The sequence below is a fragment of the Pongo abelii genome, chromosome 1 (genome assembly GCF_028885655.2).
Source record: "Pongo abelii isolate AG06213 chromosome 1, NHGRI_mPonAbe1-v2.0_pri, whole genome shotgun sequence".
NCBI lineage: Eukaryota > Metazoa > Chordata > Mammalia > Primates > Hominidae > Pongo > Pongo abelii.
Window position 1 is genome coordinate 207,538,038 of NC_071985.2, and position 123,308 is coordinate 207,661,345.

At 49.2% G+C, this 123,308-nt stretch overlaps 4 protein-coding genes and 1 non-coding gene across 9 annotated transcripts in view; 2 read left to right on the forward strand and 3 right to left on the reverse strand.

Annotated features, from left to right (window-relative positions):
• Window positions 1-10,447, reverse strand: part of PDIK1L (PDLIM1 interacting kinase 1 like) — a 14,504-nt gene extending 4,057 nt beyond the window's left edge. The window contains exons 1-2 of one of the 3 annotated variants that reach the window (XM_054539800.2): window positions 10,084-10,447; window positions 6,901-7,224 (exon numbers count right to left, since the gene is read on the reverse strand). In XM_054539800.2, coding sequence (XP_054395775.1) covers window positions 6,901-7,224; window positions 10,084-10,323 — 564 coding nt within the window. In that variant the 5' untranslated portion in view covers window positions 10,324-10,447. Of the gene's footprint in view, window positions 1-6,900; window positions 7,225-9,568; window positions 9,711-10,063 lie in introns of those variants that run through there. The other 2 variants (XM_054539791.2, XM_024239800.3) reach the window with 2 other exon arrangements.
• Window positions 10,448-53,610: 43,163 nt separating this feature from the next.
• On the forward strand, window positions 53,611-69,982 carry TRIM63 (tripartite motif containing 63). Its single transcript, XM_002811247.4, has 9 exons — window positions 53,611-53,906; window positions 54,814-54,986; window positions 59,925-60,093; window positions 60,898-60,993; window positions 62,626-62,859; window positions 63,600-63,622; window positions 63,922-64,046; window positions 67,294-67,365; window positions 69,400-69,982. Exons 1-9 carry the CDS (start codon window positions 53,748-53,750, stop codon window positions 69,408-69,410), a joined length of 1,062 nt encoding a protein of 353 aa, XP_002811293.3. The 5' UTR covers window positions 53,611-53,747; the 3' UTR covers window positions 69,411-69,982.
• Window positions 69,983-75,737: 5,755 nt separating this feature from the next.
• SLC30A2 (solute carrier family 30 member 2) lies at window positions 75,738-85,236 on the forward strand. The gene is made up of 8 exons (XM_024256365.3): window positions 75,738-76,009; window positions 76,676-76,896; window positions 77,446-77,592; window positions 78,339-78,492; window positions 79,191-79,350; window positions 80,082-80,187; window positions 81,971-82,105; window positions 82,580-85,236. Exons 1-8 carry the CDS (start codon window positions 75,960-75,962, stop codon window positions 82,723-82,725), a joined length of 1,119 nt encoding a protein of 372 aa, XP_024112133.1. The 5' UTR covers window positions 75,738-75,959; the 3' UTR covers window positions 82,726-85,236.
• A 224-nt stretch (window positions 85,237-85,460) lies between these two features.
• Window positions 85,461-100,157, reverse strand: EXTL1 (exostosin like glycosyltransferase 1). 3 transcript variants are annotated; one of them, XM_024248307.3, is made up of 11 exons: window positions 98,464-100,157; window positions 92,606-92,699; window positions 92,194-92,301; window positions 91,311-91,430; window positions 90,647-90,779; window positions 90,346-90,452; window positions 89,421-89,510; window positions 88,591-88,677; window positions 88,050-88,210; window positions 86,900-87,068; window positions 85,461-86,743 (listed from the first exon to the last, which is right to left on the reverse strand). In XM_024248307.3, the coding sequence occupies exons 1-11, from the start codon at window positions 99,240-99,242 to the stop codon at window positions 86,561-86,563; spliced, it is 2,031 nt and encodes a 676-aa protein (XP_024104075.1). In that variant the 5' UTR covers window positions 99,243-100,157; the 3' UTR covers window positions 85,461-86,560.
• Window positions 100,158-116,365: 16,208 nt separating this feature from the next.
• Window positions 116,366-116,448, reverse strand: LOC112131362 (small Cajal body-specific RNA 18). Its single transcript, XR_002913449.1, has one exon. It is a non-coding gene; the product is annotated as a small Cajal body-specific RNA 18 (non-coding RNA).
• Between the last annotated feature and the right edge of the window lie 6,860 nt (window positions 116,449-123,308).

Genomic DNA, 123,308 nt, shown 5'->3' on the forward strand with positions numbered 1-123,308 from the left:
TTCAGCAGATAGACCTAGGAAATTGCCAGCTGGGGTATAAACCTCAATTAGGAAACTCTGTTCAATGAAACCGCCTGAAATATACTTCTTACTCATTGCACAGACACTATCAACATAACCTGTGAAATCAAGAGAAAAATGATCAAGGAACAACCAGTTGTTGCAGAAATAGCTGTTCCTGTAGTCACTAATAAAATAAAGACTGACATCGTTACTTCATAAACTTCTATAGGCAGAATGCAAATATGTTGGCTCTTTCACTGGATGACTTTTAAAAACCAATTTATAAAAATAAAATATGCATTTTTTTAAATTTTAAATATTATTTTGTTTTCAAATATGCATTTTGATATTAAAAAATCAACTCTGAATTTGTATATTTCTTCTTTCACACAAGCTGAAAACCTAGACTAAATCACAGTTTTATTTGTTATTGTTATCTAGTTATAACTCTCCTTTACTTGAAATTCAATAGAATTACTTCACTGGACATGAACTATCACTCTAAAATACAGTATATAGTCTTTTTTTTTTTTTTTTTTTTTGAGACGAAGTCTCGCTCTGTCACCAGGCTGGAGTGCAATGGCGCAATCTTGGCTCACTGCAACCTCCACCTCCCGGGTTCAAGAGATTCTCCTGCCTCGGCCTCCCGAGTAGCTGAGACTACAGGTGCGTGCCACCACGCCCAGCTAACTTTTGTATTTTTAGTAGAAATGGGGTTTCACCATGTTGGCCAGGATGGTCTCAATCTCTTGACCTCGTGATCCGCCCACCTCGGCCTCCCAAAGTGCTGGGACTATAGGCGTGAGCCATGGCACCCGGCCCCGTATATTGTCTTTTAAAAGCATTTGTTGTATGGTGTCCTTTTCAGACCCATGAGTTGAACAGAAAAGGCCAAAGAGTTGCTGAAGAGTGAATGAATTGCTAATTTCACATTTAAATCTACTGGTACTTTCTCTACCATCTGGGAAAGCACAAGCAAAGAACATCTCTTCATACCATCTCTCCACATGGCAGACAATAGTAATTGCAGTGATCTGCAGATATCTCTTTTGCATGAGTTTTCCTTGTTGCACATGTTTGCCAGTGAGACAGAAAATGAAAGAAAGGTACAGATCACATAATTATTTACCAGGTGCACTGATACTAAACATGCTTTTCTTCTTCTGTCTTTACTCTCAAAAGCAAACTTCCTAAATAGCTTTGAGCAATGCAGAGTCCCAGCGTTCAAAGAATGTTTTAGAGTAAGGCCAGATAGTAAATATTTCGGGCTTGACAGCCACATAAGGTCTCTGTACCATATACTTCTTCCTTTCTTTTTTTCCCCCAGAAGTCTTAAAAAAAATCTAAAAACTATTTTTAGCATCGAAACCATACGAAAACAGGCCACGGGGCCTCTGGCTGAGAGCTATGGAAATGCAGCGCCCAATCTGCTTATTTTAACATGTAGAGGATGTTAGCCATTGATTTCTCTTGACTAAGGCCCTTCAATGGCTTCCCTGTTCTCTTAGGATATAGTCTAAGCTCTTTAACATGGGTTATGAGACCTTGTGTGCTCTGACTCCTGCTGTCCCCTCTAGCCTCATCTAAAACAACTCTCACTATCTCACTATCTTCTTTCAATTTTTTTCTTTTTTTTTTTTTTTTGAGACAGAGTCTCGCTCTGTTGCCAGGCTGGAGTGCAGTGGCGCGATCTGGGCTCACCGCAACCTCTGCTTCCCAGGTTCAAGAGACTCTCCTGCCTCAGCCTCCCAAGTAGCTGGGACTACAGGCCTGTGCCACTATGCCCAGCTAATTTTTGAATTTTTTGTAGAGACGGGGTTTCACCATTGTGGCCAGGATGGTCTTGATGTTTTGACCTTGTGATCCACCCCTCGGCCTCCCAAAGTGGTGGTATTACAGATGTGAGCCACTGCGCCCAGCCTCTTCTTTCAATTTTTAAACACTTCATGTGCTTTGCTTCAAGACCTTTGTATGTACAGTTTTTTTCTGCCTAGGAAATTTTTCTCACTTATCTAGCTAACTCCTCTTCATACTACAAGTTTTAGACAATTATATATATATATTTTGTGTGTGTGTGTGTGTGTGTGTGTGTGGCAAGGTCTTGCTCTACTACCCAGGTTGGAGTGCAGTGGCACAATCATGGCTCACTGCAGCCTCAATCTCCCTGGCTCAAATGATCCTCCTGCTTCAGCCTCCCAAGTAGCTGAGACTACAGGCATGCACCATCACGCCCGGCTAATTTTTAAACTTTTTGTATCGATAGGGTTTCACCATGTTGTCCAGGCTAATCTTGAACTTCTGCACTCAAGTGATTCACCTGCCTCAGCCTCCCAAAGTGCTGGGATTACAGGCGTAAGTCACTGCGTCCAGCCAACGATTCGTAACTTTTGAAACACAGGATTCTGTAGGTTTCCCTGTTGTATGCATCCTGTACTTCTCATTCATGATATTTATCACAAGTACATGGACTGGCCATTAGGTTCCTATGCATGAGATTGTAACCTCTGTTAATTGTTTTACATTTTCTTCTAGGTGAGGCTTTTGGCTATCAGGAACTGATTCAATGATTCCAACTGAGAACAAGGAAGAAGACATCAGGAAAAACATGGAGAAAAATTTAAATCTGTATGGAGAATATACCATGCATAGGGACTCTGTAGTCATACTACAGATTTGTTTGTCTTTACTAAATGTAAATATTGGTTGTCTTTACTAGATGTAAATTTAGAGAAGGCACTTGCTAAATGTGTTGATGAATGCCTGGACAACTAAACAAATCCATAGAAAAGACAATTTTAATAGAGGTACCAATTACTGAGTACTTACATGTACCAAGTATTGTTTCTGCAACATCTCTAATTTTGACAACTCCTATACAAAGTAGATATTATTACCCCTTATCTTAAATATGAAGAAATAGAGGCTAGGAAGACTTGGGTTATTTATCCAAGGTCATTCAGCTAGCAAAACATACCATAAGTGAAACACAAGTCTATCAGGCTTTAAAAGATGAAAGAGATTTACTAAACAAAAAGGTGCTTTAGATATAAAAATCACTGAATCAAGTCTGGTAGGCCTTTACATCTTAAAACTTTATGAGCTAATGCCTAGCTACTATAACAATTGCTGGATCTGGACTCAGCACTAAATAATACATTTGTTTGTTTATTTGTTTATTTTTGAGACAGGGTCCCACTCTGTGATAAGGGCTAGAGGGCAGTGGTGCGATCATGGCTCACTGCAGTCTTGAACTCCTGGACTCTAGCAATCCTCCTGCCTCGGCTTCCTGAGTAGCTAGGACTAAAGGTGCGTGCCACCATGCTCAGCTAATAAATCTTTTGTTTAAATATCTTTGCTTTTCTAGTTCAAAATAGATCATGCCTCTTAGTCTCTAAAACTCAATGTAAAGTTCAGCAAGGTTCCATCCACATTTTTTTTTTTTTTTTGAGACAGGGTCTGGCTGTCGCCGAGGCTGGAGTGCAGTGGCCCAATCTCGGCTCACTGTAACTTCCGCCTCCAAGGCTCAAGTGATCCTCTCACCTCAGCCTTCCAAGCAGATGGGACCACTGGCGTGTGCCACCACACCCGGCTAACTTTTTGTATTTTTCGTAGAGATGGGGTTTTTCCATGTTGCCCAGGCTGGTCTTAAACTCCTGGCCTCAAGTGATCTGCCTGCCTCAGCCTCCTGAAGTGCTGGGATTACAGGTGTGAGCCACCATGTTTGGCTTTCTATCCACTTTTTGTTTTTGTTTTTGTTTTGGAGATGGAGTCTCGTTCTGTCACCCAGGCTGGAGTACAGTGGCATGATCTTGGCTCACTGCAATCTCCGCCTCCCGGGTTCAAGCAATTCTCCTGCCTCAGTCTCCTGGGTAGCTGGGACTACAGGCACACGCTGCCATGCCTGGCTAATTTTTTGTATTTTAGTTTCACCGTGTTGCTGAGGCTGGTTTCAGACTCCTGAGCTCAGCCAATCTGCCCGCCTCAGCTAGGATTATAGGTGTGAGCCACCATGCCTGGCCTCTATCCACTTTTCAGAGAGAACACAGTAAGAATGTTTCCATATTTTCTATCAATTCAACTTACATAATAAGCACTTTAAGAAAAGCAAACAATAAAATGCACAGAGGCTAAATAGTTATTTTTACTGTCATAAAACGGAAAACTTCAGGGCATTGGCTGGGTGAGGTGGCTCACGCCTGTAATCCCAGCACTTTGGGAGGTTGAAGCAGATGGATCACTTGAGGTCTGGAGTTTGAGACCAGCCTAGCCAACATGGTGAAACTCCATCTGTACTAAACATACAAAAATTAGCCAGGCATGGTGACGGGCGCCTGTAGTCCCAACTACTCAGGAGGTTGAGCCAGGAGAATCACTTGAACCTGGGAGGCGGAGGTTGCAGTGAGCCGAGATCGCACCACTGCACTCCAGCCTGAGCGACAGAGCAAGACTCTGTCTCAAAAAAAAAAAAAAAAGGCCGGGCGCGGTGGCTCACGCCTGTAATCCCAACACTTTGGGAGGCCAAGGTGGGTGGATCACCTGAGGTCAGAAGTTCAAGACCAGCCTGGTCCACATGGTGAAATCCCATCTCTACTAAAGACACAAAAATTAGCCGGGCGTGGTGGCAGTTGCCTGTAATCCCAGCTACTCGGGAGGCTGAGGCAGGAGAACTGCTTGAACCCAGGAGGTGGAGGTGGCAGTAAGCCAAGATCGTGCCATTGCGCTCCAGCCTGGGCAACAAGAGCAAAAACTTTTTCTCAAAAAAAAAAAAAAAAAAAACTTCAGGGCACAGAGTGCTAAACTGCAATATAAATTAATATAAATTAAGTTCTCAAGACTAATACTGCTCATCATACAAGGAAACTTGCAAGTTTCTTAATACATGCATTCGTGTATTTGTTTTTTTTGTTGTTCCTAGTCCAAAACTTTTCTTGTTTTAAAAACAGAGGTTTTGTTTTGTTTTGGTTTGGTTTTTGAGACGGAATCTCGCTCTGTCACCCAGGCTGCAGTGCAGTTGCATGATGTCAGTTCACTGCAACCTCTGCCTCCTGGGTTCAAGTGATCCTCCCACTTCAGCCTCCCAGGTAGCTGAGACTATAAGGCGCATGCCACCATGCCTGGCTAATTTTTGCACTTTTTTTTGTACAGATGGGGTTTTGCTATGTTACCCAGGCTGGTCTTGAACTCCTGGGTTGAAGTGATCCTCCTGCTTCACCCTCCTAAATTGTTGGGATTAGAAGCGTAAGCCACCACGCCTGACCAAAAGCAGACTTTTGTTTTTCTTTTTTTTTGAGGTGGAGTCTTGCTCTGTCCCCCAGGCTGGAGGGCAGTGGTGCGATCTTGGTCCACTGCAACCTTTGCCTCCTGGATTCAAGAGATTCTCCTGCCTCAGCCTTCTGAGTAGTTAGGACTACAGTTGCAGGTTATCATGCCAGGCTAATTTTTGTAGTTTTTTAGTAGAGACAGGGTTTCACCATGTTGGCCAGGCTGGTCTCAAACTCCTGACCTCAGGTGATCCGCCTGCCTCGGCCTCCCAAAGTGCTGGGATTATAGGCGTGATGAGCCACCATGCCCAGCCCAAAAGCAGACTTTTAAATGGTAAAAGTCTGATGGTAAATTCTGAATTTAGACACACTCAAAGAAAGTTGTTTTCTTTTCCAAGAATGACTAGCTTTTTTTTTTTTTTTTTTTTTGAGACAGAGTCTTGCTCAGTTGCCCAGGCTGGAGTGCAGTGGCATGATCTCGGCTCACGGCAAGCTCCGTCTCCCCAGTTCACGTCATTCTCCTGCCTCAGCCTCCCGAGTAGCTGGGACTACAGGCGTCCGCCACTACGCCCAACTAATTTTTTTGTATTTTTAGTAGAGACGGGGTTTCACCGTGTCAGCCAGGATGGTCTTGATCTCCTGACCTCGTGATCCGCCCGTCTCGGCCTCCCAAAGTGCTGGGATTATAGGCGTGAGCCACTGTGCCCGGCCCAAGAATGACTAGCTTTAAGAAATTCTGCCCTAGCCTTTAATAAGCTATGTCTTAATATATTTTCTATTCTTTGAATATAGAGCTACTAGAGATTTTAATTTCTGGCAGAAGCCAACAAAAGAAAAACAGAAAAGCTTTTCCACTTTCCCAGGTTTACAAAAGAGTAATCTGGGAGTTAAGAAAGCATAAGCTTTAGCTGTCATTCTTAGCTCCAGCTCCCAATTGTACCATTTACTATGTATGTGACTTTGGATAAATTCATTATCTATACTATAAGCCTCAGTTTCTTCATTTGTAATGAAGATAATAATAGTCCTTTCCTTATAGGATTGTTTTGAGCAACTGCTTTTAAAGCACTCAGCACAGAGCATGGAACTGTGTGCAAATTCAAATGTTAGCTGTTAGCACTGTTAATAACATTCAGGTGTTAAATCATGTACTTCATGAAAATTAACTGGAATTGCATGGTGAAGAAACCAAATATCCCTCTAAAACAGCAGAGGCTTACATTCAAACCAGTGATTTATAAAAGAGATGCCCAATTACCTAGGGGTGTTGCTATTGGTTGTGGAATTTTTCCTTTTCTTCTGTCCTCAAGTCCAAAATTATTGATTTCAAAGAAATGAGGTTTAGACTGTAGTCTCAAGCACCTCTCTAGCTCCTATCTTGCCCCATTCCTATGCAGACTGGCAAGTACCATTGCATAACAGGTGGCTTATGTTATTTTTAGGTATGTGCATCACAGGTTTAAATAAAACCTTGTTTTAAAGCAAACATCTACTCAATTCTTGGCAGACACTTATCTACTTGTAACTACAAAACACCTGCATTTAAAGGGAAACGTTTGTCTGACCCTTTCATTCCTCTTCTTGCTGGCCAATGCCATGTTCAAATCATTTCTATTTCCCAATCAACAACACATACCTGTAAATAAAGGGAAGAATTAGAGCCGTGGGACATCTTTTGCACCATCCCATCCTTTTGTAGGATGCATTCCTCCAAGTGAATCACATTTGGATGTTGGCTCTTGATACTGCTTAGTGCCCAGAACTCACGAAGGGCTAGTTCAACATTTTCAGGTGCGTGACATCGAATTTTCTTCACTGCCACCCGTGCAGAGGTCTTTCTGATGACTGCTTCATACACAACACCGTAACTACCTCGGCCTACCTCCCGTATTAGATCGTACTTTGGCTGGCTACTCACCATCTTCAAGGTCGAGGTTTCTGGAAAAATCAACAAAGTGCTCTGTTGAAATTATGTATACCTACTGGCTTGTATTTCTTCTTATGTATGATTTACTTGTCATCTGTCTGACTGTCTGCAGTGCTTGAAGGATATTTGCTATACCTAGGGGAAATCTAATTTTAAGAATAGTAACAATAAAGCTAACAGGTAGTATTTACCATGTATCAGGAACTGTTTTAAGCTCTTTAGAATATTAAATTCAGTTAATCTTCATAATAATCTTATGAGGTAGATACTATTATGGTCTTTTTATAGATGAAACTATATAATGGAGAGGTTAAATGAAACGCCTAAGGTCAATAGCTAGTAACTGGTGGACCTGGGATTTGAAACCCGGCCATCTGCCTCAGACGACCACGATTTGAAGCACTACAGTATGCTGTCTCTTATATGAACTGCTTGAAAATGTCACTGTTAAAAATACACCCCCAAAATTCAGCATTCTTATTTACTGATCAGGAAAAAACAAGCAAGCAAGCAAAATCCCAGCTTCTCCTTCAGGCTGACACACACATAATGGTCATAAAACAGCAAAAACAAAACCCCCCCACAATTAGAAATACAAACACCTGGCTTATGCTTAAGGCCTGAAAGTGCACCAAATCATTTATAGAACTGAAAATGTTTGTTTTCATTATGTAAAAGTAAGTGGCCAAACTCTATCTATTCATATTTTAATTTTGTCTTTTATGTCATCTCCTTATTTCTTACAAAATAAATGAAAATAAAGTTTGTGGAAAAGAAACGTTTCTTTTTTTTTTTTTTTTTTTTGAGACGGAGTCTCGCTCTCTCGCTCTGTCTCCCAGGCTGTAGTGCAATGACTCGATCTCGGCTCACTGCAAGCTCCGCCTCCCGGGTTCACGCCATTCTCCTGCCTCAGCCTCCCAAGTAGCTGGGACTACAGGCGCCTGCCACCACACCCGGCTAATTTTTTTGTATTTTTTAGTAGAGACGGGGTTTCACCGTGTTAGCCAGGATGGTCTCGATCACCTGACCTCGTGATCCGCCTGCCTCAGCCTCCCAAAGTGCTGGGATTACAGGCGTGAGCCACTGCGCCCGGCCAGAAACGTTTACTTAAAAATAAAGTAAGCTACTTAGAATACAGTTACCTTTTTGTAGTAATTTAACAATAGCTATTTTAAAATTTTTGTTTCCTTTCTACTAATCATAAGAGAGCTGGAGTAAACAATATCTATTTAGTTCTAGGTCATTTTTGCCAACAAAGATCCTGCATATCAAGGGGCTCTCTGACAGAGTTCTTGGGAATTCAACTTACTGAACGGTTTAAAGGCGAGAGCAAAGGCCCTGCACAGAAATGCTCATGTGTTGAATGGAGAAAGTCTAAAGTGTGCTTCCTCAGTGCCCAAAGAATTTCTAGATTATAACGAACTTCACGAACGAATTCTCATTTGTAGATTGTGACCACGGGCAAGAAAAGTAACCTGAGATTGTACAATATTTATTCTGTACAGCTGGAGAAGCAAAAGGCTACTGAACCTAGAGCCTGAGAAGTTGGGATCCACTACTTTAAGTCCATAGGATAGATTTAATAAAAAGAAATGACTTCTGAGATTGCGTTCAGTCCCACTTCCTCTAACTGGACATCCACCCTTCAAATCGCTACTGAATTTCCTAGTGTCTAATTTCCTGCCACAGAATCCTCTGCGCCGGCTGCACAGCAGACGAGCTTTCCTGCTCTACGGGGATCACCAATCACATCCACTCAAGGTGGTTCGTGTCTCTGAAGCAGTGTCATGTCCTCTCCAGCCTGGTACAGTCCCCATGGGGAAGAGCACCTTCCTGAATAGGGAGGAGAGGGGTGTTTATGAAACCCGTGGGATCCCGGATCCAATAAGGCATCCGGTGCGAACCTAAGTGACTTTCGACCGAAAGTGGCGGGCCCTCGCTCCCGCTGCTCTAACCAGGAGCTGGGACGCGGGCCGGTCAGGCCAGACACCTGCCGGCGCCCGGGAAGGGCCAGTCCCGGCCAGAGGTGTTGCCCGACGCGGCGGCTCAGGCCGCGCTCATTGGCCAAGTGTCAGGCCCTCCCCCTCCTCCGCCGTGCTCAGATGAAGCCCGGAGGGGAGCCTCCCGAGCCCCTTCGCTCAGAGGAGCCAGCCCTGCAGTTGCCTCAGCTCCTCGGGGCTGGGGGCTGAGGGCCAGGGGGAGGTGGCCCCGGTATGAGAGGAGGCCGCGACTGGGGCCGGTGGCCTGAGAAGCGCAGGGCCTTCCCCGGGATGACTCCGCTGACAGGTCTGTGACAGGCCTCCCAGGGAGGGAGGCACATGCAGGGCCGTCGGCTCTGCAGCAGGACCTCTCCGCCACGCCGAAGGGCCAGATTTACCTCAGGGTAGACGCCGCCGCTTCTCCCTCTCATGGGCTCTGCAGGCCGCCATTATCGGGCAGCTCGCGCCTCCACTGCCGCCGCCTCCAGTCAGCAGCCGGCGCGCGCCCCCGTGGTGCGCGCGGACACACCCCCTTACGCCGACGGCCCCGCCCCCCTCCGGCTTTCCGTAGCGCGAGTCGGGACGTTCCGCGCCACCGACGAGGCGCGCGGCCGGCGCTCCGCTCGCCTCCTCCCTCTCCCGAGGATTTGCAGAGCCCGGAGTCGTCGGAGGTGTGCGCGCTCCGGAGCGCACCACTGGTGCTGCTCCCCGCAGGGGTGGCCGGGCTCGGGGACCGCGAAGCCACGCCACGCCGGGGCTCGGCCACCCTCCAGCCGCAGCGGGCGCTCAGGGCCCGCGGCCCCGGGGACGGTCTGCTGCGGCAGGTCCGGGCCTGGGGCTGCGCGCGCCCGGCCGCGGCCTCCCCTCCCCCTACCCGCCCCCTTCCAACCTACCGAACTGCGGGCTGGGGTGCGGGGCTCGCCGGGGTGGAACGCCCGGTGCATCTTCCGCGCGGGTCTCGGGTGCCTGCGGGGCGCGGTGCTTTTTGGCGGGCCCGCGGGGAGGTGCGGCCCGACCAAGGAGGCCTGGCGTCCGCCCCGCCGGGAGGGAGACTGCAGCTTTTGTCCGAGTCACTGAGCCATGTTTGCGGGCGGTGCAGTTGCCGAGACGGCGGCGGCGGCGGCGGCGGCGGCGCGGGGCTGGGTGCGATCATCTGGGAGGACGCCGTCCCCTGCCCCGCCGGCGCGGTGGTATCTCCCTTAAAGAAGCCGGCGCTTCATTGTTCCCCGGCCGCGGCCGCAGGGAGCCAGTGCCACCTCCTCGGCGTGGGGAGTGAGGGCACGGTGGCGCCTGCACCTCGCTGCGGTGCCCGCGGCACCCCCCCGAGGCTCCTGGTGGAGGGTTGGCCTGCAGTCGGCGCGCGGGAGAGGACTTGGTCCGAGCCAGGATCCACCGCGCTCCGGCCGCTTTCGGGGCTGGACAGTCAATGGGGGCCCCGCCGCTGCCGCAGTCGCTCGGCTGCCACACGCTGTTACTCAGATCCCGCACGCTGTCGGCCCCACAGCCAGCCCGGGGTCACTTAGGCCCGCATCCCTCAGTCATCCAGTTGTTAGATCAGTAAGCATCCGCCAGAAAAGTCCATTCCTTCTTCCTCGATTTATTCTGCACCCATTACTTCTCAGCAGGGTGATGATTCCTCCTCCCAGCGCTCGCTCTGTAAGGCACGATGTACAAAGAATCCCTGTCGCTGTGCTCAAAGATCAACCCATTTTATTTTCTGTTCTTTATGCCCCTTCTCCCGAGAGTCTGACACTGGGTTAGGTCTTTACATAAATGATCTTGCTTAATCCTAACCAAACCCCACAAAGGTAGGTTTTATTATCCTGTTTTTACAGGTGAGGAAACACCTCTGCCTCTTTTCACTGAAGTGTCTGTTTTGGGGTGTGTCTACCTTGAATACCCACTCCTGGTGTAACACACCCTCCCCTTAAAAAAAGAAAAAAAAAAACGGTTCTGTAATCTGTTCAGATTTTTGTCCTGAGTGCCATCCAAGTGTCAAGTCTTCAGCTGTTTGCTGGAAACACTGGTGTCAGCCAAGACTTATTTCCTGCCCTCAAAAGTAGAGGGAATATATAGAAGGCTCTGCGTAGACAGCTAACTACCTGTGTGGGTTATTGATCCGAATCAGGGAAGGGACCTCTCTCTCAATCAAAGTAGCGTTTTCATTTTGTCTCAGTCATTAAACATCATAGGAACCCTTGCTCTTAAGTCGGCTGCAGATAGATTTGAAATCCACTCTCACCCCCAGTTTAGGCTCACTTTTAAGTCTGTGAGGTGGGTTTAGATCTTGTGGGACCTGAAACTTAAATAATTTGGGGTGTCCTCCTGAGGAAAAATGTTATAAAATGGCCCTGTGAACACATATCTGGAAAGGGTCCCTATAAGTAAAGGACTCTGAAGCCTAAGATTCTTTAGTTTCAGGGTAAATCTGCCCCCTGCTTATTATGTTATGTCATTTTTTTTTTGGCCTGTAGGCCTCCTGGAGGACTGAGAATTCCTAGGGGCAGGAACCTTGTCTGTGATTCATCTCTGCAGCCTCCTCAGTCTGATATGGTATCAAAATACACCTAAGGCTAGCATTCTCATACATGGCTGTTGGGAAGGCAAAGTGATATAACTGTTAACAAGGAAATTTGGCAATATATAACAATATTATTTGATCCAGTAACCCTAGATCAAATACTGGATTTTGAGGAATCTATCCTAGTAATATACTGGCAAACACACACACAAAGAACAACAAACCTGTATGTACAGGGCTATTCATTATGACATTAATGAATAGCAAACGATTGGAAACTGCTCACATGTCTAATGATAAAGAACTGGTTGAATAAATCATAGTACATACACAGGATGAAGTACTATGCAGCCATGAAAAGGTATGTGGAAGAGGCCTGGCATGGTGGCTCATGCCTGTAATCCTAGCACTTTGGGAGGCCAAGGTGGGCGGATCACTTGAGGTCAGGAGTTTGAGACCAGCCTGGCCAACATGGTGAAACCCTGTCTCTACTAAAAATACAAAAATGAGGCGGGCGTGGTGGCACTTGCCTGTAGTCCCAGTTACTTGGGAGGCTGAGGCAGGAGAATCTCTTGAACCTGGGAGGCGGAGGTTGCAGTGAGCCAAGGTCATGCCACTGCACTCCAACTTGGGCAACAGAGCAAGACTCTGTCTCTTTAAAAAAAAAAAAAACAGAGCAAGACTCTGTCTCAAAAAAAAAAAAAAAAAGACGGAAGATTTCTTATATATACTAATATCAAGTGATCTCTGTTTATTATTAAGTGAAATAAGCAAAGTGCATACAGTGTTTATAGTATGCTATTACATGTGAGTAATGGAGAGATAAATATACATTAAGTACTTATATTTAAAAGGTAAACAATGGAAGAATAAATCCCAAACTTCTAAAAAAATAGTTGCCTATGTGGGTTGGAGGGGATAGAGATGGGAATGAGACTTCTATGAATATACCTTTTGTATAGTACAATTTTGGAATCTTGTAAACATTTCACGTATTTATAAGACAAAGTTCAATAAAATAAAGCACTCCATAAAAATTAAAAACAAATGGAAACAAATGAACCATCTGTAATGTCAGATTGGTGGTGTAACACAGAGAAAATAATTTCAAATGGCTTCTTAAGTATTTTGATTTTTTTTTTTTTTTTTAAAGAGATGAGTTCAGGCCGGGTGCAGTGGCTCACACCTGTAATCCCAGTGCTTTGGGAGACTGAGGCAGGTGGATCACGAGGTCAGGAGATCAAGACGATCCTGGCTAACACGGTGAAACCCTGTCTCTACTAAAAATACAAAAAAATTAGCTGGGCGTGGTGGTGGGCGCCTGTAGTCCCAGCTACTGGAGAGGCTGAGGCAGGAGAATGGCGTGAACCCGGGAGTCAGAGCTTACAGTGATCCGAGATCGAGCCATTGCACTCCAGCCTGGGCGACAGAGCGAGACTCTCCATCTCAAAAAAATAAAAAATAAAGAGATCTCATTCTATCGCCCAGGCTTGAGTGCAGTGGTGATCATAGTTCACTAACTTCCAACTCCTGGGCTCAAGAGATCCTCCCACCTCAGCCTCCTAAGGAGCTGGGACTATAGGCGTAGCTAATTTTTAAAAAGTTTTTGTTGGCTGGGCGCGGTGGCTTACACCTGTAATCCCAGCACTTTGGGAGGCCGAGGTGGGCGGATCACAAGGTCAGGAGCTGGAGACCATCCTGGCTAACACGGTGAAACCCGGTCTCTACTAAAAATACAAAAAATTAGCCGGGCGTGGTGGCGGGCCCCTGTAGTCCCAGCTACTCAGGAGGCTGAGGCGGAAGAATGGAGTGAACCCGGCAGGCAGAGCCTGCAGTGAGTCGAGATCATGCCACTGCACTCCAGCCTGGGCGACAGAGCGAGACCCTGTCTCAAAAAAAAAAAAAATTTTTTTTGTAGAGACAGGGTCTCGCTCTGTCGCCCAGGCTGCTCGTAAACTCCTGGCCTCAAGTGATCCTCGTTTGTCTCTCAAGGTGTTGGGATTACAGTCATGTAATCCTTGTTTGTACCTGTCTAATGGGATACAGTCTAAGGACAAATAAAACTGCATAGAAATACAATTGTATTCATTAGTCTTATTGCTAGTAGTAATATTGATGTTGCTATTTTGAAACTATGATATAAGAAAAAATAAGTAATTATGTAAATAGCATTAGGAACCAAGATTTTTCAGTGTATGAGAACATGTTATAAGTGGAAAAGAAGCTTAGGATAAACTTAGATCTGAATTAGATAGCAGTATGTATTTTTTCTCTTCAAAAATGTATTTTCAGCCTGTCATGGTGGCTCACGCCTGTAATCCCAGCACTTCGGGAGGCCGAGGCTGGTGGATCACCTGAAGTCATGAGTTCCAGACCAGCCTGGCCAACGTGGCGAAACCCCATCTCTACCAAAAATAGAAAAATTAGCTGGGCACGGTGGCAGGCACCTGTAGTCCCAGCTACTCAGGAGGCTGAGGCAGGAGAATCACTTGAACCCAGGAGGTGGAAGTTGCAGTGAACTGAGATTGCACCACTGCACTCCAGCCTGGGTGACAGAGCAAGACTCCATCTCAAAAAAAAAAAAAAAAAAAAAAAAGTATTTTTTAGCTCTGTCTGCTGAAAAGGCCTAGAAGCAATGACCAACTCAGTGGTAAGGAACACCCCTAGTGCACAGATTTAGTCTCTAAATACCATTTTCCAGTTTAAAAAAACATTAAAAATAATTTAAAAGTCATTGACCAACCTTAAAATCACTAAAATGTTTTAAGGTTAGTGTCTATTCCTGAAACAACAGTCCTGGAATTGAGTCTTGTTGGACTTGATTGGCTAAGGGAGAGGATAGGGGATAGGGTCCTTGGGCCCTTCCTCGACAAGCTCTCTGTGTCCTAAAGGATGGGGCTTACTGACGGGCTTAAATCCAGAGCCTGTGGGGGCCGCTAACAAATGTCTTGACATATACTTTCCTTGAAGAGTCAACCAGTGCCTGGCACGTGGTGGCGCTTTGTTCATTAAGTCAACAGTGCTCTCCATGAAATATTATTGCCTTAAAAAAAAAAAAAAAAAAAAAGGCTGGGCGTGGTGGCTCACACCTGTAATCCCAACACTTTGGGAGGCCGAGGCAGTCAGATCACCCGAGGTCAGGAGTTCGAGATCAGCCTGGCCAACATTGTGAAACCCCATCTCTACTAAAAAAAAAAAAAAAAATACAAAAATTAGCCAGGTGTAGTCCCAGCTACTAGGGAGTCTGAGGCAGGAGGATTGCTTGAACCTGGGAGGTAGAGGTTGCAGTGAGCCGAGATCTCACCACTGCACTCCAGCCTGGGTGACAGAGCGAGACGCTGTCTCAAAAAATAGAACAAAAAAAAAAAAGAAAAAGAGCCTAAGCCTTATCAAGCCAAAATCTAATTACCAGTTTACCAGAAATATGAGGGATAGACAAAGATCATAATCAGTAAAACTCCAAATGTGGAGCATGCTACAGGACAGGACAAGTGTCCTGGATTCTCCAGTAGATTCATGATACAGAAGTAAAAGTGGACAGTGGAATGTGAAAGTGACTTACCAAATGCAGTAAACTCATTTGGATCACGATTCAATTGAGTCAATTGTCAAAAGATGTCTTCAGAAATTTAAATATAGGTTAGGCACGGTGACTCACACCTGAAATCCCAACACTTTGGGAGGCTGAGGCAGGCAGATCACTTGAGGCCAGGAGTTTGAGACCAGGCTGGCCAATACAGTGAACGACCCAGTCTCTATCAAAAAATGCAAAAATTAGCCAGGCGTGGTGGCACACGCCTGTAGTCCCAGCTACTTGGGAGGCTGAGGCAGGAGAATCACTTGAACCCAGGAGGCAGAGGTTGCAGTGAGCGGAGATTATGCCACTGCACTCCAGCCTGGGCTAGAGACAGAGTGAGACCCTCAAAAAAAAAAAAAAAAAAGAAAAAATAAATTTAAATATGAACTTAGATCGAATTAAGGAATTATCGTTCTTTTTTGTTAAGTGACACAGTGCTTGTGAAAATAAGTCTTTTTCTTTCTTTTTTTTTTTTGAGATGGAGCTTCGCTTTTGTTGCCCAGGCTGGAGTGCAATAGCGCCATCTCGGTTCACCGCAACCTCTGCCTCCCGGATTCAAGCGATTCTCCTGCCTCAGTCTCCCGAGTAGCAGGGATTATAGGCATGCGCCATCATGCTTGGCTAATTTTGTATTTTCTGTAGAGATGGGGTTTCTCCATGTTGGTCAGGCTGGTCTCAAACTCCCGACCTCAGGTGATCCGCCCATCTCAGCCTCCCAAAGTGCTGGGATTACAGGTGTGAGCCACAGCACCCGGCCGAAAATAAGTCTTTTTCAATTCAGCACACGTGTATTATGGATGAAACGAAATGAGATCTGGAATATACTTTAAAATACTCCACTATCACCACAGCAAACAGAGAGGGGAAGACTGGCAAAATGTTGATAGTTGTTGAAACTTAGTGCTGGGTACATGAGGCTTATTATACCATTCTACCTTCGTGTGTGTTTGACTCTTTCCATAATAAAAAGTTAGACAATCACGCTCAAAAAAGGAAATGAGTATTTTGGACAAATGGGAACTTGGATGTAGCAAGCCTGCCCCCTGGTGGTAGGTTCCATTAGTGAAGCTGATGCTCCAGTCTCACTAAAGCAGGTCTGAATTCCCAGACCTGTCAAGATCCAAGTCCTTTATCCCGCAAGAACCCTACGAAGTGGAGAATATGAGCATAGCCTTTTACATCTGGAGAAACTGAGACTCAAAGGGACTCAGTAACTTAGGTTCCTAATAAGTCACTGGTGGAGCCAAGACTCCTGGAGTCTTTGGACTCCAGGTCCCCAGCCCAATAAATCAACATGAATCTGAGCCTTACTTTTCCTATCTGAACAGAGGTCACATAGGAAGAGGCAAATGGGCTGTCCCTAATTAGAATGGGTCCACAGGAAGCAGATTATCATGGAGCGATTTTACCTATAAACTATAGATAAATACAAATCGGTAATATAAATAAATAATAGGTAATATTCATACTACCTTCTGTGCGAGGCACTGTGCAAAGTGCTGTTTATAGAGTAATTTCATCTAATCTGCACAGTGACCCTGTAAAGTATGTGCTATTATTGTCCTCCCTTTTACAACTGAGGAAACAGAGGTTCTAAGAGGTGAAAGAACTTGTCCAAAGTCACACTGGCACTTCAATTGGGGTCTAACTGCATGTGTGTATGTGTGTGTGTGTGTGTGTGTGTGTATGTGTTTGAGATGGAGTCTCGCTCTGCCCCCAGGCTGGAGTGCAGTGGCACAATCTTGGCTTACTGCAACCTCCGCCTTCTGGGTTCAAGCGATTCTCCCACCTCAGCCCCCTGAGTAGCTGGAATTACAGGCGCCCGAGTAGCTGGAATACAGGCTCATGCCACCATGCCTGGCTCATTTTTGTATTTTTAGTAGAGATGGGGTTTCACCATGTTGGCCAGGCTACTCTTGAACCCCTGGCTTTAAGTGATCTGCCCACCTTGGCCTCCCAAAGTGCTGGGATTTCAGGCATGAGCCACCATGCCCGGTTGTGTGTGTGTGTGTGTTTTAAAAGACTTTATTTTTAGAGAAGTTTTAGGTTCACAGTGAAGTTGAGTGGAAATTACAGAGTTCCCATATACACCCTGTCCCCAAGGCACATCTTGGAGTCTTTCTTCCCACCAGATTGCTGACCCTGAATTTCTCCTCTGGAGAAATTATAAGAGACATCATTGATGCATTGTTAGAGACCTAGTACCCACTGAGCCAACCACAAGTTGTTATCAAAATGCCACAATGAGGTCATTAAGGGCAACTGGCTAGGCCTGTCAGTGAATGTTTCTGGAGCAGCTCCTAACTGCTGTAGCAGGGAGAATCCCCGTCAGTGTCCCCTCCCTTCTCCTTCCCAAGCTTGGGGAGCCCCAGCCCCATTTCTTTTCTTTTCTTTTTTTTTTTTTTTGAGATGGAGTCTCGCTCTGTTGCCTAGGCTTGAGTGCAATGGCACAATCTTGGCTCACTGCAACCTCTGCCTCCTGGGTTCAAGTGATTCTCCTGCCTCAGCCTCCTGCGTAGCTGGGATTATAGGCACGCACCACCACGCCTGGCTAATTTTTGTATTTTTGATAGAGACGGGGTTTTGCCATATTGGCCAGGCTGGTCTCGAACTCCTGACCTCAGGTGATCCACCCGCCTCGGCCTCCCAAAGTGCTGGGATTATAGGCATGAGCCACTGTGCCCAGCCACCCCAGCCCCATTTCTGCAGGGGGAGGCTGAGGGAGAAACTCCTTTAGGGAGGGTACTAGCTTTGGCACTAACACGCTGTGTCATCTTGAGCAAGAAAGACTCCCCCTTGCTGTGGGCCTCAGTCTCCCCATCTGCAAAATGAGGGGGTCTGACCAGCTCATCTCTAAGGATCCTTATAGCTCCAACACTCTGATTCTTGAATCCTACACCTCCACTATGCTTGTAATAAGAAGACCAAAATGTTTATTTCTGATCCAGCCTCCGAGACAAGTGATCTGGGGGCCCACAAAGGTCTTGCACCAGGTATTTAGCTGTTTTTGTCTTTGGATAGGTCCTAGTTGTCTTCTTGGTGAGGACTGAGAACAGCTGGAGCAGCTGATGGTTAAGACCTAGGTTCACATCTCCTGCCCCTGGGTCCAAGAGCTGCTGGGGATGCCACCATCTGAAAACCATGCTGGATGGGGAGGTTGAGAGTGTCCCAAACTGAGGATTGACCCGACTCCTCAGCAGGTCCTGAAGTGTTAAAGCTTGGGCTTCCTCTGATTCTCTGGCCTCTTCTGGATGCTTCATGTTGCAAGAGCAGAAACTCAACTCAAAGTGACTGAAATAAATGATTGGTATATGTACTTAAGAGAAATGGAGATGGGAGGGCTAGCTTCGGGAAGGAAGTTTGATTCAGCAGCTCACATGTCACCAAAGACTCTAGTTTCCTCTGTTCTACCTCCCATGATGCTGCCTTCATCTTAAGGCTGGCTTCCCTTGTGGGCCTCGGGGTCACCAGTGGGAATTCAGCCTTATGAGATCATATCCTGCAGGAATGAGAAAGTCAGCTTCTCTATTCCTCAAACAACATTCCTGAAATTAAGTCTTGTTGGACCTGATTGGCTAGGGGCTAGGGAGTAGGGGGTAAGAGATAGGGTTGTGGGCCCCTCCTTGACAAAGCTCTGTGTCCTGAAGGATGGGGCTTACTGGCAGGCTTAAATTCAGAGGCTGGTGGGTGGCTAACAAATGTCTTGACATATACCCCCCTCCTCAGAAGTCAGCTAGTGCCTGGCACATGGTGGCACTTTGTTCGTTAAGTCAACAGCTATTTGGTGAATATCTACCATGTGCAAGAAATTGTGCTTGATGCTGAGAAAAAGCAGTGAACAGAAAGATAAGGTCCCTGCCCTCATGGACTTTCTCTGGGAAAGGAGACAGACATATAAATATGCAGACAGTACAATTCAACCAGTGCCAGCTGAGGTTACATAGCCCAGGGGAGGAAATCCAAACTGTGCTTCTGTGGAGGGGAATGGCGGGCAGGAAAGCTTTAGAGAGGAGGTAGCATTTACACTGGGCCTTAAATTTAGCCATTCCACAATGTATTCATATTTCAAAGCATCATGTTGTACACATGTGTAAATATATACAATTTTTGTCAATTTAAAAAATAAATTGAGATTTGAGGGTCAGAGTGAGACACTCCTTTAAGCTGACATTCTTCAAATATTTGCTCTGTGGTTATTTAGAGCAGGGGCTGGGAAGGAGGCACAGATAACCACACTTAGCCTCTCGATGGTCCTCACCTCTTGGACCCTGGACAAACCTGTAGACTCCACAAGGCCCGCTAATTCGTATAGCTGCAAATATTACTTAGGCTGGCCCCTGACCTCCCAGCCCCAAGCCTTATCCACATTTGTCTTCCAACAGTATACAGAACTCTCCTGGAGAGGAGTGCTAGTGAATGGAATATTCTGCAATGCGTATGGGAGCCAAAGTGCCAGGCACCATGCTAGGCACTGGGGATGTGGCCATGAAGGAAACATACGGCATACACAATGCGTCTTCGTCTGTTCATGCTGCTATAACAAAATACCTTAGACTGAGTAATTTATAAACAACAGAAATTTACTTCTCCCAGTCCTAGAAGCTGGGAAGACCAAGATCAAGGTGCCAGTAGATTCCATCTCTGGTGAGAGCTGCTCTCTCTGCTTCCAAGATGGTGGCTTGGTGCTGCATCCTCACAAGGCAGAAGTGGAAGGGCAAAAAGGGATGAATAGCTCCCTTGCACCCCTTTTATCTTTTTTTTTTTTTTTTTGAGACAGATTCGTGCTCTGTTGCCAAGCTGGAGTGCAGTGGCGCAATCTCAGCTCACTGCAACCTCCGCCTCCCGGGTTCAAGTGATTCTCCTGCCTCTGCCTCCTGAGTTGCTGGGACTGCATGCACGTGCCACCACACTTGGCTAATTTTTTTTTTTTTTTTTTTTGGTAGAGGCGGAGTTTCACCATGTTGGCCAGGATGGTCTCGATCTATTGACCTCGTGATCTGCCTGCTTTGGCCTCACAAAGTGCTGGGATTACAGGCATGAGCCACCGTGCCCGGCCCCTTGCACCCTTTTTATAAGGTCACTAATCCTACCCATGATGGCTCCACCCTCATGACTTAATCACATACTAAAGGTCCTACCTCTTATCATACTAGCAATTCAGTTTTAACATGAATTTTAGGGGCACACATGGAGACCATAGCGCAGTGCCTGTTCTCATGAAACTTGCCTTCTTATTTACACCCACAATGATCATGGAAAGAGACACGTAAATACAGTTCTGGAAAGTGCTATGCAGGAGAAGCTCTAGTGGGCATGAGACTTATTAGGAGGCAGGGAGGAGGTAGTATGGGCCACGGAAGGCCTCTGAGCATATGACAGAGGCCTTTTTTTTTCTTTTTTTTTTTGGAGACAGTCCCACTCCGTTGCTCAGGCTGGAGTGCAATGGTGCGATCTCAGCTCACTGTAACCTCTGCCTCCCGGGTCAAGTGATTCTCCTGCCTCAGCCTCACAGACAGCTTGGGACTACAGGCACACACCACCACTCCTGGCTAATTTTTTGTATTTTTAATACAGACGGGGTTTCGCCATGTTTGCCAGGCTGGTCTTGAACTCCTGGCCTCAAGTGATCTGCCCACCTCAGCCTCCCAAAGTGCTGGGATTACAGGCATGAGGCAACGCACCCACCCACATGTGACACTTATGCTAAGAAATGACCGAGGGGCAGAAATGAGCTAAGTGAGCAGCGGAGGGAGGAGCATGCTTGACATTCAGGACGGCCTGTACCAGCTGCTCTATGCAGGCCTCAGCTGGAAGTTTAAATCAAGAGCTGGGGGGAGACGATGGGGAGAGGAAGATACTAGGAAGCTCCATTGTGGCTATAAATACAAGCTTTTGCTTCCAAAGCCCAACTTTATCAGTAATAAGGCCCATATTTTTATCTCTCCATTGCCTTGATTGCCATTTGGATTTCTTAATAGGTCCAGATCCCAACTGGAGGGGGAACAAGTTGTAAGGTTTAGCCTTAAAACCCCTACACAAGCAGGGGTGAGATCCTGCAGGGTCTTGTAGATCATGTTTGGATTTGGGGATAAAAGCAACAGGTCAGCAAGGGTCTTTTTTTTTTTTTAATTGTGGTAAAATAGAGATAACAAAATTTGCTGATTTAATCATTTTAACTGTATAGTTCAACGGCATTAAGTACATTTATATTGTTGTGCAACCATCACCACCATCCAGAACTTTTATTATTATTATTATTATTTGAGATGAAGTCTTGTTCTGTCTCCCAGGCTGGAGGGCAATGGCGTGATCTCGGCTCACTGCAACCCCCACCTGCTGGTTCAAGCAATCTTCCCACCTCAGCCTCCCAAGTAGCTGGGACTATAGGCATGTGCCACCATGTCTGGCTAATTTTTGTATTTTTAGTAGAGACAAGGTCTCACCATGTTGGCCAGGCTGGTCTCGAACTCCTGACCTCAAGTGATCCACCTGCCTCAGCCTCCCAGAATGCTGGGATTACAGGTGTGAACCATCCAGCCCGGACGTTCGGGGTTTTTTATCATCCCAAACTGCAACTCTGTATCCATTAAACAATAACTCTCCATTCCTTCTCTTCCCAGCCCCTGGTAACCGGATAACCACTATTTTACTTTTTTTTTTAAAGACAGAGTTTTGCTCTTTTCTCCCAGACTGGAGTGCAATGGCGCAATCTCAGCTCACTGCAACCCCACCTCCCAGGTTCAAGCGACTCTCCTGCCTCAGCCTCCCAAGTAGCTAGGATTATATGTGCCTGCCACCACACCTGGCTAATTTTTTGTATTTTTAGTAGAGATGGGGTTTCACCATGTTGGCCAGGCTTGTCTCGAACTCCTGACCTCAGGTTGATCTGCCTGCCTCGGCCTCCCAAAGTGCTGGGATTACAGACATGAGCCACCGCGCCCAGCCTCTACTTTCTGTCTCAATAATTTGACTATTCTAGGTACCTCATATGAATGGAATAATTCAGTATTTTATTTTTTTGTGTCTGGCTTATTTCACTTAGTGTAAGGTCTCCAAGGTTCACCCATGTTGTAGCATGTGTCAGAATTTCATTCCTCTTTAAGGCTGAAGAATATTCCATTTTGTGTATATACTATGTTTTGTTCATCTGTCAACCTGTCAGTCACCAAAGAGTTTTAAGTAGAGATTTTATTTATTTATTTATTTATTTTTTGAGGTAGGGTCTTGCTCTTTGCCCAGGCTATAGCACAGTGACACGATTGCAGTTCACTGCAGCCTTGACTTCCTGGGCTCAAGCGATCCTCCTATCTCAGCTTCTCAAGTAGCTGAGACCACAGGTGCATGCAACCATACCCAGCTAATTATTTGTTTATTTACTTATGTGGAGACATAGTCTTGCTATGTTGCCCAAGCTGATCTTGAACTCCTGGCCTCAAGTGATCCTCCTGCCTTGGCCTCCCAAATTGTTGGGATTATAGTTGTGAGCCAACACATTCAACTAAGTAGAGACTTTAAACACACTCATATGTCCAGTTTAAAAGATCACTCTAGGCTGGGTGAGGCGGCTCACACCTGTAATTCCAGCACTTTAGGAGGCCAAGGCAGACAGATCATTTGAGGTCAGGAGTTTGAGACCAGCTGGCCAACATGGTGAAACTCCATCTCTACTAAAAGTACAAAAATTAGTTAGGTGTGGTGGCACATGCCTGTAATTCCAGCTACTCAGGAGGCTGAGGCATGAGAATTGCTTGGACCCGAGAGGTGGAGATTGCAGTGAGCCGAGATTGTGCCACTGCACTCCAGCCTGGGCAATAGAATGAAACTCAGTCTGAAAAAACAAAAACAAAAACAGATCACTCTAGCTGGCAGATGGAGACTGGATCAAGAGTGGGCAAGAGGGCAAGGAGAGATGAATTGCAAAGGTTTAGGCAAGAGATGATAGTGGTCTGGACCAGGCTGTGAATGAGGCGATGGGAAGAAATAGATTTAAGGGCGGGTGGGAAATTGCACAGGATCTGGTGTTTGGAAGTTTGGGGTGGGAAGGAGGAATAGCCAAGCAACTGCTGAACTTAAGGAAAACTTACTGCTCCTTATAGGCTCAGAGCTGAGGGGGTCTTTTGAGCTGAAGATAAGGGTGCCCTCTCTACACATTCCAGGGCTTCCTTCTCTGCTTTCTGACTCAGACTGAGACACCAAGAAGTTTTCTGTTGATCATTTGGCTTCCCCTGTGGCTTTCTAACAAGGGGAGGACACACCAGTCTTTTGATAGACACACATTCTTTCATACTTGACCGATAAATTTATCTTTATAAACTCACAGATTGTTATCTGCTTTATGATTGAGTCAGACTCTGTTGCTTCATTATTGTTAGCCCAAGAGTGGATCCCCTCTTAATGTAAACAAAAAGTTAGAGTTTTGACGTTGTAAAGTTGAGACCCAAACTCCCTATTATGGCAACTTCACCAAGGGAGTCTTGTGGATTTTTCTCAAGGCGTTCAGACTTCTCGTGGAGACACCATTCCAGACCACTGTATTATATGTGAGCATTCAAGCTCAAACAGGGGTAGGGAGGTAGACAATTGAGTTGAGTTGGACACTGTAGGGATGCTCTGCACCCACAGCTTGCCCCTCCGGTTACATTCACTGCAGGTGCCACACACTCTTTCAGGAAAGCAATCTGTCAGTATTTACCAAGATGCTTTCAATAGTCAGTCCTGCTTCTGAGAGTCTGTAGCCTAAGGAAATGATTTAAAAGTGACATTCAATGTAGCATTATTATTATTATTTTTGAGATGGAGTCCCGCTTTGCTGCCCAAGCTGGAGCACAGTGGCGTGATCTCAACTCACTGCAACCTCCGCCTCCCAGATTCAAGCGATTCTCCTGCCTTAGCCTCCTGAATAGCTAGAATTACAGGCGTGTGCCACCATGCCTGGCTTTTTTTTTTTTTTTTTTTTTGTATTTTTAGTAGAGATGGGGTTTCACCATATTAGCCAGGCTGGTCTCGAACTCCCGATCTCAGGTGATTCATCTGCCTCGGCCTCCCAAAGTGCTGGGATTACAGACGTGAGCCATCGCGCCTGGCCCAAGGTAGCGTTATTGATAACAGCGAGAAACTAAAAGTAAAACATGTGTCCAACAACATATCCATAGGATAGAATATTCTGCAGCCATTAGAAAGTGGACATTCTCAAAAGAGTGGATCTTGTTCTTAAACAGGTGAAACTAATCTATGTTGATAGAAGCCAGAAAGTTACATGAGGGGAAGAAAGGTAGTTATTGACTGGGAAGGTGAGGGAATCTTCTGGAGCGCTGGAAATTTTCTGTATCTTGAGATGGGTGGTGGTTACATGGGTGACTACTGAACTTCACATTTTATATGTGTACACTCTACTGTATGAAATTAGACCTCAATTTAAAAGAATGAGTTCTAAGACCATGTAGCAATCAATGCCCAGTGGGAAATGTCACCAAGCCCTTGAGAGAAGGGCTTTGTCTGTTCTGTTCCTGGAGAAGAAGGGCTTTGTTCTGTTGGCTGCTGTATACTCAGAGCTTAGAACAATGCTTGGTGCAAAGTAGGCCCTCAACAAAAGCCTACTGAATTATTACAGAAAATGCTTAGGATAAAATGTTAAATGAAAAAAAAGTCCCAAAGTTACACAACTCTTTTTATTTATTTATTTTTCTTTGGATGCAGAGTCTCACTCTGTCACCCAGGCTGGAGTGCAGCGGCGCGATCTCAGCTCATTGCAGCCTCTGCCTCCCGGGTTCAAGCGATTCTCCTGCCTCAGCCTCCCAAGTAGCTGGGATTACAGGCGTGTACCACCACACCCAGCTAACTTTTGTAGTGGAGAGGGGGTTTTGTCACGTTAGCCAGGCTGGTCTCAAACTCCTGGTTTCAAGTAATCCGCCCACCTCAGCCTCCCAAAGTGCTGGGATTACAGGCGTGAGCCACCATGCCCAGCCAGTTTTACAACTTTTAAGCGTATGATGGTTACGATGTTATAAAAATGATGAACAGGAAAAAATCTAAAGGAAATAGAGTGAAATGGGGTTGGTGGTTGTGCTGAGTGGTGTGGTTAGAAGAGACAGTTTTTTATTTTATTTTGTTTTATTTTATTTTATTTATTTGTTGAGACGGAGTCTCGCTCTGTCGTCCAGGCTGGAGTGCAGTGGCGCAATCTTGGCTCAGTGCAACCACCGCCTCCCGGGTTCAAGCGATTCTCCTGCCTCAGCCTCCTGAGTAGCTGGGATTACAGGCATGTGCCAACGCTCCCAGCTAATTTTTTTGTATTTTTAGTAGAGATGGGGTTTCACCGTGTTAGCCAGGATGGTCTCAATCTCCTGACTTCGTGATCCGCCTGCCTCGGCCTCCCAAAGTGCTGAGATTACCGGCATGAACCACCACGTCTGGCCAGGGGACTGTTTTTGAAAATTTCTTTGATAGATGCCTTCTCTCCATACTATCCATGATTCTGTATATAACTTCATTTGGAAACAGCAGCTAACACTGAGAGAGTGCTTATTCTGTGCCAGGCTTCACACTTACAGAAATATCTACTTTACATTCATCAACTCATTGCATTTTTGCAAAAATCTTATGAAGTAGTTATCCCTATCTTACAGACAGAGAAACTGAGGCACAGAGCAGTTAAGGAAGCTGCCCAAGGTTAGGCAGCATTAAGTGGCGGCCCTGGGAGGATGGCCCAGCAGGAATCTGGCTCCAGGGGCTGCAGGCTTAACCATTATGCCTCACTGCCACTCAGATGCCAAGGTCAAAAGCCTAAATTTGAGGCCTCTGTGACTGAGAGCCTCGGACAAATGGGCTGCTCTGCTCTCCTCCCCCTGTGAGTTTCCCTATTTCCTGGGAGACTCCAAATGTCAAGCACCTGAAAGGAGGCAAGGGAGGAGCGATGAATGGAGAACCAGGGACCAGAGGAGAAGAGGTGGGCGGAGGTGGAAAGGCCCTGCCTGCTCCAAGCACAACCTCACCTTCCCTGGGCAGGAACAGATGTTCCTGTTACCTGATTCCTCACTCTAGAAGCCTGGGGAGGGCCCTTCTCCCAGGCTGGCCCTGCCCCTGCCCCCTGGGGCCATCACGAGGCCTGGGCTAACAGCCCTGATCCTGCTGTTCATCCACCGGAAAGGCGGCTTCCTGGAAGCTCGTCGCCTCCCTCTCTGCCCCATCCTAGTCCACTCTGTTCCTGGAAGTTGAAGAAACCAGGCACAGAACTTCCCTTGCGCACCAGCCAGCCAGAGCAGCGTGCCTCCCTCTGGCTCTCACCACCCACTAGAGGGGAGAAGACGAGGGTTTTGTGCTGCTGGAGGATAGGATTTGGAGTTTCTCTCTGCAGCTCACTTGCTGTGCGGCCTGGGGCAAGTTACTTGACCTCTCACAAGCCTCAGTTGTTTCATATATGAAATGCAGATACTAAAAGTACCTGAAGGGGTGGCTGTAGGATTGAATGCAACAATGTGGGTGACGCATTTGGCACGGTAGCCTGGCACCTTACCGCACTCACAACAGGGTAGTTATGGTTACTATTATTATCCTGCCACCCTCATTCTCTTCAGGGGCACTGAGGGGTTGGAGAGATGGCTGAGAAGGCACGTAGATGCCTTGGCTCCAGTAGGAAACGCCTTTCTTATCAGCGTAGACGTCAGAGTGTGTCAGAGTCGAGTTATTAATACCCAGCCAGCCCACCAGCTTTGCATTTAGCATTCCGAGGTGGAGAGGTGGGGAGGGGAAGGCTGGGAAACAGGTGGCCAGGGCAGGAGAAGGAGCCGCTGGCCTCCCTCGCCATGGGAGCAGTCCTTCCCAGCCCCAGCAGGCAGTACTTGGCGCCTTCTCTGCCAGACACCCTCCACCTGCACTCTAAGGTCTGGGAAGGTGTGAAATTCCTGCATGAAGTCAAATGCCAGGCTCCTCAGTCCCCTATGGGCACAGCACTGTCCTTCCAGGGATCCAAAGCCCAAAAGAGCAGCGCTCCCAGAAGGAACAGATCCAGGCATGGAACAGAGGACCCTCAAAGCTGGAAGGGGGCTTAAAGGAATCCCATCTGCCTTAGGGGTGTAGACACAACGTCTGGACTCAGGCAGACCTGAGTGATGGGGAAAATCTACATCCTTCAGCCTCAGTTTCCTCAGCAGTTAACTGGGAATAATACTAAGTTTGAACCCTTTGTTTGAAATGTTTGTTCCTTGGTGCAGTAAAGAAATAGCACTTGCACATAAATTTAATTTATTTAGTAAGGCCATTTTTACTTCACACTCTCCAGCAGTTCTGCTACGAGAGTACACCGAACAAAGGAGACAGGGTCATTTATAACCTGATGCGTCCACCCTACTGCTGTGTACGGTTTCCATTGGCTGGAACGGGACCTCACATTCTGTATTTGTCCCGATTGGCTAGCGACTTACAACTTTTTAAAAGAGGCAAAGGTAGAGGGGAACAAAGGAAGGAGGAAATAACTTGTGGAATGCTGAGAAAGGTAAAAACACTTTTAAATAAGGAAGAGGAACAGGCTATGACCTAATGCTTGCTTGGACCAGTATAAGCATGCCAGGGCAAATATTTAGGCTAAATTGTGGAAGCTAAGAACATAAAGTATATTGATTTCTTTATTACAGCTAGCAGATATTTAAGAATGTTAGCACAGATCTTTGAATAAATTTTGCTTCTAAGAGAAGTTACTATTTATTCCTAATTAGATGGGGAGGAAAGTCTTTGAAGAGGAACCTCTACTTTACTTTTTACAGATTCCATGTATGAAAGGAAAATAAAATCTTGGGACCCCCAACTCACTGTGCCAAAAGGGAAAGTTAAATTTGGAAACGGAGTCACACATAAACAATTGCCTTTCCTTCTCTTCTTAAATAGGTATCTCCCCAGGTGGCCTCCCTCACCCTGACAATGTAAACGACCATCTTATCTTGACGGGTATGGGACAAGAGGAGACTAGAAATAGTCCCACTGCCCACCCCAGAGGAATGCGTATTTGACTTCTCCCTCTGCTGTGTGTTTATCTTATGTAAAGTGTAGATTTACTGAGCACGTTGAGCATGAGAGGAATACATAATTTTTTGTTTGTTTGTTTGTTTTTGAGATAGAGTCTTACTCTGTTGCCCAGGCTGGAGTGCGGTGGTGTGATCTCGGCTTACTACAACCTGCACCTCCCGGGTTCAAGTGATTCTCCTGCCTCAGCCTCCCCAGTAGCTGGGATTACAGGCATGCGCCACTATGCCCCGCTAATTTTTGTATTTTTAGTAGAGACAGGGTTTCACCATGTTGGCCAGGCTGGTCCCGAACCCCTGATCTCATGTGATCCGCCCATCTCACTCTCCCAAAGTGCTAGGATTACAGGCATGAGCCACTGCACTCGCACCCAGCCAGAATACAGACTGTTCCTCTACACCCTCCTTTTCACATGCAACATGTGGATTCAATGAGGGCTCAGCAAAGCCTCAAAACAATGTAACCACACTTGTCTCATTTTTTCTACCCTCCCTTTTTTTTTCTTTCCTGCTTCCTCTCCAGCTCAACGTTGGGAAAATAAACCTCTAAACTGATGGAGACCTGTCTTAGACACTCTTCTTGGTTTACACATGCAATAGGAACATTTTCATTTGGCTGTTGAAAGGACAAATGAAATAATTCCTAAAAGCACAGGGATTAGTGTACAGCAAGTGTCTGGGAAGTAGTGGGTGTTGGTAGCCCAACTCCTCATTTTTACACACAACTTCCCATTTTGTTCTTCCGCAGGGAAGCCGTGGCAGATCTTAAGGAACAAAGATCTTCCGGGAATTTTTCATTCCTCCACCTGAGCTAACAAATTATACCAGGCAATGCTTCTTTGTTTTCTTAAAACAAAGAAAAAAATATTTTAAAAATTGATTTTAAAAAAGTAATACCCTTTATTTTTTACAGCAGTTTTTAGGTTCACAGCAAAATCGAGAGGAAGGTACAGAGATACCCCATAGAGCCCTGGCCCCTACACATGCACAGCCTCCCCCACTATCAACATCCCCCACCAGAGCAGTACCTTGGTTTTTTTGTTTTTGTGTTTTCTGAGACAGTCTCACTCTGTCGCCCAGGCTGGAGTGCAGTGGCCCAATCTCAGCTCATTGCCACCTCCGCCTCCCAGGTTCAAGCGATTCTCCTGTCTCAGCCTCCCAAATAGCTGGGATTACAGACACCACCACCACGCCCAGGTAAATTTTGTATTTTCAGTAAAGACAAGGTTTTGCCACGGTGGCCAGGGTGGTCTTGAACTTCTGACCTTAGGTGATGAGAGCGGTACCTTTGTTACAATTGATAAACCTATGTGGACACAGCACTATCACCCCAACCCAGAGTTTACATTAATGTTCACTCGGTGTTGTACATTCTAGGAGTTTGGACAAATATATAGTGACATGTATTTACCACTTCAGTACCATACAGACTAATTTCACTCCCGTAAAAATCCTCTGTGCTCTGCCAATTCATCCCTTCCTCCCTGCTTACCACTGACCACTAATTTTGTTTTTTTTTCTTTTTTTGAGATAAGAGTCTCACTCACTCTGTCGCCCAGGCTGGAGTGCAGTGGCATGGTCTTGGCTCACTGCAACCTCTGCCTCCTGGGTTCAAACAACTGTCCTGCTTCAGCCTCCTGAGTAGCTGGGATTACGGGCGTGCGCCACCATGCCTGGCTAATTTTTGTATTTTTTAGTAGAGATGGGGTTTCACATGTTGGCCAGGCTGGTCTTAAACTCCTGAGCTCAAGTGATCCATCTGCCTCGGCCTCCCAAAGTGCTGGGATTACAGGCGTGAGCTACCGTGCCTGGCCAATCACTAATTTTTTAATTGTCTCCATAGTTTTACCTTTTCCAGAATGTCATATAGTTGGAATCGTATAGTATGTCAGCCTTTTCAGATGGTCTTCTTTCACTTAATTATATGCATTTCAGGTTCCTCTATGTCTTTCCATCACTTGTTACCTCGTTTCTTTTTAGTGCAGAATACTATTCCACTGTCTGGATGTACCACAGTTTATTTATCCATTCATCTGCTGAAGAACACCTTGGTTGCTTCCAAGTTTTGGCAATTATGAATAAAGCTGCTATAAACATTCATGTGTAAGTTTTTGTGTGAACATAAGTTTTCAACTCTTTTGAGTAAATACCAAGCAGTGTGATCGCTGGCTAGTATGGTAAGAGTATGTTTAGTTTTGTAAGAAACTGTCAAACTGTCTTCCAAGTGGCTGTACCATTTTGCATTCCCACCAGCGATGAATGAGAGTTCCTGTTGTTCCACAGCCTTGTCAGCATTTGGTGGTGTCAGTGTTCTGGATTTTGGCTAATCTAGTAGGTATTTCATTCTAGTAGTGGCATTTTGTTGTTGTGTTAATTTGCAATTCCCTAATGACACATGATGTTGAGCATATTTTCATGTGTTTATTTGCCATTTGTTTATCTTCTTTGGTGAAGTGTCTGTTCAGATCTTTTGTCCATGTTTTGTTTTTGTCTTGTTTTGTTTTGTTTTTTTGATACGGAGTCTTTTTCTGTTGCCCAGGCTGGAGTGCAATGGTGCAATCTCGGCTCACTGCAAACTCCGCCCCCCAGATTCAAATGATTCTCCTGTCTCAGCCTCCTGAGTAGCTGGATTACGGGTGCCCACCACCACACCCAGCTAATTTTTGTATTTTTAGTAGAAACGGAGTTTCACCATGTTGGCCAGGCTGGTCTCGAACTCCTGACCTTGTGATCAGTCCACCTCAGCCTCAAGTGCTGAGATTACAGGCGCGAGCCAGCAAGCCCAGCCCTTGTCCATGTTTTAATTGAGTCATTTGTTTTCTTTTTCTTTTTTTTTTTTTTGAGACGGAGTCTCGTTCTGTCGCCCAGGCTAGAGTGCAGTGGAGCTATCTCGGCTAATTGCAAGCTCCACCTCCCAGGTTCATGCCATTCTCCTGCCTCAGCCTCCTGAGTAGCTGGGACTACAGGCGCCCGCCACCACGTGCAGCTAATTTTTTGTATTTTTAGTAGAGACGGGGTTTCACCGTGTTAGCCAGGATGGTCTCAATCTCCTGACCTCGTGATCCGCCCGCCTCAGCCTCCTAAAGTGCTGGGATTACAGGCTTGAGCCACCGTGCCCAGCCCATTTGTTTTCTTATTGTTGAGTTTTAAGGGTTCTTTGTATGTGTTGAATAATAGTCCTTTATCAGATGTGTCTTTTGCAAATATTTTCTCCCAGTCTGTTGACTTGGCTTGTCATTATCCTGACTGATTTTTATTAATGGCTCGGTGTTTCTTTTCCTCTGTTACCAAAAAGTAAGTGTTCTGACAAGGCGTAGTGGCTCACACCTGTAATCCCAGCACTTTGGGAGGCCAAGGCGGGTGGATCACTTGAGGTCAGGAGTTAGAGACCAGCAACATGGTGAGACGCCTGTCTCTACTAAAAATATAAAAATTAGCCGTGTGTGGTGGTGTGTGCCTGTCATTGCAGCTACTCGGGAGGCTGAGGCACGTGAATCCCTTGAACCTGGGAGGTGGAGGTTGCAGTGAGCCAAGATTGCATCACTGCACTCCAGCCTGGGCAACAGAGTGAGACTCCATCTCAAAAAAAAAAAAAAAAGTTAAAAATGAAAAAATAGGTGTTCTTAAAAGTATGTATCATATGAACAGCAGAAAGGCTTGACTTTGCCAGTGCTCTTGCCTGTGGAGAACCCCACATTTGGCAGGTATAGCAGGTGATGTGACATCCTGCATGTTCAGGATTATGGCCCAGAGAGGGAGTGCGACTCACTTGAGATTGCACAGCATATTCACTAAGATAATACATTCTTCTTACATGCATAGCCTTCGTAGTAATCAGAGAATTCTTATTTGGTTTGTATGAGACTTCTGGAATGTTTCTTCTTTCTTCTGTACTTTAAAAAAGTTGCAAAAAGAAAAATGTAACAACAGCAGATTTTTTTGGAAAAGGAGAAGAAAACCAAAACACCCATAATCACAGCACCTCAATAACTGACTGTTTTGTTTTTCTCAGGATGTTACCTATCTGGCAAAGGTTGGGACCAGGTGAGCCCACGTATTGTAATAGTTGTCATCTTAGTGTATCTTATGCTTTTTTATTTTACTTTTTTTTTTTTTTTTGAGATGGAGTTTTGCTCTTGTTGCCCAGGCTGGAGTGCAATGGCGCATCTCGGCTCACTGCAACCTCTACCTCCCACATTCAAGCGATTCTCCTGCCTCAGCCTCCCGAGTAGCTGGGATTACAGGCATCCGCCACCACACCCGGCTAATTTTGTATTTTTAGTAGAGATGGGGTTTCTCCATGTTGTTCAGGCTGGTCTCAAACTCCCAACCTCAGGTGATCTGCCCTCCTCGGCCTCCCAAAGTGCTGGGGTTACTGGCGTGAGACACCACACCCGGCCTTGTTTTACTTTTTTCCAGGTCTCAGTACAATATATTAGAATGGCTGCATAACCCTTGGGGCTCTCTCTGGAGTGTCCTTCCCCAAGGTTGTCACTCAGTCAGCTCTTCCACATCATCCAAGTCTCAGATCGACTGTCGTCCCCTCAGGGGGCCTTCCTTGAACATCATATCTAAAGCATCCAAGGCAGTCTCCCTGAATGAAAGTCTCTCTCCATCCTATTACTCTACTTTATGTATTTATATTTACATATACACACACATATATATTATATACACATACATATTTTTTATATATATATGGGTTTTTTTTTTTTTTTTGGTAGAGATGGGGCCTTGCTGTGTTGCCCAGGCTGGTCTTGAATTTGTGGACTCAAGCGATACCCCCATCTTAGCCTCTCAAAGTGCTGGGATTATAGGTATGAGCCACCACACCCAGCCAACTAACTTTCTTTCTTTCTTTCTTTCTCTTTCTTTCTTTCTTTCTTTCTTTCCTTCTTTCTTTTTTAGAATACTTTATTATTGTTATTTTTTGTAGAGACAGGGTCTGGCTATGTTGCACAGGCTGGAGTGCTGCGGAACCATCATAGCTCACTTCAGCCTCGAACTCCTGAACTCCTCCTCCCTCAGCCTCTCGAGTAGCTGGGACTACAAGCGTGTGCAACCATGCCCAGCTAAGTTTTAAATTTTCTGTAGAGACAGGATGTCTCTATGTTGTCCAGGCTGGTCTCTAACTCCTGGGCCCAAGTGATCCTCCCACCTCGGCCTCCTACAGTGCTGAGATTGCAGGTATGAGCCATTGCTCCCAGTCGATTCTGGTTTCTTTTCTTTTTATTTTGGAGACAGAGTTTAACTCTGTCACCCAGGTTGGAGTGCAGTGGTGTGATCTCAGCTCACTGCAACCTCCGCCCTCCGGGGTCAAGGGATTCTCCTGAATCAGCTTCCTAAATAGCTGGGACTACAGGCACGCGCCACCATGCCCAGCTAATTTTTTGTATTTTTAGTAGAGACAGGGTTTTGCCATGTTGCCCAGGCTGGTCACGAACTCCTGAGCTCAGGCAATCTGCCCACCTTGGCCTCCCAAAGTGCTAGGATTACAGGCATGAGCCACCGTGCCCGGCCTGGTTTATTTTCTTGATAGCATTTATTACATCAGAAATTATCTTTGTTTTTAAAAATCTGTCTTCTCCTGCCAAAATACAAGCTCCCTGGGGAGAAAAGGGAACTTTTCTCTCTTGCTTTCTCTGTATCTCCAGTACCTAAAACTGTGCCTGGCATGTAGTAGGTGCTCAACAGATATTTATTTTATCAACTTGAGAATTCAGCAGACCAGCCGGGCTCAAAGTGGCTCACGCCTGTAATCCCAGCACTTTGGGAGGCCGAGGTGGGCGGATCACCTGAGGTCAGGAGTTCGAGACCAGCCTGGCCAACATGGTGAAACCCCATCTCTACTAAAGATACAAAAATTAGCCAGGTGTGTGGTGGGCACCTGTAATCCCAGCTACTTGGGAGGCTGAGGCAGGAGAATTGCTTGAACCCGGGAGGCGGAGGCTGCAGTGAGCCAAGATCGAGCCATTGCATTCCAGCCTGGGTGACAGAGTGAGACTCCATCTCAAAAAAGAAAAAAAAAAGAGAATTCAGCAGACCACAGTTTACCTAGCTGGTCATTGAATATCCTTTTTAAAAATAGCTTATTAGCTGATGCTGCAATAGATGTCTTGGGGAGTCATTATATCAAGGAGTTTTGGAAGGAGGTTTTGGCAAAAGATGTGGGTTCTTCTCTCACCTCTGTCATTTACTAACTTTGTGATGTTGGGAAATATATTTAACTTCTCTGAATCTCAGTTTCCTTATTTGAAATGAGGGTAATATTAGTGCCTACCTCATAGGGTTATTGTGAGGTAAATAAAAGGAAAACAAAATTAAATAAAAATAATGCATGTAAAGAGAGTGCTTAGCACAATGCCCATGAAACAGGAGCAACCCATCCCAGCATGTTCTCTGTGCCGGGCACTGCTCTAAGTATTTGCCACGTGTTGTCTCATGTAATCGTCAAAATCATCTTTTTTTGTTGATTACACAACAATGCTTATTTTGTGAAAATTTATTCAGCTACACACTTAGTCATGTACAATTTGGTATTTGGATTACAGTCAGTAAAAGGTTTACTTAACAACAATAACAACAACAACAAAAGCTCTATGAGGAAGGAAACTTTATCATTCCCATTTTATAGATGAGGAAACTGATTCTCAAAGAAGTTAAATCATTGGCTCAAGATAAGTACAGCCAGGTGCAGTGGCTCATGCCTGTACTCCCGACTACCCAGAAGGCTAAGGTGGGAGGATTGCTTGAATCCAGGAGGCAGAGGTTTGCATGAGTTGAGATGGTGCCATTTCACTCCAGCCTGGGTGACAGAGCAAGGAAAAAAAAAAAAAAAAGATCAGGGCCAGGCATGGTGGCTCACGCCTGTAATCCCAGCACTTTGGGAGGCCGAGGCAGGTGGATCACCTGAGGTCAGAGGTTCAAGACCAGCCTGGCCAACGTGGTGAAACCCTGTCTCTACTAAAAATACAAAATTAGCCGGGTGTGGTGGCGCACTGCCTATAAATAATCCCAGCTACCAGAAAGGCTGAGGCAGGAGAATCATTTGAACCTGGGAGGCGGAGGTTGCAGTGAGCTGAGATTGCGCCATTGCACTCCAGCCTGGGCAACAGAGTAAGACTCCGTTTCAAACAAACAAACAAACAAACAAACTAAAAGATCATACAGTAAGTGGTGGGGCTGTGGGTCCAGAGCCTGTGTGCTTAACCACAGCTGTGAACCACAGCTGCTCACTGCCAGACCCATTTAAGCACTCATTACACAGTAGCTTTTTATTATTATTAAGATTTAACATTTTTGTTGTTTTAAAAGCTTTTTTCTATTTTAAATAATACTTCAGGGTATATCTTTGGCCATTTCTGGCCTTTCTCTGGTTTTGAATGATTTCCTTGGGATACAATCCCAAGGATAGAATTAACTGGGGAAAATAGGGTCCAGAGAGTTGATGTGACTTACTCAAGGTAAGTAGTGGTTCTTGGAGCAGGGCCACCATGTATAGTTGTATAGATTATTCATTTCACTTGATCTGGGGGTGAGTGGGCTTCCCAGGGGAGCTCGGCCTTGGGCAGGGCTTGAATGGGCAGAGGAGAGGGGGTATTCCAAGTAGGGGACCACAGAAGGGGAGAACGAGGAGGGTGCAATGGAGAAATAGTGGGAAATCAATTCCAACGGAGCAGACAGTCGGAGACAGGATTTTAGGAGACAGGTGGGACTGGATCATTCATTCATTCCATAAACATGCTAAGCTGCATTGTATGCCAGGCACTATTCCAGGAGCTATAGATAGCAGTGAACAAGCTCATCCAATCCCTGCACTCATGGAGCAGATACTGTCTTGGGCGGAGGGTGGGGACAAACAACTGACAAAGAAATTGGGTAAAATATAGATCGTGATAAATATTGAGAAAGAACCAAGCACCAAGCAGGTGCTCAGTCCAGGAGTAATGGGAAGGGGCCTATTTAAATCGAGTGGTTAAAGAAGGCTTCTTTGAAGAGGTGACATCTCAGCTGAGGAGGAAATGACTATTCTAGGCAGATCACACAGCAGGTGCAAAGGCCAGGAGGTAGGATGCTGCAGAGATGGCACTCAAAGCCATGCAGAAGAGGGTCCTGAGGGGTTGTAAGTTTAGAAGTCATTTCAGACAGCCTTGAGCAAAGGATTCTTTCCCCACAACCCCATCCCAGCTTTTTTCTTTCTCTCTCTCTCTTTCTTTTGGAGACTGGGTCTCACTCTGTTGCCCAGGCTGAAGTGCAGCAGTGTGATCTCAGATCACTGCAGTCCCCGCCTCCTGGGCTCAACCAATGCTCTCACCTCAGCCCCTGCAAAGTAGCTGGGACCATAGGTGTGCACCACCATGCCTGGCTAATTTTTGCATTTTTTGTAGAGATGAGGTTTTGCCATGTTGCCCAGGTTGGTCTCAAACTCCTGAACTCAAATGATCCTCCCGCCTCAGCCTCCCAATGTGCTGAGATTACAGATGTAAGCCACTGCGCCCAGCCTCCAGTCTGATCTTTCTTCTGAGTTCGGCTGTACTTTTCCATCTGCCTGCTGGTTGACCCATAGAACAGTCACCTCAAAGTCATGTGTTCTTCCCAAACAGCTCTCCACCTCCCATCTCCTTCTAAATCTCTACACTCTCCCTTGACTGTTGCTGAGCACCTTCAATCTTCCTTCCTCATTCTCTCACTTCCGCCTCTTCCTTGGCCACCTTCCTAGACCAGGGAGGCAGCCAAGTACCATAGTGTGATAGGACCACACGCAAGCACTTTGAAAGTACTCAGACCTGGGCTCAAATCCCAGCTCTGCCATTCAGTTCATTTCACAGGGTCTGGGTTTATGGTCTGTGTAGGGAAGTTGTACCTTGCTGGTGGCTGGAGAGTAAGTGAGATAATGTTGGAGGTGATAGCAGCTGGCACACAGTAGGTATTTGATGAGTGACAGTGCCTTGCCCTTTCCCTACCAATCTTGGGGAACTGTCTTGTTTTCCTCGTAGCTTGGCTCTTTCTATTTGGGAAGCAGAGAGGTGGTTGAAGTTTTTGGGTAATCATTGACTCCCAAAATATCTCTCTGGGGGAACCAAGATCTCCAATATCCCTTTTCAAAGTATTTTAAACAGTTAGCTTAATTTGCAATCATAATACTATCATTAACTGAGTGTTTATTTCCTGTCAGTTACTGTGCTAAGTGCCTTATATATTTTCTCTTCTTTCATCCTCATGACAACTCTATGAAGAAAGTTCCATTATTGTCTCCATTTTATAGTTCAGGAAACTGAGGCTCAGAAAAATGAATTGACTGGCTTAAAGTAACATAGCTAGTTAAGGGATGAAACTGGGACTTGAACCTACATTTATCTGGCACCAAAAACCTGAGTGCCTGATCACTAGACCATCCTGCCTCACAGCCTATCTGGCCAAGGTAGGGAAAGTCAACATGTTTCATTTCCTGCATGGCTAGAAGCTCAGAGAAGTGTGAGGTTTGTTCAGAGTCCCATAATGGACTGGACACTAAGCCAGGGTATGGTGGGTCTGGCCCCAGGTCCCAAACCTGCCCCAGCAGAGAAAACTGGGAGGTCTGAGACTTCAGGGCAGCTTGGACCTTCCTCCTAGAGCTGGACTGCCTCCCCAGAGCAACCGAGCCATAAACACAAGCAGCTCTTTCAACACGACACTGAGCCTGAGTCACTGAGTATTTATAGATGGGCCTCTTCTCCTTGCCTCAGCTTTGCCAGGATTTATCAGGTTCACTTGGGGTTTGGAAGGTGACAACCTGTTTATCATCCAAGGTGCCCAAGCAGGATATTGGGACATTCTCCGAGAACGAGATCTGGAGTCCCGCCTGTGTTTAGACCTGGCCTGACCCCCCACACCCAGACTGAGGCAGTTCTCCCTATCCAAGTTGTGCCCTCTTCTACCAAATACTCCCCATGCTTACCCCATCACAACCTTATATACCTAGGGAATTCATGGTCTCAGGTTAAAATGGGACAGAAATGCTGCTTCTTTCAGGAAGACATCCTGGATTGATCTAGGAAGGTTAAAAACTTTCCCTAACCCCACTGCTCTGAGGGAGTAAACTCTCTCATTGGTCAGATAATTAAGTTAGTCATAATAACATTTGCTAAGACTGGGAGGACAAGGTGGGAGGATTGCTTGAGGGCAAGAGTTCGAGACCAGCCTGGCTACATAGAGAGACCCTGTCTCTACAAAAAATAAAAAGAATTACCCGGGTGTGGTGGCACATGCCTGTAGTCCCAGCTACTCAGAGGCTGAGGCAGGAGGATCACTTGAGCCCGGGAGGTTGAGGCTGCAGTGAGCTGTGACTGCATCACTGCCCTTCAGCCTGGACAACAGAGACAGAGAGAGAGAGAGAGAGAGAGAGAGAGAGAGAGAGAGAGAGAGAGACCCTGTCTCAAGAAAAAGTAAAACAAACATTTTCTAAGGACATTCTATGTGCCAGATACCATGCTAAGGCTTTTAACATTAGCTTTTTTTTTTTTTTTAAAGATGGGGTCTTGCTCTGTTGCCCAGGCTGGAGTGCAGTGGTGCAATGACAGCTCACTGCAGCCTCGAACTCCTGGGCTCAAGCAATCCTCCTGCTTCAGCCCCCTGAGCAGCTGGAATTACAGGTGTGTGCTACAGCACTCAGATTAACATTATCTTTTTGAATCCTCACAATTTTATAAGTTAAATATTAATTTAACATCATCTTTATAGATGAGGAAACTGAGGCTCACAGAGGTAAAGTAACTTGCCCAAGCCACACGGCTTTCCTCCTAGGAAGTAGCAGGACTGTGCTCAAAATCTACGTTTTCCTTGGTTCAGTGGTCCAAGATGTAGGTGACCTTGGACAAGTTACTGCACCTCTGAACTCAGTTTATCTGTAAAACAGAGACACTAATACCGACAGTTGTACAGACTGAATAAACCCAGTACACAGTAGGCTCCCAACTGCTGACTGCTGTCCCACACCTGCTAAATTTGTTTGTTCTAAGTTGCTTAGGACAATCAGCCAGGCCACATCTGGCTCAACTCTGGGGACTTGAACCTGGGACCCAGGCTGTTCCAGCCACCCCTGCTCCTCTGCCCCTACTCTTTCCATCTCCTTAATAGCCATCACGTCCTGAGTGACTCAGAACACAGGGGCGGGGTGGGTGAAGGGGGCTGGGGAAAGTAGAGTGGTGAGTGAGTAGGGGGATTGGGGGTGGTTGTGTACAGAGGCACAGTAGATAGACCTGGCTCTCGCTCCTGGGATCTATTTTGGATGGGGCCAGCCTCCAGGCTGCTGGAAGCTGGAGCTGGAGGTCAGTGCTGAGTTAACGGAGCGGCCCTTGGGGCCAGATTTAGTGGTTGAGTTCTGACCCCAGAGGGTGGCTTAGCTGCGGGCACTGGGCCAAAGCCACTTCTGTGATTCCTGCCGTGGGGTTCTGGGTCTTTGTACAGGGCACCCTGCTTCTTTCTGCTGTCTTTACCACGCCCTCCCCAGCCCAGTACAGAGCCTCTAACTTGAGATTCAAACAGATTTGGGATCAAGGCCTGGCTGTTCCACCTACTAACAATATGACCTTAGTGTCCTGAGGGTTGTGATGATCAATTGGGGTGTCCAGATAGGGCTGTCTTCCCCCCCCCACTTGCCCCAACACCCCTGGGGCCCATGAGGCCAGGGCTAATTCTCCTGTCTTCATTCTACCTCTCAGGGTCCATTCCCCCAGGCCTTGACCTGGCTGTTCCAGGGCCCCCAGGGCTCGCCTTGCATGGTGCTTCCAGAAACTCTGATCCTAAGTGGTCCCTGGCCTACCCAGGGCTGTGCCAGGGCCCAGCTCTGACAGAGGTGAGGGCCCAGTTCTGCTCAGCTGTAGCTCGAGTTTCCTGCTGGGCCTCGTTAAATGGGCTTATTAAGGAGCCTTTAGAGGGCCTCATTAAGGAGCCTTGGCTCCTAGTTTTTAACAGTTTGGAGATTTCTTTCTATCCATTTTCTATGCCTGTACCACATATTTGATACATACGTGTATTTACATACCCATGTATAATATTTTTTAAAAGGATAGGATCAGATTACATTTAATAGGCATGTGTTTTTCTGTTTGTGCCTAACGATGTATTGCTGACATCTTTTGATATTGGTATTCAATATGGAAAGCTCAATGTCCACTGTTTTAAAATTGGAGGAATATTTATGTATATATATAAGCATTTATTTTTCTGCATGGACATTTGGAATGCTTATTGGGGTATGCTTTTTGTTGTTGTTGTTGTTGTTTAGTAAACTTTTTCTTCAGGTATAATATACATTCAGAAAAGTACACATTGCAATCCCAGCACTTTGGGAGGCTGAGGTGGGTGGATCACTTGAGGTCAGGAGTTTGAGACCAGCCTGGCCAACATGGTGAAACCCCCTCTCTACCAAGCAATACAAAAATTAGCCTGTAGGTCCAGCTACTCGGGAGGCTGAGGCGGGAGAATTGGTTGAACCTGGGAGGTGGAGGTTGCAGTGAGCCGAGATCATGTCACTGCATTCCAGCCTGGGTGACAAGAGTGAAACTCTGTCTCAAAAAAAACAAAATAAGTACACAATTCCTAAGTGTGCAATTCAAGGCATTTTCACAGAGTGAGTATACCTGCATCACCCACACCCAGGTCAAGAAACAGGCCATCACCAGCACTCACAGGGGCCCCATGCTTCCTTCTGGCCTCCTCAAAGATAACCACCATCCTGAATGCTGACAGCTCAGATTCGTTTTGCCTTTTTCAAAGTTTATATAAACAGAATTATACAGGAAGTCCTCTTTTGCTTGACATTCTATTTATGAGCTTCCCTCATGTTGTTACGTGTGGCAAGATTTGTTTACTCTAATTCTGTATAATATTCCACTAGGTGACCATACGGCAATTTATTTATTTGTCCCATTGATGGACATTTGGGCTGCTTCCAAGGTTTTGCTACTGCAAACAAAATTGCAAAAACGTCCTGGTGTGTAAATAGCTCTCTATAGCTGCATATCTGTATCTATCTATCTAATTATATCTTTCTGTTATCTTTCTAGTCTTTTGATAAGATAGAGTCCTCAGAATATAATTGCTGAGTCACATGTATGTATTGTTAACATTTTTCTTTGTCAGATTGCACTCTCCTGCTCCCCCAGGGCCAAGAGCAGTGCCAGTGCCCATGTCCCTACCCCTCACCGAGCTTGGATATTATTAATCTTTAATACTTTTGTCTATTGGATCAAAGAAAAATCCGATTTTATTGTGGTTTTAATGTGATATTTTTAAATTAGTGAGGATAAGCACTTTTTTTCATTTTTGTTTTTGGGGACATTGACATTTATTCTTCTGTGAATTGCCTTTTTATATCTTTTGCTTATTCTTAAAATTTTAACGTATTATGGATTTTGACATTTGGTCTTTTCATGTTTCTAGTGTTTTTCCCTCACCAGCTTTGTTTGTGAAGCAACTGCTGGTTTAAATATAGTTTGTTTTCCTCCTGCTCACTGTTTATGATCTGGATAGTCCCTGAGGGTGTGTGTGGCAAACCCCAGGTTCAAGCTGTGGGGGTGGGGAGCGGCAGGCCAGGTGGGGTGGGCAGCTGAGCCCCCAAGACTGTCTCCCAGGGGTATAAACAAAGTAACATCTGGGTCAGCACTGAACCCTTGGACTTGGAGTTTCCCCCAGAGGCTTCCCCCAGTCCTGTTTCCAAGTCTTCCCAGTGGCACGTCGGGCCTCACTGTCAGTGAAGAGAGCCTCTCACCCAGCCAACGGGCCAGGCGGGAATCAGGGGGCGCCAGGGCCTGTGTTAGTCCCGGAGAAAGAGGGAAAGGTTAAGAACAAGGGCTAAACAGTCAGCGCTCTGAAGTCAAATCCTGAACCCTCTGAGTGCAAAGCCTCATGAGTCTGCTAAAATCCCACAGCTTGGGTGGCTTAAACAACAGAAATTTACTTCTCACAGTTCTGGAGGCTGGCAAGTCCAAGATCAAGGTGATTTTATTCTGAGTTCTCTTCTCTTGCCTTGTAGGTAGCTACCCTCTTGCTATGTGTTCACATGGTCTTACCTTGGTGTGTATGCATAGAGAATGGGAGAGAGAGGCAACGGCCCAACAGGTTCACCTTGCCTGCTGCCTAGACAGAGCCGATTTATCAAGACAGGGGAATTGCAATGGAGAAAGAATAATTCACGCAAAGTCGGCTGTGTGGGAGACTGGAGTTTTATTATTACTCATATCAGTCTCCACAAGCATTCGGGGATCGGAGTCTTTAAAGATAATTTGGGGAGTAGGGGCTCCGGAAGTGGGGAGTGCTGATTGGTCAGGTTGGAGATGGAATCATAGCGGGGGTCAAAGTCAAGTTTTCTTGCTGTCTTCAGTTCCTGGATAAAATCGCAGAACTGGTTGAGTCAGATTACTGGCCTGGGTGGTGTCAGCTGATCCATCAAGTGCGAGATCTGCAAAATATTTTAAGCACTGATCTTAGGTTTTACAATAGTGATGTCCCCAGGAGCAATCTGGGGGAGGTTCAGACTCTTGGAGTCAGAGGCTGCATGACCCCTAAACCATAATTTCTAATCTTGTAGCTAATTTGTTAGTCCTACAAAAGCAGACTGGTCCCAACAGAAGAAGGGGGTCTTTTCAGGAAAGGGCTATTATCAATTTTGTTTCAGAGTCAAACTGAATTCCTCCTTAGGTTAGTTTGGCTTAAGCCCAGGAATGAACAAGGACTGCTTAAAGGTTAGAAGCAAGATGGAGTCGGTTAGATCTGAAATCTTTCATTGTCATAGTTTCCTCAGTTATAATTTTTGCAAAGGTGGTTTCAGAGAGACATAGAGACAGCCACAGAAACAGAGAGAGAAGAGAGGAGAGCAAGCTTTCTTGTGTCTCTCTTCTTTTTTTTAAAGATGGGTCTCTCTCCGTGGCCCAGGCTGGAGAGCAGTGGTGTGATCATAGCTCACTGCAGCAGCCTTCAGCTCCTGGGCTCAAGAAATTCTCCCGCCTCAGCCTCCCAAGTAGCTGGAACTACAGGTGTGTGGAATTACACCCAGCTAATTTTTTTTTTTTTTTTTTTTTTTTTTTTGGTAGAGACAAGGTCTGTTCTATTGCCCAGGTTGGTCTCGAACTCCTGGGCTCAAGTGATCCTTCTGCCTTGACCTTCCAAAGTGCTGGAATTACAGGCATGAGCCACCATGCCCATCTGCCCATCTGCTCAGCTGCCCAGCCTTGTGTCTCTTCTTATAAGGGCACTAATCCCATTGGACCTACTTTCATGAACTCATCTAACCCTAATTACCTCCCAAAGGCCCCATCTTCAAATACCTTCACATTTGGGGTTAGGGCTTCCATATGTGAATTTTGGGGGAACACAAGCATTCAGTCCATCACAACACCCCAGTCCATTTCCTAGAAGTGTAACCTTAAGTAAGTCACCTAATCTCTGTGTGACTCAGTTTTCTCATCTGTAAAATGGGGATGGTAGTGGTATCGATGTCATGAATTAACACTGAATTAATACCTATAAAACACTTAGAACAGACTGTGATCGCCTCTACGATAGAGCTCAATAATTCTTGCCTCCTGGTAATCAGGTCCTGTGCAGTTGCCTCCCGTACTGTATCAGGGTTGGTCTGTGTGTCCAATAGAATACAGTGGAAATGATAGTGTGTGACTTCTGGGGCTAGGTCATAAAAGATAGTACCACTTTTGTCTTGCTCTTTTGGATCACTGGCCCTGGGGGAAGCCAGTGCCATGTTATAAGGATGCTCAAGCAGCCCTGTGGAGAGGTATGTGTACTGAGGAACTGAGGCCTCCCACCAATTTGCCAACCATGAGTGTGCCATCTTGGTAGTGGATCCTCCAGCTCCAGTCAAGCATTCTGCTAAACTCAACTGCAGCCCCAGCCTATATATATATATATTTTTTTTTTTTGAGACAGAGTCTCACTGTGTTGCCCAGGCTGGAGTGGCACTATCACAGCTTGCTGCAGTCTTGACCTCCTGGGCTCAAGCAATCCTCCTACCTTAGCCTCTTGAGTAGCTAGGACTACAGGGACGCATCACCATGTCCAGCTAATTTTTTTTTTTTTTTTTTTTTTGTAGAGACAAGGTCTCCTTGTGTTGCCCACACAGGTCCCAAACTCTTGGATCAAGCTATCCTCCTGCCTCCCAAACTGTTGGGATTACAGGCGTGATCCACCGCACCCAGCCCCAGCCAACATCTTGACTACAACCTCCTTAGAGATCAGATCCAGAACCACCCAGCTTAGCTGCTCTTGAATTCCTGACCCATAGAAACTGTGTGAGATAATAAATGTTTATTATTGTCTTAAGCTGCTACATTTTGGGATAATTTGTTATGCAACAACAGATGGTAAACAAGCCATGGGGTTACCCATACTAACTGTTCAGTAAATGCTAACCCGTGTTATTCCCAACTGTGATAATGTTAACAACGTTTGTTAAGTGTCTGCCATGTGTCAAACGTGTGCTATGTGCCTGTGCAAATGGACTCCCACTTCTGTGCCATCAGTTTTCAGCAAGGCATAGGATGCTGGGGGAGGATAGTCACTAGGAACCCTTGACTCTCAGGGCTAGAAATGCCCACAGACATCATTACTCTACCCATTTGTCGTTTCATAGATGAGGAAACTCACACACACTGGTCACGTAACCTGCCCAAGATAAAAGAGCTGATATGTGAAGAAGTCAAAACTTGAACTCAGATCCGTTCGTCCTGGGGCAGCCTCTTTGTTGCTCTGCACTCTTAGGGTCTTATAGTAAGGATTTATTGCATTTCACAGTTTATATGTTGCAGTTTATAAAGCACTTTCAATACTTCATTTCAGGAGCATCAATGCAGAGCTCCCTCCTGACCCTACTTGCCTCCATTCGCCCTGGGGCAGTCCCTTTCTCTAAAGACCACCCACTCCCCAGAGCCCTTGTAGCTGTCCACAAGCATTATCTGGCCCTGGGGAGAGTGGGAGGAGGCCTGTGTGGCTCCCAGCCCAGGCCATGAGTGAGGAGGTCCTGGGACATTCTGCTCCCCTTCTGTGGCATGCAGGCCAGGCCCAGTGGACTTTGCCCTGGCACTGAGGGCACTGCTTCATGTCCCAGACCCCATAGACCTGCCTCTGCCAACTGCTCCAGCTTTAGCCACTAGATCAAATGACCCATTGGTTTGATCCTGTGATTTGGGATGATTCTTCAATGAGGATGACATCAAAGCATGTGATGGGATCTTAAACCATAAGAAAAAAACAGTCCCTGTGCCACGCCTGTTCCACTTCCTGAGGGTGTTCCAAGCAGAGGCTTGAGGGGAAATCCAGAGCAAGGCAGGGCAGACCTCACGTTCCTAGGGAGGAAATGAGGGAGAACAGGTACACACATGTGAAAAAGATCTGCTCCATGATGTACCAGGGAAGCACTTCCACAAGCCTGAACTATGTGGACATGAAAGGGGAGACGGACAGTTGTTTCCTCTCCAGCATCACCACCCCTTGGGCCTGTGTCATCACCGGAGCACTCCTCTGAGAACTTGGCCACTAGGGATGTGGAAGGACCATCCAGGATCATCTCCTGTAGATGCCCCATTTGGCAGATGAAGAAACTGAGGGTGGGTGTGGTTTGCTGGGCATCACATTTCAGGTCTCCAACAGAGATGGAGATGGAGCCCAGGTGTCTGGGCCCTAGGCCAGGGTTTTCTCCTCTGAACCAAGAGGCGTCAAAAAAAATCTCAGATCTCTGAAAAGTCCCCTTTCTACAGACAATTAAAAAAAAAAAACATAGGCTGGTAACGATGGCTCATGCCTGTAATCCCAGCACTTTGGGAGGCTGAGGCAGGCAGATCACCTGAGGTCAGGAGTTAGAGACCAGCCTGGCCAACATGGTGAAAACCCATCTCTACTAAAAATACAACAAATTAGCCAGGCATGGTGGTGGGCACCTGTAATCTCATCTACTCGGGAGGCTGAGGCATGAGAATCGCTTGAACCCAGGAGGTGGAGGGTGCAGTGAGCTGAGATAGCGCCACTGCACTCCAGCCTGAGTGACAGAGAGCAAGACTGTCTAAAAAAAGAAAAAGAAAAAGCATAGACTTTAAGGGTTAAGCAGGCCTGTTGCAGCTTTGCCTACAAGAGCTGTGGGTCCTGGGGCAACTCCATACCCTAATCTGTGCCTCATCTGTAAAATGAGGACAATAAGTATGACATGTATACTTGAAAATTGCTAAGAGAGTAGATTTTAAGTGTTCCCACCACAAAACAATAAGTATGTGAGGTCATGCATATGTTAAATAGCTTGATTTAGCCATTCCACAATATATACATGTATCAAAACATCATGTTGTACACCATAAACATATGCAATTTTTACTTGTCGATTAAAAAAAATTTAAGGATAACCTATTTATGGTTGTTGTGAGGACTGAATAAAATAGTGCCTCAAAACTCTTTGTAGATGCCCAGCCACTTGCAAGCATTGAATCAATAAAAAAAAGCATTATAATTGCTATTACCCTCTACCTGCCCTTTTTCCTTGCCAGGCCTAGACCATTCTCCCTGATGCCTTGCCTGTCTTCTACCCAGCTGGGACCCTCTTGGGCACTACATCTTCCTACACTCGTGACACAGACTTTGGGAACAATTCTAAATGATAGGTCTGTCGCTTTGCTGGGTGACTTTCTACAAGTCACTTCAGCTTCAGTGCCTGATATGCAAAAATGAGAATCATAATACCCAGAATAATTCTCTGATAAATCAATGGCACAAAAGAACGAGAGGGATGACTGTTGTTACAGTTTAAAAGAGATCCATGAGACAAAAACAACAGAGGTCTCAGCCTGAGTAACAGAGTGAGACCCCATCTCAGAAAAAAAAAAAAAAACTTTAATTATTGTTTGTTAACATAATGGCATGGTGATTATGTACCAAAAATCCTTATCTATGAGAAATGCATATTGGAGTATTTATGGGTGAAATGACTTGATGCCTAACATTTTCTTTAAAATATTTTAGAAAAGGCCGGGCATGGAGGCTGAGGCAGAGAATTGCTTGAACCCGGGACGTGGAGGTTGCAGTGAGCCAAGATCGCACCACTGCACTTCAGCCAGCCTGGACAACAGAGTGAGACTCCTTCTAAGAAAAGAAAAGAAAAGTAAAGAAAAAATGAAAAGAAAAGAAAAGAGGCTGGGTGCAGTGGTTCACGCCTGTAATCCCAGCACTTTGGGAGGCTGAAGTGGGAGGATCACCTGAGGTCAAGAGTTTGAGACCAGCCTGGCCAACATAGTGAAACCTCGTCTCTACTAAAAGTAAAAACAAAATTAGCTAGGCGTGATGGCAAGTGCTGTAATCCCAGCTACTCGGGAGGCTGAGGCGGGAGAATCACTTGAACCTGGGAGGTCAGGTTGCAGTGAGCCAAGATCACACCACTGCACTCCAGGCTAGACAATAGAGTGAGACTTTGTTTCAAAAAAAAAAAAATTAGAAAAAAGAAGCGTGGGCCAGGCACGGTAGCTCACGTTTGTAATCCCAGTAGCTTGGGAGGCCGAGGTGGGCTGATCACTTGAGGTCGGGAGGTCGAGACCAGCTGGCCAACATGGTGAAACCCCGTCTCTACTAAAAATACAAAAATTAGCTGGGTATTGTGGCATGCGCCTATAATCCCAGCTACTCGGGAGACTGAGGCAGGAGAATTGCTTGAACCCGGGAGGCAGAAGTTGCAGCAAGCCGAGATCGCACCATTGCACTTCCAGCTTGGGCAACAAGAGCGAAACTCCATCTCAAAAAAAAAAAGAAAGAAAAGATAAAAGAAGTGTATGGGAATATTGGGGCAATGATGAACGAGTTAAGCTGGGTTTGATTACATGAGCTCATTATACTGTTCTCTCTAGTTTTGTGTGTTTGAAACTTTCGTTCATAAGGAATAAAAATAAATGAAGTGACTTGCAGAGAGGGAGGCAGTAAAAGTAGTGGTTAAGAGCTCTGGGTCCAGACACCCACTGGTGTTCCGTAATTGTCTCTTCATCTGCCAGTACTATAGTCTTACGGTATGTTCTCATAACTGTAATGATGCTGGTTTATAACTTCCTGATTCTGATGCTGGCTCTGCTACCCACTGCTGGGGGACTTTGGCTGTGTGACTGATCCTCACTGAGCCTCTGAAGCTCACCTGCAAAACAGGGAAAATTATGATCCCTGCTGTACCAAGTTATTTGGAGGACTGAACGGGAGGATGGATGGAAAGGACTTAGCACAACGCCTGAACATAATAAGAGCTCAGTAAATCTTCCAGTGAGGGGAGCACAGGTTGAAGAATCAGGCTGCTGTGGATATGAACCCCAGCTCGGCTCTGCCACTTGTGGCTGTGTGACTCTGGCCAAGCCAATTAACTCTCTGAGCCTCATTTCCTCCTGGGAAAAAACCCGAAGATCATAAAACCTCCCCTGCAGGACTGTGGTGAGGATTAAATGACATGTTTTGATGTCCAGCACAGCCCACGTGGGAATTTCCCTTCCTCACCCCTTGACTTTCAGCAGCACTGGCCTTGCCAGCGCCCCGGCTGGAGTCGATCCCACTGTCCATTTGTTTGGCATCTGCACCTGGACTGCCAAGTGCGGCTGGAGAAAGTCAACAGGGCCATGTGAATGGTTCCTCGCAAATGACACATCAGTACTGGGAAACATCAGCAAGGCTCTTCTTCCCCTAGACAATCCTTCCATTTCTCTCCAGGGCACTTCCTGTTGTGTTCCACACTGGCCAGTCCAAATCTTTTTCACCACTGATTCCTTAGCCTCAGAAGTTGACCTCAATGCTCTCTTGATCAAGGTCATCAAATATGAACACTTTCTCTCCATCTCCCAACACCTCCATCCATTCCTCTCCTTCCATCCTTCCAACTCAAAGGTTGGAGCATCCCTCTCCTTCCCAAGGCTTTAGAATTTACTCCATCATCCCCAAAACCCCATCTCCAGTACTTTTTTTCCATAAGCTGCACCATCTCAGCTGGGATCACGCCTGTAATCCCAGCACTTTGGGAGGCCGAGGGGGGCAGATCACGAGGTTAGGAGATTGAGACCATCCTGGCCAACATAGTGAAACCCCGTCTCTACTAAAAATACAAAAATTAGCTGGGCGTGGTGGTGGGCACCTGTAATCCCGGCTACTCGGGAAGCTGAGGCAGGAGAATGGCTTGAACCCGGGAGGCAGAGGTTGCAGTGAGCCAAGATCATGCCACTGCACTCTAGCCTGGTGACAGAGTGAGACTCTGTCTCAAAACAAAACAAAACAAAACTTGCTCAAGTATCTGAACCTTCTCCAAGTCTGACAGTAATGCAGCTGCTCCTTTATATTTAACCCACTCATTCACTTGTCCACTCATTTAAGAAACTTTTTTTTTTTTTTTTTTTGAGACAGGTTCTCACTCTGTCACCCAGGCTGGAGTGCAGTGGTTTGATCACAGCTTGCTGCAGCCTCAACCTCCCAGGCTCAAGCAATCCTCCCACCTCAGTCTACTGAGTAGTTGGGACTACAGGTGGGCAACACTACACCTAGCTAATTTTTTATTTTTTGTAGAGATAGGATCTCACTATGTTGCCCAGGCTGGGCTCACACTAACTCCTGGACTCAAGTGGTCCTTCCACCTCGGCCTCCCAAAGTGCTGGGATTCTAGGTGTGAGCTACCGTGCCCAGCCAAGAAACATTTGTTGAGTGCCTACTATGTGCCAGGCATTGGGGGTACAGAGATGAATAGAGACCATCTTTGCCCTCAATGTCTTCAAAGTCCAGAGGGAGAGTCGGACTCACAAGCAGATGGTAATATGGCAAGTGAAATGCAAAGATGGGCCATGCCTGACATAGAGATTAAGTAGGCATGTGATAAGAAGAAGAGGGAGCCCTAAGATGACTCTCAGCTTCCTGGGGAGAGAGCTTAGGGGAGCTCAGCTTAGGGGAGCTCAGTTTAGGGGAGAGCTCAGCTTAGGGGAGAGAGAAGTCGGAACTGGAATTAGAGAGTTGAGAATCATCAGCATATGGGAGTTGGAATCTTGCATGTTTATGAGGTGCTTACTGCTTCAAGTAACAGAGTAATTACACTGTAATGGCATTTGTTATCTCATGTCTTAAGTAGTCAAGAGACGGGCAGCTCTAGGGTTGGATAAATTGGCAACAAAATGATGGTATCTCTAACCCAGGTGCCTCCTATGGTTCCTCTATGCCATCCTCAGGGTGTTGACATCATCCTCAGCCTTGTCCCCTTGTGGTTGCAAGATAGCTGCTCTACCCTCTCACAGCCCCATTCAAAGGTAAGGACGAAGCTTTCTTCTTGCACATTCATTTTTATCGTGGAGGAAATCCTTTATCTTTAGCCAACAGACATATCCTTGGGTCTCATTGGCCTTAACTGCATCATTAGGCAAAAGAGAATGGGGTTGTGTGGTAGGCTTAAACTGTATGTGACTCATCTCCTGTGGCAGTGGAGAGGGCCATCTTCCTGGAGCACAATGCTGCCAATTCCTTAACTAAACTGAGGTCCCATGAGCAAAGAAGAAGAGGTGGCCTTTTTTCAGTCAGTGTTGACTTGACCCAAACACAGTTCAATAGAGTCTACGTGAGGAGCTTGGGTTCCTAAGTCAAGCATATTTGGGTTCATGTCCTAGAGCCACCTCGTGCTATCTGTGGGACCTCATACAAGTCATTTTACCTGTGTGCCTGAGTTTCCTCACTTGTGGAATGGGGATATTATGGGTCTTTCGTTATTGGCTGTTGAGATGGTAAAATGAAATAATGCATACAAAGCATTTAGCACAATGCATAGCACATAGTAAGTGCTCAGCAAAACCTAAGTGCTCAGCAAAATTTTGGGGGGACAACTCTCTCCTCGAAATCCTCCAGCCCTTTGTTTTTAAGGCCTCCTCCTTTTTCTGTAACTTGTTCCTCTTCTTCTCCTCCCATTTCCTCTCTTCCAAGGTTTGCTTCTCTGCTCTATGTCTTGTCTCATTGCTCCCATCATTCCTCTTTCTTGAAATCCTTCATACTCCTCCTGAGTATTCCACGGCCTCTTAGGCTCATCTTGGGCCCTGATACTACTGCTCCATATCTCTGCCCCATCGCCTTGGACCAGATGACCCCACAGTCCTTTCATTAGATGCTACCTTAAAAACAGCTACTGGAGGCCAGGTACGGTGGCTCACACCTGTAATCCCAGCACTTTGGGAGGTCGAGGCAGGCGGATTGCCTGAGGTCAGGAGTTCAAGACCAGCCTGGCTAACATGGTGAAAACTCGCCTCTATTAAAAATACAAAAATTAGTCAGGTGTGGTGACACATGCCTGTAGTCCCAGCTACTCAGGAGGCTGAGGCAGGAGACTCACTTCAACCTGGGAGGCGGAGGTTGCAGTGAGCCGAGATGGCGCCACTGCACTCCAGCCTCTGGGCGACACAGTGAAACTCCGTCTCGGAAAAAAAAAAAAAAAAACAACCAGCCACTGGAACTGCTCTAATGACTTCTACTTGCCAACGTGGAAGATGTCCTAAAATACATGGAGAAAAGTTAAAATGTGTGCAGCGAGCTGAGGGAAGCCTTCTAAGTGTCCAGGCAGGGCTTTGTGGCACCGCATGAGGGGTTTCCCTTTCTTTCTTTCTTTTTTCTTTTCTTTTTTTTTGGAGACAGAGTCTCACTCTATCACCGGGCTGGAGTGCAGTGGCGCAATATCGACTCACTGCAACCTCCGCTTTGTGGGTTCAAACGATTCTCCTGCCTCCAAACGATTCTCCTGCCTCAGCCTCCTGAGTAGCTGGGATTATAGGCACGTGCCATCATACCCAGCTAATTTTTGTATTTTTAGTAGAGACGGGGTTTCACCATGTTGGCCGGGATGGTCTCCATCTCCTGACCTCGTGATCTGCCCACCTCGACCTCCCAAAGTGCTGGGTTTACAGGCGTGAGCCACTGCGCCCAGCGGGTTTTTCCTTTCTATCTCCCTTCCTGGGCTGTGAGTTTCTTGGGGCAGGGAAACAGATCACTCATCCATCTGTCATGTTGTGATATATACTAGTTACCTGATGTATACTAGTACTCAGAAAAATATCTGATGAATGAATAAAATTTCTGGCTTTGCCACTTACTTTCTTTCTTTTTTGTTTTGTTTTGTTTGGAGATGGAGTTTCACTCTTGTCACCCAGGCTGGAGTGCAGTGGCGGGATCTCAGCTCACTGCAACCTCCGCCTCCCGGGTTCAAGTGATTCTCCTGCTTCAGCCTCCTGAGTAGCTGGGATTACAGGCGCGCACCACCACACCCAGCTAAGTTTTGTATTTTTAGTAGAGACAGGGTTTTACCATGTTGGCCAGGCTAGTCTCGAACTCCTGACCTTAAGTGATCCACCTGCCTCAGCCTCCCAAAGTGCTGGGATTATAGGTGTGAGACACCACGCCCGGCTGCCACTTACTTTCTAACTGACTTTGAATATAATCCTTTTCTTCTTTAGTCCCATTTCAAAATCTATAAGATGAGGGGACTGGACTGCGTTTCAAAGGAAGCTTTTCAGCACTAAGTGAAATAAGTGGCCGAGGGATGGAGGATGGACTGGCCGGGGTGGGGGTCTCCATCATCTCCAGCAAAATGCTGTGCTGAAGTCTGAGGCAGAGGGATGGGCTCAGAGAGAGGGGCTGCCCGACCCCTTCCATCTAGGAGCTGCCCAGGACTCCAGAGGAAGGGATGGAATTGATTTAGGACAGTGAGGGTTTGAGTGGGGCTGGGAGGGGGTTGAGGTCAGGAGACTGAAGGAGGAGACTTACTTCAACCTGGGAGGCAGAGGTTGCAGTGAGCAGAGATCGCACCACTGCACAATCCTTTCTATCTCCCTTCCTGGGCTGTGAGTTTCTCGGGGCAGGGAAAGAGATCACTCATCCATCTGTCACGTTGTGATGTATACTAGTTGTCTGATGTATACTAGTACTCAGAAAAATATCCGATGAATGAATAAAATTCATTCATCAGACATTTTCATCATAGCATTGGCTATTAACCCCTTCAATCCCAGTGGCTCACTTGCTGGGTCCCATCCCTGACCCATTAGCCTGGTGCCGGGGGGAGACCAATTTCTGGAGGAAGCTCTGGGTACCCAGTCTTGCCCTAAGCCTGCCTCTGAACAGGCTGTTCTTGTTTATGACCCCCATCCCAGCAGAACAGTGATTGCTCATCCCTGCATGTGATTTGAGAGGGCCAGTCTTTCAGGCCTGGAGGAAACTCAAGCCCCACCAGCCGCTTGGCATCGGAATGCTCAGCTGGTCCCCTCCTGGGACTCATGTGACCAAGATCTAGCTATAAATATCAGAGGGGCCTCAGACCAAGACAGAATTCGGGCACCAGGAGAAGGAAGCCAACAGGATCCGACCTGGTGTTTCGTGACAAAGGCAAGACCCCCCAGGTCTACTTAGAGCGAAGTTAGTAGAGGAGGCAGCTAGGCGCGGCTCTCATTCCTGCCCACAGAATGGATTATAAGTCGAGCCTGATCCAGGATGGGAATCCCATGGAGAACTTGGAGAAGCAGCTGATCTGCCCCATCTGCCTGGAGATGTTTACCAAGCCAGTGGTCATCTTGCCGTGCCAGCACAACCTGTGCCGGAAGTGTGCCAATGACATCTTCCAGGTAAGTGCTGAGTGCAGCTTCATCCAGGGGCCCCAGGTGGCTACTTGGCTTCCCTGTGATGAAACCCTTCTTCTCCCTTAGCCTTCCAACCTGGACAGGCTCTTTCCCCTTGGAAGTGAACCCCTGCAGAGGCCTCTGGACAGGGCTGAGAGGGGGCTGGGAGGCGGCTCTGGCTGCTGCGGTTCTTCTCCATGACACATGTTTCCCCTCCCCACCCTGCCCACAGCTCTCCCACCCCTGCCCTGAGCACTGCTGTTGACTCTCCAATCAAGAGTCAAATGCCTCAAGTGATAAGCGGGGGAGGCAGGGACAGGAGAGAGAAACCAGACCCCTGGGGCTGGAGCCAGGTCCTGGTGGCAAGAGGCCCAGAGCTTTGGGAGGAGGGTGTCAGGGAGGCAGTGGGCAGTAGAGGCATCTTCCCTTTCGAGGCTGTTCCCTACAATATGGGGACAGAAGGGGCTATAACTCCCAGAGAAAGGAAGGGGGTAGGTGTCCTGGCTGGGAGGCAGGATGCGAGGTTCCCGAGGGACACTTTACAAAATGTTCTTTCACGATATTATCTTTAAAGTAGCAGCCTTAGGAGCTTGCTTACAATTATGAAATTGTAATACCTATTTCATAAGTGAGCAAACTGAGGCCTAGACAGATAAGGTTGCTTGCCCAAAATCACTCAGAGAATAAACATGACTTGAACCCAGGTCTCCTGCCTCCCCATCCTGACGACTGCTTAGCTGCTTCTCAGGTGCTCTGTGTGTGACGACTGGTTCTCATCGCAGTCTGCGGAGCTCCAGGTCATTAGGTTTGACGGGGGTGGTTGGGATAGGCAGAGGAAAGGATAAGAGGAGATTAGAAAGGAGAAGGGCTGAGGAGGGAGCCCAGGCCTCACCTTGACCTTTGCCACCTGCAGGCTGCAAATCCCTACTGGACCAGCCGGGGCAGCTCAGTGTCCATGTCTGGAGGCCGTTTCCGCTGCCCCACCTGCCGCCACGAGGTGATCATGGATCGTCACGGAGTGTACGGCCTGCAGAGGAACCTGCTGGTGGAGAACATCATCGACATCTACAAACAGGAGTGCTCCAGGTCGGTTCTCGTGCCTGCTGGGGGCCCACCCTCCTTCCCAGCCATGCTGTGCCCTGCTCCCCCAAGCTCCTTCGCCCTCCTTCATCTGCTCAGGATCCAGGCCTCTAGCCGGACTAGCTACACGAGCCATTCAGAGACAGGACTGGGGACCCATACACCCCAACCCAGCTCTCAGGATTGCTCAGCAGATGGGAAGGGGCCCAGACATTAGGCTGCCCTTCCAGGCGATACCAAGAGAGAGACTGGGGGAAAGATGAGATGTGAGAGGGAGAGAAAGGCCCTGGGGCCAGCTAAGTGGCTCTGGTCAGCAGAGAAAACGCCTAGTGAGAAACAGCCAGGTTGTCTATAAGGATAGCAGCAGCTACTCTCCCGTGTGCCACGAGGAACAGCATCAGGCACTGGGAATGCTTCATCTAAGTACCTCCCAATAACTCTATGAATCAGACATGACTTTATTATCCTCATTTCACAGATGAGGAAACTGAGGCCCAAGAGGAGAAGTCAATTAGCTAAGGTTTCCCAGTTGGGAAGTGAAAGAGCTGGGAGTTGACCCAGTCAATCTAGCTCTGAGTCTTCCTGCTAATAAAATAGCAGCTCATTCATAGGCAGAATGTGTGAGTGGTGGAGGTTGTGAAGGGTTGGCCTTAAACTGGGGAGAGAGGGCCAGGCATGGTGGCTCATGCCCATAATCCCAACACTCTGGGAGGCCAAGTTGGGATCATTGTTTGAGGCCAGGAGTTCAAGACCAGTCAGGGCAACATAGTGAGACCCTGTTTCTACAAAGTTTAAAAACTAGCTGGGCGTGGTGGGGCAAGCCTGTAGTCCCAGCTCTTCAGGAGAATTGTTGAGCCAGGGAGGTCAAGGCTGCAGAGTCATGATTGTGCTACTGCACTCCAGCCTGGGTGACAGTGAGACTATGCCTCAAACAAACAGACAAAAAAACTGGGAGGCCGGGTGCGGTGGCTCACGCCTGTAATCCCAGCACTTTGGGAGGCCAAGATGGGTGGATCATTCGAGGTCAGGAGTTGGAGACCAGCCTGGCCAACATGGCGAAACCCCATCTCTACTAAAAATACAAAAATTAGCCGGGCGTGGTGGCGCATGCCTGTCATCCCAGCTACTTAGGAGGCTGAGGCAGGAGAATTGCTTGAACCAGGGAGGCAGAGGTTGCAGTGAGCAGAGATCGTGCCACTGCACTCCAGCCTGGGTGACAGAGTGAGACTCCATCTAAAAACACACACACACACACACACACACACACAACACAACACAACACAAAAATTTGGGAGAGACACAGCTACAGGAAAGATCTTTACAAATCAGGACATCCTGGTAAGACTCCAGGAGTGCTGACCTCACAACCTTTAAAGTCCAAAACCTTCACCAAGCATCTGCCTGCAGGCAGTGCCCAGCCCAAGGGAAGGTGACAGACCAGATCTCAGGTGAAAAAACCCCGGCCCGGGTAACTGTGCTTGCTAGTCAGCCTTTGTGACTAATGTACGGTACCATGTTGGGTAAGCCTTTAGAGCTTCATTTCCTCTGTCTGCAAACAGAAACAGTAAGATCTGTTATTGTGGCTGTCAAATAAGATATTAATGGAAAATGGTTAATGTATCAACTATTTATTGGGTACCTACCGTGTGCAGCCACTGTACTAAGTACTTTCAGGCATTTTCCCTATCTGCTTCTCATAGTAACCCGGGAAGGCATTCCTGTCTCCATTTTACCATGAGGACATGGAAGCTCAGAGAAGATGAGAGATTTGTCCAAGGCCACACAGCTAGCAAGTGGTAGAGCTAAGAGAGAGAGGGTGTGAGAATATTTTTTATTTTATTTTTTTTTTTTGAGGCAGAGTCTTGCTCTGTTGCCCAGGCTAGAGGGCAGTGGTACGATCTTGGCTCACTGCAACCTCTGCCTCCTGGGTTCAAATGATTCCCCTGCCTCAGCTTCCCGAGTAGCAGGGACTACAGATGCGTGCCAACGTGCCCAGCTAATTATCATATTTTTAGTAGAGACAGGGTTTCACCATGTTGGCCAGGCTGGTCTCAAACTCCTGACCTCAGGTGATCTGCCCGCCTCGGCCTCCCAAAGTGCTGGGATTATAGACGTGCACTACCACACCCAGCTAATTTTTGTATTTTTTGTAGAGACAGGGTTTCACTACGTTGGCTGGGCTGGTCTTGAACTTCTGACCTCAGGTAATCCGCCTGCCTTGGCCTCCCAAAGTGCTGGCATTACAGGCGTGGGCCACCGCGCCTGGCCGGCCGGTGAATATTCTTAATTGCTGCGCTAGATTGCCTCTCATGTTGCTAGAGTGCAACACTACAAAATGCAAACATATTGTTGATCATAAGGAGTAATAAAGTCAATTCCACACCAATGTTAGCCTACCCAGTGCCGACCTATGAAGAGCATGTTGTATGTGAACCTTTGAGGCCTTTCCGCATAGTTGAATGACAATGACAGCTGCCCTCTATTGAGGGTCTGCTCTGTGCTGGGCACTCCACATTCATTATAGACAATTTCTACCATGATTGCAGTAGTTCTGGGAGGAATCCCACAGGCAAGAGAGGTGAAATCACTTGTCCAAAATCACAAAAATGAATGTAAAAGAACAATCTGGATATGAACCCCGATGCCAAAGTCTGAGCTTGGGAGGGTGGCCATCTGGGAGGGCTGTGGGCGCATGAACCAGACCCTCAGGCTCTTGCCTCACCTCTGCACTCCCTGCCATCCCTTTATCAGGGGATGGAGGCAGGTGGCAATGGCAGACCCCTGCCAGCATAGGGACCCTGGGGTAAAAGATGCAAAAAGGCAAGCCTGGAAAGGGGTTTATTTAAGAACTTGAGAGGACAATAGAGCCCAGGGTGTGATCAGTCATGTAAGGCTGTTTGGAGGTGAGGCATTGACACTGATGGGAACAGTCACCATTTGACATTTGCAAGATGTCTGTTCTGTTCGGGGCTGGAAATCAAAGGTAGCGTTGGCTTTCAATGAGTGTATAGTCTAGCTGGAGACAGAAGACTTAAAAAATCGAATCTACACCAGGCATGGTGGTATGCACCAGTTGCAGCTACTGGGGAGGCTGAGGCAGGAGGATTGCTCAGCCCAGGAGTTCGAGGCTGCAGTGTGTCTGTGAATCGCTGCTGCACTCCAGCCTGGACAATATGGTGAGACCCTGTTTCAAAAAAAAAAAAAAAAAAAAAAAAAAAAGGCTGGGTGCAGTGGATCACGCCTGTAATCCCAGCAATTTGGAAGGCTGAGGTAGATGGATCACATGAGGCCAGGAGTTTGAGACCAGCCTGCCCAACATGGTGAAACACCATCTCTACTAAAAAATACAAAAATTAGCTGGGCATGGTGGTGCACGTCTGTAATCTCAGCCACTCAGGAGGCTGAGGCGTGAGAATTGCTTGAACCAGGGAGGCGGAGGTTGCAGTGAGCTAAGATCACACCACTGCACTCCAGCCTAGGCAAAAAATCAAAACAAAACAAAACACCACCAAAAATTCCCCCCCCAAACCCCAATGAATCTAGGTTAGGAAATGACTGATGTCCCAAGAGAAGCACAAATAACAGGTCGGAGGTCTCAAGGAAGAAAGGTAGTTCTAAGCATATGTGTTAGGGGAGAAAGCAGAGGAAGAGACTTGGGCCTTTGGAAGAATCTCTGGACTAGAAGTCAGGCTTGTGCTGGGCTGTTGGACAGCCCTGGGCTACCCACTCACCAGTCACCATGACATGGGGCATACACGCTGCTCCTTCTCTGAGCCTCAGGGGCAACCTCATGGCTCAGAGAGGGTCAGAGGTTTATCCAAGGCCATACAGCTAGAAAGTGATGAAGCTAAGAGAAAGAGAGAGGGTGTGACTGACGCTGTGGTGAATATTCTTTTTTAAAAAAATTGTTTTCTTATGGAGAATCTTAAGAAATTCAAGATGGTGAATATTATTGACTCCTATGCTAGTTATTTATTTATTCTTTCTTTCTTTCTTTCTTTTTTTTTTTTGAGACAGAGTTTTGCTCTTGTTGCCCAGGCTGGAGTGCAATGGTGCGATCTCGGCTCACCACAACCTCTGCCTCCTGGGTTCAAGTGATTCTCCTGCCTCAGCCTCCCGCGTAGCTGGGATTACAGGTGCACGCCACCATGCCTGGTTAATTTTTTTGTGTTTTTAGTAGAGACGGGGTTTCATCATATTGGTCAGGCTGGTCTCGAACTCCTGACCTCAGGTGACCCTCCCACCTCGGCCTCCCAAAGTGCTGGGATTACAGTCATGAGCCACTGCGCCCAGCCTTATTGATTTATTCTTTCTACCTTTGTTTAATTACCACCTCCTCTATGCCAGGCACTGTACAGTGTAGGCACAGGGGTGAAGAAAACAGGCAAGTTTCCCTACCCTGATGGAGGTTACAGTCTGGTAGATTAAATATAGAATTAAATGAGGCCATCAGTATAAATTTCTTAGCTCAGAGCCCAGCCTGCAGTAACCAAAGCTAAGGTGACTATAATTAGAGCAACTGAACTCTAGCCTCCTCTGCCCTTACTTGCTGTACGACCTTGGACGCGTCAGTTCACTTTTCTGGAGCCCAGTTTCCTCTTCTCTAAAACATCTCCAGGTCTGACTCTGGAATTCTGTAGTCCTTTCTGTGTCCTTGGCACTGGCAGAGCCTCAGGCTAACTCCATCTTAGGATGTGGGGACACATTTGGTGTCATTGTCTTCCCAAGTCCTTGGTCCCAGAAGATGAAAAGATTTTAGGACAGCCAAACACTGAGAGCCCAGGGCATAAATCTGGAGATTCAGACACACTGCAGCCTCGAATTCCTGGGCTGAGCAATCCTCCTGCCTCAGCCTCCCCAGTAGCTGCGACTGGTGCATTGGAGCTGGGGAGGGGGATGCAGGGACACAGGACCCCCATGACTTGTGACTGTTCTCCACTGCAGTCGGCCGCTGCAGAAGGGCAGTCACCCCATGTGCAAGGAGCACGAAGATGAGAAAATCAACATCTACTGTCTCACGTGTGAGGTGCCCACCTGCTCCATGTGCAAGGTGTTTGGGATCCACAAGGCCTGCGAGGTGGCCCCATTGCAGAGTGTCTTCCAGGGACAAAAGGTACTGGCTCCAGCCACTTTTACCCCCAGCCTGGGCCTGCTGGGCACGGCCTGATGATTTAGGAGGCAGATTTGATCCCTGTAGATCTGCTGATCTGGCCTTTCAGGAATAGTCCCTCTGGAGGGACTTCCCAGGCCACAGGGACAGCAGCCCTGGCCTTCCTGGGGGAGGCAGCTGAGCTCATGGTTATACTTAGAGCCACTCGAGAGCACCTGGGTGTGGCCACAGGGGAGCGGTCAGACGCCCCAACCAGGCCACTGGGGTCCTCTCAGGCCACGGCTTCTCCATCCCCCAGACACCTCTTCCTGTGCCTCTCACCTCTTCTCCTAGACTTCACATTCCCCCGAAGCAGGAGGCAGCTTACAGCCCCCTCCCTGGGCCCCTGGGCCTGTGGGGGCCCACCACCCTGTCTGTGCAGTAAGCCGTAGCCACCCCCTTTCCATACTCTCTCTTCCCCACTCCCCACTCTTCTCTAGGTCTCTCTCTTCTAGACGTCTCCAACTCTATTTCTTTTTTTGTCCCTTCTTTCTTAGAAACAAGCCCTTCCTCTGCCAGTTCCTTGCTGTGTGTTTTGGGCAGCTCAATTGCCTGCTCTTGGCCTCAGCTGTAAAATAAGGGATGCAGTATCTTTCTAATATCCTCTACTCTGGAGCTGAGCTATACCTGAAAGAGGGGCCAGATCCCTACTGGAGGCTCTTTCTAGCAGAGAGGGGAGGGAGGGAGCCATGTTGCTGCCATGCCCCAGTGGGTAGGCCCTGAGGCTATTTGTGTCTCTCCTCTCCTGACCCCCACACCCCCATCTAGACTGAACTGAATAACTGTATCTCCATGCTGGTGGCGGGGAATGACCGCGTGCAGACCATCATCACTCAGCTGGAGGACTCCTGTCGAGTGACCAAGGTGAGGGGACAGAATAGTCCTGCCTGGGGATTTGGAGCTTTCCAGGGCAGCCTGGTCTCTGGGGAAGGCTCACCCGTAGGTTGTGGCTAAAGGTTGGGGCCTGGAGCCTGGGACGGTCAAGCAGGGATGGTAGGGGAGGGACTAATCCATTCATCCACTCTCTCAACAAATGCTTCTTAAGCACAGCTGTGTGTCCGGCCCCACCCAAGATGTGGGGGATGGAGGAGTGAACCAGACAGACGTGGTCCCTGAGCTCAGGGAGTGTCCCATCAATAATTCTCAGTATTTATTCAGCACAAATTGTTTTCAGAGCACAGTTCTTCAGTGTGCCATAGACCAACACTTCCCAAACTTTAAAGTGCATGAAAATTACGCTGGGTGTTGAAATTCAGGTTCTGATTCAGTTGGTTTGGAATGAGGCATAAGAGCTGCATTTCTAGCCAGTTCCCAGGATTTGCCCAAGCTGCTGGGTCCACAGACCACACGTTGAGTAGTGAGACTGTTGAGGGCAGAAGGGAACTTTTCTATCCCTGAAAAAAGCTTCCATGATTTTCCATGTTCACTTGGGGTAGGGATCTGGAGATGAGATGAGGGGAAGGGGTCATCATAATTGCTAGTGGATGAAGAGTTGGGCGAAGGATAGGAAGGAGGGGAACATTGTGATCACCCATGAGAGGCTCCCGGTCTGATGAGATGCTATTGTCACACCCATTTTACAGGAAAGAACATAGAGAGAAGGGAGCTTCAGTTGAGAAGGATGCTAGGAAAGGAGCTGTTTTTCCACCTCTCCTAGGACCAAATGATGCAGAGCTTCCCGAATCCAGTCTTGGTCCTGAAAGGGAGGGAAGATTGTGACCTGGGACATATGGGAGGCCCAGGAAACGTTAATTTGCTGAAGGTCACACAGCTAAAAGGGAAACACAGCTAAAAGGCAACAGAGAGCCGGGCGCAGTGGCTCATGCCTGTAATCCTAGCACTTTGGGAGGCCAAGGTGGTCGGATCATGAGGTCAGGAGATCGAGACCATCCTGGCCAACATGGTGAAACCCCATCTGTACTAAAAACACAAAAAAATAGCCAGGCGTGGTAGCGTGTCTATAATCCCAGCTACTCGGGAGGCTGAGGCAGGAGAATCGCTTGAGCCTGGGAGGTGGAGGTGGCAGTGAGCCAAGATTGCACCACTGCACTCCAGCCTGGGCAACAGAGCGAGACTCCATCTCAAAAAAAAAAAAAAAAAGGCAACAGAGAAAGACAGGGCAGATCCCACACTGGGTGACTGTCGCATTGGTCTGAGAGGTGATGCTCCAGTGACCAGCTGAGGTTGGGAGACAGGGGGAGGGTGCAGGAACAAGGAAGAACATGTTGTGTCATGTGACCCTAGAGCCTCTATTTTGGAAGAAGGGGCTAGCTGTTTTTCAAGGCATCAGCCTCCAAATATCACTGGCGTACTAAGTAGCTTTGAGGCCAGATGAGTGTTTTCTTGTTAAGTCTTTGTTTCATCTTCTGTAGTGTGGGGATGTGTGTAGTGAGATCTCTTCTAGCTTTAGATTCCTTGCTACTGTCCCAGGAAGGGAGTGTAGTGGACAGGGAATAAGGGCCCTACAGAATGTGACCGCAAGACTTCCGTCCTCAGGAGAACAGCCACCAGGTAAAGGAAGAGCTGAGCCAGAAGTTTGACACACTGTATGCCATCCTGGATGAGAAGAAAAGTGAGTTGCTGCAGCGGATCACGCAGGAGCAGGAGGAAAAGCTTAGCTTCATCGAGGCCCTCATCCAGCAGTACCAGGAGCAGCTGGACAAGTCCACAAAGCTGATGGAGACTGCCATCCAGTCCCTGGACGAGCCTGGGGGAGCCACCTTCCTCTTGGTGAGCAGGACTAGAAGGGTCTGGGTGGGATCAGTTCAACTCTACAGCTCTAAGGTTCAAGTTATGCTTCTCCACTGACCACCCATGGGCCCTTGGAAAAAGCCATTTAAACCTCTGTGAGCCTCAGTTTCCTCATCCGTCAAATGGGCGTGTAACACCCCCCACCTTCCTCTTACTGATTTTATGATGATCAAATAAGAGGATGTTTATGAAATGACTTTGTAAGCTGCAAAATACAGTGTCCCATTTACAGACTATTAATTGAGCCCCTACTGTAGGCCAGGCACTGAGGTGGAAGACAAGGAGATAAACCAGACACAGCCCTGCCCTCAAAGAGCTTGTTGGGGAGGACAGAAAAGGCTCAGTTATAAGACTTCATAGTTCAGTTCAATAAAAATGTTCTAGGCTTCTACTGTGGGCCAGGCTTTGTGCTAGACATTAAGTATGAAAAGGTGGTTAGGACTGGGGAGTTCAGGGTTTAGGAGTTTTGGGATTGATACCCCTAGAATCCAAGCTTCCTGTCAAGACAATGGGTCCTAGGGTGATGACCAAGACCTGTATAGACCACAGACAGAGGGCAAAATTCCCGATTCTGCTCAGTTTGGGGTGGGGAGCAGGTCACAACTGGGTTAGGAAATGGCACCAAATATCCACCTACAACACCTATTTCACTGGTTTTGCTGATTTCCTGGAGTTACCTCTTCTGCAGTCCTAATACTTTGTTCTCTCTCCCCCTGCAGACTGCCAAGCAACTCATCAAAAGGTCAGTGTCTCCCCAGAGGCTATGATCCAAGCCCCTAGTTCCCACCTGGGCCTTTGTCCAGGAAGCCTCATCCTGGGCATTAGGCCTGCTGGGAGGGTCTCACTCCAGGCTGGTTTCCCTGATCCTTTGCATCCCTGACTTTTTGGACCACTCCTTGTGCTTGAGGTTGGAGAGGAAATACTCCATCCCTCCAGGGGAGCCTCTGGGTAAAAGCCCTGGGTGTGGGCAAGGCATGTGCCCTCTCCTCCCTGCACTGAGCCCCAGAGACCTCATCCTGCCTCTCTCTGTCTCCCCTGCAGCATTGTGGAAGCTTCCAAGGGCTGCCAGCTGGGGAAGACAGAGCAGGGCTTTGAGAACATGGACTGCTTTACCTTGGATTTAGAGCACATAGCAGACGCCCTGAGAGCCATTGACTTTGGGACAGGTAAAGGAGGTGGTGATGCCACTTGTCTATTTGCCTGTCTGACCCCTGGAAACCAGCGTCCCTCCCACTGAGCCCCATGGGGAGGCAGATACACTAATAAAGATCCCCAAATATCAATCAAACTCATATAGCCAACTTCTGGCCGGCTGTGGTGGCTCATGCCTGTAATCCCAGCACTTTGGGAGGCCAAGATGGGCGGATCACTTGAGGTCAGGAGTTTGAGACCAGCCTGACCAATGTGGTGAAACCTCATCTCTACTAAAAATACAAAAATTAGCCAGACGTGGTGACACGTGCCTGTAATTCCAGCTACTTGGGAAGCTGAGGCAGGAGAATCACTTGAATCCAGGAGGTAGAGGTTGCAGTGAGCCGAGATCATGCCACTGCACTCCAGCCTGGGCAAAAGAGCCAGCCAAACTCTGTCTCAAAAAAAAAAAAAACAAAAAAAAACACCAAAATTCATATAGTCAACTTCTAGATGAGCCCAGAGCCTAGCACAGTGCCTGGTGCAGAATTCCTGCTTCATAAATTACATATGGATCCATGGCAGGGAGGCCTCTTGGGGCAGTAGAAATAATATGTCCTCTGGAATCAGACAGTTCTGAGTTTAAATCCTGGTTCTGCCATTTGTTTATCTGTGTGACCTTTGGCAAGCCCCCTTCTGCCTGAGTTTTGTTTTCTAGTTTAAAAAGTCAGGTTAGAAGTGAGCCCTCTAATAATGAACAACTCATGGTGCTGTTGCAAAAAATCAGATATCGATGCAGAAAGGTCCGGTAGAGCCCTAAAGATGTACTGGTTAATGCCTAAAGGTAGTCTTAGCTTCAGTTTCTTAATGCTATCACCTATGATACCCAGGCACCTTAATTGATCAACATCATGTCCTCATTTCTGTTTATAATTACTCTTCCATAGAGTGCCTATAATAATTGTAACAATGCAACCGTAACAATAATAAGGGTGAAAATAACAAAGGAAATGAAGAAACTGAATGGAAGCAAGTATGTTAATTTGCTAAAGGTCACACAGCTAAAAGGGAAACACAGCTAAAAGGCAACAGAGAAAGAGAGGGCAGATCCCACATTGCTGACTGTTGCATTGGTCTGAGAGGTGGTGCTCCAATGACCAGCTGAGGTTGGGGGACAGGGGGATGATGAAAGAACAAGGAAGAACTGTAAATGGGCTGGCGTGAGAAAGAGAAGAGCTTCTTGGCACCTCCTGTGTCGCTCTCCTGAAAACCTTCAGTATCTGGTGCTAAGTCTGTTTTCAGAGCCCCAGATATACCCCATTCATAGGTAAGGACAAAATACATCCCAAAGCAGAGATACCAATGGCTTTGGGGACATCCACTGTGGTAGTGAGCTGCTCCACTGTCGGCTTCCCTAAGCTAAGATATTCAAGAGTGGGTCGACTGGGCACAGTGGCTCACTCCTGTAATCTCAGCACTTTGGGGACCCAAGGTGGGCGGATCACCTGAGGTCAGGAGTTCCAGACCAGCCTGACCAACACGGAGAAACCCCGTCTCTACTAAAAATACAAAATTAGCTGGGCGTGGTGGCACATGCCTGTAATCCCAGCTAACTTGGGAGGCTGAAGCAGGAGAATTGCTTGAATCCGGAAGGAGGAGGTTGCGGTGAGCTGCGATCACACCATTGCACTCCAGCCTGGGCAACAGGAGCGAAACTCCGTCTCAGAAAAATAAAAAAAAGAAATAGATTTTCAAGAGTGGGTGATACGGTGTGAACATAACATTGTGAAGTCCTGCACTGGCCTTCATAATCTCCCTGAGCCTCAGTTTCTCCACAAGTAAAATGAGGAGAGTACCAACGGTCACCAGTTACTGAACACTCTGTATGTCCTAGGCACTAAGCTCTTAACATAAGTTTTATCATTTAACACAACTTCATGGGATAGGTTCTGTTACCATCTCTATTTTGTAGTTGAGGGAACTTAAAGCTCAGAGAGGGTAAGCCACTTGTTCAAGGCCGCACAGCTAGCAAGTAGCCGTGCAAATTCTACTGAGGGCCATTTGGCTTGCAAAACTCTTGTGAGGATTTTATAAGATGATGCAGATTCAACTCTTAGCACACTACTTGGCACATAGTAAGTACTCAGCAACTGCTATTAAGAGTAGTCATTGTGATAATGATTAAACAACAGAACTCCCTGGGTTATACTCTGATCCCAGTTACTTGGCTGGAATTTTGGTTGTCATTTTGGAGATACTATTTTTTTTTTCTTTTTTTGAGACGGAGTTTTTTGCTCTTGTCACCCAGGCTGGAGTGCAATGGTGTGATCTCAGCTCACTGCAATCTTTGTCTCCCGGGTTCAAGAGATTCTCCTGCCTCAGCCTCCCAAGTAGCTGGGATTACAGGTGCACGCCACCACACCTGGCTAATTTTTTGTATTTTTAGTAGAGACAGGGTTTTACCATGTTGGCCAGGCTGGTCTTGAACTCCTGACCTCAGGTGATCTGATTGCCTCAGCCTCCCAAAGTGCTGGGATTACAGGCATGAGCGACCAAGCCTGGCCTGAAGATACTCTTGACAAACGTCCTGACTCTGTGGTGGCCCCTTCAGGGCCCCAAAAGATTAAGGAGGTGGCTTGGGAGAGGAGTAGGGGAGGGAGATGTTCCCTGTTAAAGCCTGACGGTGACATCTCAGGATGAAAAAATGGGGACATGAGTTGCAGCTCAGTCACTGTCCCTCTGGTGCTCGGCTTCAGGGAGCAGAGGTGGCTCCAGAAGTGCTTCCCCATCATGTCCACCCCTCCCCTCCACAGGCTAAGGAATGAGGAAAACGGGACAGGGGCTGCTGAACAAGCAGATCTCATAGGCTAAGTAGCTTCTTTCAAGACAAGGACTCTGATCCCTGAGGATCGAGGAGGTTTTTCCTCCCCAGGCGATGTTTATCTGCCTACCCGAGAGATGTGCAGAAGCACAGAATGTGCTTCCTCAGAGTCCCCTCTCTGGTCACAGGCAGAGCAGGTGATAGAAGCTGCTGTTGCTGGAGCAAGGAAGTGTCTTGAGCCCGGCTCCCTGGGACGGAGTGTGGGGGATTGCAGAAGCAGGGCCTCTGTGCAGCGTGGGTCTGGCAAGCCCATCCCCTCCCAGACCACTGCCGTCTCTGTGTGGCTGTTTGACCCAACTGGGCACAGGAAGGGGTTTAGACCGTGCTCTTTCCTGCCTGGTTCCTCTTCAAGTAGCTCCTCAAGGAACCGGCCCCATCCTAACAAATGTTTTTTGTCACAGATGAGGAAGAGGAAGAATTCATTGAAGAAGAAGATCAGGAAGAGGAAGACTCCACAGAAGGGAAGGAAGAAGGTAAGAAATTCATCTACCTCCATTCCTTCATTCCTTCACTCATTCCACAACAACCTGAGGTACCTACTATATGCAAAGCACCGTGTTAGACATTGGCAATGATGCTGAGACTTGTCCCCACCACGTGCTTTAACCCTATTGAGGGTAAAGTCCTGTTCTCTTTACCCTTAGAGAAGAAAAAAACCCCAAACTATTCATAATAAAATGCTCCCATTTCACATCTAAATGATCTTCTTAAATGGAAAGCAATATGGCACAGCAGAGGGAAAAGACAGGGGCTCATGAGCTAGTCTGGGCCCATTGAGGTGTTTTGTTTGGCCAGCACTGTGTTTAAATTAAAAAACAAAACAAAACAAAAAAAAAACTACTTGCTGGACAGGCACGGTGGCTCGAGCCTGTAATCCCAGCACTTTGGGAGGCCAAGGCCAGCCTGGCCAACATGGTAAAATCCTGTCTCTACTAAACATACAAAAAATTAGCTGAATTTGGTGGCAGGCGCCTGTAGTCCTAGCTACTTAGGAGGCTGAGGCAGGAGAATCGCTTGAACCTGGGAGGCGGAGGTTGCAGTGAGCCGAGATCGTGCCACTGCACTCCAGCCTGGATGACAAGAGTGAGACTCCATCTCAAAAAAAAAAAATAAATATAAATAAATAAATAAATAAATAATTACTTGCTGGCTGGGTGCGGTGGTACATGCCTATAATCCCAGCACTTTAGGAGGCTGAGGCGGGAGGATTGCTTGAGACCTGGAGTTTGGGACCAGCCTGGTCAACACAGCAAGTCCTCATCTTTACAAAAATAATTTAAAAATTAGCCAGGCGTGGTGGTACATATCTGTAGTCCTAGCTACTCGGAAGGCTGAGCCTGGAGGATTGCTTGAGCCAAGGAGGTAGAGGCTGCAGTGAGCTATGATTGCACCACTGCACTCCTGCCTTGGCAACAGAGAAGGACACTACACTGTCTCTTAAAAAGAAAAAATTAATTGCTAACATTTTTTAAATTAGGGTTTTTTTTTAAGGGTTAAGAAAAAGGAGATTTGAACTAAGAATCTGCATTTTCACCTTGTGAAAGTTTAGAAAAAGCAAACTTGAACTTCCTTGTAGTCCCAGAGTGCTGGCTCTGGGCAGTGGCTCTTCCCTTTAAAGGGGACATGCTGGCATGGTAGCTCAGGCCTGTAATCCTAGCACTTTGGGAGGCCAAGGCAGGCGGATCACCTGAGGTCAGGAGTTCGACACCATCCTGGCCAACATGGTGAAACCCCGTCTCTACTAAAAATACAAAAATTAGCCAGGCGTGGTGATGGGCACCTGTAATCCCAGCTACTTGGGAGGCTGAGGCAGGAGAATCGCTAGAATCCCACGGGGGGAGGAGCTTGCAGTGAGCCGAGATCACGCCACTTCACTCCAGCCTGGGCAAAAGAGTGAAACTCCGTCTCAAAAAAAAACAAAGAAAAGAAAGAAAAATGGGACATGCCCTTGCCAGTTTGCCTAGCCCCACCACCATCAATCCCGCTTGCTTCACTCATTCATGTTATCTGCTGGCTCCTTGTAGGCATCTGAGTTTGCCAGCCTGGCAGAGTTTGATTAGGAGCCTGGGTTCTGAATCACAGCAGCTCACAATTTCTCTGAGTCTTGGGCTACTCATCTGTGTATGGGGGCATAACTGTACTGATGTCAAAAGTTTGTAGTGGGGAGTGAATAAGATAATCATTTAGCACGGTGTCTGGTGCATAGGAAGGACATTTGCTAATTAGCACATGCTTGCAAATGTTATTTTTCAAACCACAGGTACTGAAACTCAATTCCAATCCAGTTGAAAACTATAGGGTAGTCTTTTGGAGTTTTGTACTGATGTAAAATCCATAATGTTTGGGCAGCTAAATTCTATTTTGGTTTTAAAAGGAAGAGACCGGGAGGAATTGGAGTTTGATGTTTTATTCAAACTCCTGTTTGAATAAACAGTAGCTTGGTAAGCCTTGGATCCTCCTGAGTCCCTGTCTCACCACTTGCCTCTGTATCTTTTTCTTCATTTCAGGACACCAGTAAGGAGCTGGATGAATGAGAGGCCCCCAGATGCAGAGAGACTGGAGAGGGTGGGGAGGGGCCCAGCGGCCTTGGTGACAGGCCCAGGGTGGGAGGCGTCGGGGCTCCTGGAGGGGCAATGGGAAGGTAATGTCTTCTCTCTGCTCAGAGAGCAGGGACTAGGGTAGGACCCTCACCGCTGCGTCCAGCAGACACTGAACCAGAATTGGAAATGTGCTTGAAACAATCACACAGGACACTTTTCTACATTGGTGCAAAATGGAATATTTTGTACATTTTTAAAATGTGATTTTTGTATATACTTGTATATGTATGCCAATTTGGTGCTTTTTGTAAAGGAACTTTTGTATAATAATGCCTGGTCGTTGGGTGACCCGCGATTGTCAGAAAGAGAGGAAGGAAGCCATGTTGATACAGCTGCCCACTTCCTTTCCTGAGCAGGAGGATGGGGTAGCACTCACAGGGACGATGTGCTGTATTTCAGTGCCTATCCCAGACATATGGGGTGGTAACTGAGTTTGTGTTATATGTTGTTTTAATAAATGCACAATGCTCTCTTCCTGTTCTTCAAAGGAGCCGGGGTTTCATTCAGCCTTTTTTTCCTGGAGATGAGGGTTGAGTGTGAATGAACAGGACCCCTGGTAGGAGGCAATGGCAGGGCTAGGCTTAGGTCCCAGGAAAGGAGTTCTCGACACCACTGTTTCCCAATGTGGACTCCATGGAAAGCCAGCCCTGAGCTGGTCCTTCAAGAACAGGTTCAACGTGTTGTTGCTCTGGTTCTCCAGAAAACAGAGCCTGAGGCAAAATTTAAATGCTTTAGTTGCAGGTTATAGGGACTTCCCCATGCTCACTGAAGGTTCACTGAAAATCATCAAGAAGAGGCAGATTAAGGCTGGGCAGGTGCAGTAGCTCATGCCTGTAATCCCAGCACTTTGGGAGGACGAGGAGGGAGGATCACCTGAGGTCAGGAGTTCCAGACCAGCCTGACCAACATGGCGAAGCCCCGTCTCTACTAAAAATACAAAATTAGTTGGGCATGGTGGCACATGCCTGCAATCCTAGCTACCTGGGAGGCTGAGGCATGAGAATCGCTTGAACCCAGGAGGCGGAGGTTGTAGTGAGCCAAGATCGCACCACTGCACTCCAGCCTGGGCAACAAGAGTGAAACGCCATCTCAAAAAAAAAAAAAAAAAAAAGAGGCAGATTAATAGGAGAAAAGGCACACAAGTGCACAAATTTATTTGACCATGGTTTTATGCGATACAAGAGCCTTCAGAATGAAGACCCAAAGATATAGGAGAAACTGTCCATTTTTAGGCTTCAGTTCAACAAAGTGTGGACGGCTGTGTAGAAATACGATTGACAAAAGAGCCTGATCTAATGCCGACAGACTGAGTGGGGAACCCAGCGAGGCCTGTCTGTCGAGATTCTTTCCGGCCTCTCTGCGCAGCATTCCTTCCTTCCTCACATGGATGGGGATGGGGGTCTTCTGACCTACAATCAGACAAAGGGCAAATAATTTCCTATGGCCAGTTTTACACAGAAAGAAAGGGGAAAATTAGAGTAATATTTTTAGGTTTTACGGCAGGCTTTTGAGGAAGAGGGATTATAGTTTTTATGGCTAGCCTTGGGGGAGAATAAGGGACCAGAGACAGGAGGGCAGGAGAAGGTCAGAAATGTTTGCTTCCGAGGGAGGCCTTCATTTCGGGGTATTGTTTTCTGAGACCCTATGAGGTACACTCCCAAGGCCAACAGAGGGAAGGAAAATGGAGGCGAGGCAGGCAAGGAGGGAAGCAAGCACAAGGTGTTGCGTGGCTGAGCTGGCCACAGCTTCACCAAAGACTGGGCTGGCTGCTTAGTCATGTGAGATGTTTCCAGCAGGCCATAAAGAACAGAATATGATTCAAAGTCCTTCATCTGAGAGAAGAAAAAAAAAGAAATGTGTCTGCTGGCTCCTTCCTGTCTCCCACCTCCCATACTGTTCATTCCGCCTTGACTTCAGGTGGTGCAGCTGCAGGGGGAGCAAGGTCACCTGCCACATTGGGTGGTACTTCAGTTGAGTCTGGAAATGGTGGGAGGTGCCAGGGCCTCCATGGTCCACTTGGGTTGGACAAGGGTGGGGCAGCTGCTGCCTCCACCTCGGTGAACACAATGGGGGCCAGGCTGGTGCCCAGACTCATGCCAGGAAAGGCCAAGTCAGCCACCAGCAGTAGGGGATGAATTCATGACTGTGGCCCAGTAGCACCCAGGATCTCCATGAGCAAGAAGCCAAGGGCCTGGAGAGAGGCAAGGCTGAGCGAATCCGAGGCAGCGCATTCACCCGGGCTGATACACCAGGGACATATAACTTTGAGGAGAATTGCAGAGCCTGTTCCCCCTTTTAGACATTCAGATCACAGTAGCAAATTAAGGGTTCTGAGTCGTCCCACCGTAAAGAAAGCGAATTAACTTTAGACGAGGACCATCAAGTTCACGGTGCTTGGAATGCTGCCTGACCCTAAGTCTCTCATTTTGTGTGTGTGGACTGAATTTCCCAACCTGTTCATATGACATCCCCCGGAACTAGAGTTATGTGGAACTTGCTTTAGGACAGCACTCAAAAACCCTCGTAACCTCTGCCCATTTTCACTTCTGGGAGTTTTTCTAAGGCTAACTCGGTTCCTAACTTTGAATTTCAAAGAATCAGATTTTGCTCTCATTTCCAGTCCTTTCTCAAGTTCTGAAGCATTTTGTTTTAGTTTTTAAAACACGGCGTAATACATACACACACCCTTAAAAGTGCACAAAACATCGTAGAGTTTAATAACCTATTGTAAAATGAAACCCTATGTTACTACCACTCAGGTAAAAAAAAAAAAAAGAACATCGCCAGCCCTCAGAAGCCCTCCATGTGCCCCTCTACCACGTCACACATCGCCAGCCCTCAGAAGCCCTCCATGTGCCCCTCTACCACGTCACACATCGCCAGCCCTCAGAAGCCCTCCATGTGCCCCTCTACCACGTCACACATCGCCAGCCCTCAGAAGCCCTCCATGTGCCCCTCTACCACGTCACACATCGCCAGCCCTCAGAAGCCCTCCATGTGCCCCTCTACCACGTCACACATCGCCAGCCCTCAGAAGCCCTCCATGTGCCCCTCTACCACGTCACACATCGCCAGCCCTCAGAAGCCCTCCATGTGCCCCTCTACCACGTCACACATCGCCAGCCCTCAGAAGCCCTCCATGTGCCCCTCTACCACGTCACACATCGCCAGCCCTCAGAAGCCCTCCATGTGCCCCTCTACCACGTCACACATCGCCAGCCCTCAGAAGCCCTCCATGTGCCCCTCTACCACGTCACACATCGCCAGCCCTCAGAAGCCCTCCATGTGCCCCTCTACCACGTCACACATCGCCAGCCCTCAGAAGCCCTCCATGTGCCCCTCTACCACGTCACACATCGCCAGCCCTCAGAAGCCCTCCATGTGCCCCTCTACCACGTCACACATCGCCAGCCCTCAGAAGCCCTCCATGTGCCCCTCTACCACATCACAGCTCCTCTTTCTGATTGGGGTAGCAGAAAGATGAGCAGTCATTTTTTTGTTTTTTTGACAATCACATACTTGTTTTTCTTTATGGTTTGGTCTCCTAAAGTATCCTCCCATAGAAAACTGAAGGGATTTGAGTCCAGAAGGAGAAATTTGAGGCCAGAAAGAGAGAGGCTTTCATCACCTTGAAATCACAAGAATAAGTATTATAATGTGTGTACATTCTATTACTTCTCCAGGCTACTGATCATGTAAGCAACAAGCATTTCAGCCCCATAGCTTGTCACTTATGGAAGAGAAGAGAGAGAAGTTGAGACTTTGGGTAATCAGTTAAAGATTAAATTCCAGGAAGATACCTGTTAATTGCAACTAAAGGGATCTTTCCTTTGCCATAGGAAGGGCTCTTCCTGTACTTGCAAACTAGAACCCTTAAGATGGTATGAAGGGTTCTTGATCAACATGCTTCCTTTAAAATCATGCTTCAAGAGAGGAAAGCTGGCTTCAAGGGGGTTCTTGCAATGAATCTTGAATACAGTTCCATGGGCTGCTACATCAGAATTGCCAGGAAAGGTTTATTTTTCCCCAAGTCTTTAATTCTGAAACTTTTTTTTTTTTTTTGACAGAGTTTCAGTTTTGGTTGCCCAGACTGGAGTGCAATGGCATGATCTTGGCTCACGGCAACCTCTACCTCCTGGGTTCAAGCAGTTCTCCTGCCTCAGACTTCTGAGTAGCTGGGATTACAGGCATCTGCCACCATGCCAGGCTAATTTTCTTATTTTTAGTAGAGATGAGGTTTTGCCATGTTGACCAGGCTGGTCTCCAACTCTTGACCTCAGGTGATCCGCCCACCTCAGTCTCCCAGAGTGCTGGGATTATAGGCATGAGCCGCTGCACCCAGCCAACATTTTTTAAATACTGAAAAGTAGAGGGAATAGTTATAGTGTACCCCATTTACCCATCACTCAGTTTCAACAGCTGGTGACATATTTGTTTCTTCTATACCAGTACTGTACTCTCCCCACTGGGATTATTTTAAGGCAAAACCCAGATGACATTTTATCCCTGAATACTTTAGATAAAGGTTTTCTTTGAAAAAAAATCATAACCTCAGAACCAGCCTGGCCAACATGGTGAAACCCTGTCTGTACTAAAAATACAAAAATTAGCTGGGCATGATGGTGGGCGCCTGTAATCCCAGCTACTCAGGAAGCTGAGGCAGGAGAATCACTTGAACCCGGGAAGCAGAGATTGCAGTGAGCTGAGACTGCAGTCGAGCCTGGGCAACAGAAACGAAACTCTGTCTCAAGAAAAAAAAAGAAAAAAAACCCACTATACATAAAAATGAACAATAATGCCAAAATAGCACCAGAGAATTTTATAAATACAGATTCCCAGGCCCTGCCCCAGACCTGCTGAATCCTGGAAATATTCAGGCTCCACACCTAGAGATTCTGGTTCGGTTGGTCTGATGCAGGGACCTGTAACCTGCATTGTAACACCTTCTCCAGGTAATGCTGAGCCTGCTAGTGCTCAGAGTAGACCTGAAGAAAATCAGGGTGTCTGAGGTTTTCCAGAAGAAAACCAGAGTCCAGAGAAGGCAGAGAGGCACTCAGTGAGGACCCAAGCAGAGCGGGCTCACCTCACATCCTCACTCCTGGCACCCCACCTCCTACAAGACGAGAGACTGAAAGAGCCCCTTCCTGTCCCCAGTGGTGTGGGCAAGAGGCCTGCGCCTCTGACTCTTGTCTCTGTGAAAGGCCATATCCACCAAGCCTATGGTCCTAGCGACCAAGGGTGCTAGGGAGACGAATTGACCAGACAGGGAGGTCTCCAGCAGCTTCTTTCTACACAGAGGGCACCTGTCAGAGGCCAGCGTGGGGGCCACAGGCTCCCCAATCCCCAAGAACCGCCAGGGAAGGAGGCTGCTTCAAGTGGGTGGGGCACCAAGCTGGCCAGGAAGGACAGGGCTTCTCCCAGCGGTACCAACACGGTGGCACCTCCGGCCTGCATCTCCCAGGCTTGCTTGTCGGGCTTCCTGGGGCTCCCAGGAGCCGCTGCGGGGGAGGGGAGAAGGGGTGGCAGCAGTGGCAGTGGTCGTCTCTGCCCCATGGTGACTGCCGATGACATTGTTCTCTGTGCGGGTGGAGACAAAGCCGGCTACTCCAGATTCTCCTGCGCGCAGGAGAGGAGGAGCTGGCGCTGCTTCAGTGGCGAGGATGGGTCGATCAGTCTCAGCCGGTCCTAGGGAGAGACACTGCCCCAGCCTGAGGGCGGCGCAGCCCACCCCACCCCGGGACCCTCCTAGCAGGAGGGCAGGAACGCAAGCCGACCTCGGGGGGGTCTCCGGCCTGAGAGGGGAACATGATCAAGCCCAGGGCAGCCGCCAGTCGGAGGGGGCAGACGCGGCCCCAGTAGCCTCTGGAGACCCTTTTCCGAGGCAAGGAGCCACATTCCTGCCGTCGGGACCACCAAAGCGGATTTCTACAAACCAAAGTCGAGAACTTTTCGGTGGGGACGCGGCCCACCCCACGCGGGAGAGGGGGCGCAGGCGTCACCCCGTCCTCACTCAGCAACAACCGGCGCCGCGCCAGGCTAAGGCTGGCAGACTTCTCGCGGCCGGCAGGTGGGCTCCGCGGGCCCCACGGGCGCAGGCACAGGTGTGCGGGGCCACAGCCGGGCGCCCTTTGCAGCCGGCCACCGCCCCCCCTTCCCCGCGGGCGTTTGCACACGACGCGCCGACGGCCGCTTCACACGGGTTGGCGACGGCCGGATAAAGCCGGCGGCCACGGGGCGCAGCGGCTGACCCGAGACGCGGGAGCGCTTGGCGCGCGGAGCCAGAGCCGGAGCTGCAGCCGCAGCGGGAGCCGGGGGAGCTCAGGGGCCGCAGGAGCCGGGCCGGAGTGAGCGCACCTCGCGGGGCCCTCCAGGCAGGTGGGTGAGCGCCACCCGGAATCCCGCGCGCTACTTCCAGGGCGCACTCGGCGGGGCGGCCGCGCGGCTGCTGGGACTCGGCGCGGGACTGCATGGAGGGCACGGAGAAGCAGCACCTGTTGGACGCCAGGCCCGCAGTCCGGTAAGGCGAGAGCTTGGGGACAGGCGGGAATTTTGGCGGCAGCCGACGCACCTCCGCGTTTGCCATCCTAGCGGTAGTTGGCTTTGGCGGCGGCTTGAGCTGGGACCATGCAGGAGGGGTGGGGTGAGGTGAGGGAACGAAGATAATGGGCTGTGGCCCAAGGACCGTCTCTCCCTTGGGGCCCAGCCCAGATCCTGACCTCTGCCCGCGGGGGGCCTGGAGCCGGGGGATTGGCGGTTCTCATGCCTGGAGTCCCGCCCCGCCCAGCACTTTGCCCCAGGCAGCCCCGCCCCGGGGAGGCCCTGTGTCCCAAGTGCGCTGGAGGGGGCCTGCTCTTCTCCCAGAGCCTGCGCTCTGTTCCTTCCCCGCGCTCCACTGGACAGCACGCCCTTGGCCGGTTCCCAGGGTCTTCGCCTCCTCTGGCCTCTGAAGGGACTGGGGAGGAGGGAACACCCCGGGCCCCGGGCCCCAAGACTCCCATTCCCCTAGTATCCCCGTCTGAACACAGGCTTCTCACCTCTGGTCACTCATCAGAGATTGTCGAGCTCCGAGCGTCCTTAGCTATTTTTCCCAGTGGACACAAGGCCTCACAGAGAAATGGGACTAGAGTCGGCCCTCCTTGCCTCATCTCAGAGCTGAGCGTTCCCTCTCTTCCTCTCTGGCCAGGTCATACACGGGATCTCTGTGGCAGGACGGGACTGGCTGGATCCCTCTGCCCCGACCTGGCCTGGACTTGCAGGCCATTGAGCTGGCTGCCCAGAGCAACCATTACTGCCATGCTCAGAAGGGTCCTGACAGTCACTGTGACCCCAAGAAGGGGAAGGCCCGGCGCCAGCTGTATGTAGCCTCTGCCATCTGCCTGTTGTTCATGATCGGAGAAGTCGTTGGTAAGCTCTTTTGGGCTAATTAAATGAAGTTGGTGCGTGGATAGACTGGATGTTCCCAGCAATACTGACACTAAAAGCCCCACTTACTGAACACACACTATGCTAAGCCTTTATATACACATTATCTGATGCAGGTCTAACAACAACCTGTGTTATCACACGGGTGACGTTATTCTCCTTATTACAGATGATGAAATTGAGGCATGTTCAGGTTAAGTAACTTGCCAAAGATTACGCACAACTAGTAGCTAAGGGAAGGCCTGAATTCCTAGAAGGAAAGAGCATTTACTAAGTATCTACTATGCTTTCCAGTCCCTATTTGAACTTGATGTGCACATTCACCCTCTAAGTAGATATTGGTGGCCCATTTCACAGAGAGTGGAAATTGAGGCTCAGAGAGAGTAGGTCACGTGTCACGGTTGTACAGCTCATGGGGAGAGAGATCTTGAGCCCAGAATGTCTTCTTCCAGAGCCTGTGGTCTCCCTGCTGCACACACAGTCTTGGGAGCCAGCTCTCTGGGGAGCTGATAAGGACCCTCCACCCTGCAGGTGGGTACCTGGCACACAGCTTGGCTGTCATGACTGACGCAGCGCACCTGCTCACTGACTTTGCCAGCATGCTCATCAGCCTCTTCTCCCTCTGGATGTCCTCCCGGCCAGCCACCAAGACCATGAACTTCGGCTGGCAGAGAGCTGGTGAGGATCGCGGTTCGGCTGGAGATGGGGTTGAGAGAGAGGGTGGGTTAGAACAGGGGTTCTTAGTTGGCTGTAATGGGTGGATCCCCCATTCCTCCCCTGAGTGAGGCCAGGAGGGTGATCTGGATGGGGGAAGAGGATGTCAACCATGGCCTGTGTCCTCTGGGAAATCCTAGTCTGATGGGGGAGCCCTGGTCCCAGTCATCCAGGAGCTCTCAGTCTGCAGGGAAGCAAAGTTGACCTTCCTAAGAAGTGCAGTAGCCAAGCTTCAAGAACAAATGACAATGGCATTAACACTGCACATAACTCTGTGGATCAGCTCTGGGGGGACGGGAAGGCCGGCAAAGGCTGCTGGAAGGTATAGGCTTTAACCTCTCTTCCGTTCACCCTGGACTGCATCATCACCTTCCTCTTTGTGGGAGATGGCCCAGCCTGTCTTCCCCAGAAGCCTCAGTTTATTAGCTGAACAAAAGGCACATATTTTAATAAGTCAGCTTCTTTACATGTACAACCAAAAAGGTGGACTCAGATGATGACTTATTAGTTCCTTCTAGCTCTTACATTCCTGGATATATGAGGGGTGGGGTAAGGGGCAGCCATGCCGACCATACCTTCAGCAGAGCCCAGTGGGACCCAGGCCCTGACTCTGTGTGGGGGATAGGTGGGGAGGATCCTGAAGGAAGGGGGAAGCCTCCTTAGTTTCAGGCCCATGCCAAGGTGGTTGTTGGGTTTGGGTTCTTCCTCAGAGATCTTGGGAGCCCTGGTCTCTGTACTGTCCATCTGGGTCGTGACTGGGGTACTGGTGTACCTGGCTGTGGAGCGGCTGATCTCTGGGGACTATGAAATTGACGGGGGGACCATGCTGATCACGTCGGGCTGCGCTGTGGCTGTGAACATCATGTGAGTGGGGCCCCAGTTTCCCTTGTCTCCCCTCCTCCTCCCGCCTCTCACACCCACACCTATGTCTGCTTTGCGGAAGGAGACCGTGCCACTTTCCAGCACACGCCACAGGGACAGAACTTCCCTAATGGTCTGAGCTCTGGCACCTGGAACACCTGGGTCCTACCTTAGGCCTAGGCCAAGAACATTGGGAGCTGTAAATCAGAGTCTTCATCCACTCTACCTACTCCCTGATACATGTCAGGGACTAACCTTGGTGGCTTCACACCTGAAGTGGGGCGGGAAGAGGCCAGTTGTTGCAGGAGTAGCTGTCCCTAGGGGCAGAACCCAAGTCTGAAATTGCTCTCAGTTAGAGACAATGGGTGTCTCTTTCGGGGTCTTTCTCGTCTTTGTTCAGAGGCCTCAGTTTCCCCATCTGTGACATGATGGAGTGAACTTACAGTGACCTCCCTAATCCCCTCCTGCTCTGAGATTTGGCATTGTGGCATTGTTGTGCCCAGACTCAGCCGGGCATTGGCGCTGGGCCCTATCTCTCATGGCTGTCTAAACCAAGGCCGTGTGGGTTGGACTTCTCACATGGCCAAAGAGATCACGAGGTTTGGGGGCTTGAGATTTTTGCCCTACAAGTTGGCTAGTCCTAATAGGTGACCTCCATGTGTGACCTCAGTGAGCCCTTGGCTTTGTCTCCACTTCCATAGAATGGGGTTGACCCTTCACCAGTCTGGCCATGGGCACAGCCACGGCACCACCAACCAGCAGGAGGAGAACCCCAGCGTCCGAGCTGCCTTCATCCATGTGATCGGGGACTTTATGCAGAGCATGGGCGTCCTAGTGGCAGCCTATATTTTATACTTCAAGGTCAGAGCTGGGACACAGGGTGGTGGGGGTGGCAGGGGAGTGTAGAACACCTGAGTATACTCTCTACAGGGGGTCCTTTTCAGATTCTAGCTCCCTCCCAGTTCTAGGGAAAAGGGTGGGGAGAGGAAAGGAACATTTATCCATACCTACCAAGTGTCAGCACTTCTGATCCTCACAACAACCTGAAAGGTAGGTGGTAGTGTTTTCTGTAGCTCAGAAAGCTTCAGTGACTTGCACAGTGTCACACAGCCGGTAAAGCATAGAGCCAGATTCAAACCTATGACTGTGTGTTGTCAAACCCTGGGCAATGCCCATCACATAGAGGAAGGGAGCTGTAGTGGAAAGAGGCAGGCATTTGCCCTGAAGCTTGGCTCTCCTTGCTAGCCATGTGACGTTGGGTGAGTTTGCTTGCTCTAATGGCGCCTCAATTTCCCCATCTGTCAAATGGGGATGGATGGCGGATCAGATGGTATCTAAGATGCCTTTTTGCTCTGTCCATGTCTCAGCTCCTTGAGAAGGAGGGGTGGGAAGGGACTGCCTTATTCTGAACTGTGGTCTGTCCTTTCTGCTCTTGCAGATGTGAAATAAAGAGCAGAAAACTGGGAGGCAGGGCCAGGGCGAGGCTCATGCCCACCCAGCAGAGAGAGCACCTCTCCCCAGCAGTGCTGGGTGGGAGGGGAGAAGGGAAGCTGAGGTGTTAGATGTTGAACTCCAGGTCTGTCTTCCTGCAGCCGGAATACAAGTATGTAGACCCCATCTGCACCTTCGTCTTCTCCATCCTGGTCCTGGGGACAACCTTGACCATCCTGAGAGATGTGATCCTGGTGTTGATGGAAGGTAACCTGGGCTTCGTGGCTCCCTTTTTGCTCTTGGCTCTCAAGCACTAATCAGCTCAAATAGGGTATGTGTGTGTCTGGGGTATCCCAGCACATGGGCGGGGAGCCAGGATCTGGAGCCCCGGCATAGGCTGGAAAACCTCCTGGGGCCCCTGGGCTGATCTTGACATAGAGCCTGGGCTTTCAGATGTGGCAGTTCCTGGAACCGTCCCCCAGCCCGAGTCTTCCCTTCCCCCTACCCCTAAGGGTGCCTCCTCTGCCTAGTCAGGGGGCTTCTGGGGGATATCTGTAGCATCTGGAGCTCTCCAGCCCTCCCCTATACACTTCCCCAGGCTCTGGCTGCCTTCTCTCAGAAAGAGAGAGGGGGTGAGGATTATACTTCCCATTGCACAGAGGGGCAGACTGAGGCTCAGAGAAGGACAGTCAGCCTTGGACAAAGCTACTGAATCCACTGGAGCGCAGGCCTTTCCTACATCTCAGGGACCAAATAATACCACACCCTGGGGGGACATGGCTGTACTTTGTGGGGTTGGAGAACGGTCAGTGGTGGAGAATGATCTGGTCTGCCCTGAATTACCTTTTTTTTGTTCTTTTTGAAACAGGGGCTTGCTCTGTCATCCAAGCTAGAGTGTAGTGGTGCCACCACGGCTCACCGCAGCCTCGACCTCCTAGGCTCAAGTAATCCTCCTGCCTCAGCCTCCCAAGTAGCTGGGACCACAGGCGCATGCCACCATGTCTGGCTAACTTTTAAATGTTTTTTAGAGATGGGGGTCTCACCATGTTGCCCTGGCTGGTCTCGAACTTTTGGGCTCAAGCGATCATCTCACTTCGGCCTCTCAAAGTGCTGGGGTTACAGATGTGAGCCACCACACCTGGCCCTGCACCTTGGCTTTCTTATGCTCTAGGCCTGGGGTCTTGGGCCAAGGTCATAGGCCTCTGCGTGCTCAGGGTCAGTCTGGAATGGAGTAGGATGCTGGCCTGGGCTTAGCAGTATTTGGTTGCAGGTCAGAGCTTTTTCTCCAAGTATATGCTAACCCAGATAAAAGCGATAATGATGAAGATGATGATCGTGCCCTGGGTGGGTCCAAGGATTCTCAGGATCTGTTCTTTCCTACTTTCCATTCAAAAATATATTTATTGGCCAGGCGCAGTGGCTCACACCTGTAATCCCAGCACTTTGGGAGGCTGAGGCAGGCAGATTACCTGAGATCAGGAGTTCAAGACCAGCCTGGCTAACACAGTGAAACCCTGTCTCTACTAAAAATACAAAAATCAGCCGGGCGTGGTGGCACACGCCTGTAGTCCCAGCTACTCAGGAGGCTGAGGCAGGATAATTTCTTGAACCGGGGAGGCAGAGGTTGCAGTGAGCCAAGATCGCACCACTGTACTCCAGCCTGGGTGACAGAGCAAGACTCCATCTCAAAAAAAACCAAAAAATATATTTATTGAGCACCTACTATGGAGTAGGTGCTGTTTTAGGCACCGAGGATACTGTGGTAATCAAAGGAGACTGTCCTGCCCTCATGGAGTGTCCATTTTAGAGGGAGAAACTGACAATAAGTACATTCATAAATAATTTCAGTGTTAAGAGTGGAGAGGAAATACAACAGAGTGATAGGGCGGAGAGCTTGGGAGGTGAAGGCAGCCTCAGACCTGCAGGCCAAGGAGGTCTTCTTTGAGGGGATGACGCCTGAGGATTAGGAGCCAGCCCTGCACCGATGGGCAGGCGTGGGAGGGGTAGTTTCCTAGTTTCCTTTAGTTTCCCCTGTCCTTGCTGTCCTCAGGGACCCCCAAGGGCGTTGACTTCACAGCTGTTCGGGATCTGCTGCTGTCGGTGGAGGGGGTGGAAGCCCTGCACAGCCTGCATATCTGGGCACTGACCGTGGCCCAGCCTGTTCTGTCTGTCCACATTGCCATTGGTGAGTGCTTGGGACACTCAGGGTGGGGTGGAAGACAGGCAGCCAAAAGCCTAGTGCCATCCTCAACGGGTCCAGGTGACCCCAGATGCTCACAGTGCCCATGCATCAAGCCCAGCCTCATGATGCTGAGTACTTGATACGCATTATTCCATCTGATCAGCACAATCTCATTTATCCATGAAGAAACTGAGGCTGGGGTTGGGTAGTAAAGTTACTTGCCCAGGCTTTTACAGCTAGTATATGGCAGTAGGTGGCAGATTCCTGGCCTTAAGGCCAGTGCTTTACCAGCTCTTTCAGGCATGAGCCAGGTCTGGGCTGGGAGGCTACCTGGCAGAGGAGTGGAATCTGGGGGCTTCTCCATGTTCATCGTCCCCCATCCTGTTCTGCTGGGGATGGGGTATGAGATTTGGGCTCCTGATGGTTCCAAAGGGCCAGAGTAAATGGCATCCCCCGCTGTGTCCTCTCGGCCCCCAGCTCAGAATACAGACGCCCAGGCTGTGCTGAAGTCAGCCAGCAGCCGCCTCCAAGGGAAGTTCCACTTCCACACTGTGACCATCCAGATCGAGGACTACTCGGAGGATATGAAGGACTGTCAGGCATGCCAGGGCCCCTCAGACTGACGGCTCAGCCAGGCACCAACTGGGGCATGAACAGGACCTGCAGGTGGCTGGACTGAGTGTCCCCTAGACCCAGCCAGGACTTTGCCTACCCCAGCTGTGTTATAAACCGGGTCCCCCCTCCGACCTCTGCTCCACGTTCAGTGCAGAGCCTTGCCCCACTCCAGGAATGGAGCTCTTCCCAGCCTCCCATCTGACTACAGCCAGCGGCCAGGGTGGGGACTCAGCGGGTATAAAGCTAGTGTGACCCTGCTCTTCCAGCTCCTGGGCCAGCTCTGGAAGGGGCTGTATTTGGGCCTAATCCTCAGCAAATGTCTTTCTACCACTCACAGGGGCAAAGGCGGTAGCCACGGGACGTCCAAGGGGAGGCTGGCCCCAGCGCACCCATACCGCCTGCCTCACCCCCCATTCTCAGCCTGGCTGGCCTTTGCCATTATGAATCTGAGCCCCTCCCTCTGCCTATAGCAATAGGCACGGGGGTGAGGACCCTCACACTCTCATTTGAGCCTCCCTAAGGCAGGGAGCCAGGAGGCACCTGAGGCCTGTCTGTGCCTTAGTCACTTCAGCTGTGAGCCAAATGTTCCCTTTCCTGGAGGGGAGAGGCTTCTTACTAGGTAAGGGACAGTTTTCCTCTTTCCTTATTCCCTCAGCTGTGCCAACACAAAAAAAAACTTTGGCACAGGTGGTGGGCGGGGGGTAGAGAGATTTCAGCTTGGGTTCTGCGCTAACAGCCTCCAAGCCCCCTGGCACTTTTGTTGCCCTGAGAGTGTCCCAGGGGATTCAGAGTCTCCAGAAAGATATGGCTGGGCCAGCTCTGTTGCCTATCTGGCCTGACCCAGTCGGAGCGTGGCATGGTGGAGGGAAAGGGAGAGAAGTGGGGCTGCACTCGGTCCAGAGGCCAGCTAGGAGGGAAACCGCGGCTTCCTGGGGCTTGTGTGTGAAGATTCCTGACTTAGGGGTGGCTTGTGTTTATAAGATGCAAGAGGGGAGACCTGTCCCCGACTCATCGAGACAACATGCCCAGTTATCAGGGAGTCCTGTGTCACAAGGTCTGTCTCTGCCATTGTAAGCAAGTGCCTTGGGCGAGTTGGCCTCTGCCCTACAGTCTCATCTGTAGACCGACAGGGTTGATGCCTCCCTCACAGGGTTGAGAACAAGAGCCAGTTGGCCAAGTACCTGTGGTCATTGAAGACTGGTTACTTTTACCATCCTGGAGACAGGGAACTCTGTGGCCCGAGGCTGCCTCACTGAGGAGCCAGGAGGGCTTCCCAGCCTCCCCAGGGGCAGCGCTGAGTTTGTCTTGACTGTTCTGGACCATGGAGGGAGGAGGTGGGTTTGGTCACTTGCCTCCCACTTTAAATCTCTGTCTTTCCATCTGTGAAATGACCTCTTTGTGCCTTCCCAGCACTGTCATCCTGATTGCCTGTGTTCTAGGTAGGTGGGTCCTTCAGCCCCTCCAGGTCTGTGAAAAGTCTGTGGAAAGCACTGGCCTGGAGAGGGGTGGGGGGTTGCTGGTGGGTGCTCCATTCCACCACAATCTCAGGGGACTCAACCTCCCCCACCCAACTCCCCACCCCCCACCCAAGCCATGGCAGGCCCCAGGAACTTGATCCTGGGCTTTGCTGTATGCCAAGTCCTTACACCCCTCTCAAGAGACAGTCATTGGCTGGGCACAGTGGCTCATGCCTGCAATCCCAGCACCTTGGGAGGCTGAGGCAGGCAGATGACTTGAGGCCAGGAGTTCGAGACCAGCCTGGCCAATATGGCGAAACCTCATTTCTACTAAAAATACAAAAACTAGCCAGGCGTGGTGGCTTGTGCCTGTAATCCCAGCTACTCGGGAGGCTGAGGCAGGAGAATCGCTTGAACCGGGGAGGCAGAGGTTGCAGTGAGCTGAGATCACACCACTGCACTCCAGCCTGGGCGACAGCGCGAGACTCTAGCTTAAAAAAAAAAAAAAAGGAGACCATCACTGCTGTCCTGCATTCTTATAGATGAAAACACTGAGGCTCAGAGGTTGAATCGTTTTCCTGAAGTCACACAGCCAGTGCAGGCAGGTCTGGGATTTCTGCCTCATTTCGGTTGACCTTCCTCTACATCAGGGTCTGGGGACCTGGTCTGGGCTACCTGTTGGTACAATACGAACCCCTGGGACCAGCAGTGCCCAGCCCATGGGTAAGGACATGCCAAGGCAGTTCAGTGTCCTGGGTGTCACACCTGTGATTGGAAAGATGCCTCTTTCACCTGGCTGGACCTGGCATCCAGCACCCTCCCCACCCTGGGAAGGCTGCCTGGGCCCCAGCTGTATGCTTTCCCACCCACCCTCAGTTCTTGACTCTGGGCCAGACTGCCTCTCCCCTACCTCTTTAATTTCCAGTCCGCCCTGTACCTCAAGCATCTCACAGCACCACGCCTCCCAAGGGTAACCCACTCTGCCACTCAGCTGTGACTGGCTCTAGGGAGGACCTGAGTCATCCAGGGGCCCGCCGAGGTCAAGCTGGGGGGTGGGGGTAGAAGGCCTTGGAGAGGCCTAAGGGGACAGTATGTTCCTGCCAGTGAGACAGTCACGGGAGTTTCCAGAGCTGCGAGGCCATCAAAGCAGGAAAACACCTGACACCCTGGACCTGGGCTGGACCCACCACCCTCACCCTCTGGAGTCGCACGCGCTCCCAGGCGAGCCCTGAGCCCTGAGCCCCTCCCTCGAGCAGCTGCTGTAAGGGTATTTATAGCCTGGAGCGTGAGGGGGCAAGGACACGCGCTTTATTTCGGAAGTGATAATTCCAGCTCCAGGTGGGTGAACCCCGGAGGACCTAGTGTCCCCCCCCAACTCCATTCTCACCTATACCGCTCGGGACAGTCCCTGCTCGCGCCCAGCCCACCTAGAAACAGTCCCTTCTTACTGAGTTCCAAGTGTGCAGGCGAAAGAGATGGGGCTGTTCTTCAGATTCCTCTTCCCAGCTTTCAGCCCCCGAGCTGCCCACAGCGCTCACCCTCCACATCCCGGTCGCCGTCTGGCCATGCGGGTGAAGAGTGCGGCGCGACGCTGACCTCTAGTGGTCTGCCTCGGTAGTGCAGGGCAGACGGCCGAGGCTGAGCCGCGGGCCATGCGGGGAACAGGCCACTTGTTCCCATCCCGCTTTCCTCGCCCCACTCCTCGTTTACCCGCACCCCTCCGCTCCTTGGCTGAGGCTCAAGGATTGAGCCTGACAACCCAGGCGTCTTTGGGTAGCTGCCTTCCCCGGACTAGGAACCCTAGGAATGGGTGGCGGGGTGGGGCGAGGGCAGTTCTGTCTCTCCGCTCACCCTGTCCCGCCGCCGCCCTCATAGGGCCAGGCACGCAGTTAATGTCTGCCATCTATCTATTCGTCAAATATTTGCGGCACACCTGCCTAGCCAGAGAGAATAGGACACGACACGACCCGCGCCCCTCGGAGCTCGCAAGCCAGTCCTGGGGCCTGACCGTGCGGGAACCGCGGCAAACACTGGGCTGCGAAAGCGCAAAGGAGACCGAACCCATCGGGGGCGGGGGGTGTGGAGGGCCAGGCAAGTTCCTGGAGGAGGCAATGCTCTGAAAGACAAGCAGAAGTTAGCTGGGTGGAGAAGCGGAGAGCGGCGCTCCGGGCGCGGGGCTCACCCTCCGCAGAGGCTCCGCGGCTGAGGGCGGGCAGAAGGTAAGGCCACGCCCCCCTGTTGTGACTGGCCAACCGGGGTCCGACGTGTGGGCCCGCTGGCTGCCATGATAGGTTCTCCGGTGACCCAAGAGCGGAGCCCGCCGGCAGGCGCCGCGCCCCCTGGGAGCTGGGCTGGGACCTCTGCTGGGGTCTCCGCGGGTCGCCCCCTAGGGCTTCTCCAGGCTGCGGTACTTCTTGCGCTGCACGGACACCGGGTCCTTAAACAGCACCGGGTCCAGACGCAGACAAGAGGACAGCAAGGGCATGTGGCCGAACGCTGCCGCTAACTGGTTGATGCAGTCGGGGGCTGGGGCCTGCGGCTTTGACCTGGGCCCCGGGCCCCCAGGCGCCTAAGAGGGAAAGAAGCAATGCATTAACGGGCTTCTCTGCCCTTCCGAACTCCCCACGCCCGTGCAGCAAGAAAGACTGGAATTAGACAGAGGGAATCCTCTCCGGCATCCCCACCCAATCCCTGCCAGTTCCGACCAATCCCCCTCAGCCCTCACCAGTGGAGCAGCCTCCTGGCGCTGCTTGCCATAGGGCACCTTGATAGGGGGCAGCTTGGTGACTGCTGCTACTATGAAATTCATCAGGACGTCCACACAGGTGGGTGCCTCATCTGCCAGGGTCCTCAGAGCCTTGGGTAGGGAGTGAGTGAAGAGAGTGTGGTAATACCTGGGCAAGGGGAAAAGACAGGGAGAGGCTGCAGCCAAATCCATCCCCAGGCCCCGTTCTCCTCCCTCCCGACCTCACCTCTCCCTTTGACCCTCATCCCCAAGTCTCTGAGCCCTGGCTACCTCAGAGAGCTCCCATCCCTGGCGTGAACAGCTCTCCACTGTGCTGTGCCCCGTGGCTTATCTGCAGTCAGTGGTGTGTTCCCTGCCCTCTCCCTCACAGCTCCTTGGGCCCCCCATCCTTGGGCTCTGAGCGCTGAACTCAGAGCCAGAATTAGATGGGTTTGGATCAGCTGGTTTCAAAGCCATCAAACATAGAAGCCCAAAGAACAGTTGTGGATGAACCGGGCTGATACTGCTCCGGGTGAGCTCACTTCACACGGCCCTCAGACAGGCCAGCCTCATCTCGCAGACATTAGGTTATTCTTCACTCTACTGAGAATTCCCTGCAGAGCTCCTGAGTAATCTATAAGAGGTTCCAGGTTATGCATATTTGATTTAAACATGTTTAGGAACCCCTCTAAAGAGGTCTTACAGAATTCAGTCCCTGCCCCAAGACCGGAGCACTTCAGGCAGCTTCTGGAAGGCCTGGGATGTTCCCCAACTCATAACATCCACATTCATAAAGCATCAGGACTATTTTCTTGTCACCCCACCACCAGCAAACCCACACACTGCCCTTACTCACTGCATGGCTCTACTTAAAATAACAATAGCTACCATTTGTGGAACCTCTGTGCCAGGGACTTCATTTAATGTTCACACCAGCCCTGGGAGGTGAATCCATCCCATTTTACAGATGAGAAAACAAACTCTAGAGAAGCGAGGAGATTTGACCAGGATCCCACAGCTGGGAAGTGGCAGATCTCGGCCTTGAACCTGGATGCCTGGAGTCTAGGCCACCCTGCTCCATTCGGGGTGGGGGAGGGGGGATCTCTGGTCCTCTGATCCTCTGATCCCTGTGCAGGGTGGGGGTCTGTACCTATGGTAGAAGGCGGCTGTGGTGAGAACCATGGAGAATTCATTGGTCCTCTCAGCAGTGTAGCCCCAGCCACCATGGGCCTCGTCCCAGAAATGGCTCAACGTCAGGAAGCCCACCATCCGCTCTGGGAAGCTCTGCCACACCAGAAAGGCAAAGTCCACCTGGAGAGGGACTCAAGTGAGCTGTGAGGAAGGACCTTCTAAATGCCTAGAACATCCAGGAAAATGGAGGCAGGGGCAGTCTGGCTGAGGGGCCAGGGCAGGACTCAGGGGAGAGGGCGTGGGAGCCAAGACTTGGAATTGGCTGGAAGTGTGGCATGAAAGCTTCCAGGGGCCACAAAAACAATTTCTCAAAAGAGTCCGTGGAAAGCCTCAACGAGACTCCTAAAGAGGAGGCTGCCTGGCTTGCTGGGGTGGTTTCAAATGCAAGAGGCTAGACCTCATGACCTGGGGTCCCCTCAACCCTGGGAACCTGAGGGGCTACCAGGGCCCTCTGGCTCTGTGTCTACCCACACTGGGCTTCTCTTGGGCCCAGCCCTCACCTCACTTGTGGAAAGACTGCTGCGGGCATCGAGGCTGAGGATGGCATCTGTTCTGATGGTGCTATATGGGTAGAAGCGATCACTAACCTGCAGGGAGCGGGGGAGGGGGACTCAGCCATTGGAACCTTCCCCCAACCCCCATCCAATAAGTAGGAGCCATTCAGGCACAGTGTAGACACCTGGGCCATGAATAAAGCCTCCCTTCTGGCACAGTGTAGACACCTGGGACTCGAATATGGCAAGCCTGTGCAGAGCTCGTTTTGGGATCTGGGCAACTCATATGACCTCTTCGGATTTCAGTTTCCCCTTTGGGCAAATGGAGCAGTTGGTCTCTAGGGGCCCTTCCACTTTTGACATCTTGGGATTCCTCCATTGTCATATTGTCGCATCAATTCTGGGAGGAGTTGTCAAACATCCCTCATTTGAAAGAAACAGATCTAGAGAGACGAAGGGACTTGCCCACAACCATGCGGCAGGCAGGTGGTTCACACCAACCACGGTTCCCAGAAGCCTCCCCTTCCTGGCCCCGTGTGCTGCCCTTGGTCCGTATTTTCTCAAGGTCCCGGGTTTCTCCTCTGTTCCTCATCTGAGATATCAGCGCACTCCTCTGTCTTCCCCCATCACGTAAGAACCAGTGCTCTGGAAGCACAGTTCACAGGGACCAGGGAGGGAAGAGAATCATTACTATTAGCCCTGTGGCTGAAACCTACTGTGTCACTCTTCAGGCCCAACTGAGGCTCAGGCCCAGGTATTCATAAAACACCCCATGGGTGCCCTCCCCCAGCTCCCAGCATGGGCCCACCCCTTTCATGGCTGTCCTCATCCCTTACCTTCCTGTGCCCATCAATGACTGTCAAGGGCACGGCTGTCTCCGGCCACCTGGATGGGAGTGGCCTCTCATTGCTCCAGAGAACCAAGATCTAGAGGATAGGGGGTTGTTCCTGAAGTCTGGGGTCTGGGGCAGAAGGCGGGTTGCGAGGGGCAGGAGTGATCTTTCTCAAGGTGGAAGACGTTTGAGAAGTCAGCTTTATAAACTGCACATGGGAGAAGGGTTTTAGTTGGATCCATGGTCCTTTCACCACTGCTCTGTCCTTGCCTCTGGGCTTGTAGAAGGCAGGGATTCTGATGACATGAGGGTAGTGACCTGTGGCTTTAGAACTCAAGAGAGTTGTCTGTGGTAGTCCCTAGCCTGGGCCCTGACTCCATGCTCCATCCCCATCTTTTCTCGAAGCCTTCATTCTCTTCCTCAGGCTCTTTTATGACTCCCAGCCCAGCTCAATGGCCTGTTTGGAGCCCTCCTGTGTGCACCCTGGCTCAGCTAACTGCTTCACTTCCTCTACAAGGACTCTTAGTAATCTATCTGGCTTCTCTAGAAGTAAGATTAGACAGTCTGTGTGCTGGAAAATGCTAACCCAGTCTGAATCTCTGGGCAGAATCCTTCCTTCCTTTTTATCTGCTCAGCCTTAAGCCCAGGGCCTAGTGCTCAGAAAATGACTGCTGAGTCAAGGAATGAATGTTTCCTTCTCCAGCCTCCCCAAGAGACATCTGCTTTTCACGTGGCTTCATCAATTTCCATGGGGAAAAGGCAACAGAATCTTGGGACTTATAGAAGAAGGCAGCAAGAACACTTGGAAATCTTCCCCGTGCCTTCCCTCAAATAGTGGTCATCTTTGGGGGTCTGGAAGTCATCAGGGCCCTGCCCTGTCCCTTACCCCCACCCTGGATCCCAGGACTCCAGCTGGGAAGGGGGCAGACCTGGGCACAGTGCTGGGAGCCTGCCACCGCCTGGATGAGCTTCAGAGGGGGCTGGCCTGGGGGCGCCACCCAGATCAGGGCGCTGAATCTGCCCTCAGGGCGGGAGCCTGGGGGAATGAGACACAGGCTATTAGAGTGGGAGGGAACAGAACCCCATGAAGAGTGACCTGAGTAGGGAATCCCAGGGGCCAGGAGAAATGTCGGGGCTTGGGAAGGGTCTTGGTGGGGCTCTCCAGATGAGGCTGGGGCAGCCCTGGGTAGAGCTGAGGGGACTTCAGGTTGTCCCATCCCCAGGGCATACCCTGTTGCAGGTGGTAGAAGGGGAAGTCCTGGGGGCTTGTAGAAAAAGTAGACAGGGCCAGGAGTGCCCCTGGGGGGCTGTTCCACAGCAGTGAGGGGTGAGCTGATGTTCCAAAGATCCGGTCCTGAATAACCTGAAATGAGAGAGGAGCTGAGCAGAGCGAGTGGCCTGTGTGACCATGGCCACACCTCCCCTTCCAGGCTCTGGGGAGGGTGGCAGCTGCATCACCAGACCCCTGGGGTCAGAAGCTGAGGTCTAGAGTAGGGGGCACTCCATGATGTTGCTCCAGAGGTGGGAGATGGTGGCAGGGTCACTGCTTCCCCTTCCTTCCTCACTTATGACAGATGTCACTAATGGGTCATGACATTCTTTCAGGAATCAGAATCCCTCCCAACATAGCACCCGAGGCAGCCGTCGGCGGTCAAATGGCATTGGTGCATGCTTTGAAATCTATTTGCCACAGCGGTCTTCTCTAAAGATGGGGAAACTGAGGCCAAGATTGGAGAAGAAACTTGCCCCAAATCTCACAGCCAAGTCTCAGATTCATCCCAGGACCATCTTCAAGGGCGGGGGTCCCCAAACACTGGGGCAGAGAAGTATGGAGAGGTGACAGGGATGAAGCAGGAGTCAAGGGCCAGGACCCCCATCAGGTGAGCCCCCTCACCTCCAGAGTGGTATGGATGACCTTCTCCACTGAGGAGAAGTAGGCATCCCATAGAAACTGGGTCTGCTGACGCAGGGCGAGGACCCGTGCAGGGGACATCTCCTGGAGGGCAGCCAGGACCTGGGGCAGAGAGGGAGAAAAGTGCCAGGTAATAGAGCAATTTTCAGCCCAGGAGGTTGAGGCTGCAGTGAGCCATATTCATGCCACTGCACTCCAGCCTGAGCAACAGAGCAAGATCCTATCTCAAAAAAAAGAAGAAGCATTCAGAGGTCACACAGAGTTGGGTCTGAATGCCACTTGGTAACCAAGTGACTGTGGTCGAGCTATTTAACCTCTCTGAGTATTTGCTCATTAATTGCTTAGTACATTGTAGAGGCTCAATTAAAAAAATGGTAATTACTATTAACGCCTTCTACCATTCTCAGGGGATTCAAGGCAGGTCACACATAGATTTTTCAGAGCTGGACAAAATTAGTTTCATCAGATGGAAAAGTCGCCATGCATTTTGCTTTCCCACTCCAGTCCCCATGGAGGCGCTCTGAGTTTGAATTTTTTTGTAGCCTTCCCCTAAATTGGTATTTAAGCAGTCACAGGCCATTGGAGCTGGGCCCATGGGGATTGTCTGGTCTAGCTCATCCTATTGTAGAGATGGGAAAACTGAGGCTGGAAGAGGATCAGGACTTGCTCTCAGAACCCTTAGGAATCTCTAGCTCCATCAGATCCTCTGGGAGCCCCAGAGGGGAGACTTGGTGCTAGGAGAAATTCACCAGTATCCATAGAAGGCAGATAGGAATGAGGACTGAGGCCAACCTCCATCCAGGATTCTGGGTCCCTCCCCTGTCGTGGGTCCAGTTCCCACCCTGTGGGCAGGGCTCTGAGCTACCTGAAGCGGGAGCCTCTCATCAGCTACGATGGCTGCCTTGGTCCAGTCGATGACCTCGGAGAAGGGCAGCTCCCAGCGGGGGCTGAGAAGCACTGGGATGCAGCCGGCCTGGGGGGCGGGGAGGTCACTGGGGAGCCCAGCCCCACCCTGCACATACTCACCCCCCGCCCAGTTCCAAGTCAGTAGTTGCTGCTGTTGGGGGCAAGGGGCAAAGAGGACAGGAACATGGGGTTTTTCAGGGAGGGGAGGTTATGGTTGTTCTGCAGAGGGTGCAGTGAATGGAGTAAAGGAGTCCAGGAGTAAAGGAGCAGGCAGCTTACTGCCCCTTCTCATTGGCCTGGACCCAGAGTACCCTGCCAGCTCATGAGTGCTGGGCAACAGTGGACAGGTGATGCTCGAATTGGGGTTGTACCTGCAGGGCTTGGAGGAAGCGCGAGGCAGCCTCGGGACGGTGGCCAGAGATGAGGCAGAAGGTGGCATTGGGCAACGTCTCCTGGTGCTGGGTCCTAAAGAGGCACATGGGGAGGTCCCACCACACATGAGCCTGGACAGTGCCCTTCGCCCCCCGGGCTCCCTCAATGGGAGCACCCCACCCCTGCACCCCACACCCACACTCCCAAATGTGTAAACCCACTCATGCATATGCACAGCCGCACACTGATGCACTAACACAAACACAACCCTCACACCGGCCACGAATCTGTGGTTGGACTAGGAGGCAGGAGCCCTGCATTCTAGCTCTGCCTCTGCCCTCAGTGGCCTTAGACACCTCCCTTGCCTTTCTCTGGCCTCAGTTTCGTCATCTGTAAAATGGGAGGCAGAGGACGCTGATGTTTCCGAGGCCCTGCCTGACTTAGACATGCACATCTGCCCTCCCCCACTCGGCCACAGGCAGACTTTCAGCACCCCTTGCCTGCGTGGCCTCTGAGCCCAGCCCTCCCCCACACTTAAAGCCAGGCCCGTGAAAGGCTCCTCTGTCATGAGGTGGGCTGGGCCCCCAGCCTGGAACCACACAGGAAACTGCTGCCCAGAGGCCCCCTGGCCCAGAGGACAGGCTCCCTCTGTTTCTCCCACCTACCCCCTCCACCGCCCTAGCCCAGGGCCACACTCAGGCTGTGTGTGCCTGTGGGGGAGGGCAGGAGTCCCAGCCTCCTTAGAGCCAGCTCAGCAATTGTCCACCCAGGGGACCATTGCCTGTGACCCAGCCGGGGGAGGGATAAAGGGAGGGACCAGGACACAGGCCTGCTCAGTGTGGGACTCATGACTAGGGCCCAGCGGGTCCTAGGACCCTCCTCAGTTACAGCCTGTTTGGCTCTGAGCCTGAACCTCCAAGAAGCAGACCCGGGAGTACTTAGGCAGCCTCGGGGCCATGCCCCATTGAACAGATGGGGAAACTGAGGCCCAGAGAGACCCAAGGACTGGCTCAGGGTCACAGATAGGGTTGGGGTGGAGCTGGGACTAGAGCAGAGATGTGCCAGCTCCTGACCCCGAGTTATCTGAACCACCCCAGAGCTGCTGCTTTAGGGGTCTTCCAGGGGACCCCAGCCTTCTTTGTCCTCCCTCTATGCTTAAGTGTCCACCAGGCCCTCCCTGGAAGAAGCCACAAGTAAGCATCGGGACACCCTTCACCTCATGAAAAGCCACAGCAGAAGCCAACCAGGTACAGCCCCCTTCACCCCTAAGTCAACCTCTAAGGAACTGAAAACCTCTAGGTTAAGGCTGAATCAACTGCACCACTGAGCCTTAACCTCCCTTGATCCTCTGTGCCTTTAAGATCCCTTCTCCCTCACGTTGGAGGGCCCCTCCCTGCCTTGTCAGCCTGAGGAGGTCTCCTACTCATCTTTTTCTTCTGAGACAAGCTCTTGCTCTGTCACCCAGCCTGGAGTGCCGTGGTGCCGTCACAGCTCACTGCAGCCTCGACTTCCCAGGATCAAGCAATTCTCCTGCCTCAGCCTCTGGAGTAGTTGGGAGTACAGGCACGTGCTGGCTTTTTTTTTTTTAGAGATGGGGTCTCTCTGTGTTGCCCAGGCTGTCTCAAACTCCTGGCCTCAAGTGATCCTCCTGCCTCAGTCTCCCAAAGTGTTGAGATTACAGACATGAGCCACCACACCTGGCCTTCTCCTACGCTGTCTAAATGTCTAAGCTGAAACATCACCTCCTCTGGGAAACCCTCCTTGATCTCTCCAGAGATGGCTCTTTCTGCTCCCACCTCCCAGTGGACTGCAGTAGTAATGATCCAAGCTAACCTATATTGAGTATGTACTTTGCTCCAGGCACTGTTCTAAGTGCTTTACATGTATTAACTCAGTTAATTCTCACAGCACCTCTATGAGATAGGAGGGGAGGTATGCACTGTTATTATCTCATTTTACAGATGAGAAAACTGAAGCCCAAAGAGGTCACACAGCTCTTGAGTAGAGGAGCCAGGGAGGCAGCTGGTGCAGCCTCTCTCTGCTTAACAATGTGTGTCAAACAATTGACTTGCCTGTCTCTCCTACAAGGCTGAGCTCCTTGAGGATGGGGCTGTACCTCCCTCATCTCAGTATCTCTAGGGCATAGCAGAGTGCCTGGTGGAGAATGGGAGCTCAGTGGGTGCTGCCAAATGTTCAATGAGACACTAGGGAATAGATCTGGGACCAAGAGACCAGGTATCTGGGAGGTCAATTTCAGCAGAAATTCTAGTGATGGAGCTGGCTGAGCATGCAGCCAGTGGGTGGTCTTTGGAGGTGGTGAGTTCCCCATCAGTAAAGGTAAATAAGTAGAGACTGGATGAGCACCTTTGGCGGGGAACAGGGAGTGTGTTACAGAGGAAACTTGTGCATCTATGTGGTGACCACTGAAGAAGTCTTAGGCTTCTGTGACCACGTAAGGTACCTGCCATAGACTCAGGGCCTCAGTGCCCAAGGGTGGTCAGCGTGGCCGTGCCCATGGCCTCAGTGCTCTGCTGGGGCCTGGCCATAGGCAGGGCTGCATTGTGACTTCCATGTGCCCTACTAGGCACTTTGGCCTTCACAGTCTCTCCTGCCATAAAAAAAGAATATAGTTGATAACTGTGTTGGTATAAAAACAAGCAATATTATATATTAAAACATTTTCTGCTGGGTGCCGTGGCTCATGCCTGTACTCTCAGCACTTTGGGAGGCCGAGGCAGGCAGATCATTTGAAGTCAGGAGTTTGAGACCAGCCTGACCAACAAGGTGAAACCCCATCTCTACTAAAAATACAAAAATTAGCTGGGTGTAGTGGCGTGTGCCTGTAATCCCAGCTACTCGGGAGGCCGAGGCAGGGGAATCGCTTGAACCCAGGAAGTGGAGGTTGCAGTGAGCCAAGATTGTGCCACTGCACTCCAGCCTGGGTGACAGAGCAAGACTTCGTCTCAAAAAAAAAAAAATTTTTTTTCTTCTACCTGAAAGTTCATTTTTAATTCTGCCTTTTTTTTTTTTTTTTTTTTTTGAAACAGATTCTCTCTCACTCTGCTGCCCAGGCTGGAGTGCAGTGGCATGATCTCAGCTCATTGTAGCCTTGACCCCCTGGGCTCAAGTGATCCTCTCACTTCAGCCTCCCAAGTAGCTGGAACTACAGGCTTGCACCACCACACCCAGCTAATGTTTGTAATTTTTGTAGAGACAGGGTCTCACCATGTTGCCTAAGCTCAGGCGATCCACCCGCCTCAGCCTCCCAAAGTGCTGGGATCACAGGTGTGAGCCACTGTGCCCAGCCCTGATTTTCAAAAAATGAAAATATTTTCATGAGCCTATAAAAGTATCATGGGCCCGAGGTACTGACTGTGCCCCTTGTTCCCAACGGATACAGCCTGGGGGACTTTGAAGCATGCATCAAATTTATGGTAAAAAATGGGGGAGAATATACATATTGCTTGTACACACGCAGAGTTTCTCAGAAAAGACACATAAGAAACTGGAAGCAGTGTTTGGCTCCAGGCAGGAAAACTGGGTGGCCGAGAGACAGGGATAGAAGGGAGGCTTTTCACTCTATGCCCTTTTGTGCCTTTGGAATTTTGTACCATGTGAATGAATTACCTATTCATAAAAATGAATAAATAACAATTTGAATGGGTGGAGATTTATTCCAAAGCAACAAGAGACCGTTCAACCAAGGTGGAAAAACATGGGCTTTGGAGCCAGAAGTACAGGGTTGAATCCCAACTCCACTGCTTCCAAGCGCCTGATTAGAAAAGTGAGGGGCCCATGAAGAAGAGGGCTACTAGCCCTGGGCTACTCCACCTTTCTGGGCCTCAATTTTCCATTCCCTGAAATGGAGATAATAATACCTCCCTTGAAGGGTGCATGACAGGATCAGCAGTGACTTACATAAAGTGCCTGGCACAGCACCTGGCACAGCACCTGGCCCAAGCCAGGCACTCCTCAAATGTAGCCTCCTCTCCTTCCCACTCTCGCAGGGCTGAGTGAATGTGGGGCGGTGGCAGGGACTGTGAATGGCCTCTTTCTCTGGCCGGGACTTGTTTATTCAGGCTATCTCTCTCACTCTGTCCCTACGCTGTCTGGCCCAGGCAGCTGCCCGGCATTTCGGAGAAACTGAGGTTCAAACCACTCCAGAGATGACAAGTCCTGTCACCTTTAGGGAGGCTGAGGCCAAAGACAAAACTTGAAGGTCAGAGTCCAAGGCTGCCAAGCTTCGTCCCTGGGAAATAAACTTACCAAAAATGCTACTCAGAGGGTTACCCATGCTAATTAGAAAACCGTGGCCGGCTGTGGTCAATTTCAGATCCGTTAGTAAACATTTAATGAGCACCTACCTGCTGTGTGCAGTTCCCTAACTTCCAGTTTCTCAAGGAAGTTCAGACTGAAATCACTTTCAGGTTCATCAGTAATGAACTGTGCTTAGCGGTAACTAAAGTCAGCTGAAAAAAGAACTTCCTGCAAGCAAGAGCACCTGAGTGCCTCATCGGAAAAGTGAGGGAGGGCATGGCAAAGGGAGAGCCTTGTCGCCCAAAGTGAGCTTCTGCCTGAGCGCTGAGCTGCAGGGGCTTGGGGGAGATCCCTGACTTTTCAGGCTCCTGCCTTGGAGACCACTAGGGATAGGTCCCGGCAAAAGGACACTGGGGCTGACCGGGACAAGTCCATTCTTACTCCTGGCTGTGAGGACTCCCTGGAGGCCTCCATGTACCTTCAGGAAGCGGAAGGATCCCATTCCCACAAGAGCCCTTTGGCCTAGAGAAGTCCCAGGAGCCCCAAGCAGAGGCAAGAATTCCTGGGAGGGAGTGGAGCTCAGAATAGCTGATGTTGTTCAAGCAGAGAATAGGGAGAGAGACCTGAGGGAGGAGCAAAGGGCGGATACCAGAGTGACAGTTCCCGACTCAGGTCGGCCCTGGGAGAGGGTGGGATACAGAAGGAACCCTCTGCCACCAGGGCCCTGGACAACCTCAGCAGGACTCCCATTCTTGCCTGCCCAGCTAGCCTTTAGAGGCTGCTGGCCTGCTGGGGACACAGAGGGTTAGAGTGCTTAGGGGATAACTATCACCTGAGGCACATCACCCCAGCTAGCCCAGGTGGAAAGAGTTTCTGTACAAGCTCACCACATCCCACAGGCCCCTTATATATGTCAAGGGCCTCTCACTGGCAGGAAATTCTTCTTTAGATCTGACCGATGTCATATTTGCTATAACCTAAGGCTCTTTCCGTGAGAGGTTAATCCCCAAAATTAGACACAGGAGCAGCTTCCAGCTGTGACTGTGAGGCCCTTCTGAGGCATTTGATGAGGTTGATCATAAACTTCTGCTTAAAACTCAGAATTCTCATACTGAAGGCTTTGGACATAGGCAATTCTGGATCAAAATACTGGCTCTTTCCGGCTGGGTGGCCTCAGAAAAATTACTTAACCTGTCTGAGCTTTCGTGCCTGGTACACAAACACTTAAATGCTAACAACTAGCATATTTTACTATAATCATTATTTATATAAGTGCTTAGCACAGAGTAAGCACTATACAAGTGTATGTGGGAAAAAAAAATATTAGGGTAGGAGGTTTGGAATGAGTCGTGTTTTATGTTTTGAAATATCCCCAGGGGAGAATTCCAAAACCTACCTTAGACACCCCTTGCTTCAAGTCCCCATCTTAATGGAAGTGCTCTCTGCCATCTAACCTGGCTCCCTCCTGCTGCAGCTGAGGCCTAAGTCTGCCAGGACTACCTGGTTCTCCCATCTCAGTCCTGCCTTCTACCCTCGTCTCTGGGCTTGCGTCTATTCCAGCCCCCTCCCATCCAGCCCCCAAGGCAAAAGGTTTACTTACTGCCCAGGTCCAGGGTCCTGTTCACAGCGCCCATCCCAGGGGCAGGCAGAGGAGCCGGTGTCTGCTGTGCGCCACCCACCCCTCTCCTCTTCCAGGGCCAGCAGGGCTACCCCGGGCTGGGGGCTGTGTTGCCGCAGCTGGCCAGGAGCCCCACCTCGCAACGGGTGGGCTTCAGGGAGAAAAGGGAGGGCCACATCAAAGCCGGGCCGGAAGGAGTCCACTGTGGGGCTGGCCTCAGCCACCATAGCCTGTCCCAGCTGAAAGGTCCTGGGGCAGGCAGCTGGGTAGAGACGGAGGACCAGATGGTTCCTGCCCCTGTTCCATTGCAGAGGCATTGAGCTGCACTCTCCAGTCTGGGCGTCCAGGCTGAGGAGGAGGAGGAGGCAGGCCCCAGCAGGGCTGAATGTGTGGAAGCGAGAGCCCTCAATGGAAGCCAGGATCCTGCGATGAGTCTCAGAGATGGGTCCAACCGCTGGGTACACGAATACCTTAAGGCCATCGCCCCTGCACTTTGAGGTATCAAAGCAGGCTTCCCAGTTGCAGCTGCCACCATGAGGGGCTTGAGGAGGTGAAGCGGTATCTTCTGGGAGCTCTCTAGGCTGGGAGAAGCTCTGCAGGAGCTCTGCGTCCAGCCAGCGGGGCCAGCCTTGGGAAGCCCCGGGCTGAGGTCTGGGAGGCAATGCCAGGCGGAGAAGGGAGAAGCCTCCCAGCAGGACAAGCAGGAGCCAGGAGGCTGACAGTGCCAGCCAGAGGGACTTTCTTCTCCTCCACGACTGCATGTGGCCACCCACAGTCGGGGCTGGGGAAGCTGGGAAGCCTCTGCCAGCAAGCAGGAAGAGCAGGGCCTGGGGCAGGAGACCAGAGCTGGGACCGACCTGCTAGTCCTGCGCTGTCATTGTACAGATGGGAAGACTGAGGCTCATCGAGACCAGGCCGCCTGTCTAAGGTCAGATAATGAGTCACCAGCTAGGCAGGAGGAGGCCAGGTGGGACCCAGCTTGCTGGCCTGGCCCCCCTGCTCTCAGGACTCTGCCTTCTCGGCCTTTGGACAAACCAAGCCAGCCTTTTCCCTCCCAGCAGGGACCCCTGCCCCTGAGCACTGCTCTGGCTGATGCAACCCCTGTCCAGAATGCAGGGCCGTGTCCCCCTGCCCTCTTGGCTGCACCCCTTGACCTTGCCCTCAACTGAGAGGAGGGCTGTCTGCCAGGCCATGGGGACCAGTCAGAGCTCCCACAGGAGGTGGCTTGGCCAGGGACAGGCTGGAGGGAGCTGGGCTGGTCTTCCCACTCCTCCCCTTGCCTGAGCAGCCCTGGCTGCCCCTGTGCCCGCTGGCAGACACTCCTGGGCTGTGGCCCCTGTGGCTGGGGCTAAAATTAGACCCTGCATCCCATGTGGATCATCGGAGTCAGCTGAGGTCACAGCCTGGGTGCAGCCGGTGTCCCCCGCCTTGGAGGGCCAGGCGGGCTCGGGGTCCTGGTCCTTATCCACTCTGCCGCTGCACCAGCTCAGGAAGTGCAGCCCCTCTTTCCTGCAGCCCAGCAGCTGCCCTGCACCATCTGGCTTGGAGCTATCACAGTGCAGAGGCCAGGGCCGCTGTGCCAAGCCCCCCAAACCCTATGGTGTCTCCTCCCATCCCTCTCCAGTCGGCATCTGGCCCATCCTGATCTCTTTCCTTAGCAGCAGCCTGGCTCCTCCCCTGCCAGCCCTGATTCGCTCCTGGCTGGGAGGCAGGGTCTCCATTTAACCCCTTCCAAACCAGTTTCCTCAACTGCTAATCCAATCAGCAAGTACTGCAACTCACAGCTGGCCATGAGCTATCGCAGCCTCTGTCTCTCAGTCCTCCAGCCACCCTCCAAGGCAGAGATTTACCTGTCATTTCTTACAGATGAGGAAAGCTCAGAGAGGGGATGAACTCTTCCTAAGGTGACCCAGCTAAGAAGTGGCAGGGTGGGGATTTCAATCCTGAGCTCCTGATCGTTGGTCACCCCAGCTGTGGGCCCCGTGGCTGGAGCAAAAACTAGACCCTGCACCTGCTGTGGGCCATCAGAGTCAGTGGAGGTCAGAGCCTGAGTGTGAGGAATCTCCGAATCGGCAGATGAGAAGGTCAACAGATGAGACGAGTGAGGAGTTAAGGGGTGGGGGTGGAGGAATTGGGTAAGGTGCCCCCAACTGTCCCCAGGATTGGTCTCTCCTCCTTCAGCAGCGCCACCCCCAATCTCCTCCAATTCCCAGCCTTTTGCTCCAGTCCTTATGGAAAGTTCTTCCTGCACTTGACTCTTCCATAGTCCAGGCCCCATGGAGGGATTTCCCCGGTCAGTGCCCTGTGAGGGGAGTCAGGAGTGGGTGATGTCAGCTACTGAGGAATCTCTGGGGTGACAGGGGAGACACACTCTGGCCATGAGGAGTTCTGGGCTGATGAGGGAAGGCACAGGGAGTGGGCAGACTTGAGTGGGTTCTGCCTCTTCCCCTGACTGCCTTGGGGGTGTTGGGCCTCTGTCCCCTTATCTCTGGGATGGGCATAATGTCAGCCAGGAATGGGTTGCCGGGTTGACGCAGGCCTGTCCCCTGGGGTCCCTCAACAGGTGGTGGCCTCCTTTCCCCTGCGTGCCTCCCTTTGATCTTGGAGGGCTGCTGATCAGACCAGGGAGCCACCATGGGATGTTTTGCCCTTGGTGAGCAGCCAGTGTAAGAGTCCTAAAAATGGCCAACAAAGGGGACACTGGCCTCTTGGCACTAATGGCTCAGCCACTCGGTGATGAACTGCAGTTCCTGCATACCTCAGTCCTCCCACACTGAGAGGCACACACAAAGGCCACTGTCTGCTTTGTACGCCCCCCCTTTCACCGTGCCCAGCCAACTCCTCATCCTGCAGGAGTCAGCTGAAAGCTCCCTCCCCACAGGAAGCTTCTCCAATGCTCCACAGGCTGGGTTAGAGCCTCCCTCTAGGTCCTCATGTCAGTCCTTCATCCCTCTATCCCCATACACAGTCATCCATTCATCTAACAAACACTTATGAGTGTTGAATATGGGCCAGGTTCTGAGCTAGGCCAGGGGACACAACCCTGAGTAAGAGTAATCATAGCTGACACTCGTATTGCACTTACTGTGTGTCAAGCATCTCTCTTTTGTATCAGCTCGTTTCATCCTTGCCCCAACCCTAGGAGGGAGAAACTGTGGTGATCCACATTTTACAGTTGAGAAAACTGAGGCCGAGGGAGCTTAAGTAATTTGCCTAAATTCTCACGGCTTAGCCAGGACGTGGACCCAGGTAGTGTGCTCCCATAGCCGCTGCACCATTCCAGCTCCCAACAGGGAGGGAGACAGACGCATCCCCACCCTCCAGAGCTCGCTGTCCTGGAGAAGACAATTACAGAACTAGGCAATTGCAGGCAATTACAGAATGAGGGGAGGGGACCCTGAGAGTACACAGAGGGGCTGCCTAGCCCAGGGGGCCAGAGAAGGCTTCAGAGGAAGTGATAGCTACCCTAAGACCTGAAAGAGAGCAATGTGGTTTTTAGAAAAATCACTGTGGCTGTCTGTGTGGGATCAGACAGGAAATGGCAGGACTGGAGGCAGGGACAGCTTTTTGACTGGTCTGTCACCCCACAAGTCTCTCATTCATTCAGCAGCTATTTAATGAACCCCTACTGTGGGGCCAGGCAGGTCTTAAGGGCAGTGAGCAAAGCAGAAAAAATCTTGCCCTCCTGGAACCTACCCTCCGGGAAGGGGAAATAGGCAAGAAACAAAATGAATAAATATCTCATACTATTTGACAATAACTGCTGGGGAGATGGGATGGGTTGCAATGTTAGACAGAAATATGGGAGGCCTCATAAAAAAGCTGGCATTTGGGAGGCCAAGGCAGGCGGATTACCAGGTCAGGAGATTGAGACCGTCCTGGCTAACACGGTGAAACCCCGTCTCTACTAAAAATACAAAAAATTAGCCAGGCGTGGTTGCAGGCGCCTGTAGTCCCAGCTACTTGGGAGGCTGAGGCAGGAGAATGGCCTGAACCTGGGAGGCGGAGCTTGCAGTGAGATCGCGCCACTGCACTCCAGCCTGGGGGACAGAGCGAGACTCAGTCTCAAAAAAAAAAAAAAAAAAAAAAAAAAAAGCTGGCATTTGTGGCTTGGTGCGGTGGCTCACATCTGCAATCTCAGCACTTTGGGAGGCCGAGGTATGCAGATCACTTGAGGCCAGGAGTTCAAGACCAGCCTGGCCAACAAAGCAAGACCGCATCTCTACTAAAAATACAAAAATTAGCCCGGCGTGGTGGCGCACGCCTGTAATCCCAGCTACTTGGGAGGCTGAGACATGAGAACTGCTTGAAGCTGGGAGGTGGAGGTTGCAGTGAGCCGAGATCACGCCACTACACTCCAGCCTGGGTGACAGAGCAAGTCTGCCTCAAACAACAACAACAACAACAACAAAAAAAAACCTGGCATTTGTGTAAATTTCTGAGAAAGTGAGGGAGTAAGTGAAGAAGTATACTTTTAGGGGAAAATCGCTCTAGGCAAGAGGAACAGCTGGGCCACAGGTTCTGAGGCAGGAGTGTGCCTGCCACGTGATGGGTACGCTCTGACCTTGTTTTCACAGCACGACTCAGGCTGCAGGGAAGAGGCTAGCTGTAGGATCAGGGACAGCAGCAGGGAGCCCTGCTGGGCCAGGCTGTAGTGCAAGTGAGCCACTGCGGTGGCTGGGACCAGGATGGCAGGGGTGGGATGAATAGAAGTAGTTGGATTCTGGGTATATTTTAAGCCAGGGCAAATTGACAGATTTGCTGATAGATTAGATGTGAGGTCCAGCCTGCATCACAGACAGGGTGGAGTTGTCATTAACTGAGATGGGGAAAACTGAGGGGAACAGTTTTGGGGAAGAAGATCAGGAGTCTGGTTCTCATACATCCTTCTCATCCCCGGCAATAATAAAATAAATGTCCAGGTTGGGCACAGTGGTTCACACCTGTGATCCTAGCATTTTGGGAGGCTTAGGCAGGAGGATCCCTTGAGCCCAAGAGTTTGAGACCAGCCTGGGCAACATAGCAAGTCTTTGTCGCTACAAAAAAAAAATTTTTTTTAATTAGAGCTAGTGGCTCATGCCTGTAATCCCAACTACTCGGGAGGTTGAGGTAGGAGGATTGCTTGATCCCAGGAATTTTAGGCTGTAATGAGCTATGGGTGCCACTGCATTCTAGCCTGGGCACAAGAGGAAGACCCCATCTTTAAAAATATAAAACAAATATAAATAAATAAATAAGCCAGGCATGGTGGCATGCACCTGTAGTCCCAGCTACTCAGGAGGCTAAGGTTGGAAGATCAGCGGTAGGATCTCTTGAGCCCAGGAGTTTGAGATCAGCCTAGGCAACATAGCAAGGTTGTCTTTATTTATTTATTTATTTTAAGATATATGTATCCAACAAATACTTGTTGAATGAGTGAAGGAATGGAGGGATGGACAAAGTTGAGATGGCTAGGAAGCCAAGCCCAGCTGGTTTGGGGTTTGGAGGAATACCTAATCCCGTTCTATTAATAGCTCTATGTGTCCCCCACCCCAGCCCTGGGGACCCTGGCTGGCTCCTGCCCATGCCCATATTTGTGCACACACATAAGCCTTCTTCTACCTTCATCCCTGTGGAGGAGGCTCTCAGGCCAGCTGGAATCTGGGCTTGTCTAGCCTGTGATTCACTTGGTTGCCCTGGGGCTTGGATGGAGGAAGAGAAGGCAGGGGCATCCTGGCAGGCAGGACTGAGGTCAGGGATCTGCCAGGGGCCTCCATCGGGCTTTTCAGTCCTCAACAAAGCCACCAGGAGCCTCCATCCTATACCTGGGCTCTGATCAATGGGACAAAAATGATCACTTTGGGCGATGGGAATGAGCCAGAGCAGGAAGGAGAGGACAGCACTGAGGGGGAGGAGAGGGTCTGGCCTCAGGTGCAATGAAGGAGGCTTCCTGGAGGAGGCAGAGGACTTGTTTCTTACAGGACAGGATTGAAGCAGGCCTTTGTGTGAATTTGAGGACACAGATGCCTCTGGAGGCATCGTGGAGCTCTGAGCACTGCAGCGTGTGTCATAGCTGTGGTGGTGTCACAGCTGCCTGGGGACTGCCTGGGCATGAGGGTGCCTCCTGCCTGAAGCACCAGGTATCATATTGACTAGGACGCCCAGGCAGAAAATGGGGGCTAACAATACCATGTTTCACCTGAAGTGTTTCCTCTCTGCACCCTGCTTGGCCTTCCTTCCCTCCCTCCCGCTTCAGGCTGGGCCTGAAATTTCCAGAAGGAATGGCGCTGGCCCTCAGAGGAAGGGACCCAGCACTATAGAATGCTGTGGTTAAGAGAACAGCTCAAGTGCTCTTAACAAGCCGTGTGTTCCTGTGAAGTTACTTCACCTCTCTGTGCTTCTGTTTCCTATCAGTAAAATGGGGATGCTAATAATAGGTCCTTCCCTAAAGGCTTACTGGGAAGGAGATTAAAGAAATGAGGTAGTGAGTGTGCAGCATTCAGCATACCACTCCTGGTGTGGAGCAGGCGCCTAGCAAATGGCATCCTTCTGTCCCTCCTCAGACCCAGGGAGGTGAGGTGACTTGCCCAAGGAATGCCAAGGTATCCATCTGGGTGGATCGGGACCAAGACTTGGGCTTCCCCCTCCCTGTTTCTCTTGCTGCACCTCCACCTCCATTCAGGAAGAAAGAAGATACTTGGACTCCAGGAAATGATCACCGTGGAAACCCATCTGCTCCTTCTTGTCTACGGCTGTTTGTTCCTCCAGCTCTGGGCTGCCTGAGTGTCTCAGCAGAATTAGCAAGTGCGGAGGCTGGAGGTTTCTAGAGGCTCTGAGGTCGCAGCTCTCACTTGCTTGAGTGCAGGTAACCATCAGCCATGGTGAATCCCAAGACTCTGCAATATCAGTCAACTCCAGCAGACACTTCAGTCTGGCCCTGTAGACCACCCCCTAACCCCCGCCAGGATGCAGAGCAGTTCCTGGACCCCACAGGGTGCAGGGCCAGGCAAGCCATCTGGGGGACCTGGGGACGGGGATTGGAGAGAGTAGGTTCTAGCCTCTGCTCCTCTTCTAGGCATGGCTATGTGATCTTGGACAAGTCACACCCTTTTCCTGGGCCTTCATTTTCTTTTTTATTTATTTTTTAAATTTATTTTTTATTTTAAAATGTGTTTCAGAAACTGGGTCTTACTCTGTCACCCAGGCTGGAGTGCAGAGGTACAATCACAGCTCACAGCAGCCTCAAACTCCGGGCTCAAGTGATCCTCTCACCTCGGCCTCTTATACCGGGACTACGGATGTGAGCCATCAGAACTGGTCCCAGGTTTTTCTTTTCTTTCTGTTGTTTTTTTGTTTGTTTGTTTGTTTGTTTTGAGACAAAGTCTCGCTGTGTCGCCCAGGCTGGAGTGCGGTGGTACGATCTCCACTCACTGCAACCTCTGCCTCCCAGGTTCAAATGATTCTCCCACCTCAGCCTCCTGAGTAGCTGGGATTACAGGCAACCACCACCACGCCTGGCTAATTTTTGTATTTTTAGTAGAGACGGGGTTTTGCCATATTGACCCGGCTGGTCTTGAACTCTCGACCTCAGGTGATCCACCCACCTCAGCCTCCCAAAGTGCTGGGATTACAGGCATGAGCCACCGCACCCAGCCTCGGGCTTTCATTTTCTTATCATCAACCTGAAGTGGTAGCAGAACTAGGCTTTTCAAAGCAAAAAGACCTGAAATTCTTACTCAGAAGTAATCCTGACACAGCTTGGAAGGTCAATCCTTCCATTTCCCATCCTGTCAACACGACTTTGTTAAGGAAAATTTTGTAAAGCTTGGAAGTGAAGCAATGAGGAGCCTGTGTGGCCTTAATCCTCCCACTGGGGCATTGCGTAACAAGCCCTCAAGTGTTGTAGGACTCCCTAAAGGGAAGTAACTTTGTTTGACCTTTTTTTTTTTTTCTGGAGACAGGGTCTCGCTCTGTCGCCCAGGCTGGAGTGTAGTTGTGCGATCATGGCTCACTGCAGCCTTGACCTCCCAGGCTCAAGTGATCCTCCCAACTCCACCTCCTGAGTAGCCAGGACTACAGGCCCACACCACCACACCTGGCTAATTTTTTTTTTCTTTTTTAGAGATGAATTCTTTCTCTGTTGCCCAGGATGGTCTCTAACTCCTGGGCCCAAGCCATACTCCTGCCTCACCTTCCCAAAGTGTTGGGATTACAGGCATGAGCCTCTGTGCCTGGCCTTGTTTGACTTTTTACTCCCTATGTATTGGGGCACAAACTTTTGTTTTGTTTTGTTTTGTTTTTGTTTTAGATGGAGTTTTGCTCTTGTCGCCCAGGCTGCAGTGCAATGGCGCGATCTCTGCTCACTGCAACCTCTGCCTCCCAGATTCAAGCAATTCTTCTGCCTCAGCCTCGCAAGTAGCTGAGATTACAGGTGCCCACCATTACACCCAGCTAATTTTTGTACTTTTAGTAGAGACGGGGTTTCACCACATTGGCCAGGCTGGTCTTGAACTCCTGACCTCAAGTGATCCACCCACCTCGGCCTCCCAAATGCTGGGAATACAGGCGTCAGCCACTGCACCCAGCCTGGCCCAAACATTTAATAAGTCTGAGAACTATGGTGCTAATGTATAGAAAACAGATTTTTGTCCAAATGTATAGAAAACAGATTTTTGTCCAATAGTGATACAAATGACTTCTGACCAATAGGGATCACCCCTAAAGGTTCTAGTTCATGCACTATAGAGCATTCCCCAGTTTGGAATCTAACTAGCAATCTTGTTCCGGCATTCTCTGTGCTTCCTCAACTCCCATCAGTGGGTTCTCTGAACCAGCTCTGTCATCCAGAGTTGCCTCATGAATAAGTGAAATAACAGAGACATATGCTTACTGTGTATTTGTATGATTTTTTTTTTTTTTTTTTTTTACATTTAGAGGATTATAATTTGGGAGCTCGCCAAGCCTCATTTTCCTCTTCTGTAAAATAGGAAATTCAAGGGAGAAGTTGAATATGTGTCAGGCACTACTGAGCTCTTTAGATCCAGAATTTCATTTAAGCCTCACAACAAAACTGCCAGGGCAGATGGCTATTCCCCTGATTTTACAGATGAGGTTCAGAGAGGTGAAGTGATTGCCCCAAGGCCACACAGCCAGTGAGTAACAGGCTGGATTTGAGCCATTGCTCCACAGGGGGCTGATTCCCTCCTCACAGGCTTACAGTGGGACTCGTTGGATGAGATAAAGGTGGAAAAGTGCTTGGCAAACTGTACAGGTAGATACACAACTGATCATTACAGTCAATCCGAGCCTACTTTGCCTTACCTTTCTCCTCATGCCACCTTGCCTGAGACCAAGTCTAACTCTAATTGATGTTGTCCCAAACCCGTATGGACTTCCACTGGGATGGCACCAGCTTCAAGAGGCTACAGAAGAGAACTGAAGCCAGAAAATGAGACATAGGACTTATTTGAGGAGACTTACATACAGGATGGTCCCATGGTGGCAAGCTGGACGGGAGAACCACAACTGCTTGCAAAAAAAATGCAGTTTATACAGTACCCTCGGCCAGGCACGGTGGCTCATGCCTGTAATCCCAGCATTTTGGGAGGCCGAGTGGGTGGATCACGAGGTCAGGAGTTCGAGACCAGCCTGGCCAACATGGTGAAACCCCATCTCTACTAAAAATACAAAAATTAGCTGGGCGTGGTGGCAGGCGCCTGTAATGCCAGCTACTCTGGAGGCTAAGGCAGGAGAATCGTTTGAACCCAGGAGGCAGAGGTTGCAGTGAGCCGAGATGGTGCCATTGTACTCCAGCCTGGGTGACAGGGCAAGACTCTGTCTCAAAACAAACAAACAAATATATATATAAAAAATACATTTATATATATATAATATATTTATATATATTATATATAATGTATTATAATATATTATATATAATGTATTAATAATATATTATATATAATATATAATGTATTATAATATAATTATATATAATGTATAATATATATTATATAATATATATTAATATATATATAATATACATATATGTATATACATATATACGCATGTGTATATATACACATATACTTATATACGCATGTGTATATATACACATATACATATATACGCATGTGTATATATACACATATACATATATACACATATACATATATACGCATGTGTATATATACACATATACATATATACGCATGTGTATATATACACATATACATATATACGCATGTGTATATATACATATATACGCATGTGTATATATACACATATACATATATACGCGTGTATATATACACATATATATATACGCATGTGTATATATACACATATACATATATACGCATGTGTATATATACACATATACATATATATGCATGTGTATATACACATATACATATATACGCATGTGTATATATACACATACATATATACGCATGTGTATATATACACATATACATATATACGCATGTGTATATATACACATATACATATATACGCATGTGTATATACACATATACATATATACATATATGTGTATATGTATACACATAGATACATATATATACACATATATATGTATATATATATAGCATCCTCACATAGCACCCTCCCTCAGCATCCTTCATGTGGCAGCTCTTGTTTCTTCAGTTATTGCTGTCAGGTGCATCTACCATACACCAGCCACCCCTAAACACCACCCAGGCTCTCTCCCTCTGGGAGGTGGGTCTCTGCTTCCTCTAGAGTGAGTTTCTGTTATCCAGAGAAAGCCAGCGGGGATTAAGGTGACCAGGCATCCCTGGTCCATCCCCTCACACACAGGACCTTGTTCATACCTCAAGCTGCAGGTTGAGCTTTTAGTCCTGGCCACCTCTTTGGGGGCTGTATTCCTGGGACAGGGGTCTGGGGAACATCCCATATTCCTGGGACAGGGGTCTGGGGACAAGCCAAGTGAAGTAAATTTCAAACCCTGATCCTGAAGTCATTCTGTGCCATCCTCCTGAATGTCTCACCTGAACTGGACCCGTTTGAAGGCTACAGAAGCCGTGCCCAGCCTCCCTCAAGTTAGTTTCTGGACCCTTCTAGAGCAGCCCACCTCTGAACACCTCAACTCTGCATACCAGGGGGTTAATGCATGGAGCCAGCTTGGCAAATGTTTACCTAACAGGCAGGCTGCTGCCAACCCCAGGTAATTAACAGTCTGCTTTCCAAAGCCCAGACAGGAAGATTTCTTTCTCCTCTCCTCCTTTCCCAGGGATGCCTCTTGGCAGAGTGAACACAGCTCTCTGTTGACTCTTTGAGAAGATGCCCAGCAGAGGTGGGAGCTGAGGGCAGGGATCAGGCCTGGAGGAAAGCAGGCCCAGAGGTGGGCACCAAGGAAGAGATGGAGGTGGCTTTGTCCCATTTCTCTCTGAGTCTTGGCCCCATCTTGGGAACCTGGCCCTAGACTGCCATTCTTGAAGTGATAATTACTGCTATAATTGGTGGAGCCCCTGCAAGGGGCTTATGTACTTTGCCTCACTTAACTTTCACAACTACTAGAAGAGCGAGGCCCTCTTATCTCTGCTTTCAGATTAAGGAAGGGAGATGCAGGGCGATGAAATCACTTGTCTAGGCTGGGCACAGTGGCTCACGCCTGTAATCCTGGCACTTTGGGAGGCCAAGGTGGGTGAATCACAAGGTCAGGAGGTCGAGACCAGCCTGGCTAACATGGTGAAACCCTGTCTCTACTAAAAATACAAAAAAAAATTAACCGGGCGTGGTGGCGGGTGCCTGTAATCCCAGCTACTCAGGAGGCTGAGGCAGGAGAATCGCTTGAACCCAGGAGGCGGAGGTTGCAGTGAGCAAAGATCACACCACTGCATTCCAGCCTAGGTGACAAGAGTGAGACTCCACCTCAAAAAAAAAAAAAAAAGAAATCACTTGTCTAGGGTCACCCAACAAGTGTGGGGTAAACCCATACTTGAACCACGGTCTATCTGGCATCAGATCTGCTGGATTTTTTTACTTTCCCTTATGGAAGAAAAAGCAGTGGATTTGTTCAGTACCTACTATGTACTGGACACTATGTTGGACACTTTATGTTTACCCCTAATCCTGGAGGTGTCATTTCCTTAAACTGCTTTAATAAGCCATTAGCATCAGAAGAGTGAGATAGTCACTTGAGCTCAGGAGTTCAAGACCAACCTGGGCAACATAGTGAGACCCCCCCCCCTTTCTTTTTCTCTCTCTCTTTTTTTTTTTAGATGGAGTTTCTCTCTTGTTGCCCAGGCTAGAGTGCAATGGTGCGATCTCGGCTCACCGCAACCTCTACCTCTCAGGTTCAAGCAATTCTCCTGCCTCAGCTTCCTGAGTAGCTGGGATTACAGGCATGCACCACCACACCCGGCTAATTTTGTATTTTTAGCAGAGATGGGGTTTCTCCATGTTGAGGCTGGTCTCGAACTCCTGACCCTAGGTGATCCACCCGCCTCGGCCTCCCAAAGTGCTGGGATTACAGGCATGAGCCACCGCGCCCAGCCGCGAGACCCCCCATTTCTTTAAAAAAAAAAAAACAACCTAGCCTGGCATGGTGGCATGTGCCTGTGCCCAGCTACTTGGGAGGCTGAGGTGGCAGGATCACTTGAGCCCGGGAAGTTGAGGCTGCAGTCAGCTGTGATTGTACCCTTGCACTCCAGCATGGGTGACAGAGCTGAAAAAAAAAAAGAAGAGTGAGGTAGTACAGTTTATAACTAGGGGAGGAAGCATAAATGTGAATCTCAGAAATAAGAATAGAATGAGCCTCAAGTTGCTTCTTGTAATCTGAAAGGCTCCTGGTTGGATGGTCATCAGCCTCATCTCCAAACAAACCCTGAAACCAGCCTCGCTCCCACCTCCCCTGCCCTCACCCTAAGCTAAGCTGCCTTGCTCACCCGGGATCATTGCATTGGCATCTGGTCCCTGCTTTCCTCTCGTCTCACTAAAGTACTTTCTCCTCCCAGCAGCCAGAGGATCTTGGTAAAATATAAGCCCACTCTCTCCTTGGCTTTGACACTGTATTAACCATGTGTTTTTATTGCCTGTATTCTAATGCTCTGTCTCCCTGGGGCCTGCCCTGGAAAGACTGCCCCTCCCAGAGCTAGCCAGTTCCTAGAGAGAGCAAGCGAAGGGCCCTTGAATATGCCTTTCAAGTGCAAACCAACCAATCAAGAGCCCACACCCCATGCCACCTCCTCTACTGGGCTCTCACACTCAGGGCCATGATTCTCCTGCCCTCATCACCCCAGAGCCAGGTACCAGACTACTAGGGAAAGCCCCTATCCCCTGAGCTGACAGTGTTCAAACTAGAAAATGCTAAGCCTGCTTACCCTGCCTTGCCCGTTCCTTTCCAAGGACGCTAGACAGAGTGGGAATGGGGTTTGGCTTCAGCTCACCCCCACCACTAGCGCATTCTTTCACACATTCTCACTGATCATAAAACCCACACCATTACCTCGCTGACACCATACCCGCTAACGCCGAGGCTTTAGCCAAACAAAGAAAGTCATCACTCGGCCGGGCATGGTGGCTTACACCTGTAATCCCAGCACTTTGGGAGGCCAAGGTGGGCGGATCATGAGGTCAGGGGATCGAGACCATCCTGGCTAACACGGTGAAATCCCGTCTCTACTAAAAAAATGCAAAAAATTCCCCGGGCGTGGTGGCAGGCGCCTATTGTCCCAGCTACTCGGGAGGCTGAGGCGGGAGAATGGCGTGAACCTGGGAGGCGCAGCTTGCAGCGAGCCGAGATCGCGCCACTGCACTCCAGCCTGGGGTGACAGAGCGAGACTCCGACTCAAAAAATAAAAATAAAAAAAGAAAGTCATCATTCTATATTGTTGTAGAATAACTGATTTACAGGTTTGTTGCTGATGGCCAGACCGCCACCAAGTGGCCCATTACTCAAGAACACTATCCAACCAGATGTGCTGACCTGCATCTCCTACTTCTCACATGCTTTGTCCAGCCCAGCCTGCATAACCTGCCCACTATCATTTCCCATGCTTTGCCTAATAAAAAATCCCAGCCAGCTCTTTTCAGAGAGTCAGCCAGGGAATTCTCTCGCTATCTTGTGCTGCCTCCCTTATGCTGAGGCATAAGCTCCAATGAAGCCTTGTCTGGTTAAACTCTTTTGGCCTCATGTCAATTTCTATTGCATTGGCAGCCCAAGAACCTGTGGTTGGTATCAAAACCACACTAAAGGCTCTTGCCCACCCTTTTTCCCCCCTGCCACCTGACAGACCCTGGTGTTTCCTCATGTGTTTCCCATAGCATAGCACGCCCCCTTTGGGATCTGTGAGTGTAACAAACTTCTTTTTTTCTTTCTTTCTTTCTTTCCTTTTTTTTTTTTTTTTTTTTGAGACAGAGTCTGTCTCACCCAGGCTGGAGTGCAGTGGCGTGATCTCGGCTCACTGCAACCTCTGCCTTCCGGGTTCAAGTGATTCTCCTGCCTCAGCCTCCTGAATAGCTAGGATTACAGGTGCCCACCACCACGCCCAGCTAATTTTTGTATTTTTAGTAGAGACGGAGTTTCAACATGTTGGCCAGGATGGTCTCAATCTCTTGACCTCGTGATCCGCCCACCTCAGCCTCCCAAAGTGCTGGGATTATAGGTGTGAGCCAGTGCACCCGGCCACAAACTTCTTTTCAATGGTAGTCATCTCCTGATCTCCTGGCCTCACCATACGTAAACAATAATAAGCCATAACAACAACAACAACAATAATAATAATAATAATAATAATAATAATAATGCTTTCCATCATACTTAGAATAAAATCCAGACTTCTTCCCACGGGATAGAAGGCCCGCCAAGCACTGGCCCCTCTCTCTCCTCCAGGACCTCGCCTCTGCCCTCTCTTGCTCGGGCCTCCAGCCCCACTGCCTTCTTCCTGCACTCACACCCAGCAGAGCCTCAGGGGCCTTCCTCTGTTGTTCCCTCTGCCTGGAACGTCATCACCCAGAGCTCAGCAGGGGTGGCCCCTTTCTCATGTCCAGGGCTCAGTTTATGGTCACCTTCTCAGCCAGGCCTTCCATGAACACTCACTATCAAGGAATAATAACAGCCAACACTTCCTGGAGGTTTTCCATGGGCCAGACACTATTTTATGTGCTTTTTGTTTACTATTCACTCTTCGAATCCTCACAACCCTCTAAGGTAGATATTGTTACACTTTCTATTTTGCAGATGAGGAAACTGAGGCTCAGAGGGGTTAAATGACATGACCAAAGTGTCACAGCTAACAGGCAGGAAAGCCGGGACTCAAACCCGGCAGCCTGTTTCCAGAGTCCACGCTTGGAACCACGGAGCTGTATTTCTTAACAAAGAGTAAGCATACAATAAATGCTAGCATATTGTTGTTTTATCAGAGACTATGTTTCACCCACCAATTTTCTTTCTCTTTTTTTAAAAAAATAATATCTTGACTGTAGGACCCTAAGAACAGGAGCCTGATGACTTTTTATTTATTTGTTAATTTTGAGATGGAGTTTCACTCTTGTTGCCCAGGCTGGGGTGCAGAGGCATGATCTTGGCTCACTGCAACCTCTACCTCCTGGGTTCAAGCGATTCTCCTGCCTCAGCCTCCCAAGTAGCTGGGATTACAGGCATGCACCACGACACTCAGATAATTTTGTATTTTTAGTAAAGACGGGGTTTCACCATGTTGGCCAGGCTGGTCTCTAACTCCTGACCTCAGGTGATCCACCCGCCTTGGCCTCCCAAAGTGCTGGGATTACAGGTGTAAGCCACCACATGTGGCTGACATTATTTTTTATTTTATTTTATTATTATTATTTTTTTTTTTTTTTGAGACAGAATCTCACTCTGTTGCCCAGGCTGGAGTGCAGTGGCGCAATCTTGGCTCACTGCAACCTCCACCTCCCAAGTAGCTGGGACTACAGGCACTCACCACGACACCCAGCTAATTTTTGTATTTTTAGTAGAGATGGGGTTTTACAATGTTGGTCAGGGTGGTCTTGAACTCCTGACCTCAGGTGATCTGCTCGCCTTGCCTCCCAAAGTGCTGGGATTACAGGCGTGAGCCACCACTCTCAGTCCCATTATTTTTTAATGTAGAGGCTGGGTCTCACTCTGTTGCCCAGGCTGGAGTAACATAGCAATTCATAGGTATGATCATAGCTCACTCATCCTTGACCTCCTGGGCTGAAGCGGTCCTCCCGCCTCAGCCTCCTGAGTAGCCAGGATTAGAGGCACGGGCTGCCACCCTCTCCCCAATTTTCTTTCATTGAGCTTGAATCCCTTCACACAAGTCATTCACTGTCCAGTTTGTCCCTCCTGCTCCCTATTGTCTTAGGCCAATTTAACTGACTTGGTTGAAACTTGAAGGCATTTATGCCTCTTATTCAGCCCCTCATTCTTTTGTTGTTGTTGTTGTTGTTGTTTTTGAGGCAGACTTTTGCTCTGTCACTAAGGCTGGAGTGCAATGGAGCAATCATGGCTCACTGCAGCCTCTACCTTCTGGGCTCAAGTGATCCTCCCACCTCAGCTTCCCGAGTAGCTGGGACTACAGGTGCACACCACCACACCTGACTAATTTTTTTTTTTTTTTTTCCAGTTTTGTGGAGCCGGACTCTGTGGCTCACGCCTGTAATCCCAGCGCTTGGGAGGCTGAAGTGGGCAGATCACTTGAGGTCAGAAGTTTGAGACCAGCCTGGCCAACATGGTGAAACCCTGTCTCCACTAAAAATACAAAAATTATCCCGCTGTGGTGTGGTGGTGCATGCCTGTAGTCCCAGCTACTCAAGAGGCTGAGGCAGGAGAATCACTTGAACCCAGGAGGCCATTGCACTCCAGTCTGGACAACAGAGTGAGACTCTGTTTCAAAAAAAAATTTTCTGTGGAGACATGGTGTTGCCATGTTACCTGGGCTGGCCCATCATCTTTTAACCAATACCCGCCATGCCAGGTGCAGTGCTAGGCCCACATAAATGAATAAGAAGGTACTCTCGCCCTCTAGGAGCCCACGGTCACATGCGAAGGCAGACCTGCACCCTGGTCACTTCACTGCAGGGTTATGTGTACTGTCCTGGGGATGCCAACAAGTGTTAGAGAAGCACCTGGGAACACAGAGCAATCAGGCAAGGAGGACATCCCAGAGAAAGTGACATCTCACTGGGTTTGAAGGATGAGACAGGAAGCAGACGGGAGAAGGGCAGCACAAACAAATGCATGAAAGGGGCTGAGCGCACGGGTGTCTAGGGACCGGCTGATCACGTTAGGTGTGAAATGTGTCTAGGGACCGGCTGGTCACGTTGGGTGTGAAATGCACGGAGGTGGCTGAGCGCACGTGTCAAGGGACCAGCTGGTCATGTTGGGTATGAAATGCACGGAGGTGGCTGAGCGCATGTGTGTCGAGGGACTGGCTGGTCACGTTGGATGTGAAGGGGGTGTGAATCTGCCTGGCTGAGGGAAATTGATCCAGATCTTGGAGGGCTTCTGTAAGGCCTGCAACTTCTGTTGTGGAGGCTGCAAGCAATCCCAGAGGGATTTTATTTTATTTTATCTTATCTTATTTTGCCTGGCCTAAGTTCCTTCTTTTTATTATTATTTATTTATTTATTTATTTTTTGAGACAGAGTCTTACTCTGTCGCCCAGGATAGAGTGCAATGGCACGATCTCGGCTCACTGCAACCTCCGCCTCCCGGGTTCAAGCGATTTCTTCTGCCTCAGCCTCCCGAGTAGCTGGGATTACAAGTAGGTGCCAATACGCCCGACTAATTTTTTTGTATTTTTAGTAGAGATGGGGTTTCACCATGTTGGCCAGGCTGGTCTCCAATTCCTGACCTCAGGTGATCCACCCGCCTCAGCCTCCCAAAGTGCTGGGATTACAGGCATGAGCCACTGCACCCGGCCCTCAGTCCATTCTTAGAACACACTCCGTCACCTAGTTCCCAGAACTCAGAATGCACAATGGTGACTTCATCACTGGCCAGGGCTCACAGTTATTGCAGCAGAGGCCTCTCTATACCTCCCTCCCCTCTAGCCTCGCCCACTGCCCCTCATCCCTCCTGCCCCCACCCTGGGTCCCCTGACCCCACTTTACCTGCCATGTTTGTATAATTTTCTTAGGCTCGCAGCAGGCATTGCCGCCTACGATGGGATCTGATCATGGAAGGAAAACACACCCCTGGGGACCTAAGAATGCCCTACCCTACTACACATGCTGCACCCCATCTGCTGCCAACCTCTCTGCCCTGCCCCTGTACCCAAAACCAGTGCTATGTCAGGCTAAGCAGTATCCCTAGAAATTTTAAGCAGAGATTGGCATGATATTGCTGGCAAGGTTTCCACCCCCACTCCCATTCCAACCCATCCAATTTCTCCAAAACTACTGAGAACTTGGTGCTCACCAAATCAGCTCATGTTCTGCAGGCTGGCAAGCCTTTACCAGGCATTTGATAGACCTGATGATTACAACGCTGGGAGCCAGGAAGAGAACATTAAGAGCAGGAATTCAGGCCTGCCTTGGCCTCTAGGCATCCCCGAACTGGCCCAGTTTCCAAGAATCATTTTTGATGAGAGATTCTGGGAAGCAGGACATTGTTGAGGCCAAGTAAACTCCCAAAGGCCTGGAAGGAGCCAGAAAGCAGAAAGGGTAATGCTTCCCCCTCCCAGGTGGGAGTGAGCAGGATGACCAGCTCCTTTCCTTGCAGGAAGCCCCCTCAGCCTGGCCTCCTTCTGGGCTCCATAGTCCCTTCTCCTAGCTAGGGCTCTGGCAGCTGCCTTGGCAGATGCCCCCCATGTCTACACTTAGGCTCGGCAGACAGGGAATGTGAGAGCAGCCTCAGAGAACCCAGTTCCTATCCCTTCCCTACAGCCAGGCATCAAGGTATGGTAGCAGAACAGGGAAATCTGAGTTTAATCCTTGTTGTGCCAGCCATTAACTGTAAGACCTTGGGTAAGTCACCTGGCCTCTGCGTATCTTGGTTTCTGAACCTGCAAACTGGGGGTGGAGCTACTGACCTCTCAGAATCATTGTGCCAACTGAATGAGCTCAGGTGTGCCGAGCACTTGGCACAAACATGTTCCTTCCCAGGGCTGGACACTGGCATTTGGCATTCTTTGGGTGGAGTGGGGCCAGGTTGGTTACTGTCTGGACCACACAGATTCAACCCATATTTTGGCAGAGAAGACAGCATTTGCAAAGATATGCAGGGGTGACAGGGCATAGCAGGGTTGGAGAACGTTATGTTCCCAAGCAGTTTGCTGTCCCTGGAGCAAGGGGTGACCAAGAATGAGGAGGTGGGAGATAAGTCAAAAAAGATCAGCTAGGGTCAGGATGTGAAGGGCCTTGAGCCAGACTAAAAAGCTTAGGCTCCAAATGTACCCCTTAAACTTAAAAGTTGGAAAGAAAAAACTATATATATACATAGTTTTTCCATATATATATACACATATATATGTATATATATATATAAAATAAATAAAAGGCTTAGCTCCATCTCAGGCTTGCTGTCATGGGGTACAGCAGTGAGGATTGTGGAATGTGATCCAGGCAGACCTGGCTGCACATTTCAGTTCTGCCACTAGGTTGGGTGGCCTTGGGCAAGTCACTTAGTCTTAGCTTGAGTTCTCCCATCAGCAGATCCTGAGACTCAGGTGCTGGAACTAAATTGCGGAGGTAATTTCAGGAAGCAGAAGTAGGGCGTGGAGAAAGTAAGACCGGGAAGAGAAAAGGTAATAAAGGGTGCATGAATGTGCGGGTTGCTGCCAGGAGCACCTGGGCGCAGTTCTGCTGGAAACCTTCTGAGAGACAGTGTGAAATCATCGTATTTGATGGGGAGATCGCTTGAGCCCAGGAGTTTGAGGCTGCAGTGAGCAATATTTGTGCCACTGCACTCCAGCCTGGGCGACAGAGCCAGACCCTGTTTCTTAATTTAAAGGGAAGGGAAGGATGGGGAAGGGAGGGGATGGAAGGGGAAAGGAAGGGGAAGAAGAAGGGGAAGGGGAAAAAAAAGAGAGAGAGAAAGAAAGAAGAAAGAGAAAGGAAGGAAGGAAGGAAAGAAAGAAAGAAAAAGAAAGAAAGAGAGAAAAGACTGTCCTATGTGAAGATGAGGAGGTTGGGCATTTAGGCACCAACTCTCTCGATGGTTGAAGGTTGCCCTTGGGGTACATAACACGCCTGTTCCTCCTGGTTCATAGATACCTAAGAAAGCTCTCAGGCAAGGAAGCCAAGAGAAGCAGCCTCTTGTGTGGTGGAGCCCTGAGCATGCTGAAAACTACCACACTGGCAAGGAACTCAGAGAAGCGATGAGGGGCTATGAGGCAGGTGTCAACACTGTCTGCTGTTACCCCTTTAAGCCTCTGTTTTCTCATCTGAAAAATGGAAAAGATATGACATACTTCACAGGAAGATTAAATGTAAGGTATTTGAAAGTTACCTAATGACATGGCTGACACATAGGAGATAATCAATAAATGGTAGGTATGCTTGGGCTCAGCCCGGATGCCAGCTCCTCAGAGAATCCTTCCCTCCCACCCTATTGAGAGTAGCTCACTCCCTTCATTCTCCATCAAAGCAGTATCCTACTTCCTGTGCAGCATTTAACATAGTATATAATTATCTTGGTTATGTGTTTGTTTGGAGTTTTGTTTTTGTTTTAGAGACAAGGTCTCACTCTGTCACCCAGGCTGCAATGCAGTGTCGCAATCATAGCTCACTGCAGCTTCAAACTCCTAGGCTCAAATCGTCCTCCCACTTCAGCCTTGTAGTAATTAGGACTACAGGCATGCACTACCACGCCCAGCTATTTTATTTTTTAGTATTTTATAAGGCAAGTTCTCACTGTGTTGCCCAGGCCAGTCTCAAACTCCAGGCCTCAAGTGATCCACCTGCCTCAGCTTCTCAAAATGCTGGGATTACAGGCGTGAGCCACCGCGCTCCACCTGTGTTTGCTTGTTTAAATCTGTCTCTCCTCACTAGAATGAAAGCACCGTGTGAGCAGGGAATTGGTCCCTCTTATTCACTGCTTTATATGCAGCGCCAAGCATAATACCTGGGACATACTAAGTGCTCAATACTTTTTTTTTTTTGAGACAGGGTCTCACTCTGTTGCCCAGGCTGGAGTGCAGTGACGCGACCTCGGCTTACTACAACCTCCGCCTCCCAGGTTCAAGCAATTTCTCCTGCCTTAACCTCCCTAGTAGCTGGGATTACAGGTGCCCACCACCATGCCTGGCTAATTTTTGTGTTTTTAGTAGAGGCAGGGTTTCGCCATGTTGACCAGGCTGGCCTTGAAATCCTGGCCTCAAGTGATCTGCCCACCTCAGCCTCCCAAAGTGCTGGGATTACAGGCATGAACCACTGCACCCGGCCTCAATACATATTTTTTGAATGGAAGAATGATTACAGTAGCAAAGTAAGGAAGGACAATTCCTGTTCTTGACCTTTGTTAAGCACATCTTGTTAACAAGATGTGAAAAAGGATTCATTTGAACTCCACCTGGGTCCCAATGCTGATAAAGACTAGGTGTAGCTATATGCAGAACCAGACCTAAGTCAGTTTCTCCATCACTAGTGCATTGCCCACTGACTTGTAGGCTTTAATACAAGAAAGAGCTAAGAGTACTGGAGCAGTTTTCAGCTAAGGGCAAGGACATTTTGGGAGCGCTTGTTTGAAGACAGTGATTTGAAAAGAATAAAGCTATTGTATAATTTTGCCTCTTTGTCTCTTCCCGCAGTCAGAATTATTGAGAAACTAATGAAGTTTTAGCTCCAGAACCTCTTCTCAGGCCCTGGAAGGAGACCTAGCAATGTGTTCCCAGGTCATACGTTTTGCAAATTTTGAAAAACATATTTTTAAATTCTTTTTCTTTCTTTTTTTTTTTTTTGGTGGATCTTACTCTGTCGCCCAGGCTGGACACCCAGCTAATTTTTGTATATTTAGTAGAGATGGGGTTTCATCATGTTGGTCAGGTTGGTCTCGAACTCCTAATCTCAGGTGATCCACCTGCCTCGGCCTCTCAAAGTGCTGGGATTACAGGCATGAGCCACTGTGCCCGGCCTAAAATTCTTTTTCTTAAAGAGAGCCCCCCAAAACTGTATAAGTTTCAAGCCCCAAAACCTGGATCCATCCTGGCCCCGTCCCAAGTCCAAGCTGCTTAAGTAACCAGTGATCCATGTTTAGTTCATTGAACCCTTGAAACAATTCCATAATATAAATACTATTGTCATTCCAATTTACAGATGAGGGAACTGAGGCTTAGAGAATAGTCATTGCCCAAGTTCTCACAGTTAGTAAGTGGTAGAGCTGGGATTTAAATTCAGTAGCCTGTCTCCAGAGACCAGACCCTTAATTCCCTTCACTAGAGTGCTTGATAATGGTGTCTATTTGTTTTCTTGTCCATTTTCCCCACTAACTAGGAAGTCCCCAAGGACACAAAGACAAATCGTTTCTTTTTCTTTTTTCTTTTTTTTTTTTGAGATGGAGTCTCACTCTGTTGCCAGGCTGGAGTGCAGTGGCAAGATTGCAGCTCATTGCAATCTCTGCCTCACAGGTTCAAGTGATTCTCTTGCCTCGGCCTCCTGGGATTACAGGCACGCGCCACCACACCCAGCTAATTTTTGTATTTTAGTAGAGATGGGATTTCACCATGTTGTCCAGGATGGTCTTGATTTCCTGACCTCGTGATCTGCCCGCCTCGGCCTCCCAAAGTGCTGGGGTTACAGGCATGAGCCACCACGCCTGGCCAAGACAAATCATTTCTACATGCCAAGCATGCAGCCCAGAAGAGACGTCACCATATGTTGGGATGTAAGAAAGAGGAAAGCAGCCCCCAAAGTCCAGAGGCCAGCCTGACACTCACAGCCAGGACTTGGCCTTGTCCTGTTGAACATAAACAGCTTCATAGAACATCAACAGCAGACAAGGCCACTCTGTGACTGTAATGGATCAAAACACAAATAGGACCACTCTGTCATCATGTCTGAACACAAACAAAAAATGGATATTGTCCAAACCATGAACAAGACCAACCATCCCCCATCCCTGCTAAAATGAGAGACTGCTGCTTCTTACCTATGACAGCTTTAGCCTTGGTCTAGCCTCCCCTCCTTCTAGATACATTTTATCAAGACCCCCAGTCATAGAATTACCCTTGCTCTTGACAGCATCCAATCCAAAGCCAAGCCCTGCTTCTTTAAACTCTCCCCAGCTTATCTAACAAAAGCCCAAATTCTGTAAGTTCTTTCTTCCACCTTCCTATTGAGATGCACCCCCTTTGCCCTTATTTCCCCATTGCCTGCCTTCTCTCTTGCTGCAATGAATAATTAATACAACGTGTTGAATACAGGTGTGTTTCCGGTGATCTTTGACTGGAATGGCGTCGACACAAGTATCAGCTATCAGTGAGCATAAAATGTTATTGTCAAAGTTAAAAAATGTTGCTTCTCAAAACTAGTTGATGATAAGAGAAGGAAAGTAGTTGTTCCTTCTGGAGGATGGGTGGGGGTGATTGATTACAAACTGAGAAGCCAACCTTTCAGGATATTGGAAATGTTCTACATTTTGAAGTAAATGGTAGTTATAGCAAATGTTTTTAAGAAGTTAAGCTGTATATTTAAGATTAGTGCACATTACATACTTTATTGTATACCTATTCTACCTTTATTTTAAAAGTTTTGTCCACTGGTGGTGCGTGGTGGCTCACACCTGTAATCCCAGCACTTCGGAAGGCCAAGGTGGGCAGATTACTTGAGGCCAGGAGTTCAAGAACAGCCTGGCCAACATGGTGAAAACCCGTCTCTACTAAAAATACAAAAATTAGCCAGGTGTGGTAATGTGCCTGTAATCCCAGCTACTATGGAGGCTGAGATAGGAGAACTGCTTGAACCCAGGAAGCGGAGGCTGCGGTGAGCCGAGATCCTGCCACTGGGCCACAGAGCGAGACTCTGTCCCCCTCTCCCAAAAAAAAAAAAAGGGAATCCAAAGTTGGTCACCCAAATACCAACTTGAAGCAATTTAGCACAAAGTAAAGGCCAGAGTTGGGATGGTAGCTGACAGCAGATTTGAAGGGAACTTTGGGCTATTGGAGGATGAGTTCTATGATGAAAATACTGGAAAATCAACCATTTGCTTAAAAAGGTAAAGGCATTTGGGTTGTTTATCCTAGAAAAGACCGGATTGGAAGGAAGTGTAGTTAAACTCAACTGTTTTATTTTGCAACAGGGAAGAATCTGATTGTGCCCAAGGAAGAGCTTCCTAACTGTGACAAAGGAGGTAAAGGAGGTGGTGACATGCCCATCCCTGGGAAATTTTAAACTCAGCTGGCCAGCAAATGGCTCCAGCATGGCCTGGTCTGGGAGTAGGAGACTGAAAGAAATGACCTCCAGCTGTCCCTCTCATGACCAGGACCTCTGGCTTGTCCTAAGTGTTCTGGCCAGCTGCACAGCACGGATTAATGGGCCAAAGGGAGCCGCTCTCTGATCTGCACTAAGCTTTTCAGATTCTGTGGCCGCCGCCATCAGCCACAGATTTAATGAGATCCGAGGCTTAATTACCACAGTGCAGGGCTGCCAGCACTCTCTCCTGATGACTTTATCTTGGCTCCTGGAAGGATGGGGGTGACAACAGTGTGTCGGCAGGAGAGGAGAGCCTAAAGCAGGGACTCTGGACCCTGGTGATTCGGGAGGATGTGGGCTGCAAGAGTGGGTGAAGGGGGCGACCGCAGGACTCAGTACCTGATCTCAAAGAGCTCACAATGTGTCAAGAGTTAAGACCTCTAATACAGGAGATACCCAAGGCAGTGTGAGTCAACTCACATGTGCGAGGCACACACAGATGTCGGCAGAAA

Coding starts and splice junctions, on each gene's coding strand:
- TRIM63 (XM_002811247.4), top strand. CDS start 53,748: ATGGATTATAAGTCGAGCCTGATCCAGGATGGGAATCCCATGGAGAAC. Junction 60,994..62,625: donor ACTCCTGTCGAGTGACCAAG/GTGAGGGGACAG, acceptor TTCCGTCCTCAG/GAGAACAGCCACCAGGTAAA. Junction 64,047..67,293: donor AGCCATTGACTTTGGGACAG/GTAAAGGAGGTG, acceptor TTTTTGTCACAG/ATGAGGAAGAGGAAGAATTC.
- SLC30A2 (XM_024256365.3), top strand. CDS start 75,960: ATGGAGGGCACGGAGAAGCAGCACCTGTTGGACGCCAGGCCCGCAGTC. Junction 77,593..78,338: donor CTTCGGCTGGCAGAGAGCTG/GTGAGGATCGCG, acceptor GTTCTTCCTCAG/AGATCTTGGGAGCCCTGGTC. Junction 80,188..81,970: donor GATCCTGGTGTTGATGGAAG/GTAACCTGGGCT, acceptor TGCTGTCCTCAG/GGACCCCCAAGGGCGTTGAC.
- EXTL1 (XM_024248307.3), bottom strand. CDS start 99,242: ATGCAGTCGTGGAGGAGAAGAAAGTCCCTCTGGCTGGCACTGTCAGCC. Junction 92,302..92,605: donor GCTTCCTCCAAGCCCTGCAG/GTACAACCCCAA, acceptor CCCGCCCCCCAG/GCCGGCTGCATCCCAGTGCT. Junction 86,744..86,899: donor GCCAGGAGGCTGCTCCACTG/GTGAGGGCTGAG, acceptor TTTCCCTCTTAG/GCGCCTGGGGGCCCGGGGCC.